Source organism: Talpa europaea (assembly GCF_964194135.1).
Source record: "Talpa europaea genome assembly, chromosome: 1".
NCBI lineage: Eukaryota > Metazoa > Chordata > Mammalia > Eulipotyphla > Talpidae > Talpa > Talpa europaea.
Window position 1 is genome coordinate 142,213,669 of NC_140073.1, and position 141,933 is coordinate 142,355,601.

The 141,933-nt window shown below is 46.7% G+C and overlaps 1 protein-coding gene across 1 annotated transcript; it reads right to left on the reverse strand.

Moving 5' to 3' along the window:
• Positions 1-13,319: 13,319 nt before the first annotated feature.
• MARCHF4 (membrane associated ring-CH-type finger 4) lies at positions 13,320-106,154 on the reverse strand (the record flags this gene model as incomplete). Its single annotated transcript, XM_084245524.1, has 4 exons — positions 105,618-106,154; positions 32,824-32,979; positions 28,282-28,474; positions 13,320-13,687 (listed from the first exon to the last, which is right to left on the reverse strand). The coding sequence occupies exons 1-4, from the start codon at positions 106,137-106,139 to the stop codon at positions 13,320-13,322; spliced, it is 1,239 nt and encodes a 412-aa protein (XP_084101650.1). The 5' UTR covers positions 106,140-106,154.
• Positions 106,155-141,933: the final 35,779 nt, after the last annotated feature.

The window sequence follows — 141,933 nt, forward strand, 5'->3', positions numbered from 1 at the left end:
GCCCCTCCCACCCCTGTTCTGGTAGAGGCTCTGGCTGCCCCCCACACGGTTCTGGTAGAGGCTCTGACAGCCCCCCACACCGTCCTTCGCCTCCACTGGGGCTTGGAGGCTTGTGGGCTCTGTGCATCGCTGGCCAAGAGGACCAAGTAAGGATCCTGCTTTAGTCTCTCCCTCCGTCACCTCTCCCCTTTCGCTGTCCTCCCTTTCTCCTGGCAAATTAAACCCTAATCAGTGAGGCAAGTGTTCTCCCCCTTGGACAAGGAAACAACAGTCACCCCACAGAGGAAGCAGAGTGAAGAGCAGAGTGGGGAGCAGAGTGGGGAGCAGAGCCAGAGTGGGGAGCAGAGCAGGCAGAGGGGCTGAAGACACTGCTGAGGGGAGCAGCAGGTGAGGCGGGAGAGGTCTGTCGCGCCATGTGGGTAGCTCCCTGGCCGGCGAGAGTCGAAGAGTCAAAGAGGCCGCAGACAGCTTCACAGCGTTGCACTTGCACTCAACCTGCTGCACCACTGGGAAGGCCCTATCTTTTCTTTTTGAAAAAGCAATAGGACACTTCTTCAAATGAAAACCTTCACATGCAGAATTTTAACATACATAGCAGAGAGAGGTAGGGCTGTTTTTTTTTTTTAAGATTTATTTATTTATGCATACAAGAGCTGGGGTACAGGCCAGAGGTGTGGAGAGTGAGAGGATTCACCAGAACAGAGCGGGGAACAGAACAGGCAGACTGACTGAAATACACTGCTAAGGGGAGCAGCGGGCGAGTCAGGAGAGGTCTGCTGTGCCATGTGGGTATCTCCCTGGCCGGGAATCGAACTCATGCTGCAGTGGCTGCTGATAGCTTCATAGGTTGTGTCTTAAACCCTTGCGCCACCAGGGAGGCCCCGGTCTGGCTGTTCTTGAGAAGCTTTGGGGGTGGCCTGATGGAGTAGCCTCCAGAGTAGGAGCAAGATCATGGGGCTAGGAGAGGGGACACTGGGTCTGGGGTATCTCTGCAAGTCACCTATGTCTGTTTACTCCTGTTTCCTTATTTGTATATTCTTAAAGGGGGGGCAGGTGAGGAAACCCCGCTCCCCCCCCCCCCGCCCCGCCAGTACACATACACGACCAGGGTAATTCCTTTACTTTTGGCCATGTGGGAGTCCATGTTTGATCAGAGGACTCCACGGCTTTCAAAAGCTTAAGAACACTGGACTAGGGCCTCCCCAGTGGCGCAGCGGTTAAGCGCTGGGTTGTGATGCTGCCCGCAGCCTCTGCAGCGCCGGTTCGATCCCCGGCTGCTCCCGGCCACCAGAGGAGGGTCCCACATGGCGCGCAGACCTCTCCTGCCGCCCGCTGCTCCCCTCAGCAGTGTCCTTCGGTCCTTCTGCCTGCTCTGCTCCCCGCTCTGGCTCTGGTGAATTCTCTCACCCTCCCGCGCTTCTGACTGTACCCAGTGCTTGTATAAATAAATAAATAAATCTTTAAAAAAAAAAAAAAAAAAAAAGAACACTGGACTACATGAAAATTTGAACATCACTTCCTGGTTTATTTTTATTCACTTCCTGCCACAAATATTTATGGAGTACCTACGATGTGCCGGGCACTGTTCTAAGCACATCAATAAACAAAGCGGACAAATATCCAGTTCTGAGCTCATCTGGCATTCCCGGGCAGCTGATGGGGCTTTGAAACAAAGTAGACTTTTTTTTTTTTAAAGATTTATTTATTTATACAAGCTCTGGGTACAGTCAGAAGCGCGGGAGGGTGAGAGAATTCACCAGAGCCAGAGCAGGGAGCAGAACAGGCAGACCGATGAAATACACTGCTGAGGGGAGCAGTGGGCGCGGCAGGGGAGATCTGCACGCCACGTGGGACCCTCACCGTTGGCCGGGGATTGAACTGGTGCTGCAGAGGCCACGGGCAGCTTCGCAGCCCAGCACTCAACCGCTCTGCCACCAGGGGAGGCCCAAAGTAGACATCTTTTGTTAAACTCTTTTAAGACTTGAAACTTTCCTGATTGTTACCACATTTCTGCACAATAAGAAATCCAGAAAGAATTGCCAAATGCACAGAGACAGGAGGACACTTCCTTATGATCCACGGTGAATCTGAAGGGAAAGCAGAACTTGAACTTGTAGCTCATCTCTTGGCATGTCTGAGTGTGACCCCAATTTCCTGCCTGCCCTCTCCTGTCTCAGCTACCCTCGTTCGAGACTCACTCAGCCTGACACCCTCCTCCCCCGCGAGTCTCCCAGCAGTCTCCTTTTCACTTTTTATTGGCAAAAAGCACTGACACTTACAGAAGCAACCACAGAGATACGTGAGTTAATTCAAGGTCATCTTCATTCCCAAATTATGCAAATTCCACATGACATTCATTCAGAGGAGGAGACCCGCACCCCCTTCCTTTATGGTGATAATAAGGTGAGGGGATGCTTCTCAGGTTAGGAGTGGTGTGAGGAATATAGAGAAAGAGGGGCTAAAGGGTTAGCATAAAAGCTGATTTCCCACGGGGGCCTAGAAAACCTCAAAGCTCCCTCCTGTTCATCGGTTCCTGTTCTGAGAAAGTGCCTGTCTCGCTCCCTTGCTCAGAGCTTTGGTCTTGGGTAAAATGAAGGTGCCCCTAATAAAGACAACAGCTGAAGCCGCCATGTTATGGGAACAGAATGATCCACCCCGACTTGAGTTTTGTTTCAGGGGTAGTCAGAGAGCAGTGGGAGGAGAAGGATACAGAAACAAAGAATGTTTTAGACCCAGGGCAGGTGGTAGTTTCTTAGGTTTTGCAGCACAAGGAGCACCTACTGTGGCTTCACACAGATCTTGCCCTGCCGTCCCAGGACGTGGGGTGGCACGGAAGGGACTGAGTGTGGTGCCCCTGTCTTACCAGAGCTGGTAGGTTCATTCTTAGGGCCTGAGACATCGCTTCCCCCTGGGGAGGATGTAGAGAGAGGCACCATCACCGCGGACAGTTGGGGACCAGATAGCAGGGGACTGTCTCCTCCTGGAGGTGGCTATGGGGGGTTCTTTGTACCTGGGCCCAGGGGCAGGAAGAGAGGGAGAGGCCTCCTTTAAAGCCAACACCCCCAGTACTGCAGCAGTGGAAAACCCGCTTGTAAGGACATACTGCCCCTGCCCACCAGGAGAACTTGAGGATCTGTTCCCCCCACTCTCCCTTCCCCTTAATTCGAGTGCGCTTCTGAGGAAGGAGACTGCAGGGAGCATAATGGAGAGGAAGGTGGTGGGGTGGACCCTCAAAGACCCTGCTCGCTCTTGGCATCAGTCCCTCTAGGATCCATCAGAGCTGGAAGACGCTCCGATTAATTGCTTCCCAGCCTTGAGATGGCACCTCCATTGCCAGTCGAAGTTTTAATTAATCATGCCAGCAGATGGGCTGTCATGGGCCCCAGCAGCCGGGGTAATGAACTCATTTATTATCAGGCTCCAGCAGTGGGAGGCTGTCCAGGCTTCTGGGGAAAGGAGAGGCTGCTGATGCACGCCCAGGGTACATGCAACTTGGGGGAAATCTCTGGGAATGTTTGGTGCCTTCAGACCGTCCACTGGCCCTGAAGAGGGGACCGGGGTGCAGCTGGGAAGCGGACTGGGGTTGAGGCCAGAGGAAGAGTCCTTGTAGCACGGTGCATAAGATGGTGCTGAGGGTGCCTGGTTGGTGTCTGTGTCGCTTGCAGCCACCGGGTTCGTGAAGTCGGGGTAGCACAGGGTGGTCCTGGCATGGAGTCTTAAGCAGGGGCCTTGCAAGATGCTTTAACACACCAGCTCACAGGGGCTAGGGGTCCCGCCCCTCTAGCACTTCTCGCACATTGCTGGGTTCTATGCTTTGGACTGTCTCATTTATTTTCCGCAGTGCCCGTGCCAGGCTATGTGTGACAGGTGTTTAATAAATGTTGAATTTGTGGATGAATGGATGAATGAATACCTAAATGTGGGGGTGCCCAGCATGGGGGCCACCACAATGAAAAGGCTTTCATGCAGCCCAGTGTAGGTCTGAGATTTTAAGCATCATCTCCCATTATGTAGCCAACTTTTCTCGTAGACACAGTCCCTGCTTTGGGGGGTTGCACTAGGATAAGCAAGAGGGGTAACAGCATGACCACAACAGAGAAGCCAGCACTGGTCAATATCACAGCTCCCAGGACAGTAGAGATTGTCTGTTGCCTCCTCAGTTAAGGATGCCCGGCCAGCAAAGGCCCCTTGGCTTCAGCGGGATGATGGGCCCAGAACCCAGGCCCCCTGTCCTTTCAGTGTCTCCAGGTCACCTGCAGCCCCCTCTACCACCTGGTCGCCAGGACCACTCCAGGCAGGCTCCGCTGTGTCCAGGGCCCCAGCACTCTGCTGTGCTTCTCCTGCCCTTGGGCTCTGCCTGTGTCTTGCCTGCAGAGCAGAATCCCACTTTTCTCCTTTCAGTGTCTGTGTTGGGGAGAACACCTTTGTCCAGCACCCCCATCTCCTGTCTTCACCTGAACCGTGAGCTGGACGTGTGTTCACACAATGGCCCCCACCTTTGTGAAAAGAGCCCCAGAGTCACCTACTCTCTCTGCGAAGCTCGCCCTGCCTGAGGAGAGGAAAATGACCATGTGTGCAGCTCAAGGACTGGGCCCTGAGGGCAGGGCAAGTATTGCCAGGTGCCAGGTGAGGAAAGTAGAGTAATGCTGCTGGCATTAGGGAATGCTTGGGCTGTCTGTGTGGTGTCTTGTAGTGACATGAACATAGAGAAGTCGCCACATTTATCATCAATGATAAATGTGATGGTAAATGAAAACTCTGATCTTTAGTGTCAGAGAGGCAGTAGGGAGTGGTGAGGACTGTGTCTAAGTGTAGCACATGTCCCCTCTAAAGGGGAGAGCTGATACTCAGGGGGCCATGTGGGATTACTCTCATTTTTAGAGAGAAACTGTACATTCAGGTTTTTATGTGAAATGTCCTGATTTTGTAATATGGACTTAAAAGTTTGACATTTTAAGTTGACTGGCTGCCCTGAACTGTGATCAGAACAACCCACAGTGGAAGGTGGGGTTCTGGACATCACCTCCTGCAGCGAACTTCAATGTGAACACATAGGTTGGCCTGGAGAGGCCCGGTCCTCGCATGGCCTGCGCAGCGCCCAGGGACAGAGGCAGGCAGAGCTGCACAGATCTCCTTAGGACTCTGTGAGGTCCCAGGAATCGTGAGAACCATAAAAGGGGAACACTGAACTTCCTGCCAGCCAACTTATGGGTGACTTTAAAGTTGCAGGGATGGAAGGAACATGACATGGAGGCGTCTGGCAAGGAAGAGCAGAGCAGTTCCTACACGGACGTCAGTTTCATTTTACGCTCACAGCTGCCCTGCGAGCTGCGACGCAAACACTTGTTAGCAGATCCTGATGGGCTCAGTGGCCCAAAGGGACACAGTAGATGGGGCTGTAGATAGATCCCACACACCCTCTTCCTGGCTCGCCAAGCAACAGCCCCAGGGTTTGGGACAATGTACAGTTCTGGGCCTCCATCACCTCATGTCCATAAAATAACTGTAAGCGGTATCTACAGCATGTGTTTAGCTAGAATTATTTAATGAATGGAAAGCGCTCAGTTCAAGACCTCCCTCCTAATGACAACTCGGTAGCATCAGTCATCCCTGCTGGCAGATGTCACAGCCCAGGCGCCGTTACCTGAGATGTGCCTAAGAGAAAACCCAACCTGGATCTGGAGGTCTCAGGATGAGAACAAGAACAAGGTATCTCAAGAGTCCTTTCTATATTCTTTACATGTTGAAATGATAATGCTTTAACTAAAACATAGCGTTGAAATCTATGTTACCTTTTTCCTCTTTTTAAATGTGGCTACTGCAGAGTTAAAATTACATATCTATGTGATTCACACTGCCATTTCTGTTGGGCATTTCTGTTTGGCCTGGAGCCTCAATGAAAGCCTGACACAGAGTAGGCCCTCAAGAAATATATTCTGAAGGGACAAGCGGTCTCCGTCACTGGAAGTGCTTTCCAGGCCTTTGTCTTCTTGCTTGAGCCGTAGGCCCTCTCTCTGGCTCCCCTGCACTGAATTACCCACAGACTCTTGGCGGTCATGCCACGCCCCAGTCACGGGATGGAGGCCCCGAGAGATGGAGGTTCTTGGGAAGGACACCCACCCTGTCAGTGCAGAGCAGAGGAGCCAGAACCTCTGTGCCAGCAAATGAATGTGCATATGCTACGTTTATGTTTCTCCAGATAAGCCCTAGATTTTTAAAAGCACGTGTTCAGAGTGGCAGGTGGCGATTCTCAGGGTATGGCAGAGTCCATGTCACGCGGCTGCTAGCACAGAATGCGCTCTCAGGGGACCTGCCATCCCTCCCTGAAGCCTGGGCCCTCAAAGTCAGGTCAGGTGAGCCCGAACACCAGTCCCTCTAGAGAGCACTGAGGTTGCAGCCCATGGAGACAGAATCAACAATACTCCTATTTGGGGCATTCTGTCATGTTTTTAAGTAAAAGGGCCTTGGGGTGTTTTTTTTGTAATAGTGATAATAGTATTGAAAAACGCCAAAAGAGTTGGCAAGAGCTCTGTGGAAGTCTCTATAATCGTTAATATTACTGATCCAGAGAGGCTGCTACTTGGCACTTGCTGGGTCGTTTCTTCCTCTCGGTCCCACTGACGCGCACACGCTGCCACCATCACCGCCACCAAAGTGCAGTCAGGGCCCAGGGAGCCACGTGCTAGGCAGGAAGAGCTTCTGGAACATGACACTGAGAGTCATTAACTCCAAATGTGAGACAGTTACATAACATCACAGTACCCGGGAGGAGGGTGGGACGGGCAAGCGCAGGACCCAATCAGACAGGTGCAGGGGGGCGGGAACACAAGCCAGGCACCTGCTTTTCCACTGTGTGAGCTGATGCACCAAGATGGCACCACCTCTTCCTTGCAGACTTTGTTAATCTCCCTCCTAGACCTGAGCCCACTCTTTCACCCCCTCCCCTCTACCTCGTACCTACTTTTCGTGATTATACCGATGTCTTGACTGTAATTATCTGTTTACAAAGCTGTCATCATCTCCCAGCCGGTAGACTCCATGACACTGGTGAGCTCACTGTTTTATTTATCTTGTTAACATCCCTGCCTCATATAAAGCCTGTTATATTCAGATGCATCATAAATGTTTATGAAATGAATAAATGATTCATCTATTTACTCAGATATCAGTTCCCCCTGTCCTAAGCACGTGTAAGGTGCTGAGGATGGAGAAGCTGATGTATGAGAATTCCTGCCTGCCAGGCACTGTCAGGCTGCTGGGTGGGATCGGCACTCAGACAACTGTCCTGTCAGCGAGAATGGGCTCACTGCTATCCAAGTGGTAGAAGCAAATGAAAATAAGAATCCAGAGAAGGCATGGTTGACTCTCATTGAGGTGGAGGAAGGTGCAGGCATCAGGGTGGCTTCTTAGCATTTGCAGTGGGCCGCGTATGATCATGGGATTTCTGTGCAGAGAGTATGAGCAGAAAGGCCTTCCAGCCCGGGGTCTGCATTACAAGGGCACAGAAGGGTGATGTGATGAGGGCTGTTTTGTTCATTTCGTTTTGAAAAATTTCAAAAACAGAAAAGAAAGTATTTCACTTGTTTCATCTTTCCTGTTGTCCCCGAGGCTGAAGAAGGCTTTGTTTACTTGATGCTGTTTGTTTATGCTGCCTGATTCCCTGGGGTCTCCATCTGCCAGGGAGTCTGGAAAGCAGCCCTCACTTTGTTTATTTTCAGTTTCTGCATCCTGTCAATCTCCTTGACTGACTTTCCCAAGTCACATCTGGCAGACTCTGAGTCCAGGACTGGCGCCTGGGAGGCTTAGGGCATTTGGCTGGACAAGTAGGAGCCTTCGGTGGCTACCCCAGCCCGCTCGTCCCTGGGCAGAGGACCGACTGGCTCCTTTATTAGAGCCCAGAGGCTCCCCTGGGCTGCAGCCTGGAGTGGGCATGGGGAGGGGGTGGGGTCGCTGTACCATCATCTGCTGTCGGAAGGTATCTGGCTGTGGCTTGGAAACCCTATCTGGGAGGATTTGGAAGGGAGAAGAGAAGTAGGAGTGAGAAGGGGAACCAGCCACCTGCCGCCAGGATGGGGGTGGCTCTGTGCAGGCCTGAGAACGTGGCAGACTATGTTTCAAAGGTCATCTCCCCAAACTGTGGGAAAGCAGGTACTTGAGACTGTGTGGTTCCAGCCCGAGTTCCAGCCAGCACCCCAAGGATGCCAGAGCAGAAGGACAGAAGGAGCCTGACTTCCTTCTGTCACCCGCTGACTTCCACAGCCACCACCTACGCTGGAGGTCTCACTACTGAAGACACATCCACGCTCCATTGTTTAAACCCAGCTGGTGGGTGTCTGTTACTTGGAGTTGAGTGAAAAATTAAATGAAGAGAATATTGGTTTCAGTATCCATTTTTGCTTGCTATTTAACCTTGGTGTTTTAAGCCTGTGGTAATGGTACAAATTTCCAATTATTCTGTTGAACAATCAATTGATAATAGCAATAATGCAGCCACTGCCAACATTCTATGCATTATCTCTGATTTAGAAAGATCCTAAAAGGCAAATGGATAGTGTTTGTTTTAAAGATGAAGAGACCAGACATGTGTTTGCAAAGGATCCTGACCTAGTTCTGCAGCTTCCATGGGTCCCCATCGTTACAGTCAGCAACCAGAGTGGCTTATTCACTCCAGTAAGAACAATAGTCGTAGCAGGAAGGTGGCATGTCGGGGGTGGGGCAGGGCCAATGCCAGGGAGAACAGGGAATCCTTTCGCTGTGGCTAGAAAGTCAAGGTCTCGCTCCCAACTCTGCCTCTTGCCTTCTGCTCTGAACCCTGCCATCCTTGCTTTTGTCCGTGTCCTCATCATGTATCTTACCCATTCCGAGCTCTTAAATTGGAGTTCTGATTACAAGCCCATCTACTTTTCATTTTAGGTCCTTTCACTGTCTCCCCTGATGCTATCTTAAGAAAAAATTTAAAAGATACTGTTTAAAACAACCTTCTGCATGTGTGAGTATGGGTGTTAACTTCCTATTAATCATTTGATAAGCTTGAAAAGATTCAGAAAGATAACGAGGGGGAAATAAGAGTAGAAATGTTGTTCCATGAAAACCTGGGCCCTGATCAAGAGAAAAGGGAGGGGGCCCATTCCAGGTCTTTGGTCCCTTGACCAACATCCTGTGGATTTAACCCAAACCTTTGTGGAGGGATAGAAGGCTTCTTTGTGTTCCTAATGGAGTTTTGATTGCATGTGGCATACACGCAGCTTGGCCTCCTGTAAGCAAAAATGGAATTTATTGGCAAATATCCTGGGAAATCTAGTGGAGAAAAGGACTCAGACATGGGTCTGGGAGAGAGTCAGGGCCTTCTCTTTCCCATGCCTCACTTACCATGTCTCCACTTGATCTTATTCTGAAGATACATGTTTTCAACGTGGCAGAAAGTAAGGTCATTCACCTTCCCATGCTCTCAGGAACCACACTGGAGGGCAGCAGTATTTCCTGCTAGCCCTCATGGGAAAAATCCCTTCAAAAACTTGTATTGGCTTCATCTCATGGGCGTTTCAGAACCCAGACTTCAGGACCCAGCCTCTGGGCCTGGGTCACAGTCCAATCTGTCACCTGCTCACTGTAATGATTCTTCTTACAAAGCACAGCATTACTCTAAGAAATTAGTTGTTGTATCCAAACCATGCCCCTACCCTCTGTCTTTAGATCTCATGGATGAAACAATAAAATGATAGTAAATTAGCTCAGAAAAACATTCTAAATTTGTGGTGGTTCTCTGCTCTAAAATGGTGATTGACTTGATTCTCCTGATAGACAGAGACAAGAGCGCCTAATGGTGGTTTTCCCTAAATTTTGTGGGCTATGCCTAACGCCCTCAACCCACCACTCTTGGGACCAGGCCAAAAATCTAGCCCCCAGATAGGATTTTTTTTTTTTTTCTTAGAAGAAGAGGCTTTTGTGAGCCCTCATGGCACCTGGCCCATTGTCCATAAAAATGTGGTTGAATTATTATGACCATTGTCTTTTCAGAATTCCCCATTGTTCAGATACAGCCAAATTTGAATAAGACAGGCTTCTTACTCAGCCAGGATATACCTGGACATCCCCAAAAATTGTTAGATAAACTCAGGGTTTTTTTGGTAAGGGATAGAAATAGTTTATAACTACTTACACCTATTTTTCCCAACCTCCAGATTTTTTCTACAGGCCTCTAATGATAATCTCCTTACATTGGCCTGACCCAGATTTCCCTTAGACTGGTGCCAGTTGCCCTGGAGGAGTGGAGTGGATGAAGACAACCAAGGCCAGACTCACTGGGATTCAGGGCTAGATATAACCCCTTGCCTCAGTGTCCACATGTGTAAAAGGATGACAATAGTGCTGTGTACTTCTCCAGTTGTTGGAACACCAAGTGTGTTGATATAGCAAGTACTTTTTTAGTGCCTGGCACTTAGTAAGAGACTTAAGTGTTACCTAGAGTCCTCTTCCACACACGGGCCATCCCTGCAGATGATATTTATGTGAATTCCCAGCACAGTTCAGCCCTCTTCACTAGATAACTCCACAGGATATCTAGACTCTTGCCTGGCAGTGGGAAGGATGATTACACCCCTAGTCCCTGGCTGCACCTCTGCCTAGTTCCCCAGAAATGCATATAAAATATAAACACCCATTGGTTTCTATGCCTATTTTCTCCACTCCCCCAAGCACACTTTTTGGGTGTTGGGTTATCACCCCTTGGACGGAGAAGTTAAAAGTTAACCTTCCTGCTCTGTGATTGACCTTGAGAGTCAGATGAATTGAAAGACAAGGAGGTGCTTCTGCATAAGGGAGGGACTCCCATACTCTCCTGGAACTGTCTTGTTTGTTCAGAAATATTTACTGAGCAGCTTCAGGTGCCAGGCACTGCCGTCTCCCCTGAATTTGCAGCCACGAACAAGACAGACAGGGATCTCTTGGAGCTTGCATAGCCAAGGTCCAACAAACTCCAGAGTTCTATTGAATTTTCCATCAATCACCTCTTTTGCAGCCTGGGATTCAGGCTGGTGACTCTGAATGGCCAGGGTGGGTCTCATGTGCCCCATGGATCAGCAGGACAGATAACACAGGGCCAGGGCAGCCTTGGTGGTTGCACATTCGGTCACATATTAATTCTTTTTTGAAAATAGATTGTCCATGAAGCACACCTCTATTTTCCATAAACAATAAACCTGATCATCCCATTTCCAGACCACTCTGAAAAATAGACATCATTACCCTGAATGAATGATTTGTACTGTTTCATTGGTTTTCACTTTAGCTTGCACATGTCCTTCAGTCTTACACCAACTGTTATGCCTTGGATTCATCTGGGAAGGAAAGTTTCCAAGCCTGGACCTGCTGCCTAGGATAGAGGCCAGATTGGGTTGAAAGGGGGGTCCCATCCACTGCCAGGGAGATGTCCATGCCCTGTGCAGGCCACTGCCTGGGGGCCATGTTCTGGTTCCAAATAAAACTGTCAAGAGGATGAAGCCCTAACCCAGCCCTGGCCTCTGGTTCTCCGAGTTCCTGTGAAATCATCCGATGGGATGGTTTTCAAATTTCCTCCCAGCACTGCAGATCTCTGCTTCTAGATCTGGGCAGAAGGCTTGGGAGAATCTGGAAGTCATCCCTTGCTTTGACTTGAAGGAATTCATCTGCTTTGAAGCCAAGAAGCAGCCAGGAGTCACAGCTCTTCATACACACACACACACACACACACACACACGCACGCACGCACGCACGCACGCACCTGCCCTGCCTCATCTGCACCCTCAAAGGAGAAATTGAAATGCTCTTGATTTCTCCACTTGGGATGGAGCAGACACAAAGCAGAGGGAAGGCACGTTTAACCCACAGACGAAGAACAGGAGGGAAAAAACTCACAGACAGATAAGGACACTAGTGGTAGGGAAAGAAATTTTATTTTCAAGCTTTTAAGAGAATAATACAAACAACAGAGAGTTTTAAAAAACCCTAAAAACTAGTTAAAAAAAGTACTTGACAGTGTCCCTTTAGTACCCACAACGACACGGCCATTGTGCTGTGACGAGAAATTGCCAGCGACTACCCAGTGGCCCTGCCAGGCAGACTCCCGGGACCCCGGGAATAGTGCTCCTGCGGGGCCAGGCCGCCGGGCTGGGTGGGAAGGGCCAGGGGTGCTAGCAGCACCCTTGGAGGGTCCCCAGCAGCAAGAAATACTTCCACTGGTCTCCACTCCAATCCTTGGGGGAGCATCCATCTCCCCCTCCTCCGTCACGGGAGCAGCTCTCTGCGGGGACCCTGAGGGGCTGGTGCCTGCCCAGGGGGCCCTGGGTCTGCATGTGCACTGAGCCAGGAGGGCATGGCACGGAGCTTGTCCTGGCCGCGGGTGGGGGCAGCTGGGAAAGTTGCTCCTGGGCTGACAGCACTGGTGGCTGAAGTCACAGCGGCAGGACTGGGCCTGAGCTACCCACAAGAAACCTGTACTCCTCACGTGTGTGTGTGTGTGTGTGTGTGTGTGTGTACATCTTTTGAGCCAAATCACCATAAAATAAAGTAACAAGGGCACAAAAGGACACCATCTCCAAACCCAAGCCCGCAGAGCCCACCTGAAACCGGGAGTTCCCATCTGGAAGGCTGAGAAGGGAAAGAAGCCCCTCCCTCTGCACCTCACACCAACACTTCCCCCCACATTGCCCCCCTCCCCAGGGTCTCTAAACCACCTGCAAGGTGGTGAACTCTACCACCCAAGCGAGCCCAGGGGCTGCAAAATCTGTGAGTGGCCCTGCCAGCCCACACGCCCTCTCCCTCCCGTGCCCTGCCTTGTTCGTGGGGCGAGGCACAGGGAGAACCCAAGACAAACTCAAGAGAAAACAGGGCGACTGCTTTTCCTTCCTGCATGCTTTGCATTTTCTCTCCCGCCACAGGTGCACACAGGGGACCCCCAGATGCACCAGTTTGGCCCGTCACAGTCTCCCCTCCACCCGGGTATTAGGAGCATGGGTACCCCTGGGTGCTTCTGTTGTTTATTTTGTGGGGTTCTGTCTGTACTGAACGTGGCTGTTGAGTTTGTGTTGGTTTCCTTGCTCTCGCAGGTGCACCGCGGTACTGATGGGCGGGAAATCATGAAATGCTCGTGACACCAGCCGCAACCATGCCAGCTCTAGCCCGGGCCCTCAAGGCCCACTGCCCTCGCTATCTGCTCCAGCACCACCGGGGTGCCACCTTCCTCCCCATGCCTGCCCCCCCATGACAGGCCTCCCGTCAGCTGGCGGGTCCTGGTCTGGCCCCCTCTGGTGCGCGCCTGATCTTGGCCTCCTGCAGGGCCTCCTCTACACCGTCGTGACCCTCATGACGAGCTCTCGGCTGCCGCCCTGCGGGCCCCGCTGTTCATGAGGTCGGAAGTGACTCAAGATGTGCAGGATGGTGTAAGCACAGTGGTGGTCGGACAGAGGGCCTGAGGGGTGGCTGGCAGCCCGGGCGGGGCCCTCCTCAGCGGTGGGGGTGCCCATGGCCTCCTCTTCCGAGGAGGGGACATTGGCCTGGGTGGATGAGGAGGTCCGGGGGTTTGTCCTGCCTCCTGACTTTTGATCCTCCAGGTCTTTTGTTTTGTCATAGTTCAACACTTTCCACTGCTGGTTGACGGCCTGCCATCGTTTAAAGATGCGGTACACCGAGGGGCCCTCGTGGATGATGAGGCCTGAGGCAGTAGGGAGGAGAGAAAAACAAAGACCCAGTGAGAGGAAGCAAGTCACAGCCTCCCTTTGTCTATCAACAGATAAAGGCATTGGTTGGGGTAGGCTGGAGAGACACTGATTTCTTTGGTTTGCTTCAAACCTACCTTTCAGCTCTGAGCCACAGGGTTACCATCCCCCACTCCTAGGCTCAAGGAGGCTTCAGCAGGTAGAGGTAGAAGGCAGCCACATGCATTCATGGAATAGCTGAGCACCTACATTCAGTGAATTTACCCACCCCTACTCCACCCCACCCATTTAGTTGCCTGTTGACGCCTAATATAAATATCTTTTCTTCCCGCACCATGTATCCATGGCACCAGTACTTAGCAGGTGTTGAATGAATCGTGTGCTTTCAAAGACACCATCAAAGAACCCTGTGGTCGTTCCACACCGCCTGAATGATGTCTGAAATCCCACTGTTTAACTCTGCACAAATAGCCCAATGCTACTGAAATGCACATACTCCCGGGAGAGAAAACTTGTACACGGTTCTATCGGCATCCACCTTGGACAATCAGAAATGGTGCAATGGAGGAGGGAACAGAAGAGTCCTGTGCCTGGAGAGCCTCCATTCTACACACAATAGACACATAAATAAAGCAGTAAGACAAACAAACTGGGTGCTGACAAATGCCAGGAGGAAGATAAAATTGGCGGAAGTAGCCACTGGCACAGATACTGATGGTCTTGCTTTAATGAAAAAGTAATGAGAAAGCCTTTTGGAGGAGGTGATATTTGAGTTGAGACTTCAATGATGAGAAGGAAAATCCATGGAAAGATCTGGAGAGAGAGCACATTAGTGGTAGGAACTGTGGTGCAAAGACCAGGAGTTGGGAATAGAAGGAGCAAGGTCCAGAAAGGTCAGCACAGCCAGGGCGCAGTGCGTGAGTGGGTAATGGTGGGAGATACAGTGAGCAGAGGCCCAGCTATGAAAGGGCATGGTAGCCCATGGACAGGGATTTATATTTTATCCTGATTATGATACAAAGCCTTTTTTTGAATATGATCAGATTTACCCATCAGAAAGTTCCTTCTGGGTGCTGTGAAATAATTAACTGAAGAACAAGCATAGGAGCAGAAGGCCAAGCAAGAAGTAACTCAAGTAGAAATGGTGGTGGTCTAGATTAAGGTTACAGCGATGGAGACAATGAGAAATTACTGGAGTTGTAATGTAGGTTGGTGGGAGAGCTGACAGGCTTGCTGACAGGTGAGGTGTTAGGCAAGAGAACAATCTAGAAAGTTCTGAAGCTTTGGGCTTCAGCAGTTAGGTGAATGGTGGTGGGCCGAGAGGTGGAGGGCTGAGGGCAGGGATGGTCGATTTGTTTGGTGGTGGTAGCGACTGCATCAGCTTCCTATTGCTGCTGGAACAAACTACCACACATTTAGTGGCTTAAAACAACACACACTTGTGTTTTCTAATGATTCTGGAGATCAGGATTCTAAAATCAGTCTTGGCAAGCTAAAGTGAAGGTTTCAGCAGGGGTGGTTCTTGCTGGTGGTTTTGAGGGGAGGATCTGTGTCCTCACTTTTTTAATTTCTAGTTCTCACTTATATTCCCTGCTTCTTCTCACATCTTTCTTCCAATGTCACATCTCCTTATCCACTGTCATTACATCTCCCTCTTATAAGAACACTCGGCCTCCCTGAATAATTCAGAATGCTCTCCCCATTTCACAATTTTTAAATGAGTTAAATCTGCAAAATCCCTTTTGCTACATCAGGTCACCTCAAGAGGCTGCAGAGATTAGGATCTGGATATCTTTGGGGCCATTATTCAGCCTACTGCAAAGTTTCACTTTGGTTGTGGTGAGTTTAAGATGTCTGAAGAATTAGGTGGATGGGCCTCCCCGGTGGTGCAGTGGGTTGAGCGCAGTGCTGTGAAGCTGTCTGCAGCCTCTGCAGCATAGGTTCGATTCCCGGCCGGCTAGGGAGATATCCACGTGGTGTGGTAGACCTCTCCTGCTTCACCCGCTGCTTTCCTCAGCAGTGTTTTTGGTCTGTCTGCCTGTTCTGCTCCCTACTCTGTCTCTGGTGAATTCTCTCACCCTCCCACGCCTCTGGCCTGTACCCCAGTTCTTGTATAAATAAATAAATCTTTAAAAAAAAAAAGAATTAGGTGGGCAATTCAACATAGGAGTCTGAAGCTTAGGGAGAGGTCGGGCTTGGAAACAGAAACTATCAGGATAGAGGTAGAATTTGAAGCCTAGGAATGACCCAGAATTCCTGGGGAGAGAAGGTAGACAAGAGACGAGGGTCCAAGACAGAGTCCTAGAGTGCTGATGTAGAGTGGTGGATCTAATGATGGTGGATTTGATGATGGAGATTTTGATAGAGGCAAAGCCATCTTCAGGAATCTCAAAGGAGCAATAAATAGTATAGAAGCAAGACTAGCAAGTATGAGAAACATACAAGTCTAGAGAAGGCCATGTTTCAAGAAAGAGAGTATGACTCTTTCAACTGCTATTTGGAGGTGAGTTCAAGTGAAATGAAGAAGGACCATTGACTTGATGGTACAGGTGGAGGGCAGATGAAGACACAGTCAGTTCTCACCCAAGTGCCTCTTTTTCTTCCATGAAATCATGAGCTAAGGTAGAAGGGACAAGGAAAGAAGTGTTGAAGATTTGTTGAAGAAGAGGAGAAGGTGGGAAATAATTATCTTGGAGATTTGGAGAGTGATTGTAGGGTAAGGAAAAATGTCAGGCTTTTCTGCCCTCCTGCCATCAGGATAGATGATGGATCCTTGAGGTCCTGAATGCATGCCTGATGGCGGGCACCTGGAGTAGGGTGTGGGCATAGGTAGATGGGATTCACCTGGGCTGAGACTGTGCTTTTAAGGGCGGTGTCATGGGGACGCCAGCAGAAGCCAAGAGAGAAGCAGAGATAACTGGAGAACCCAGATAGAGTGAAGACTTGCTGGGGGCTGGGAGGCCTGCCAGCACCCCTGCCTGCCATATACCGGGTAAATCCCAATAAAAAGACCTGCAAAAAGCCACTGAGGATTCTGACTCCTCCTTTACCCGGTCTGCTGGATCAGGAAACCTGCACTGTGTCCGTTCCTGCCGCTACAGTGATACACAAAGGAGATATGGCAGAATTATCTGATGGTGCTGATTTGAAATTTGTAGCCATAAATTTGAAATGAGTCTGGACATTGATTGTGTGATTTTTCTCCATACCTTTGACAGCTTTCTTGGTGCATCTGTGGAGCAGAGGGAAAGCAGAAGAGAGACATGAGAATGATGGATGTTCGCCACAGAGCACTTATCATGCTGGAGTCTGGGTTGGGGACAAGGGAGGTAAGGACTCAAAAGGAACAAGGAATATGAAAAAGGAAAAACAGAAAGTGATAGGGTCCCTGCCAAGAGGCCTACATGAGACTGGAGAAAAGCTGGTGTCAGTGAAATCCAGGGGCAGGGAGAGGACGGTCAGAGCGAGATATTTAGATTTAGATTTTTAGATGTGTGGTTTGGGGTGGTTGGTGATGATGATGTCTAGGGGGGGACCACATGAATAGGGTTAGTGGGCTGGAGGAAAAGGTCATTGGCGTAGTAAGGAAGGCCTGGACATGCTCCATGTCAGTCATCCTCAATATATTTATAGCAAATATATTTTAGTATCTTCTTTCCTATCTTAAAATGAAATCCATAAAGAAATTAACATAATATAAGCCACTATGGTTTATTTATATATATATATATATAAATATATAAAATACCCTCACAGATGATGTCAATAGAAATAAAGGGAAGCCGTTTAAAATAAGACAATATAAATTTCAATATAAATGCTGGGGCACAGCTACATTAGAAAACAAACAAAAGCTCTCATATCTCCAAAATGCTCCTGGGGGGGGGGTGGTCCCACCCCTTCTGAGAACCACTGATGTGTAGAGATGCTGAGACAGGAAGGGTGGGCGGGTTATGTGCCAGGTGCATTGAGGAATGTGAAGAGCGAGTAGGCGGTCAGCAGCTAAGAGCACCCAGTAGGAGAAAGGGGTGCAATGTATAATGAATGACATGTGCTTCAAAGGGGCTGGAGCTTCTGAAGGATGAAGGAATAGCGGAGGTCTAGAAGTAGAGATGGGGAGCAAGGAGGCCATGGGCCTTACAGAACACAGAGTATGGAAGCAAAAGCATCTAAAAAGCAGGAAAGGATGTTATCAGAAGACAGCTGGGTTGCAACAGAAGGAAGATGAGAGAAACCCTGGGAGAAGAGGCTGCAGTGATGGCCGTGAGCTCCAGGGGAAACCTGGGAAGTCAGAGCCAGGTAAGGAATGAGAAAATCAACACAAGGAGGGTTGTTCATGCAGTGAGAGTGGTCGGGCTGGGCGTGACAGTGAGTGAGATGAGGCAAGATGAGGCAGAATGGAATTCTTCCTGCAGCAATTATAAATCTAGGGGCAGCTGGCCTGGCCCCTGGGGGGCCGGGTGGGGGAGAGCTGACTCACAGCAGCAAACAGCAATGAGTCACGCCAGCCTCCTCCATGCCAAGCAGAGGCTGGATGAGAACACCTGAAAACCTTCCCGCCCTCCACCACAGCGTGATTCCAGGAGACAGCCCCCCGCAGCTCATCTGGCCCCCGAATTCCAACAGCTCCTGAATGGGCTATTCGTGCAACTCGTCTTCAAGGGTCCATGGATGGAGAGACAGTCTCCCTGGAGCCCAGAAGATCCTAATCTTTTGGGTCATATCTCCCTCTGAGGATCTGATGAAAGTTAAGGATGATCTCCCTGGAAAAAGCCAGATGCATGAATTGCCTTGTAATTTTAGGGGGCTCATAAATCTCATAGGGCTCTCCTATGGACCCTTTGATACAACCTGCCTGACTCTGGCCAAGGAGACACCCTCCCCTCCTGGGCGCTCACCCTCTCCCAACGCACCCACCGCATCGCTGGCCTCAGCTCTGAGTGGTGCCCAGGGCACTGTAGCTCGCCCTGAACAACATTTAAGCGTTGTCGTCATTTAAGCGTTGTCGTCGTGTGCTTGCTCCTCGCGATCGTAAGCCCCTCGAGGAGCAGCGGCAAGGTACGGTTGAGGCTGGAGCAGCTAACACAGTGCAGGGAGCTTAAGGACGCCTTCCGTGCTGACGGAGGAGCTAGAGACCACTGGAGAGAGAATGGGGATCTTTGAAGGCCCAAACTCTTTCCAGTGAGAGCCACTACACTTGATTTTTAATTAGCTTCTTGATCAGACAACTTTACCTTGATTGAAGAGGGTGGCTTGAATTTTTGGTCTGAATGCCTTCATCTTCTACTTATCTGTCAACTATTTGGGAAGTAATTAAACCATCTTAATGGATAGGTGGTTGGAGAGAGGAAGGTGCACCTGCTTCTGTAGATAATGCTTGTTTGGCAAAAGTCAGAGAGGCGCAAACTAGCACATTCATAACCACCTCCTCGGGGCTCCCTCTGCCTCCTGCTCTGCTGGTCCCTGGGGTGGAAGGGCTGTTGTACACAGGGAAAGATGGGGTGTGGAGTTCAGCTAACAGAGACAAGCGAGGTGGGCGAGGTTGAAGAGATGGGAGGGAAATGGCCATGATGGCAACAGGAGGGAATTGGTGAATGGAGGCAGAGGAGGAATAGAAGAAAAAGGAAAATCAGAATGCGCGGTAATATCAGAGGCCCAGCTCATTGATTCTGGGGCTTTCGATGAAATGTAATAATTACCTAGTGACCACCACCAAGATGGCCAACCCTGGCTCATACTTGTGGGAAATTTAGTTCCAGAAGAATCATCACCTCCATCTCTCGAAAGTCTCCCCATCATGGGAGCTCCAATCGCTCACGGAGCTGGTAGCTCCACAGCTGTCATTTGTCAGCACCTCTGCTCCCTCCCCCAGCTGAAGTGGCCCTTGGCCCAGCCCACGAGGCTGGGAGGGAGGGTGGCCACCGTGAGCAGGCAGCCCTGCTGGCTAGTGTCCCCCTGCCTGACCACGGTGCTGTCGGGGAGTCTCCCTCCCCCAGGTCCCCAGTTCTCAGCTAAAAATTGGCCATTGGCTCTTGTGTTCACAGCAGCGAGATATAATTTAGATCAGATTCGTTAGTATTTTCTGAGTCCCTACCATGTGCTTCTATGTGCACGTATGAGGGAACAAAACTCCGGGGGTGGAGTTAACAGGCCCAGGCTGAGGCTGAGAAGGCTGAAGAGAAGCTTCTGCTGCCCTCATGAGGCTGGCTCTGCCCCTCCCCCATCTCCTGCTAGTTTCCTGGTTTAAGCAGCTCAAAGCGGCTGACACTGTAGAATAGTCTCTCCCACATTAGCAGGCATCAGCATCAACCAGAGAGCTTGTTAAAACACAGACTCCAGCCCCCACCCCGCATCACCCCATTATCATCATCACCACGGATGGTGCTTATCATCGGCTGGCCCGGCCACACATCACTGGGAACCCCGCACTGCCAAGCTGTGACCTCAATGCAAGTCACTTTAACATCCTGGATATCATTGATGTCAGACCCAGAAGGATGTTGGCGGCTATCAGGTTCACCCGTCTCATTTCACAGAAGAAGCAGGCTGGCAGGGAGGACATCACTGGCCCAGGGAGGACGTCACTGGCCCAGGCTGCCCAGGGGGCCGATCGGGTCCTCACACCTCGATGTCCTTGCTAGTCTCCTCTGCCACCCCAGGCTGCCTCCTCCGAATCTCAGCTTCCTGATCAGGGAATCACAAGGTTTGACAGGTGGGGCCGTTTCTAGCCAGAAGCGGGGGAGAAAGAAAGGCATCCTTGTGGCATATGCATGTTTTTAAGTGAAAGCGATTTAAACTGAAGCTCCAGAAAGCTAGCTCTCATGGCCCCTGCCCTGGAGCTGTCCTCTTCTGGCTGAAATTCTAGACTTGGATCCTTTATCACAGCAGGCGGCCGGGTATCTGAATCACAGGAGAGAACCTCGGTGGACCACACACAGGAAGTTTTATATAAAAAAATCTATAATTTTGATAAGTATCAAAGTCACTGTTTGAAAGATTTGGAGCAATCAGCGAAATATTGTTCTTCTTTCCCTGACCCTATTTCACTCAGGAGTGAAAACAAACACTGTGAGGATCAGGGCCTCATTTTGGCAGAATGGGTTTTTGATGGCCAATCTCTTGGGTGTGGAGAGTGAAAAAAAAATGTTTTTGGTGCCAAAGACCTTAATTAATTTGCTCTTGTTAAATCCTAATAACTTGACCCAGTGGAGCAGAGAATGTCCCATTTGTTTGCTGGGAGGCTCTGTCAGCTCCTCTGCTGGGGCAGACAGTGTCATCAGGGATGACGAAAGAGGAAGCAGGTGGAACAAGGACATTCGATGTCACCAAACCTTCTCAGCGAGGGGACACAGATGAGGGAAACAAAATCCTTCAAGGGGACTCTGAATCCCAGCAGACTCTCAGTTATGTGAGAAGTCCACTGCTGAGGGGAGCAGCGGGCGAACCAGAAAAGGTCTGCTGCGCCATGTGGGTTAGCTCTGTGGCCAGCCAGGGACAAGGGCCTGGGCTGAGTGTGGATTCAGGTCTAAGCAGTTCCAGCAAGCCCTTATGAGCACCTCATCCGAGGGGTCTCTTACCCTGCCAGCTGGTGTCTATGAGAGCCTGCTCCTTCATACATCTCATCTTTTTTTTTTTTTTAAGATTTATTTATTTATGCATACAAGAGCTGGGATACAGGCCAGAGGTGTGGGGGGGTGAGAGGATTCCCCAGAGACAGAGTAGGGAGCAGAACAGGCAGATTGACTGAACACACTGCTGAGGGGAGCAGCAGGCGAGACAGGAGAGGTCTGCTGTGCTATGTGGGTCAGCAACGTGGCTGGGGATCGAACTCATGTTGCAGTGGCTGCTGATAGCTTTGATAGTGCTGGGACTTAACCCCTTGTACCACCAGGGAGGCCCTAAAGACCACATTATTATCCCACTTCACAGATGAAGAAAAGGGAGCAGAGAGCACTTTTACAGATCACTGCAAGTCCCAGAGTCAGTACAGAACTGAGTGCCAGGCAGCAACCCCCAGGGTCCTTATGGGGTGCCACTCACTCCTGCCCTGGCAGAAACCCACCCTGCTGGGTTTTGCAGCTCAGTCCCTCCTGTTCTGTTTTGTTTTTTTCATCCTCAGTTCCCATCCATCCCTTACGTGTTTATTGATTCCCAGGTCTCTTAACTTAGCCATCTACTCTTGGGGTACTCCTCCTAAGTTAGCTCCTCAAAACTCAGAGCCTCAACCACCTCTCACTGTTGACCTCTTCATCTGTCTTTACGTCTTGTTATGCCTACAGAACTTTCCCTTACCTCTGCCCCACCCCCACCCACCTTCCCGCCAGCCTCCAACCTCATCAGAATGTCCACTGCAGGCAACAGCTACACCGCAGGAAGGAGCCACCTCTTCGCAGCCCGTACCATCCTCCGTGTATTTTGTTTCTCTTCTGCAGTCTCTTGACTCCCTGGCTTGTACTGGCTTTTCCCTCTTTTCCTGAAGTCAAGGCACCTCTTGCTTTGGTGCAAAAGATGTGCCCTTTGGCTCTTTAGTTGACCCACTGCCCACTCCATTCTCGTGCTCAGCTAGGGTGCCTGGCCCCACTGAAACCAGGGCCATGTGGCTCTCACGTGTCCAGAAGGAGCATAAACAGTCCTATGAAGTCTGCTTCTCACAAGCTTCTCAAGGTCTTCTTCCCATCTACCACTCTTTTTTTTTTATATAATTTATTTTTATTTATATCTTTTACATCATTGTGTTCCTCCTAAAATTCCCACCACCAGTTCACCTGTAGGCCGTCACCAGAGTCCCTTGTGCTCCTCTCTCCCTTGTTTTGATTGCTTTTCCTCCCTCTCCCTGGCAGAATGTCTCTTATTTATGGTTGCCTACCAGTTTTGTTGCTTTATTATGATGATGATGTTATTTTTTCCCCTGATCCCTTATTGGTTCTCCTATAGTCCTCCTGAAAGTGAAACCATTTGATATTTTTCTTTTTCCTTCTGACTTTTTTCACTGAGCATAATCCCTTCCAGCTCCATCCATGCTGCTGTGAGTGGTATGAGCTTGTCTTTTTGATTGCTGAATAGTATTCCATTGTGTAGCTTTACCACTCCTTTGCACCTCTTTGCTTTTTTTCTTGCTATTGTAAGATTTTCTAATTGGTATCTTCTTACTTTTAGTCTGTCTGGCTCTGATCTATTCTCCCCAAAGTAGCCAGAGGTATGTCTCTAAAATGTGTATTTGATACTATTCCTTTCCTTTATAAAATCTTAGCAATGCGTTTCCACCAGGGCAAACTGAGCTGTTTAGGACATAATTCATGCCACCACCCAACCTTGGCTCTTTGCACTGAACCATACAAACCTGACTGAGATTGACCAAGTGGTCAATGTCACCTCAATGCATTTGTTGCTAATGTTTCAATGCATGCTGATCTCTCTGGAATGTTCTCTATGTCTCTGGACAAAGTGGCTTCTCTTCTGATACTAGCTCAAGTATAGGGTTACTTCCTTAAAAAAAAAAAAAATCTCCCTGGATTTACCTAATTGGTCTCTGCACTTTTCAACCTTCCTCTGTGCCTTGTAGACTCCTGTGATATTTGTGCAAGTGCCACGGAATTGGAAGCTGAGGTTCTTGGTCCAGTCCTCAGCACTGCCACTTGCTTAGCTATATGGACTGGAATCCAAATGCTTTGAGCCTTTTCTCATTTGTTAAATGTGGATCATAATATTTACTCGGCTTATCTTTTAGTACTGTTATGTGCCTCCTTGTTTCCTCTCTGTCCATGGAGGGGTTTTGGTGGTTTGTGTTGCCCACAATAATTTAGATTTGGCTTTCACAGTGGCATGGGTTAGTCTAGGAAGTTAGGACTCTAATTCAAGAGGTACAGCATCTAGAGGGGCCTTTTATGTCTCAAAAAGTACAACCCTCTGATACAACTGGGTCTAGGGCCGTTGTCCGTGACTTGGATCCATGTAGCCTCAAACAGAAAACCCAGAACTCTCTGGCAACATCTCAGGCAGAATCCTTTGGTGAGAACTAAAGGCCATTTTCTGAGAGATTCATTGTTCTGGAGTCTTCTCAGTGATCAGGTGGATGCAGGCATGGATGGGGTTGGTGTGGCCTCCTGAGCAGCAGGCTGACTGTGCCCAGGGCTCCTCTGCACCCCCTTGGCTCTGGGGCAGAGAATGTCTGCTGAGCTGGCTCTGATGTTCAGAGGAGTCTCTCTCATGCATCCCTCCCGCTCTCATGAACTGTCCCCTGGGCCCGCCATGATTAGAGGATTCGTTAAAGCTATGTATTTTCTGTTCACTCCGATTCCTTGCTACCAGAGGCCATTTAATAGTCTTAGGAAGAGACAGAATGTTCTTGGCATCTGAAAAATAGAGAAAGTCCAAAGACTCGCTTTCACAGGTGGTCTTGTTCCTTCCCTGCCACATGTTTGAGCCAACCCAGGGCTAGCCTCATGCTCCTTTCTCCAGATGATGCTTCCTATCCAGTTACTGAATGGCTCTATCCATCCAAGGAGCCTGGCTCTATGGATGTGGATTCTTTCATTCCACATTTTTCTCGCCCAACGTTCTCGAGACCATAACGTCTCCCATCAACTCTTCCTCCCTCTTCCTCTGCCTGCTTTCCACGCAGTCTTCTTCCACTGACTGGGGCTCTGAAAGGGCAGCTTCCTCCTTCCAATGGGAATAAGCTAATGGATAAACTCAAATGGACAGTTTTAAACCAGAGGCCGCCTCTCAAGTAAGACAGATTTTACAAGTGTTGCCCATCTTTGCTCAGTAAGACTGTACGATGCCTCCCTCTGGCTGGCCCAGCCAGGCTTCTGCTCCCTGTTTTAGCTTCTCTGCCTCCCATTAGTTCATGGAGCCTGGTTTGTGCAAACACAGGTCCAGATTCACGGGTGGAGGCGGCAGTGATGGGAGGTGGGGGATGGGACACGGTCTCCTCTCAGAACAAACTGGGACTGGGGTTGGCCTTCTGGCTCCTCTTCCCTGGAGCTGTAATGGGGCGAGTGTCAGGCTCGCTCCAGTTGCCTGGGCCGGAGGTGACGCCCCACTGGTGCTGCTTACAGTGAGCGCCTGGGGAGGCTGTGCTTTTGGGTTTGCCTGACTCTAGGCTCTTTCAATTGACCATGACTTTTGTGGGGACCCTGGAAACTAAGCCCGGATGCACCTTGTGCCCTCAGCTGAGGGTCTCCTCTTGTTGCTGAGCTATCATTTAGGGGCCAAGAGGCGCTCTCTGGGCTAGAACACGGCAGGCGGGAAGGACTTGCCTTTAGGAGTACGCGGGGGCTTACCTGACCTACATTCTCCGAGTGAATCTGGTGCCCAGGGTGCTCTCTGAGTCAGTGAGTCTGAACATCTAGGTGAGCCTAAAAATAGAGCTCTCCCCAGTGGACCTGACAGGCTCTGACTGGCTCTTCCTTCCAGAGAGCTCCTAAAAGATGCTGCTTTTCACCCACATATGCACTGTTACGTGTTTTCCCTCAACTGCCCAGAACACTGCAGAGGAGTGACTAGTGCTTGAACTGCACCCTCGAAGCCCCCGTCACAACTGATCATCACCAAGATCACATCATCGACTGTCACCAGAAGCTCTACATTCAACGACTGCCTGTCACCGCCCTCTCTTCTCTAGATTACATATTACTCCCTTTTTGACTCTGTCTCTCTTGTGAATAATGTCTCCTCGAAAACCACCCAACTGAGAGTCTGACCGGCTGCCTGAGGCAGCCTGAGACAAATCATTCAGCCTCGGAGTTTCACCCTCTGAAAAATGGGAAGAATAGTCCTTGTCCCCAGGGACATGCGGTGAAATGGAATTAGCTCCATTTCTAATCAATAAAATATTAGAGCAGTCTAAACTCTCTAAGAGTGAGGGAGTCCAGATATAGATATCGCTGACCACTTTTAGACGGCTCCAAAAGCAATTAGGGTCTCTCCGCAGCCCCTCCCTCCCAGCAGCTATTGCTGAAGTCACTGGCTTGTCAGAGAAGCGGGGACAGGCGATGGCATCACCATATCCTAAAAGCTGGGAACGAAGGAAAACATGGGGCAAGCTTCACAATTAACCCCTAACACCCACCTTCATAATTCATGTTTTCCCAGAAACTGAGTGACAGTGCCACAGGAGTACAAGAAGAGAAAGAATAAGAGAGGAGGTGGGGGGCTCAGGGGAGACAGGCAGATAGAGAGGAGCCGAGAAAAAAACAAGGAGAAGGTGTCACGGAGGGGCCTCACAGGAACACACTCCACGCAAGAGCAGCCAACGCCCCAGACAGGCCTGAGCGGGACCCCAGGAGGCTCGGAGGCAGGGGAGCCAGCCTGGGTGTGCCTCCAGTAAGCGGGCCCAGGTGCTCCTGAAGTCGCAGATGGCATCAGCAGCGACGCCATAAGTGACGCCACGGGACCTGCCACCTGATGCAGGAAGGTTAATGGCAAGAGCACCAGGCTGCCAAGTAGACCTTGCTTCTAATCCTAGCTGCGCAACCTTGAGCAATCACCTCCCTCCTCAGGTTCTCTGTTCCCTGGACTGCAAAACAAGGGAGTTGTACAGGCCAACGGTACAGTCTCTTCTGTCTTCAGTTCTCTCATCCTTCAAACCTATTCAGTCCTGAGGGGTTGATGGCATTTATGCTCCTCTCTCTGGCCTCCTTCCTCCCCCCAGGTAGGAGGAGTGAACTTCCCTGCGCCACCATGCCATTGATATGGGCTCACTGGTGACATGCTTTGACCAAGGAGCTGAGCGGTAGGGACAGTGCACCTGTACTGAGCAGAAGCTTTGAGACGCTTCCACCAGCCCGCCTGTGCCCCTGCACTTGGCTGGGAGAAGACCACACCCCAGTAGTCCCTGCTCCCTCAGCATGAAAAGACACTCAGAGCAGGCCTGAACCTGACACGCAGTCAGAAGCCAGGCGCAGCCAAGCCAGGAGAGCCACACCCTTCTTGCAGACCCATGAATGGGAAATAAATGTTTGTTGTGAGGCCCTGCAGTTTGGAGTTGATTGTTACTGCAGCCAAAGCTGACTCATACACCCCATGATGGGAAAGCGTGTCTCACAGAACCATACATCAGGGACTGATCCAAAGCCTGCCTGAAGGAGGATGAAGGGCAGCTGGAGGGGCCCCCACAGGAAGGCCCTCCACTGCTTCCCCCTCCATGCCAGAGCCTTCTCCCTCCATATGGAGACACACCTGGGTTTTGGCATCAACAACATGGGCCTCGGTAGGGTAGGAAGGGAGGGGTTGCTAAATGAGAATGCCTCAAAGTCAAATTCCTCCCCATTCACAGCCCTCTCTCTTTCACAGTCCTCCAAACTGGCACCGTCTGTTTCTTGCACTGCCTAGGTGCCGTAATTAAAAGGCTCTGAAACTTGGAGTTGATAGATTGGTTTAGCTAGCCTGGAAAGGCAGCAAGATGCTTAGACAAGTTTACAATTTCCAGCATCACTGGTCTCTGGCTGCAATAATCAGTAGGCAAGTCTCTGGGGCTCTCAAATTCTAATATTAAGGGACCCCAAAGAAATTCACATGAGCATCATCCCAGCCAAATTACAACGCATCAGTGTTTTCCTGCCAAACAGAGCGATGTAGCCTATTTGATATAAAACACAAACAAATGCCCAGAGAAGGCAGCTGTGGTGTTCTAACACCCCAGTACTACGGGCTGGGGGGTAACCTGGATCCAGGTTGGGGTGCCCCACCAGGGTTGCAGCACGATCCATTTCACTCAGAGAAGTCCAGGCCCACTCCCTGCTCCTGAGTTACTTGGACACAAGACTTCAGAGTTGACAGCCATACTCATCTGTCCTGAGAATCAAAAGACTCAGCCCCCACCAACCAACCCAACATGATGGATGACAGTGGGGGGCAGGAGGGCACAGATGTGGGTCGGGGGTAAAGGAACCAGCAGGGACTCAAATGGTGGGTTTCCAACTTTTTTCTGAAACACCAAAGTCTTTTAAACACAGTCTTGTCTGAAAGGAAAATACATGCAAATAGAAGACAAGCCCATAAGCTCAGAGGGAGCAGAGGGAGGACGCAGAGCACTGCCTGGGCAGGACTCCCTTCCCCACTGCCACAAGGGCCCTGGGAGCTGGGTGTGCAAGGCCAGGAAGACACTCAGTCAAAATTGATGGACTGGGGAAATCTGGGGCGCTGGAATAGGCTTACAGAAAACTGGAAGGGGGCTGGCATCAGCATGGCTATTTCTGGACATTTCTCTGTGGAGAGAAGAAACGTAGAGATCTTCCTCCCGGGGCTGGGAGCCGGGGGGTTGCAACAGGAATAAGGGCTTTCGCATCCTGCTCGAGGCAGCATCACTGACCTTTCCCAAAGCTTCCTAGTGGCAAGTTCCTTATTCCTGTCCTCAACTGGGAAGACAGATTTGCTTGGGAAAGATTTAGATTCCCCTTCTTTGCCCTGCCTCCTCCCCCCTTTCCAGTCACCCCCTCAAATCTCAGCCTCTGGCCCCTTCTGAGATCAAAGTTCTCAAGTCTGGGGCCATCCCTGCTTTGACCTCCTATAGGGTGGGATCCTGGGGGTTTGTCTAACTCACCAGCATGTGGCTCCCCAATTCCCACAGACAAGCCCCCAGACTCACCTATGCACACCACATCCATGAATCCATACATCCCATAACAGATCTGGAAGAGGAGGTCTTGGCGCTGCCATTTTGCAGAGGGACTGAAGGTCGACCAGATGAGCCAAGAGATACTGGCGATGAGGAAGAGAGAACCTAAGATGGCAGCTGCAATCTGAACCTTCTCAATGACTGTCAGAGAGATGGCCTGCCACTGCGGGAGAGAAAGGCAGGTTAGCTGTTGCCTGGATGCCCTACACTCTATTTCCATCTCTTCCCCGTCCCTCTTCCTTCTCCAACCTCCCTTCTCTGATTTAGGATTTAAATCAGGGCCTTCCAACTTGTAATACAATGGATATTTTTACAGGCTTCTGAGCTTTACACTGTATTTTTGATAGGGAAGAGACTATATCACACCCAATAATCAGAAGTCATTGCAGGCAGGAGGTTCTGTGCAAGCACAGGTGGGAAGGAAGGTCTTTAAAGTTGATTATGATACAGGCAGAGAAATAGAAAGGATAAAGTGAAAATGTAAAGGTAGTGTGGGTGGTACTCCAGGTCCCAGAATATTCTTTTCAGGGCAACTCTGTTTATTTTCACACAAATAAGTGCTGACAGGATACAGACCTTTCTTTCATTTGTTTTCTACAATACCCAATATGTCATTTAATATACATTTTAGAGATTAGCAATTCACCAGGAGAGGAGAGAATAGAAATGTGGAGGAGAGATAAGAAAAACAGTATAATTTACCAAATGTATATGAACACAGAGATTTCACTATTTTTTTTTAACAGAAAAAGCACTATAGTAATAATGTTGATGAATAGGTTGAAGGCTGGGGTATGGTGAAATTCAACTCTGAATTTCTACAATTCTATGACCAAAATGAGTGTGGAGTTGAATTCTAATTCAGGATTTTTCAGGCATTCACTTAACAAATAGGTACTAAGTATTGCAGGTGCAATTCATCAGGAGTAAGAAAGGAAGGTGTATGTCACTGGGAGAACCCATCATGGGGGGATTTGACTTCTTAAGGGAAGCAATGCTTGAATAGAATAGAGTTTAGGAGGCAAAGAGGAAAAAGTAAGCATGCTCCAAGCAGAGGGAAGAGCTTGTGCAAAGGCCCTGTGGCTGAAGAAAGTGTGATGAGTTAAAAAAAAAAAAACCTTCAAGAAGTCAAGAGTGGATAGAGCAGAGAGAGCAAAAGAGGGTGTAGGATGAGACAAGTGATAAAACAAGAAGGAAGACTATGTGGAATCCTGAAGAATGTGCACAGATTTTTTTTCTGCTTTGGCCCAAAAGTAAACATGATGCTATTGAGCAATTTTAAGCAGGAAAAATACAGCATCAGATTTGGTACAATGGAAGGAAGGTCAAGCTCCTGTTTGTAGGCAAAGGAAACCCTTGCAAGGCATTTCAGCCTAAGCTCCCTAGAAAGGCAAGCTGCCTTCCATGCGCCGGCAGGGAGCCTCACTAAGTGTTAAGTGGCCTGGACAGAGTGCTGGCTGGCTCCAGCCAGGACTGACCGGCAGCCCCTATGGAACCGAAACTACTGGAAAAGTTTTCACTTGCCAGCATCCCATTACAGGTAATAGGGCCTTCACATTTTCCACTACTTCCTCGGCCTAGAGTTACACAGAACAGAGGAATTGTCCAGAAGATGGAGATTCCTTTCATATAGAACAAATGCTTTTTCCAGAGCCTGCCTCACTCTCTGTGAAGAGGACTCCTGGCTGAGCTTTTACTTTTTTCCTGCCATTGAGTCATCAATTTCCCGCACCTTCTCCTGCTCCAGATTTTGAAAATCCCAGAGAGACACAAAAAGGTCCCCTTAATCCCTGAAACTCCTTCCTACCACCTCCAGCCTTCAAGCTGTGGTATGATAGAGAAGGAAGGTGGGGAAGCAGTGGATGGAGCCACCTACCAGGCTCCACAAGAGGTGAGGGGGTGGTGGCACTGCAAGGGGAGCGCTCTGAAATCCCCCAGGGAGGCTGTGGAGGGGAAAGGAGCCCCCCATCTCCACTCCACACACCGTGATACTCGACTCCATCACCTCCAGACACTAGTCTGATGACGGGATCACAAGAGGACACCACGGCTCGGCACCTGCCGGGCAGCGCCAGTGAATGGACAGGAAACCAGAAGAGCAGGGATCAGATGTTACCTTCCCCCTAACCAGAAGGGGCACCACACAAGCGGTCAGGTGACCAATTTGAGCCAAGTCCTGTTCCTGTTAGTGGAGGATGACCCAGGAGACATCAGTGCATCATAAGACCTCTCAGTTTCCCCTTTGGTAAAAATGGAAATAACCGCTTCCTACTGCCTGGAGCATTGTGAGGAGTGAATAAAATAGCTCACTAATCCCGGGCTCTGAAGGGTGTGAGCTGCCATCATTTCTATTCCTCATCATGTCTCAGCAAACAAGGTGAGGGCTTCCCTACAGCACTCAGCAAACTCCATGCCTGGGGGCAATAAACTTGAGCTCAGGGCCAGACTCAGAAGTCAAAGTCCTTGTATGAACCCCGGCTCATCAAGGTAACCCCAGGGAAGCTGCTCACCCCTCTGTGCCGCCATGGTCTCATCAGTAAATTGGAAACAAGAATAGTGTCCATAGGATGGGGTTGTTTTCAGTATTAAATGAGATAATATGGGTGGCTATTTAGAAGTGACTGGCCCCCAACCAGCACTCCTGACACAGTAAATCAATAATATTAATGTAAGTGCAGTTCAGGTGGAACAGAGAGAATAAAAAGCAGCCATGGAGCCTGGAGATCACAGGGCTGCCCTGACATTGTTCCTTCTTCAGTGGGCTTTTCCACTGGAAACAGTTTGCAGGGATTCCCTGATAACACATGATGAGGCGACCACTGTTTCATTAGGGCAGGAACGAAGAGGTGAGAAGGTAACCTCTCGCCCAAGAGCAGGGGCAATGCCACCCTGTCATGATTCACTGGCTGGCAGTGGGGCCACTTGCTCCTCCGACCAGCCAGGAGCTGCTGCCCCCCTGGGCTTTTCTACTGCATCTGGGCAGGCAGCTGCCTCTCACTGGGCTGGGCCTAAGGAGACCAGGACACACAAATGAGAGCGTCTGGGCCACAAGCACACCGCACCGCTGCTCTGCTCGTCCTGGCTACTTCCTGCCTCTGGCGCTATCTGCAAAGTGCGACGTGTCTGCTGAGCACACGCCATTGCATTTCCAGGAGCAACGACATCAGGAGGGATCCCCAGTGTCTAGAAACTCACCATTACAGACACTGCAGTTGCTTAAAAATAAACGGAGGGATCAATACTATTGATATGGCCATTTGTTTACCGGGCTTCGGAGATTAGAACAACCTTTTCTTTTTTTACTCCCTGAGGAAAAAGTTATCCCTAAATAGGTTTTCATCTTACCAGCCAAGGGCCCAAGACTGCTTCAGAGCCAGGGGGCGGTTTGGGGTGCGCCTGTGGGTGTGCACTCTGACCCTTTGGCAAGATTTGAATCAGTTGAGAAGGAGGCGGAGAGCGGGCACATCCCACAGGGTGTGGAACTGGCTCTCCCTCATGACTCCACCCCCTTAGGGCACTGAATTTTTTAAATGAAGGCCTGAAGATGGACATCTGCAGGGAGGGCCTCTTATTCCCAGCCCCTGGAACACCGGCTGGATGGCAGAGGTGCCTGGGAGTTTTAATGCCTCTTTCCAGAATAATGTCCCCCTACCCCAGCTATGCACATACACACACGCATTTCTAGCAGTGCCCCATCTAAAACCCCATAATGTCTAAAATAAAGTGCTTCCAGCCTTCAGCTGCCCCTCCATGCAAAGACCCTGCCCGCCCTCTCCACCACGTCACTCAGTCTTGGTCGCCCTGGACTTGCAGGACCCACTCCTCTCTTCCCCTCAGAGAGGAGAAGGTGCTTCCCACCCTCACTGCTGGCTATTTGATCACGTGGCTGCTTCACTGGCCTGTGAGGAGGCATCTTCAGAAGCAGAGGAGGAGTCACAGGCGGCGTAAGGCCTGCCAGCGCCTGGGCGGGGATGGATGCATCAGGCAGGGCAGGAGGGGTGCACAGGAGCCCTGCCTCAACCTGCTCGGTGGACCCCGCCCCAGGACTGGCCCTCCCTGCCCTTATCTCCAAGTAATGTCTTCACAGTCTCTTCCCTTTTCTTGCTTCTATTCCCCTTGCCTTCCCTCTCCTGTCTCTCCTCCATTTTCCTCTGGCCTCTTGTCTCAAGAAGCGTGACCCCAGACCAGCAGCATCAGCAACGCTTTGTTAGAAATGCAGACTCTCAGGCCTGTTCCACTGCTGATTTCTGCTCTGCATGCTGGCAGGACCCCAGGGGAACTGCGTGCACATTGAAGTTTGGGAGTGTCACCGCGTCTCCTCAACCCTCACTCCTTGGCCCACCTTAGCCTCATCTGTCTTCCTCCTTCTGTCTCTTCTTTCCTGCAACAAACCTTTCACTCGCTCCTGCCCAAATACTCCCAATGGTCTTTCTCAGCGAGCCCTTCTCATTCCCTTTCTCCTGCCGGGACACCCCAGCCCTAGCGCCCCCCAGCGGCCAGCCCCGGTCCTACCTGCAGAGGATTCTTTGTGCTTATGGCGATGACGTGGTACTTGTAGTAGCACAGCTCGCAGCTCCAGCAGCCGCGCTCGCTGATCCACTTGATGAGGCACGGCTGGTGCGTGCACTTGACCGAACCATCGCAGCGGCACGGGCTCAGCAGCTCCCCCTGCAGGGAGAGGCAGAGGGTGGTGAGGCTGACCCTGGTCTAACCGGGCGTGGGTGGGCGGATGCCCCTGCAGCTCTGGCTTGAGCCAACCTGGTGGGTCAGACCACACTGCTCAAACCAGACTGCAGGCTTCATGGAGAGGCTCCAGACTACACGGGAGACTGAGCTCCTGCACTGCACCCCCACTCTGCCCCCACCCCTCCCATGCCCTCCCCTTGCCCCAGCAGAGCTTCTGAGCTAGGCCACTTCAAAGTCTGGGCCCCCCTCCGTGCTGCCAAGCCCTGGGGTTTCTGTCAAATTGAGTGGTTTTTATCAAACCTGGGCCACCCAACAGGTGTGGCAGCCTGCACTGGCGGGCTTCTCTTCAAGAGCTCAGAAGGGTCTCCAGCTCAATTGCCCTCGTGCCCTGTAAGTTCAGGGCTCTATTTGCTTATTTAGTCATGTTCTTTGCATCCTTACAGGGTCCCATGGCTATGCCTGTCTACCTGCCAGAGGACCCTGAAAGGCAGAGATGAGGGATGGCTCATCTTCGTACCCCTTAGCCCCAGTGCCTCACTACTTTCAGAAGGTCTGCAACAACCTTTGAATGTGTAAATAAAAGAATCAGGGGCCCACTCAGGTTTCCCACACCGCCCTGGGAAACAGGGATGTGACTGCCCACGCAGGAGAAGAGAACCATGCAGACCTGGTGGGCGCAGACCCCAGCATCTGCTCACGTGCCATGAGGGAACTCGGTGGAAGTGCTGAGTGGCTCCTCCCCATAAAACCTGCCCTGTCCCTACATTGTTCCTCCAGTTGTGACAACTCCCTTTCTCTGCAACTCCCCCTGCTTCCCATAAGCTCTGTCATAGCACTTCCCCCATTTGTCTCTGGGTCACTACCCTGTCACCCGTCATGGGGACAACAGCTTCTCCATCTTTTCATCCTTAGCACCTAGTACGGTGCCTGAAGCAGACATTCCATCCAACTTGAAGGTGGAAAGCACAAATACCCTTGATGGCCCAGAGGCTTTGCTCCTCTAGCATATAGCCAGCCTCTGGTGCCCGTGGGCAGCGGTGGCACCTGGGAGAAGGGTAGAGGAGGCAAGAGATGCCCACACTGCTGGGCATGCACCACACCCATCATTGCCTAAGGATCTTTAGCATCTAGGTGCTTCTTTGCAGCTCTGAGAAAGAAACGGGAGGGGGTGTTTTGGGAGAGGGCTGGGGGGAGAGGCAGAAGCCCTCATTATTCATGGCAGCATTTCCTAGGCTCATTAATTCTAACAGGATGAGCCGCGTTTGATTAATCGGGTTGTTAAGCAACCCTGTCAAATTGCCAATCAGGTAAGAGACATGACTTCCGGTCCCTGGCAACAATGCCAAGCAACAGTGAAAGCGTCCTTACTGGCCATGAGGAGGGAGGAAGAGCTGCTGGCCCCACTGGGCTCTCCACCCAGGCTCTGGATGGGGCTGTCAGGGCTTGCTGGAGCCTCACATGGGGAAGGAGGGAGCATGGCTGAGTCCCAGTGCCTGGCCAAGGCCCAACATGCCATAGGATGGGCGCAGAGCCTGCTTCCCCGGAGCTCCTGTTTGCTTCCCCACACCTGCCCTTGGGGCTCAAGTATCCTAGCGGCAGAATCGGAACTTGATTCAGGTGCCACACACATTAGAAAGCAAAGACAGCAAAAGTGTTTAACTTTGATGAATGAAGCGATTCACTAGTTTAGAAAAAATGATAAACCCAGAATGAAACTGCTTGCATCTTGGCAATCACGTAAATGGTGCATTTTATGATTTAATGTATGTTGTGTACATTTGGGAGCAAGGCCATGATCTTTTTTGTGTCTAGGGCTTCGGAGAGGCCTTCGCCACCCTCAACAGGGTGGGGCTGTGCTTTTTCAACAAGAGCAAAAATGAGCCAGCGCCGGGCACGTTCAGACCAGACTCTCTGAAGATGTTCGCAGCAACAAACTCTGCTGAAAACGAAATGGTGGAAACTGAGATGATAAACATATTTCAGTATAAGAGAGACCCCTATGGAAGAGCAAGGTCAATGACCAGCTCAGGGTCGCTCAGCCGGCTGGTGGCATGGGCCGAGTGGGAAGCCAGGTCTTTCTGACATCAGACTCAGCTTCCCACCTCACTGCTCTGCTCCTCCCCTTCCTGCTCCCTGGGCCCTGCTGTCCCTCCCACGCCTGTGCCTGCAGGTCTCTTCTCTGTCCCCTCTCCAGATGCCACTCCCTCTCAGGTCCAGCTCAGCCCCCTCCACCAACTCTCCCACGACTGCCAGCTACAGACCTGTCTCCTCTCCCAGCATCATCATCTACAGTTTGGCACTAAATTATTTTCTAATTGCTTCCTGCGGGAATGGGGCTGCTCCTGTGTATCTGCAGAACAGAGCACTATGCAGGTGTATGAAAAGTTGTGTCAGTGGGATGGGCACCAGCATATGGGAGAGGAAAACCCTCTGGGCCAGCTCCTGAGCTCAGGCTTTGAGCTGGGAGGATATGACCTTTTTTTTTTTTTTAAGATTTATTTAATTATGCATACAAGAACCAGGGCACAGACCAGATGTGTGGGGGGGTGAGAGGATTCACCAGAGACAGAGTGGGAAGCAGAGCAGGCAGATTGACTGAAATACACTGCTGTGGGGAGCAGCAGGCGAGGCAGGAGAGGTCTGCTGCACCATGTGGGCAGCTCTCTGGCTGGCCGGGATTGAACTCGTGATGCACAGGCTGCAGACAGCTTCATAGATTGTGTCTTAACCCCTTGCACCACCAGGGAGGCCCTGAGCTGGGAGGATATGACGATCTTGTCTGCAGAACTCACGCCAAAAGCAATGGACTTCAGTAAATGCTAAGGGCACCAGGCATTTCTTAGGTGATCTGCTCTGAGCTTCCAGTCCTGGAGACCAACCTGGGAAAGATTAAGGCTGTTGCCTTAGTCAGATCTTCTCTAACCTCAGCCCCCAAAGGACACAGGGCGGGGCCGGGGTGTGGAGGGGTACAAGGAGGAGTAGTGAAGAGCATGGATTTTGGAGATAGACTCCTTAGGTTTGAATATTCCTCTTCACTACTAACTGGCTGTGCAAACTATAGCAAGTCTCTTAACCTCTCTGAGGCTCCATTTGTTCCTTTATCTTTCCACAGAAGGCAACTGTCTCCTCCTCCAGGGTGGTTGTGCGCACTGAGTGGACACAGAGCCCAGCATGAGTAAGTCCTCTGGGCAGATATGAGTCTAACTCGTGTTTCCATAAGGACTTTATTTCATAGTCTTCCTAGTGCAGCTCTATTTTATTCTCTTTCTATTGAATAGGTAAGAAGGGGATCCATGTTGAGCATCAGCTGAGCCCCAGGAGCCCTGGAGAAAGGCTGCTCTTCTGAGGGGAGTCAGGGTTCAGAGGACAGAAATCAGGACCTCAGGCTCAGGATCGTTCCTGTGCCCCAGAGAGCGTGGTGGGCACCCCCGCTCAGGGAATGCTGGACAGAAAAGCACCAACCTCTTGGTGGGTTAAGTGGGGTCACCCTGAGGCAGGAGGCAGGACAAGGTGATCCATCACCCACACTGCTACTGAGCTGGACGGTGGAGGAAGAGAACGGATGGGTCTCCTCCCTGCCAATGACACAGCAGGCTGCAGGTCCAGGCCCTGGCCTTTCTCCATTCATGGATTTCTTTATGATTTGTTCAGGCTTACTTCATTTGCCCCCTCCCAGTCCCAAAGGGCTCACTCCTGGGGTCTCAGGTTACCTGGTTGTCAAGGCAGAGTCAGGTAAGCCAAGATGTCCCCTCCCACCCACACAGGGGCTAGGCATCCACGCCACCAGGCAGAAAGAAATAGTCTAGCAAAACCCAGACAGCCCAGCCCGGCTGCAGTTTACTGCTCTGGGGATAGAACAAAGGAGACAAGAAGAGCCAGCCTTAGGGGCAGCTTTGGGATAGCTTCTTTTATTGAGACTAACATGGTGATTATCAGCTTGAGCTCTAATTCCAGACAGAAACGGCTGTCTCCAGCTCTTTCAATCTGTGTGACACTGGACAAGTAGCTTAACCTCTCTGAGCCTCATTCAATCATTCTTTTATTCATTCAATATTCATCTAGTATGTTCCAAGTCCTGTTCTAGGTGACAGGAATGCAGCAGTGAATGGAACTAGCCAAAATTATCCAGTAGAAAGGCAGAAAAGTAAAAAGGATGCACGGAAGTGCTAAGTGCCTAAAATGCTGTCATGTGCTTTGGATGAAAAGAAACACGGAAAAGGGACATGGAGACCAAGGGGCGGAGCAAGTTGAAATTCTAAATAGACTGGCTGTGGAAGGTTTCACCAAATGAGAACATTTCAGTGAAGACCTGAGGAAGGCAAGGCAGCAAGTCACATAGATATCTGAGGGCTGAGCCTTTACGCAGAAGAAATAGTGAGTGCAAAGGCCCTGAGACAGAAGCTTGCCTAGCATTTCTTGGGGCACCAAAGAGGCTATTGTGTCTGGAGTAAAGTGAATGAGGGCAGAGGACCAGGAGATGAGGTTAGAGATACAATGGGGATCAGTAATGTGGGTACAAAGCTCTCAGAGCTTGTGGACTGTTTTAAGGACTTGCCATTATCTGTAAATAAGATGGGAAATCACAAGCATGTTGGGAGCAGAGGAGAGTGACATGAACCCACCAGGTTTGACGGGCTGCTCTGTTGAAAATAGACTAGAAGAATGTAAGGGCAGAGTAAAGAGACAGACAGGAAGCTGTTGCAATAATCCAGGTGAGTGAAGATCTTGTTTCGGACCAGTATGTTGGCAGTGGCACTTCTGAGAGATGGTCGGTTTCTGGACATAGTTTGAATATCCTGGATATTAGGTGTGGGAGTGATAGGAGACAAGTCAACCATGAGGCTGATTTTGACCTGAACCATGAGAAGAAGAGTTGCCTTCAATTGACATGGAAAAACCTGAGTGAGGGGAAGTTTCGGGGGTAGGTTGGGAGCTCACTTATGGATGTATCAAATTGGAGATGCCAATTAAATATCCAGGTGGAGACCAAGTAGGGGCTGCAGGCCACATTCATTTGGAGTTCAGGGGAGAGGCCTAGGGCTTAGAGCTGTTGGCATCCCGATGGTGAAATCTCCAAAAGACAAAAGTGAGTATGTGCAGACAAAAGAGGGGCTGCTCCCCGAAGGCCACCCCAGTGTCAGAGCTCAGGAGATAGGAAATATGGGGTGCAAGAAACTGAGAAAGGAAGGTCAGCAACATGAAAAGAGGACACGTCGCTCCAGAAGTCAAAGAAGACATACTGTTTTAAGAAAGAGGGAGTGTTCAGCCTTGTCCCTGTGCTGCCAAAGGATCAAGTTGGATGAAAACTCAGAACTAATCATGAATTTGGCAAGTTTTCCTTCAATTGCTTCTACTTTCTAAGTGAAGCATGAAGCAAATTTATGGGCTCAGAATGAAGGTGGGAGGAAGTTTTGGAGCTCTGAGAACTGGTGCAAGATAGTCATCTGAGAGAGCGTAAGAATATAGACTAGAGAAGTATCAGAAGAATGGGTCCTTCCTATTATAAAATGGATCATCTGTGAAACTGGGGGACGAGGGCAGTGAGAGAATATATTTAGCACCAGGTCCAGCACTGCTAAGTTCTCAGCATATGCTGGCTAATATGTAAGGGGTTCTAATAAGGGTGATAGCTTGTCCCTGAACCCACTTCCTCTCCTACTTCCAATTTTAGTCAATTTTCTTCCATCCTTTCTTCCTCCCTCATATAACATTGCCTTATCAATAATCCTAATGTAATAAACAGGTCACAGTTCTTACTAAATACTTTCGTAGACTTTCTTCCACTGACTACCTCAATAACCAAAGGAAGCTATTGATTATTTCTTCTCTTTACATATGAAGATACCCACTTAGGTTGTTAGGTGCATAAGAAAAAGCCTGGGTAAGGCTCTGCAGCCTGCTCTGTCCATCAGGCTGCCCGTGGCCACTCCAAGTCTGCCTGTTTTTCATCTCTTCTCCCACACCCAGCAGCCTGGTCCAGAAGATCCTTAGCTTTCCGGTCCTGATGAGAGAGGGGGCCTTGCTGACACCCCTGCTAGCATACCAACATGAAGACAGAGACCCTTTCCCCGCTTTGTCCTTCTCTGAGCCAATTCCTGACAGAGTTCATTGAGAATTAGTGTAGTGGGGGGGGGGTTAGGGGGAGGGGTGGCTTTAATGTCCCGCCCACTCCCTCCTCACACCCCAGGATTGTAAGGAGGAGAGAGTTGTTAAGTCAAAATTAGGAGACAGATTTTTTTAAACACTGGAACACATTAAGGTTTTCTCTGAGATGCAGTTTATGTTAATAAGGAAAGTTAAAATTGCCTTGTATATTCTCAAAGGACTTACAGCCTTAAAATAAGAATTTATCCTCCAGCATGGAGCCAGAACTGATGTGTATTGGGGAGGAATGGACATGAAGGTGGAAAACATTCTTTAGGATTATGGAGGAGACTAAGGAGAGAAGCCAAAGACGTTTGAGGATGGAGAGTGACTTGACAGGGAAACTGAAGAACGGCTTTCTAACACTCCTAGACGCCACATATTGGGGGGGAGGGGCCACAGCTAACAGTAAAGCCTATCAATTACACATCCTTTCAACTTTATGGGCACACCCAAACTGGTCTATGATATTGACCAACTAATTGTGTAGCTGTCATCTGGGTTGGTGAGTGAAAGCTGAGGAAGGTAGTGACAAAAAGGGGAACACAGGTGGGACCAGCAAATAGAAGAAAAACCTCAAAGTTTCCATTGTCTTCCTCCTACACAGGACCACAGGCTATGATATCTCGATCCCACAGACTTGTGAGAAGTCAATTGTAGCCTAGAATTAAGATCAAGAAAAACGACCTATCATGAAGACCTTCTTCATGGTAGAAAAATGGTAGAAAAAATGAATAGGAGAGGCTGGGACTCGTACTGCCTTGGGAGGATGATAAAGCAACTCTTCCCCTTATCTATGGGAGGCAGGAGGATTGACAAGATGATCTTCAAAGATCCCCTGGCCCTGGAATCCATTATTACACACAGACAAGCCATTCTGAATTCTCTGCATTCTCAGGCAGTGTATGGGTAGCTCTTTGCTTTCTGGCTAGAGTCCTTTCCAGTCAACCTTTTAGCTCTGCACCCATCCAAGGCATGGGGTGTGCTCACCTCCCCGCAGGCTGTCCCCAACTTCTCCCTTCCTCACCCAGTGGTGCCAAGGCCAAACCTTGGCTTCTGGAGACTAACAGTGTGTTCACACAGGCAGAAGGAAATAAGGAATAGTTGCAAGATTATTTGATTTACAAAAGAAAGAACTCTATTACTAGGTAGAAAAAAAAAAAAAGAAAGACTAAAGGCCTTAATGAGCTGTAGTTATCTACACTAAATCCAATTAACTGCATAATTATTTCTAGTTCTCCTTGAATACCAGCAGGTTACCGTACACACATACACACACAGAGAGAGAGAGGAATAATGTGCCTCGCTCTATATAGAAACAATGCCAGCCTCCCTGTTCATCAGTCCAAAAAAGGAACTCAGAGGAGACAAGGAAAATAAACACACAAACCCAAACCAAACCCTCCAAACCAGGATTTGGCTTTGTTTTGTTTTTTCATGGTAATTATTTTATTCCTGCAGCGCTTTTCTCCCTATAATTTAACTGGGATAAGACAAATGTACCTATTCCCTCTAACTGCCTCTAAATTTACTCAACTGGTACTAGAAAGAAGAACTCAACCTCACAATAATTGAATCTAAATAACATTCAATTCCATAAAGTCAAACACAATCTGCATAATAAACAAACCAGCCTCTCCGAGAGCCAGTGGAGAGAGAAGGTCATATTTTATGTGTATGTTCATAATCACATCTATATTTCTAATGACCCAAATGTGCAATATCCTGTCCGTTGGTCTTTCTGTATAACTCACATTACCATCCTCGTTGTTCTCAAAGAACTAAAATGAGAGGCTCATCTGCTCTTAGTCCTCTGCCTGACTCAATAGAAAAATGATTTCCATAAACATTGATTGACCAGAAGTAGGCTGTTTGCAGACAGCTCTGTGCTGGGCTTGTTTCCAAGGTTTCAGGTCACCTGGCTGAAATTTCAGAGGTTCCGGGTCACCATGTCCTCTTTCCCTCCCACAAGTCAGGACAAGCCAAGGGCACAAGTCAGTGTTAAGTTGAAGGGCAAACATTGCCCCCTGGACCTGCCCTCCACAGTCCCTGCACAGCGACAGGGGGATGCCCAGCTGCTTGTGCAAACCCTCCTGTTATTTGAAGGGCTGTGGTGAAATTCTATAAAATTTCGGTTACAGTAATATATGTTTCAGTGTGTTTAGTGGCTACAGCAGATGTTACAAGTATAAAGGAGCAACGGTGACATGCTATACTTCAAGAATGTTCTAAAACACAGCCCCCGCCACTTAGAAACTTGCATATGACTGATTCTTACAAAGCAAAAAGAACAGGGTACCTCCTGCATGCTAATCCCAGCTCTGCCTCCACCTGGCTGGGGACCTTGGGTCCACGCTGTTGAGCCCAATTCCTTGTGTCTCAACTTCATATTCTTAGAATCACTTGGGAAGTTTGTTGAGAGTTTAAATTCCCCAGCTTTCCTCCAGAAAGTCTATTCCATGTGGACCCATGATTCCTCTTGTGAAGCGAGTTGGCTGAGACCCCTTCTGTGAAGCTCGGGACCAGATACTCACTAGCAAGCCTTATGTCTTCTGCCTCATTTCTAAGACTTATGTATACAAAGACAAAAATAAATACCAATAGCTCAAATGCACTGAGTGCTTACTATGTGCCAAGCCCTGAATGCAAGCTGTGATTCTGGGTTCAAACCCTGCCTCTTTCTCTGAGGAGGGATGCTGTGCAGACTCTTGGCACACATGAGGCGGGAGAGCTGCATACTGGGGCTCGTGGGCCCAGCCAGACTGGCGGGTTTGAATCCTTGCTCTGCCATCTATTAGCTGTGTGACCTTGCAAGTCCTCTAAGATATAAAGCGGGATCAAAGATACTTCATGGTTCCCAGGTTCTCATGAGGATTAAGTGAGCGAACACGCTGCAGGGGTACATGGAACCCTGCCTGAGACGGGATGAGTGCCCACGGACACTGTAGGGTAAATGAAGATGCCCAGGCCTTTACGCTGCTGGCCTCTATGGCTATCACCTGTGGCCCTGAATGCAGGAGGGGCTTGGGAGTGTGGGCGCGGGCACGCATGCCTGATGGTGGGCACCTGGAGTAAGATGTGGGCATGCGTGAGTGGGCACACCTGAGCCTGGAGGCTGAGGCTATAAGGGCGGCGTCACATAGGACTGCGGTGGCAGAGAACTGGTATGGCAGAGTGGCTACGAGAGGACCAATGACTACAGAGAGCCCAAATAGAGGAGAGAAAAGAGTCACTGGGGGCCAGGAGACTGGGAGGTCTCCCAGCCCTACCTGCCTGCCCTGTGCTTGGTTGCCTCGCTACCACAGTTACTGTCTGGCCGGTGCCCACCTAACCTGATGGACTCTCTTTGCATCTGAACAAAAGAGGGCAAGCGGGGAATTAGGCTCCCACACCGTGACAGAGGGGTCTCTGCAACTGACTGCCTCCCCAAGCATCTGCACTCCCTCCTGGCAAATGCAGCTCATTGGTTTGAAATTTATGAGAACTTCAGCTGCTTGGGCGCCCGGATAATGAGCATAGGTAATACTGTGTGAAAGGCCTGCATCTCCAGGAGCTGCTGTCTGCCCCGTTATTTCAGGGGGAAGAACAGAACAGATAGCCCAGCACCCACCCACCTGGGGGTCTCTTAGGAGCCAACCCCCCACCTTCTGCCATCACTGCCTGAGTTTCTCCCTCCAGTGGTGGGTAAAAGAAGAGGCCTCACTGTGGGCTTACAGCCATCATGCCTCATCCCCGACCTTTTTTGGGTGAGGCTATAAACTGGGGTGTTCAGGGGGCCAGCGAGGGCTTTGTGGAGCCCTTGGAAGTCCTGGAAAGAATGGGCAGTGAAGGGGGCCAGTGAAGCTGCCATCATCTGTGTAAGGAACAGCTTGGCAAGAGAAGGGAGCATGTAGGGTAAGTGAATTCATCAGGCTTTTTGAGCCACTAGCCTCTGGCTATCGCCTATGGCCTTGATCGTGTTGATGCAGAAGGTGCTGGGGAGTGTGGGTGTGGGACACGCGTGCCTGATTGTGGACACCTGGAGTAGGAGTGCAGGCATGTGCAAGTGTGCACACCTGAGCCTGGAGGCCAGGGATAGAAGGGCAGTGTCACTCAGAGACAGGATGGCTCTGGGAGACGGCTATGAGAGGACAAGCGACTACAGAACAGGTGAGACCAGGAAAGAATGCCAGAAAGAGCCCAGAGAAAGAGCGTAGAGATTCATGGGGGGCTGGGAGGCTCAGTTGCCTGCCTCCCAGTCCCCCGCACCGCACCCCCTGCTGCCTGGCCTGTCTGCCTGCTTGCACGCCAGCATCTTTGTCTGGTGTGCCTGTGTACCTGGTTCCGTGAGAGAGCATTAAAGCCTATAAAATCCATTGAGGGTTCCAGAACTCTCTATCCATCTGCCTGAATTCATAATGAGTCTGCCCTGCGCCTGCTGGCACTAGAAAGAGGGAAAAAAAAAGACATTTATCCTGAAACTTCCTCTACCTGCTTTGTAGAGATTGCAGTAGACACTGAAACAGCTTTCGGTTCTTTCTCTGAATGGGATTTGAATTTTTTCTGCATAAGTTGCATTCAGATTATATTCTCCACTTAACACTGGCAAAACCAGCCCAGAAAAGGCCCTTCCGAGGCTGGGGTACTGGGGCAAACAGGTAGGAAAAATGACAGGCCCCTCCTTCACAGGGCGTCAAAGGGTCGCACTCTCGCTACGTGCCACCCCTCCTGCCTGCTGAAAACTGCACCCAGCTCTTTCACACCTCTCAAGGAAGCAGACTCTTCCTGAAGTCTTGGCTCCTGTTCCCTGTCAGGAATAAGCGGGCTCAGTAGAATGCGAGTTACTCTGGCGTGTGAATAGACTCTGCTCTGTTGACTTAAGTTTCTGCTAATCTGCTCCGAGAGGCTTAGCTTCTGTCATCTTGGCAATTTCACTTTGTGCTGGAAAGAATTCTCTATTCCTTACTCCTGGGGCAGGAAGGAGGGGCCTCTTCACAGGCCCTCCCCTGCAACTCCTCCCCCAGCCTCTGATGGGCCATCTGCCCCCAACCCACCTATACAGCAATCACATGAGGGCGGTGCTCCCACAGGCCCCTTCTAGTCCTCCAGTCACATCCACGTGTTAACACCAGAGCCGGGCAGCGTCAAAGCCCATCAAGCCACCCGCACCTCCACATGTACGGAGTGGGGCAATATTTCTGGACCAACAGTGTTTCCTCCGCAAGACTGGGATGCCAGCCACTGTGCCCTTCTTTAGAGCCATCCAGCAACTCCACTGAACTTGGCTGCCGGCCCAGGTGCTGAGGACTCAAGAAGAGACCTGCCAGACAACACTCACGCTCTCGGACCCACTCTCGGCGTAGCCAGATTCCCAGCTGTGGTCGTGGGTTTTAGGCCTATGTTTTGCTTCACCAGTGGCTGGTATATAAAATATTTCTGCCTTTGATTTCCCTGAGCCTCCTTCAGATGGCAGGGTCGTTAAGCAAGCCATCAAGACTTTTTTTCCCCAGTTGTGTCCTGGGATTTAGAAATCCAAATCCAAATTATTTGGATTATTTCAAACTTTATTCATCTTCCCTGAAACTGCTGTTCCTCCACACGGAAAAGTTCTATTTTTAGATCCCTTTCTCATGTCATGTATCATCTCAGTCCCCCTTTGCTAGCCCTTCACCAGTCTTTTAGGTTTTTAAGGTTTTAGATTGCTATGTCCGAGACAGCCAACGACCTGGGGCTGGGGGAGAAAAGGCCTTATCTTAAAAACAGAGAGAGATTTATTATAAATCAAGCTTTTCGCCATGACTATAACTACCCCCACCCCATACACATAACCACTTCCCCTAAATCAGGAATATAATCTCAGCCCGATTTTAACTTGTATTTTTCCATTCACACCATGCCATGGAGAATTCCTCAGGGCTCACCAAGATTATTTCCACAGAAGACAGTCCGGGGGGCGGGGGGGAGGGAATTTCAAATTCAAAGAGCATGGAAATGTTTAAGACTGTGGGCACATGTTGCCAAGGAGCCTCCAGAAAGGACACTGTCTGCACCATGTCACTACAGAGTGCCGGTGCCTGCTGCCATGGCCCCAGAGCCAAGGGCCTTCCCTTCCCCCCCACCCCCCCACCCCCCCTACCCCCCCCACCCCCCTACCCCCCCCACCCCCGTTCTCATAGTGATTGTCAGTGGCACCGACTGTCACCTGAGAAGGAAACTCAGGATGCAGCTGTCTCCTCCCTCTTTCCTTCCAATCTCAGAAAGGAGGAGGTACTGCAGAACTGGGGCAGACTTAAGTTGCGAATTCCCAGCAGTGCATTGGAGGTGATCTTGGGGGCCAGTCTTAGCCATGAAAGAAAACTGGAGGCACCTAGCAAGCTGGAGGCTCTGCAGCCTGGATGCTGGGGACCCCTTTTTTTTTGCAGGGAACTGATGGATGATGGCGATCACTTAATATTGTCAAGAATTTCAGCCAAGCTCATCCAACTACAAAGCAAAGACACCTTGGCCTGAAGGGTCCCACTTTCTAGACCCTTCCTCTGGGCAATCACCCACCACTGCCCTTTACAATTTCTAGAAATGGGAACACCACTCCTTGAGGTGATACCCCTGTGTGACTGGGCCATTTATTGTGAAAAACTTATCATAATCTAATCTTATTTTCCCTGCTGCGAGTCCAGCTTGGTCCTATCTTTTCATGATGAATGGACAACGCACAGGCTTACAGGCCAAACAACTTCTGGCTCTGCCATTTATTAGCTGTATCAGCTAGCTCTGGTTGTTAACGATGCATCTCAAAATTCGTGCCTTAAAATAACAACCATTTCTTACTTTCTACAAGTCCAGAAGTTGGCTGAGTAGTTCTGCTGATCTGGCTTGTCGGGGCCTTGCCGGTCTCACTCGGGCAGCTGTGAAGTGATGAGAGACTGGCAGATCTGGGACGGGATACCCCCCTCTGCTCACATGTCTCTGATCATCCAGAGGACTGTCCAGGCTTGTTCAAATGAGGTGGAAGAGTTCCTGTAGCAATAGGAGGCAAGCCCTCGTGCATAAGCACTTTTCATGCCTCTGTAGGCGTCAGTTTTGCTAGTGTTCCATCGGCCAAAGTAAGTCATGTGCAACTCCAGAGTCAGCATGAGCGAGCATTGCCAAAAGGAAGTGACTGCAAGGAAGCATGAAGACCTAGCATCATGAGTTTAGTTAATTTATCACATTAGCTCTGTGGCCTTGGATACATTCTTTAACCTCTCTGAGCCTTTGTTCCAGCATCTGTGAAAATGCAGTTTTTGTAGCATTCCTTGCTATAATATATGTAAAATGTCTGATGCACAGTAAATATTCCATATGCATTCATTTCCTTCTCCTTTCCCATCATTTTGACTTTTTTCCCCCCAAAATACATTATTCCTTTGCATGCCTACATTTAAAACCTCAGCACCATCATACCAAACAACAGTGCCTGTGACCACTATTGAATCCCAGCTCCTACCCTGTGCCTACCAGACTAGGCCCTCAACTCTCCTGGGACCTTGCAGTTGAGAGATGACCTTTGGCTCTCTGCTCCAGCTCCACTATCAAGAGTGAAACAGAAAGGGTTAATAACTTTGTACTAACTGGTGACTTTAAATAGAGGCAACAGGATAGGGAACCTCCATTTCCTAATTTAAAGGTGGCCTTGGGGGTTGGATGAGTATCCTGGACTCTCCTTAGTTAATCAGGCTCCAGAAGAGACATTAATTGCAGCCCGTCCATCCCGCTGGGGAGACCCAAGGCTGCCAGCTCCCTTGCTGGGAATGGAATAGAATTTTAATTGGCTGTGAAAGCATCATGGCAGGAGGTGCAGAAAGAGTTGGTCCTCTTCCCTGAAGCAAGTGAGAGAAGCTTCAAGGGAAAAACCCCAAGGAGGTGCTGGCAGCAAAGTCCACCACAGGCAGGAGACACCCCAGCTGTAGCCCCACAGTTCCATTTCCAGAAGTGGACTCTGGCCAAGATCAAGGACCCTCTCGTACCACGCACTTGGGTTGGCCAGCGCAGGAACACTGAGCCTGTGAACTTTCTCACCTCAGTGCTTCTCCTGGCTTTAACAAGAGAAGCACTACGTACTTGCTGCCATCTGTATAGCCAAGAAAACCAGTATCCCTTCCTCAGGGAGCACTCCAGATACAAGCTCAGCCCCCACTGCATGCACACGCTCCCTTTGCCCACTATTTCAGCATGCCTGTGCCATTCGTTGCTTCAGGGCAATATTTTTTCACTCAAATTAATGGGATATTTGGGGAAATGTGCTTTGACAGGCCAATGTGTTGCTCTTTTTGCCATGGTGATTCCTGGAACACACATGTAACGTGGGATGACATGTGCAGATCATGAAAAAGGATGTAAGCTTGTTGCATAAACATGATGATGCATGTTGTGGTCTTCAGAGGTTGTTGAGTGAATTATTTAACCTTCTTGTACCTTAGTTTCATCATCAATAAAATGAGGGTAACAGTAGTACTTATCTAATAGGATTGTTGGAAATAATAATGAGATGCAAAGAGCTTACAATGATGCAGAGTCTCAATAATGTGTTTGTGTGCATTATTTCTAATGAGGAAGGGGCAGAGCTTTGACCCGCTGGTACTCGGTCCACCTTATGGTACAATGAACAACAAAAAACACATAAGCAAAGTCAATATTTTCAGAAAACAATTTTGTGAAATGAAATCTTGATAAAAAATTTTAATTTTCAAAGAAACACTACTTTATTAATACTTTACAACTTGAAATGATAAACTATCATTTATAACTACTGAACAGTTTTGTTTTTATTGTATCTTTTGATTTTTATTATCAAATTTTGATGGAAAGTTTATCACAAATTCAGTTAGGGAAAGGAAAGAAGCATTGGAGAGAGTCGAAAATGGAATTTTATAGTTGATAAAAATATGAAGAGCTGCTTCTAAAACCCCCAAACAAAAGTAATTCTATTCCAATTCCACTCTCACCGCTGCTTCCCCCATTTAAACTTCCCATCTCTTCACTGGGGAATAAGACTGCTTTCTGATTTAAGCTCAAAATGTAAGAATTATTGTTAGAATAAAAGAAGTGATCAGCACACAACATCCTCTCCTGATGATGAGAACGTTATCTCCTAAAAAAGTACATAGAAGTCCTTGACTTTAGGGAAGGAAAGCCCAAGAAAGATGGCATTCATTCACATCCTTGGAAGACAGAACAGCCCCACACTACTGGAAACAGCCCTTCCCCCCTCCAAACGTGGTCCCCAGATCACACTTTGGTGCCCAGGCTTCTGTGCCTAATCTCTCCAAACTTGCACCACTGAAGTTTAGGAAATTATCACTACAGTGATTTAAAGAAGTAATTGGTTGCACAAATCAGCTCATCCCTCCAAGGATGATTTTTCTCACAATTCCTGCATCTGTAATAGACTCTGGAGGCTAGTGAGGTTAGCAAAGAGAAAGATAAGCTTCTATTGCCACTGTCCAGGGGTGCTGAAAGCTGGGCCACTAAACAGAAGTGAGGCTAGAGGTGGGAATGCTGGTGCCCCAGAGGATACGAGACTCTGGTAGTGTGAGAGAGGAAGAATGTGGTCTGGGAGTAGGTGGATGTAAGTCTCTAGCTTTGAGTCCCAGCCCCTGCACAGCCACTTGGCCCAGTGCGTTCTCTTTCTGGTTCTCTATTTTTTCATTGTTTAAATGAGGGCATTGGATTAAACCATCTACAAATGTCTGACAATTTCTGACTTAAGAGTCTATAAATGAGGCAAAGTCTTGGTAGAGGCAAAACAATCCAACGTGAGATTCCAAGAGTTATTTGAAGGTGAACTAGGTTAGAGAGAGAAGCAGGAGTGCCTTGCTGATCAAGTGAGCACACACCATAGACAGATGGAAAGATTGCTTGGCAGTGGTACCGCCAAGCACCAGAAACACCCTGCCCTCCCCAGAACTCTGCAATGGGGAATCCTGTGTGAACAACTGAGGACTGTGTATCTGCAGCACAGCAGAGGGAGAGACATGTAGTCATGGGAATCCTTGGGGCACTGGAAAGATTTGCTTCCTGGAATGGAAAAGGGTAGATTTCTAGCGCTGGCTCCATAATATTTTTAAAGAGAAAATAATTTACTTTCTCATGCCCCCAAGTCACTAAATAAGCTTCTTGCCTTTTGTTTGGCATCTCTACCTTGTGAAGTCCTAGAATTAGCTTCCTGACTAGGGACATAAGCACTTTACATTATGAAACAGTGTTTTCCATAGTAACATAAAGCAAGTTTTGGTTTCTATCTTGATTTCTTAGTGTTTTCTTGGCCTAAATGATGTCTTTTCAAAATACAATCATCCAGAGTAAAAGGTTGTTAAATCAAGATTCCAAACTTGCAAAACTAATACTTGGATCCCACAGTAGAGGGAGAAGTTTTTTTCAACAATCAAAGACAAATACAATGACAAATACTCAAGCTTGAAGGGAGGTGTGGGGCAAAATTGACACTCCCTCCTCCGCTTCCTTCTCCCTGTACCTTCCCCTGGCAATGTATATAAGGTCAGGTCAATACCATTTTTTTTTTCTTATTCTTTAGTTTTTGTTTTTGCTCTTTAAATCCCCATTGGTCACATCTGTCTTCAGCTCTAGAACAGGGTGGACAACATTCATAGACTCATTAAGCTCAGCATGCAAGCATTCCATCATTCACCCACCAGTAATCATTCACCCACCAGTCTCTCAGTGACAGGATCTCACTACAAGTCTAACTATCGCATTTTTTAATAGTTCCAACTAGCGAATGCTTTCTGAAGAAAAAGATAAACAATAGGTTGCAAACTGCAGGAGGCAACACGGTGTGCAAACCATGGTTAAAAAAAAAAAAGCATGATTACAGAATGGAAGATGACCAGGATATATGACAATGTGCATCTGTGCCAATGAGAATGGTATGTGTGCAGGAGCAGAAAAGGAGATAGGCGGATGTGAGTTCAAGGTTGTGCACTACAGTTTTGTCTAAATGTGCACGTATTCACATACATGACCCATGTCCTCTACAGCAATTTCCAGCATCACCTGTCCCACCCCCATCTTCTGGAATAAATTCTTATACCTAGTTGACATGGGAATCCCCATTTCAGACCAGACTCAGACCCACAGACAAAAATGCCAGAGGCAAGAAGAATGGAGGAGAGGCAGAGTGGAGAAGGAGGAAGGACATGGGATAAGAGTAACCTGGGCACTTAGGAGCTGTAAAGACTCCCCGGGGGGAGAGGGGGTTATGGGCAGACCTCTCAGTGCCCCAGCCATGCCACAGATTTGGACTCCAGTTCATGAATCTGTGGTCTATTCCCCCTCATCTCAGAGTTGTCATAGGCCCTTGTGGAAACAGGAACTCGTGCTGGGGTCTGGCCTGGGCAGTCCGGTCACGTGGAAGGAAATAAGGGCTGGTCGTTGCCAACCATCTCCCTATACTCAATACTTCCCTTTGCCTGAACCCCTCAGAATATAGAATATGGGACAAAGGCAGGACCCACACATCTTATCCTGGAGCCCCCTGCATCCAATCACTCTCCTTTCTTTATTTACAGCATTATGTTATTGAGGTAGCTGATTTATAGCACTTATATGATTTAAGGGTGAGGCTCACACCTCTGCAGATGTTTGTTACCACACTTCGCCCACCACCCAAGTAGTATCCATAGACCTCCATCCTGGACCAGTGGGCCCCACCCCTATACGCCCCTCTGGTAGCTTTCTCAGGACATCCCAACACACCTACCTAGTTGTATCCCACCCTGCTTTCACCTAAGCATTTTTCATAATAGTTATTGTCATTATTGTTATGATCCAGGTAGAGATTGTTTTGATTTCACCATTTGGACCCCAGGGACATTTTGATTCTGTTTACTAATGCAACATTTTAATAGGAATTATAATGCACTAAACTCTTCTTGAGAATGCATTTTCCAAGGAGAATTTCATTAAGCCAATTTAATTTTTGGTCAATCATTTTTAATATAGAGCAATTGAAGAATTTCCATTTTTTTCTACACTCATTTAAAGTTAGTAAAAACTTTTCATTGGGACAAATCACTTCAAAGTGAAAAACGTGTTGCTGTTTGATTAGTTGGTCTGCTTTTGCTCCTTATTAAAATATGCTAGTTAAAGCTTCTGTCATTGAAAACTTTATTTTGTGGCCTTTATAATCCTCCCAAATTTAATTTTTTCTGGATCACAGGTTTTAGATCTGAATATTGTCATGCAGCTGTGAGTCTTCTGCCAGATTTTAATAAATTACAGATTTCATTGAGCAAGACCTTAGCATTATTAATGGCTTGTACTGAATGTTTCCAAACATCATCAGCATAAGGATGTCCTGTCCTATAAGAGCCTAGATACCTAATTAGCTGTCTAATGCGTGTGGTCATCAAATAAACATGATCTCATCAAATGAATGTCATCCCATTAAATAAACATGATTTTATTAAACACAACAGTGCTCAGAGGTGAGTATTATTGTCCCATCTTATAGATAGGGCAACTGAGACCAAGAGAAGTGGGTACATTTGACCAGTCCTACAGCATCTATGTGATGGATATGGGGCCTGAAAGCTAAGTTTTTAAGTGTGAAAGCTTTTTTTTTTTACTGTGCCAGAGTCCACTCATAATTATACTGAGTCCATCGCTACACGCACATCTCCTGACAACTTCTGCCTCGACTCTTTCCTGTTTTCTCTGCCTCCATCCCTGTCTGTCTGTCTTACACGCATACTCTGTGCTTCTGACAAGCCCCCCAGACTGCTGTCAGGCTCTAGGCTGCACCCCTCCTCCCTCTCCTATAGGTGAGCCCCACAGGGGCCACCTGGAGCACCTCCCACTGACAGCACCTTAGCTGGGTCCTGATGGGCTCACATCATTGTGTGCCTCTAAGTGCCACTGGAAGCCTGAGTGAGGTGGCCAAGTGGGGTGTGTTTGTGTGTATGTGCGCGTGTGCATGCGCTTGTATAGATGGGACCCACACAGGGTTCAGGGGAGTGGGCAGCTGCCCGGTTGCCAGGCCTGTCAGCACTGGGGCTTACAGGCACCCATGGGTGCTGACCACCAGCCTGGGGATGTACCAGTGTGTCGTTTTATTTAGTCAGGAAGAACATGTCTTTTCAGTGGAGCACATCCAGACAGTTTCTTTTTTTACAACAAATTACAGGGGGATGGGAAGGAAAGGAAATGGAGGGAACGAAGGAGGGAGAGGAGCTTCTATTTTTAAACTCTTGCCAGGCATTAGTCCTGGGGAAGCTGAAGAAGGGAGGAGAAGCTGGGAAGGAGTAGGGAGAGCTGTCAGGAGGAGCAAGACTAGGATAGAGGTTTTCCAACACACTTTTGTTCTTAAGTAACCAGAACCTCTTCTCCAAATGTTGCTTCTCAGAAATGTCAACATAAAACAAAGAAGAGGGAATTGCTGGCTGATGTGAGGTGGCAACTCCAGACCTCCACTCTCTTGGCCTTTCCCTGGAGCACCATGTCTCCCCAGCTGCAGGGAGAGAGTTTAATCCATGCATTGAGCCAGATGTGGGAAGAGGGCCACATGCCCATGCATGCATTCATTCGTTCATCCATGAAATACCCCCGAAACCTTTGTGTGCCAAGGGCCATGCAGGGTGCCCAGGCATATGTGCAAATGGAACAGATGCCAGTTCCTGCCTCTCCTCTACCAGGAGAGACAAACATTCCTGAAATAGCATAAGCAAATGTAAAAGTGCTGCTTTGACCAAAGCAACCCTGACCCCACAGGAGGCTGCCCTGAGGGAACCAGATGTGGGCTGAGTATTTAAAGATCCACTGAGGATGAAGAGGGAAGAGCAGGGCATTCTGGAAGGGGAGAGGCAGCCAATGCCAGGTCCTGTGGCAGAAGAGAGTGCCGCAAGAGTTCCTACCATCAGTTCCTGTCTAGCAACCCATCCGTTAACCTCAGCAGCTTAAAGCAACCACCATTTCATAACTCTGACAACTTTAACTTGTAAACCACAGACATTTCTTTCTTACAGTTATAGGAGACTGGGAGGTTCGAGACCAAGGCACCAGCAGATTCCATGTCTTGGGAGAGTCCGCTCCATAGTTCATAGATGGCCACCTTCTCCCTGCATCCTCACATGGTGGAAGGGACACAGTTCCCTGGGGTCTCTCACAAGGGTGCTCATCTCCATGAAGTTTCCACGCTCATGACACAGTCACATCCCTAAGGCCCCATCTCCTAACACCATCATGTTGGAGTTAGGGTTGCCCCATATGAATCTGAGAGGGACACAGACATTCAATCAATAGCATTAGCTATGTAACATTCTTCTATACAAGTCTATACAGAACCTCTCAGTTCTGCAAAATGAATAGTACCCACTGTATGTGTCGGGGTGAGGATTAAATTAGTATACAGAAAGCACTGGAAACAGAGCTTGACATCCCATAGGTCACAAGTAAGTAGAAGCTAATGTTAATACCTTTGGTGCCATGAATTTGAAATATGAGAGATGACTGTGGCCCCGAGGCATGGATGCCATGTGGCATAGAGGTATTTCTAGAAATCCTCATAAAATAGGTCAGTCCCTGTCTCTCCAGATGGGAGAGCAGTCTTTGGAGTCTGAAGGAAGCAGGTTTGAATCCATGATTGTGTGACCTTGAACAAGTGACTTACATGAGGATTTTTGTTGTCTCCTGCTGTGGTTGATTGTGAAAATTAAATGAGAAGCAGCGATCTGGTTGGCACATAGTAGCAGCTGGGTTCATGGGTTCTCATCCCTTGCATGGCTGCTCTGGTGAAGGCAGTGCCTGAGTCCTGGCCCTGGTGTGTTAGGTGGTGGTTTGCAGGCCGGTGGGATGACCACACTTCTCAGGATCCAGCTCAGCCTGGGAAGCACAGAGTGCAGGGGACACTGACGCTGGGACACCCCGCATTGAAGATGCTCTGCCAGAGTCGTCACAGTGTCTAAGGCGTGGTCTGTCCCTCTCTATTTCCTGAGAGCAAGGCATTAAGTGCTGTTTCCGGGGAAGGATGCTTATAAGTGATTAACAATGATTAGTGAACATTGTTGGTGTCTGCAGTATTACTCCTCCTTGGCAGAAATGGTCCAGGAATAAGAAAGAGAAGATAAGTTGGCAGGTACCAACAGGGAGCCTGTACCCCCAGGGACCCATCTTCTGTTCCAACCTGCTCCTCAGAGCCCAGGACTCTGTGGGGTTGACCCAAAGCCCTGAACATGCCATCTCTGCCTCAAAATCCACTCAGAGCAGCTCTATTTTAATCTGCTTTATATATTGGGGTTCCATGAATTTCACCTAAAAATTAAGGTCTGCTGACTAAAATAAGTTTGAGAATTATGCATTAAACAGAGAAATTAGGCTTTTGATAGATGCTAATTTCATTTAAAGTCCCACTTTGGGCTTTTCTGTTACATCTTAGGGTAATTCAAAAATCTGCAAGTGGAAAATAATAACAATAATAAGAATACTTATATTTTCATATCATAGTCCAATTAATACTATGTCATTGATCATATTTCCTTTTTGGTTCTCACGATTGGCCAGTTAGCTATGAATGATCCTCATTTGCATATTAGGAGAATGAGGATAGGAGTCTGGAAGGCTCCCAGGGAGATGAAAACCTGTTTGGAACAGGATCTGTTAGGCTCTGCATGGTGACGTCAACATGATACTAATCATAGAGGAAACAATTGTCAGGCACTTATTTCTGTCTGTTCCTCTGCTAAGAATTCCTGATTCCCACAACAACTCTGTGAGGGAGGCAATATTATCAGCAAATTGAGTCTCTGTGCCATTGAGTGGCTTGATAAATGTCACCCAAGAATTCATGCATTCAACTTGAATCTCATCATGAAGAAATGATCGCACAAATCCAAATTGAGGAACTGTCTATAAAACAAGTGTCCTGAATTCTTCAGTCTTCAAAAATGTCAATATCCTAGTAAATTGGCAGGCTACAAAATCAATGCACAAAGAACTGTTGTGTTTCTATACGCAAATATGAATTAGAAGAGAAAGAAAGCAAGAAAACAATCCCATTTATAATAGTATCAAAAACCATTAAATACCTAGGGGAAAAAATGTAGCAAAGGAGATAAATAATCTATTCAATAAAAACTATGACATTGCAAAAAGAAATAGAAAATACAAGGAAATGGAAAGATATTCCCTGCTCATGGATTGGAAGAATTAATATTGTTAAACTATCCAACTTACCCAATATATAGATTTAATGCAATCCTTATCAAAATTCCCATGGAATTCTCCAAAGAAATATAACAAGCATTACTTAAAGTTATATGGAAACACAAAAGGAATAGCTAAAGCATGCTCAGAAAAAAAAAAAAAAAATGGAGGAACAGTGAGGGGCATCATGCTCCCAGACTTCAAACTTTACTACAAGGCTATAGTAACCAGATCAGTATGGTACTGGATTAAAAATAGACACACAGGTCAGTGAATAAAATTGAGAACCCAGAAATAAGCCCACATTTATATGGACAGTTAATTTACAACAAAGGAGCCAAGAGTATGCAGGGGAGAAAGTAAAGTCTTTTCAACATGGGATATGGAAAAACCAGACAACCACATCCAGAAAACTGAAACTAAACCACTCTCTCACATCAAACACAAAAATTAACTCAGAATGGATAAGAGACTTAGCTGTAAGACCTGAAACCATAAAATATATAGGAAAAAAAAAACAAGCAAAACACTCCACAATACTAGCTTCAGGGGTATCTTTTTTTTTTTTTAATTGCTAAATTTATTTATTTATTTTTTATGATAAATTTTATTTTTATATTCCCCATACAATTGCAACCCCCTTATTTTGACCCCAATCCCTCCCCTCCCGCCCCCTACCCCCCATAGAGTGTCTCTGGTTCATAGTTTTTTGTTGATTTTGATTTTCACTTTCTTATAGTTATTCATTTTCCTGGTCCCTTATTTAAGTTTTCTAGATTCCTGCTATGAGTGAGACCATCCGGTATTTTTCTTTTTCTTTCTGGCACTCCAATGGCAAGGGAGATAAAAGCAAAAATAAACAATGGGTGCCTCCCTGGTGGTGCAGCGGTTGGGCGCTGGGTTGTGAAGCTGCCCGCAGTCTCTGCAGCGCTGGTTCGATCCCCGGCTGCTCCCCGGCCACCAGAGGAGGGTCCCACGTGGCGCGCAGACCTCTCCTGCCGCCCGCTGCTCCCCTCAGCAGTGTACTTCGGTCCTTCTGCCTGCTCTGCTCCCCACTCTGGCTCTGGTGAATTCTCTCACCCTCCTGCGCTTCTGACTGTACCCAGTGCTTGTATAAATAAATAAATAAATCTTAAAAAAAGAAAAAAACTTTCTTCTTAAAATAAATAAATAAATAAATAAATAAATAAATAAATAAATAAATAAATAAATAAATAAATAAATTAACAATGGGACTACATCAAGCTTGGAGTGCCCCACAGCGTGCACTGTCCTATCTATGGGGCAGCTTGTGAGCCTGGCCTATGATTTGCTCTCTGAGCCCTGTGCTCGGCCTTCTCACTAGGCATGTTCTTCCCCAGAAAGGGATCTTGCAGGTTGTCGGCAGAGCCTCGACTATGACGTCTGCACTGCCCAGACAGTTATAGATCATTCATCGTTCATTAACCTGCACTAAAAAAAGCAAGCCACTTTTTACAGCCAGCTGCTAATCCTCAGAGTGCTGATTCTCCTTTGTTCTGGATTATACAACCTGCTTCACCACTCCTGGCCCTTGTTCCCTATTCTTTAACAAGAAGGGTGTGGACACTCAAACCTATCACAGCTGTTTTTCATGTTTACTCCTTGTGAATGACAGAAGCAAGATATTTGCAGAGGAAGATTGGTTATTATGTCCAAAAGGAAGCTTTAGCTCTACATGTGGACATCTATTTCCTTGCCTTTTTGATTCACCCTCACCCCCATCAACATAGAGCATGGAGAGTTGATTCTAATGGCAACGTAAACTCCAAAGCATCTGCCTCTGGAGATCTCATGTCACTTTCTAGATGGTTTGTGGAAAACCTAGTCAATCTTCAGGGTGTGTCTGTGAGGAAAGAGGTTGTGATCTAAATCTACCCTAAAGATGGAACAGAACAAGATGGGTGGAAACAATAACAGAAGGGAACACGTTAAAAGAGAGAGAGAATAGCCAGATGGTATGAACATGAAATAGGTTTCTAGGGCAGTTGGTATATCTCTTTTTTCCAAAATACTTTAAAATAGGATAAAATAGGAGAGAACTCCCTAGAGTAGACACAGGACACTCCTTTACATGTCCTTCTCTACCCACAAGGTCCTCCCTAGAGTGGACACAGGACACTCCTTTTCATGTCCTTCTCCACCCACGAGGCCCATGAGAGGCCCACTTGCCTCTGTCACACCGAGGCCCCAGGTGTGTGCCTACAACCCAGGCTAAGCACTCAGTGGACAACTACCCCGCGGCGTGATGACTGGCTGAGGAATGGGTGGCCTGACTCAATTTATTAAGTAGGTCTTCCTAAAGGTCCGTGAGCTGTAAGCACAACATCAACTCAAGGCTGACAGAGACCATCTCGCTTCTATGTGAAGAGGCCTGTGTCGTGATGCAGCCAGATTCAGCTCCATGGATCAAGGACAGAATGTGGAACCTGATTCCCCTGCCATTTAAATGCCTGAATCAGGCCACAAATACAAAAATCAGGGATGGGGGAATTACTGGTACTAGATTTTACAGATTAGTAGAAATTGAAATTGCTAGAGATAAGCATTCTGGACTCCAGCCAAGCAGCATCCAGTTCCATTCATTTCAACTGCCCTGTGTTTTTTACTAATACACTCTATTTTGCTTATACAGCTTCACTCAGCTTTTTGTCACTTACAGCCAAAAGTGCCAACTGAGATAGCTCATTTCCTTGATTTTCAAGCTCTATCCCATCCATAAACACATACCACTGTCAGATGGTTTGGTGCCTTTGCTTGGAACTGAGGCGCTAGCAGGGAAAGGAGAGAATGACTAAGTGATTATCCAGAACTCTCCTCCCCATTTTATGATGGGCAGAGTGTAGAATCACTGGCTTAGATGAGACTCTGGAGGGCAACTAACCAGTACAGCCTCTCCAGTAATGCAAGACCCTTCTCAATTCTGCCACCAGGTGGTCACCCAGCCTTGACCCCAGTAATGAGATGGAGTAATGTCACCTTGGACAGTTTCAATCAATCATTCGATAGTTAGTTCTTGTACTGAACCCAAATCTGGTTAATCTTGTCTGTTATTTCCAGTCAGTGAACCTCCATTGAGGGAGGGGAGGGGAGGTGCTACAGTGTAATTTGTTCTCTGTGCTTCACTGAAAACTTTCCCAAGCCTGCCAGTATATTCCAGCCATTTTTCATGTCACATCATGTCGCCTGGTATTAACCCACCTCTGGTAGTATAAGCTCTCAGTGGCATCCTTTGGGGCATAATAGGTCTTAGGTTGAAAAGAGAGGCCTAAACGTGGGATCTTACTTCCTTTTTTGGATCCTACAAATGTAGCCCCAAGCCATATCAACACCTTCCAGGGATAGAAAGGGAGGAGAGGGGAGACTTTTCTAAGTAAAAAGTAATATAATGGATTATAAAGAATTTAAAAAATATTAAGAAGAAAGAAATATTACCTATAATGCTATTACTGTTGAGATTTTATTACCTCTTTTCTAATCCTTTTTTCTATGGAAATATAAAGATAATTTAAGAAAAATTTTTGGACTCAAACTCTGAATAGTTCTTTTTAAAAAAAAAAAAAAGATTTATTCATTCACACAAGAACCAGGGTACAGGGCAGATGTGCAGGAGGGTGAGAGGATTCACCAGAGACAGAGCGGAGAACAGAACAGGCAGACTGACGAAATACACTGCTGAGGGGAGCAGCGGGAGAGACAGGAAAGGTCTGCTGCGCTATGTAGGCATCTCCCCAGCAGGCCCGGACAAAACCCGCGCTTCAGAAGCTGCGGACACCTTCAGAGCGCTGCCCTCAAGCACATGCGCCACCAGGGAGGCCCTGAATAGTTCTTATATTGAGGAATATTTCCAATGTCATGAAAAAATACAAGGAAAACTACTGGTAATGATTCCATGATAGTCTGTTCAGTGCTGGATCCCAAATTTTTTTCATGTCCTCGTTGCCAAATACCTACATTTTCTCACATTTTTACATTAATAAACAAACACATACAAATACACTAAAACAAACAACCACAGAGAGAAGATTTTCAGTAGAAATTTATAGAAGTAAGTAAGATTAGGAGCCAACAGAGTAGGGACATTTGCAAAGTTCTTCCTTCTTTCTGACAAAAAATCTATTTCAAAAACACCTATCCATTTGTTTTCCCACCCCTAACATAGGAAGCAAGCACTGATGTTAACAATTTCTGTTCAGCATTATGCACTATAATTTTTTATACACAATGAATTCATTAGGAGCAAGTGGTGCCTACTTATGGTTTTAAGTTACGTCCTTTATTTGCAGAGTTGAATTTTTTAGGTTTAATAAAATGATTTTTGAATGCAGTATAATCATGTTCTTGTCAGTGTCTTCTTCCATTGTTTTTAGAGGTAAATTATATCTTTTAAGATTGCTTTTAAGTTGCAATTCTTAATCATTAGTAAAAATCTAACTTTTTTTTGTTGCACTAAATGGTTTTGAATGGAATAAGATCAATTGTTTTTTGACTTCTTCCATTATTTTTACCTGATGCATTACATCCATACATTCAGAAAAAAAATTTCACTGATATTAAATTTTAAAGACAAAGAGCTATGGCCTCCTTCAACTGATGGTCAGACTGCCTGGGCTCCTCCACCGGTCAGTTCTGAAGAAGCATATGCCAGGGAGGTGAAAACTTTCAAAACATGAGTGAGCCAGAGTCTCCATCTCCCACTCTCTGTCCCTACTAACTCCCCATGGCACTTTTCTTCCCTCACCACTGTTAGATGTGAAATCTAGATATGGAAAGAGTATCAAGAAATTCAGTTTCTCACGCCTGTAAAGGGAGCATTTATTTTTCAGAACTTCCAAAGACTGATGGGAATATTGTATAAAGCAGATCAAAAATATCTCATCCCCTTCCCCATTGAAATGATTTGAATCAGTCAATAAATACCATTAATTAAAGAGCCACTCTAGGCTCAGCCCCGAAATAAGCATGATGGGAAGCACTTAAGGCAAGACAATAATGGAGAAAGGGAAGTGGCTGGAGAGAGAAGAAACCACGGGCTGGAGAATCGCAGTGAGGAGAACCATTGATTCTTCCCCTCCCACCCCCCAGCTTTCATATCTTGGTCCCTAGTGAAACGGGGATTATAAAAGAACTAGTCTGTACTATAGTTAGAAGTTGTAATCACAGAACACTATTTGGAAAAACAAATCAGAGCTCTAGTTGACACCTTATTCCAAAATTAATCCTAGATGAATGTAACATTTAACAACTTTTAATGACAATCTCATATATTTTACTATGAGATAGTAAAATTAGGTGCTGAGAATACAAAATACATGTGATTTCTGTATTTTATGACTCCAGAGAGTTTGGAGTCTATTGCAAATATTAGATGTAAAATATGACTGGTGAAAGAAAACAATAGGGTGCTCAGAGGAAGGAAAGCAGGTTGGGAAAACATGCTCTGGATTCTGTTAGTAGGAAAGTCTTCTCTAAGGAGATCATCTTTAGTCTGAGACTTGGGAAGTGAGAAGGAGCCACAAGTGCTGAGCAGAGGACGATCATGCCAGGCAGAGGGGTTTGAAGAGGCAGAGGGGTCAGAAGACCCTGAGAGGTGACAGTGCTAGAACACACAGAAGAAAATACAGGTAAATATTTCTATAATCATGGGGTAGAGAAGGCCTTTGTAAACGCGATTCAAAAAATAAGATGGGGGCCTCCCCGGTGGCGCAGCGGTTGAGCGCTGGGTTGCGAAGCTGCCCGCAGACTCTGCAGCGCCGGTTCGGTTCGATCCCTGGCTGCTCCCCGGCCATGGGAGGAGGGTCCCACATGGCGCGCAGACCTCTCCTGCCGCCCGCTGCTCCCCTCAGCAGTGTACTTCGGTCCTTCTGCCTGCTCTGCTCCCCGCTCTGGCTCTGGTGAATTCTCTCACCCTCCCGCGCTTCTGACTGTACGCAGTGCTTGTATAAATGAATAAATAAATCTTTAAAAAAAAATAAGATGGAACCACAGATTAACATCAAAATTTTTAACTTCTTGGGAAAAATCGCAAAGTTAAATACAATGGTAAACTAGGCCAAATAGCCATAACATGTATGACAGTAAGTCATTATCTTTACAAAGAGAAACTACAGTTAACCTTTCTTTATAAGAAAATGTGTTAACCTTATAAAGGTTAACCCTCCCCCTGGCCCCACCAAAGAGGAGGGGAAGTCAAGGGAATCCAAAAAATAAATACAGAAGGTGGACAAACACAAGAAAAGTGGTTAAACTCCTGTAATAAATAGAGAAATGCACATCAGGATAATAGTAGGGTATTGTCTTTCAGTTATCAAAGATGGAGAGATTGCATTCTCAGAATTGAGGAGAGCAGGGTCTCCATGCCCCTAGTGGGGATGTAGGATGGTTTAACATTTCAGGAGGACAGAGAACAAAATCTTAAAAATATACATTCTTCAACTCAGCAATTTCATTGCTAGGAATTTATCATAAGGAAATAGTGTCAGTTTTGCAGAGGATTTAACCATGAGGCTGTTTGTTAGAATATATTCTATCACCATCAAAAATCAGAGACAACCTCAAGAGGTTCATTCATAGAATGAAATACCATGAAATCATTAAGAATGATTTTGTTAAATTTAGATTTTATTGACTTAGAAATATGTTCAAGAGGGTAAGTGAAACTTGCAGGTTACAAAACAGTACATACGAGAGGATTGCACTTTGTTGTAAATTCTATAAATGCATTAAAATGTGCTTAAAATGTTAACAATGGTTATTTCTGAGTGATGGGGAGCCGTGTAATTTTTACTTTTTTCCTTTAGACTTTTATATGTCTTTTTAAATGAGCCTGATTTGTTTTTTACGATAAGACAAAAGAGGTGGGTATCAGTTGAGGTGGGGGAAAGTGAGTCATAATGTCCCCTTGGGCCTTGGAAAATGATGGTTTTTCTCAGAGTGGGCCTTTTCCATCAGCATCATCTGAGCCCTATGGAGCTGGCTAATCCCCAGGGGAGGCACTAACCCTCTCCAATTCCTTTCTAGCCCCAGTTTAGACACAGTCACCCCATCCACCTAAGCCCCCTGCTCAGTGTTTTCTTTTTTCCTGGGAAACACAGCCCTCTGCACTCTGATTCACCGCGCGGTTGGAGGCCAAGTCACCGAGCCTCCTCCGCACAGGTGTCAGGGGTGACACCGCGACAGACGCCTCCACCTCCGGAACCAGGGCAGCCCTTCCGCCCTGGAGGCTGTGAAATGTCAGGCGTGATTAGAAAGGTCACTTGTCCTGACAGCTCTCCGTGCCTCCTGGAGAGCAGGCTTCCTGCCGGGAACACTCTTAATTGTGCTTCCTGTTGGGGGGGGTCCCTGCCTGCTCAATCCCTTCTAATAAAGGGGGCCCTAGCCTCCCCCAGTCCTTTTCAAACATGGAAAAAAAATGCCAAGGATTGCAATACAGAGCAGCTCTGTGATTCAAGAAAAGATGAAAGGGGAATTTCTAAAAAAGGTGTTGAATGGTGGAAATCTTTCCCGGAGAGAAAAGAACAGTGTAGCCCCAAGGAATGTGTAAGGGGACAGGGCACATGGTCAGAGGAGTGGAGAAGGAAAGAGCAGACACACCCCAAAGCCACAGACTTAGAGCAAAGCCCTGAGAGTGCAGAGCTACAGAGCGCAGGCTCTGACCCTGGAGCTGATGATCGCCTCAGCCATATGCTCCCCCCAACCCCTGGAATTCCGATTCTACTGGTCAGGGTGCTGCCCAGAAACCTATACCCAGGGAAAGCAGCCAGGGTGGTGTGAAGCAGAGTGTCTGTGCACCCCATTTTGTGAATCCTGGCCTACAGGATAAGAGACTAGTTGGGGGCACATCTCTGGGATTCACAGGGGGATTGTGAGTGAAGGGTGGGGTGGAGAAGGTTACCTATAAAGAAAGAAAGATAGAGAACTCTCTTCCTTGAGCCCACACTATGCCACACATGACTCTGACCCTGTCAGGTAGCTCCCGAAGTGGCCGCCCCCCAAAGCCACAATGTCTCCTTTGTATCTTTAGAGAGGACCTGTATTCCAGGAAAGTGTAGATTGGACAAGTACCTAGAGCAGGGCTTCCAACACGGCCCAGGCCCCTGTTCAAATGCAGATGCTGATTCAGTGAGATTCTGTCTTCTAGCAAGTTCCCAGGCCACTCCAGGCCACGTGGGCAAGGCTGGACAGGGCAGTGGTTCTCAACCCAGCCTGCTGCAGGCAGCCGTTTGAGAAGCTTCCGGTTGCCAGTACATGGAGATGCACCAAATGCAGGTCAGACCCTCCGAGATGCTTGGAGACTAGAAGAGTTGAGCCTCTTGTTCGATGCAGAGCAGGAGGCTGAGAAACTCTCCAGAACCTACCTGAATCAGGTCAGTATAATCCTAGCCTCTATACTTCACCCTTGGAGTTTGGCAGTTTCCAAATTAGCCAGGCCTGTAGACAGTTTGATAGAGACACACCATAATTTTGAGCAGAGAGGCCACAGGCCCTCTGTGGGCTGTCTGGGAGACTAGCACGTGTGCCTGGCTGCCCCTGACTGGCTGGAACAATCTGGAAACCCACATGACTATAAGCTGCAGTGCCTGGGTGGAGTTCATCTCCCTGGTGCTCTGAACAGATGTCTCAGGGAAGGTGAAAAATCTGCTGAAGCCTGGGTCTTTGTAAGACACAAAGGAACATTCTGAGAATACAAAGGACTCAATATTAAGCAATCCTTAAATTGTGTCAGCTGTTAAGTTACTCTTCCATCTAGATTTTCTGGAAATAAATAAGAAAGGCACATGTTATATCTGAACTCTTTTTGTCCCAGTTCTATGGACCACTCTCTACTGAACATCCAATTTAGTTAATGAGAAAACATCTACTGACTGAGCAGTCTCTAGGTCAAGCTCTCTGATAAACATTTAACATAGTTTAACTCCTTCCATCCTCTGAGAAATGTATTATTACACCCATTTCACAGATTGCAATAACTGAGGCTAAGCGGCATTAACCCATTTGCTCAAAATCTCACAGCCAACAAGTGACAGGCCAGGTTTCAAAGCTAGTTCCACCTGTTTTCCAAGGCTCATATTTTTTTAACCACCATACTACATCTCTGGGCAGTTAAGTGAGATATTGAAAAAGTTCTTTGACTTCAGGTAGGGGTGGCGAGGGATGATTGTGTTGGAATGCTTGAGCAATAATCCACAGATCAAAAAGAGAAGGTTAGGCTGAGACAAGTGTGTCTCAGCCTGAGAAACAGGTTTCCTTCTGTTTGTAGGAGGCCTGAACTCCTCAGTCAAAATGCTGAGGTTTCCCAGTGTCTCACTGCTACTACCTCCCATCTGTTCATTCACTCACACAAATGGCTAATTAAATACTTATCACGTGCCACACACTAGGGAAACAATGGTAATACAATGTCCCCATTCTCAGGACATTCATGGCTTTGTGTATATATACGTGTATATATATATCTCCAAAATAAATATTAAATTTCAATTGTGGTAAGAGCTATGTGATAACATAAAAGCATATGAGGGGACTGTTCAGTCCTTGAAAGAAATGATGCTTGAGCCAAGATATGAGTGGTGGCTAGGAATCCAGCAGACAAGGAGAGGAGGGACCACTCTAGTGGAATGATTCAGTCATTCCTGTTTTCTCTCCACATCAGCTTGCCATCACAGAAACCTGAATCTTGTGAAATGGAGACGGAAAAGCATAGGAAATGGATCCTTCAGGTCTAATCCTAACAAGCGAATGTAGCTCTGGGAACATGTGAGGTTTTATTCATTGAAGAGAAAGAGGAGACAAGGTAACAGACATCCAAAACCAGAATAGAGGCATCAGCATTTCCTTCCCTGATCAGCCAGTCTCCACTCCCTGGTGACACTGCTAAGTAGGCAGGACTGTGCCATACATGGCATTTCACTGAACTAGGAAAGATGCCAATCTTCCTAGGAGACCCAGCATTTGGGCCGAGGCACTGGATCGAGGAGTAAAGCATTGCCTAGATTTCCACCCTCAGTGACGAGCTCCCCAGCCAAACCAGGCACTCCCATCCAGCGAACAAGCATCACATCCATTCATGGTGGACCTTGCACATGTTTTGTTGTGTACACACAACGATGCATACTTAAGTGTGTGTGTGTCCTGGTGAATAAATGTAAATTGCCAAAGATGACTAGAGAAATCAAGGGGAGTAACAGGACCAGGCACCAGCAAAGTCAGCTTCCCCTGGAATGTGCTGGAGAACCGTCTCACCAGGGGCCGACATGAAAGCCATAGGTAGACATGAAGCTATTAGGAGAGGAGAAAGCTAGAACCAGATGATTGGCGACTAGTGATGAGGCACCCAAAATAGACAGAAAACCTCAAGGCAGTCTTGAGATCCCTGGAATCTGCTCCCATTATGGTTTAGAGCAAAGGTTTTTAACGTGGAGTCTATGAATGAGCTTCAGGGGATCCCTGGACTTCCTGAAGTTGTAGTAGTATTTTGCACGTATGTGATCACTTTTTTCTGCTGAAAGGGGTCTTAGCATTTAGATGTGTATATCAGACCCCCACATTAAGAACCACTGATCTCAAGATATACATGACCTGTCTGGGGGGGTCAACACATACTGTAAAGATTTAAATATTTTCTCATCGGATGCCCTTTCAGAAGACAAAGCTATTTACTGTTAAGGATGGAAGTTGTAATTTTCCACGAGGAATCAGGGATGTTTTGAATGGAAATTGACCACCCTGCTCATAAAAATCCAATGGCAACTGTGAGTGGCTTGGGTTTTCTGAATGAGTCTAACTCAGATTGAATAAACAAAGTGTGTTCATCAACGGATGTTTAAATTGATACTCTCGTAAGTTACATTTACATCATTTTGCCTCCTTGTGCTTATAATAATTAATTTTCTCCTTCTTTACAATCATCCAGATGATTATAATATAAAATAGACATGATGAGAATTGGGGCAATGGAATCCTACAAACTGAAGTTCAAGACTTGGCTCTTCCAGATGCCGGCTGGGGAAACTGACACATTATTTTACCTCCCTGAACTTCAGTTTCAACTCCTAGAAAAATGGGAATAATAATAGTACTTACCCTAGAAGTTATTGTGATAATAATAATAATATTATTATAATAATCCAATAACCCATGTGAGGTGATTAGTGCCATGAAAACACCTGATACAGATTAGCATTACAGGTCACCACATGCCTCCCTTTTAAATTTTTGTTTTTTCTTTGTGCTTTCTAAAAAGAGATATTCACATGCAGAGAAATTCAGATTTAAAGTGGACAGTTTAATAATTTTTCACAAATCCACACGTCTTTTTGATAAACAAATACCCTTTCTGTTGTCTATATTGTGAATTTTTTTTGTTACCCAAGTGTTGAGTTATATGACAAAGTATAATTTATCTGTGAAAAATCTCCACTTTCTTTCCCCCCAACATACACATTCTGAAACAGCTCTCCCCACAGAGCCCAGTTCAAAACCTGGAGGGACATTGGGGCAGTGGTTTTGCCCTTCCCCCACAAATCTGCTAGATTTTCAGGTTCCCAGGGAAAGTGCTTCTACAACCCCCACATCACCTATTTCAGCACTTTGCAACCCTAACACTAGAAAACAGTGTCCCTGTGTGTCTCTGACTTTTATTTTTTTTACATTTGTGTTATTCTTTTTTTTATTTAAATATTTTATTTTATATAATTCTTACATCTTTTTTCATCTTTGCACAATGTATGCATTTTCATTTTGGTTATATTCCCCATACAATTGCACCTCCCCTCCTTATTTTGACTCTAGTCCTTCCTTTCCCCGTCCCTCCTTCCCCTTCAGTATGTCTCTGGTTTATAGTTGCTTGTTGATTTTGATTTTTACTTTGTATTGATTAGTCTTTTTCCTGGTCTCTTATTTAGGTTTTCTAAATTCCTGCTATGAGTGAGACCATCCGGTATTTTTCTTTTCCTTCCTGACTTATTTCGCTGAGCATGATCTTATAAATGAGTAGTAACGACTGAAGCTGATATCTCGCCTTGGCGTGGTCACAGACCGAGCGGAAGCGAGAAGACATGTGCCATCTCAGCAAGTCGAGTGCTCAGGTGGACCTGCTAAAGATGGCACTGGCACCTCATGGCATGGTGGGGGCTGTGTCCCAGCACAGGGTGGCCCAGCTGGAGCCCATTGGTAGGTCACGTATGTGAAGCCAGGTCAACAGTTGTCAGATCTTTGGAAAGGTAGAAATCCATATCTTTATGTGAAATGATGATTTTTTTAATTGGCTTGCTTTAGAAAGTAAGCACTCTGTAAGTAAAAAATTTTTTAAAAAAACAACCACCTGCTCCTTGCTTGCAGCCCATGGGTCCTTTTACATCATTCTACTTTACAACGTGCAAGGGTTTTCATACTTACTATGTCATTTAACCTTGAATGTACTTATTTTTTAAAAAGATTTATTTATTTATACACACAAGAACTGGGGTGTAGGCTAGAGGTGCGGGGGCAATGAGAGGATGCACCAGAGACAGAGTGCATCTGTCTCGGGGAGCAGAACAGGCAGATCTACTGAAATACACTGCTGAGGAGAGCAGCAGGCGAGACAGGAGAGGTCTCCTGGGTCATGTGGGTCAGCTCCCTGGCTGGGATCAAACTCATGCTGCAGTGGCTGTTGATAACTGTGTCTTTAACCCCTGTGCCACCAGGGAGGCCCCTTGAATGTACTTGTAAAACAGGTAAGCCAAGCAAATATACAATGTTTTTTTAAGAGGTGAAGAAATTGAGGCCCAGAAATATTAAGTGAGTTGTTCAAGCTACTCACTTGGCAGAAGCCAGGACTTACCAAGTTGTTTCTCCTGTTAGAACACAGTTCTGCCTTCAGGGCCCCTTCAGAGTCCTTGCTCACATCTCAATGGATGGGGTCTCACCCACAGTTTAGACATTATTTATGGAAAATGCAGGAGGAACTCAGGAACAAGTGAAAGAGCAGAAGGTGGATAAATAAAATTCAATGCTGACTGCACAAAGCAATAGCAATGCTATTTCACAGGAGCTTAAAATATTTGTAGAATTTAAATCCATAATTAAGGAACATGAGCCACCAGAGGTGATTGCAATGGGCTGGATATTTCTCCTCCAAATTCATCTACTAAAACCCTAACCCCTAATGCGATGGTTTTAAGAGCCGGAGCCTTAGGGAGGTAATTAGGCTTTGTCTTCACGAATGCAATTGGTGCCCTTACAAAAGAGACCCTGAAAGAGCTCCCTTGCCTTCTTCCTGCCATGTGAGGACACCAGGAAAAAAATGAGTCTGCCATCCAGGAGAGGGTTCACATCTGGATCTGATCAAACAGGCACCCCTGATCTCAGCCTTCTGGACTCCAGAATTAGGAGAAGTCTCTGCTGTTGCTCATAAGGCCCCAGTCTATGGCATTTCTTAGAGCCGCCTGAATATTCTTAGCATTGTCTCAAAAACAGGGAAATCACCAATTTATATTAAACTATGGTAAGTAAAGCTTACCGCTGGAAGAACAAAAGAATGTATAACTGACAATCTAATGGAGGGGAAAATACTGGATTAATCAAATACAGGAGCCAGAGAAAATGGAAATCAGGTAGGACAAACAAAAAAGAATAGAAAATAGATAAAAACCGAGCTATACAAGTAATTAAGTATAAAAAGATTACTTCCAAGTACAAATACTGTCAGGCTGGATAAGAAAAATCAAAGGAAAAAATAAGTGTCCCTTGAATATAAGGACATGAAAGACTGAAAGTAACAGATGAAAACAGATAACACTAACCAAAAATACAAAACAAAACAAAAACAAAAACTGAGGGCCTCCCCGGTGGCGCAGCGGTTGAGCGCTGGGTTGCGAAGCTGCCGAAGCCTCTGCGACGCCGGTACGATCCCCGGCTGCTCCCCGGCCACCGGAGGAGGGTCCCACATGGCACGCAGACCTCTCCTGCCGCCCGCTGCTCCCCTCAGCAGTGTACTTCGGTCCTTCTGCCTGCTCTGCTCCCTGCTCTGGCTCTGGTGAATTCTCTCACCCTCCCGCACTTCTGACTGTACCCAGTGCTTGTATAAACAAACAAAAAAAAAAAACAAAAACTGAGTAACTATGCTGATATTAGACAATTTTTATAATTTTTAATTTTTTTAACTTTTTTTTTTAAGATTTATTTATTTATTTATTTATACAAGCACTGGATACAGTCAGAAGTGCGGGAGGGTGAGAGAATTCACCAGAGCCAGAGTGGGGAGCAGAGCAGGCAGAAGGACCGAAGTACACTGCTGAGGGGAGCAGCGGGCGGCAGGAGAGGTCTGCGCGCCATGTGGGACCCTCCTCCGGTGGCCGGGGAGCAGCCGGGGATGGAACCAGTGCTGCAGAGGCCGCGGGCAGCTTCGCAGCCCAGCGCTCAACCTCTGCGCCACCAGGGGAGGCCCAATTTTTAATTTTTATAGCATGAAGCACTACTGGAGACAAAGAGGAACATTTATAATGAAGCTGTGTCCATCCATCAGGAATATATAACGATTTTTAAAATGAATTAATTTATTTTCTTACATCATTATTCATTTTTGTATAGTATTTGGTTTCTCCTCTCAGGTATAGTCCCCATAGAACTCCCACCACCAATTCACCCATCACTGTAGACCACTGTGCTCTCCCCTCTTCTGTTTTAACCCTCTCCTGCCTCCTCCCCTGCTGTGTACCTCAGATCTATGGTCAGCTTGCAAGTTTTGTCTATTTTTTTTTACCTAATATATAATGCACATGTAACACAAAATATATAAAACAAAATTGACAAGACCAGTGGAAAAATAAGCAAAACCAATCATGGAGGAGATATTTGACATGTGTCCCTTAATAATTTATTAAAATTTTTTATCCATAATAAGCAGACCAAAAACAAACAAACAAACAAAATAAAAACCCCCAAAATCAGTAAGGGTATGAAAGATTGAAAGAGCTGGAAAAAAATATTGACTAACAAATGTAACCTACAGAGATAGGTGAAACATTGCTCAAGTTAATGACAAAAAGTGCATTCTTTCAGTACATGTGAAATTTTTCTTATTTTGAACATGTATTGTTGCTAAAAAAAAAAAAACTTCCAAAAAAAATTCCAAGAACTAAAATCACTCAGAATTTTCCTGAGCACCTTATTTCAAACTAGAAATTAATAACAAAAAAAAAATGACTAGATTATCAACAAATGTCTGGAGTTTAAGTAAATAACTTCTAAATAGTCTATGGGTCAAAGAAGAAATCACAATGGAAATTTCCATTCATAATAACAAAAATATGGCATAGCAAAAATGTGTGATAAAACTCTATCTTTGCTTAGAAATTCACACATTCATATTAGAAATAAGAGGTTAAAAAATCAGTAATTTAAGCATTCATCTGAGTAATTTAGAAACAGAACAGCAAATTAAATGCAAAATAAGTAGAAGGAAGGGAATCATAAAAATAAGATCAGAGCTTAATGAAGTAGAAAACAAATGCACATTAGAGAAAACCAACAAAGCCAAAAATTGAGTCTTTGAAAAGAATAATAAAATACATAGATCTCTAGCAAGAATGAAAACAAAAAAGAGGAAAAATAGCAATTACATTTATTGGCAATTAAGTTCACTACAGACCTTAAATACATTAAAAAATGAATAATATAATATTATAAATTCCTATGGCAAAAATACCATAAAATTTGGGTGAAATAGAAAATTTTCTGGAAAAGTACAATTTACAAAAGCAAAATACAAGAAATGGAAAATCTTAATATCTATATATCTACTAAATTAATCAAAGTCTTCACACAAAGAAAACTCTAGGCCCAAATAGTTTCATTGGTGAATTAGCCCAAATATTTCAGAAATAAATAATTTCAATATTACACAAACTAAAAAAAAGAACATACTACATTCTGTTAAGCCACCCTAGCTTTAATACCAACACCTGTCATTAAAACAAAAGAATTTCTGGCCAGTCTCTTCCATAAGCATGACACAAAAGCCCTAAACAAAATATCAGCAAATTGAATCCAGTGGTTCACAATAAGGATAATGCATCAGGACCATGTGGATTTATTTAGAAAGGCAGAGATTGTTTCACAAATGAAAACCAATCACCTCATAAACATAATAAGTATGTTCACTTATTTATTTACAAAGGGGAAAAATCATATGGTCATCTCAATAGATGAAAAAAATTTTTTTATAAAAATTAATACCCATTTGTGATAAAGTTCTTTGTGAAGTAGAAGAGAATTTCTAATTTTTATAGAATATCTCAAAATATTTAAATATTTAAGTTTCTAAATATCTAGAGATTCTAGAGTTATAGAGAAACATTAAAAAGTTTCCCTGGAAATCAGAAATGAGACCAAGATGCTCACGCTCATTATTCCTATTCAAACTATTGTAGGGGGCCTCCCTGGTGGCGCAAGGGGTTAAGTGTCCACACTGTGAAGCAATAGGCAGTTACTGCAGCACGAGTTGGATCCCTGGCCAGGGAGGTGACCAACATGGTGCAGCAGACTTTTCCTGTTTCTCCCGCTGCTCCCCTCAGCAGTGTATTTCAGTAGATCTGCCTGTTCTGCTCCCCACTCTGTCTCTGTGGATCCTCTCTCTCACCTGGCCCGATCTCTGGCCTGTACCCCAGTTCTTGTATGCATAAATAAATAAATCTTTAAAAAAAACTATCATAGAACTCTTTACCACTTAAATAAATAACTACTTCAAGAGGAACTATAAATTGTCATAAGAATTGGAAAGAAAACGTAAAATTGCCATTATTTGTTATCAATATAATTATTGACATAGGGGAAAAATAATCCACAAAATGTTATAATTGAAAGTAAATTCAAAAAAATTACTTGATTTTATGGCTAATAGGAAAAACTAATTTATTAGTGACAAGCAGAAAGTAAAAAAAAATTTAAATAATAAAATTTACAATAGCAACAAGAAATTTCAAATGCTCAAATGTAAGTCTCATGAAAGATGTGCAAGTCTTTTATACTGAAAATTACAAAACTTAGCTAAAAGAAATTTAATAAAATATAAAGATGTTCATCTTCCTAAGTGTATGTATGGGTTCAGTCCAATACCAACCAAAATCCCAGCTTTTTTGTGGAAATTGACATGTTTATTCCAAAATTTATGTGAAAATACAAAGGACCCAGTAAACCCAATAGAATCCTGAAGAACAAAGCTGCTTTCACTACCAGATATCAAGACTAACAATAGAGCCACGGTAATTAATTCAGCGTGGTATTGAATTAATTGAAAGAGACCAGTAGGACAGAGTTGAACACCCTGAAACAGGCCCACATATACATTCTATGTGATTACTTGATTTATGAGATATGTGAAATTTTGGACCATGAGGGGAAGATTAGTCTCAAAAAATGGCACTATTGTCAGCTGCATATCCAGATGGGGGAAAAAGTAAATGTTGAACCTGCCTCCTCCTATACACAGAAATCAAGTGTAGATGGATTATAGTTCTAAATGTGAAAGGAAAATTTGTAAAGCTTCTAGAAAAAAAGAAAGAATACGCCAAAACTTTGAGACAGGGGAAATTTTCTTACATGGCATTATAGCATTAACCATTTAGAGGGAAATTTTGCAAAATTAAGAACTTTAGTTCATCCAAAGTCTTAATTTAGAGAGTGAAAATAGCAAGCCCAGAATAGAAGATATTTGCAAAACACATCTATGACAAAGGACTTAAATCTAGAATATATGAAAAACTTACAATCTAAAAAGAAAGAGATGGGAGAAAAATGGGCTTGACTAGGTAGTCACAAAATAGGATGGTTGAAGGGTCAATAAATTTATGATAAAGTGCATAGTTCAGTGGTCATTAAAAAGATTAAATAATGAGATGCTGTAGAGTAAGGAAAAATATCAGGCTTTTCTGCCCTCCCGCCATCAGGATAGATGAGGGAACACTGTGATCCTGAATGCATGCCTGATGGTGGGCACCTGGAGTGGGTACACCTGTGCTAAGACTGTGCTTTTAAGGGCGGCGTCACGGGGACGCCAGGAGAAGCCGAAGCAGAGGAAGCCAAAAGAGAAGCCGAGAAGCAGCAGAACGAACGCCAGAGAGCCCAGATAGAGTGAAGACTTGCTGGGGAGTGAAGCAAGACTTGCTGGGGAGGGAAGACCTGCCTGCCATATGCCTGGTGAACCCCAATAAAAGACCTGCAAAAACCCACTAAGGACTCTGACTCCTCCTTTACCCAGTCTGCTGGATCAGGAAACCTGCACTGTGTCCATTCCTGCCTTTACAGATGCCGTGTAATGCCACTGGACTGACTAAAATGAAGTCACTCTACAGATCCACCGTGGGGAAGCTGAGGAGCATCTTCACTGCTGATGGGGTATGAGTTGCTGCAGCAATAGGGAAAATTGCTTCGCAGGTGTAGGGTAAATGAATTGGTGTGGCTTTTTGTGCCTCTAGCATCTGTGGCTATCACCTGTGGCTTTGACGGTGTTAAGGCAGAAGGTGCTTGGGAGTGTGGGCGCGGGGCACGCATGCATGATTGTTGACAGGGAGAGCAGGGGTGTGCACGCATGCATAAGTGGGCCTAGAGGGCGGGGATATAGGATGGCGTCGCTAAGAGACGGAAGATGGCTAGGAGAGGTCTAGCAATAGCTACAAGGGGAAGAGACCACGAGAGACTGCCAGAGGCCAAAGAGAAAGAGTAAAGATTCTTTGGGGACCTCTGGTGACCAGACCACAGCTTGGGACACTCCCACTCTGATTTGGAGGTAAGTGTTTTGTTAACACAGCGCCACAACCACCATGGGGTCCAGTACATCGCTCCCCTACAGCTCGGTCTAAAATAAACATAGCTGGAGCGTCTCATTGACTGTGGTTAGTAAACTGCAGTCCCACTGAAGAGATTCATATCCCAAACCAGGGAGCTGTGAAATGTTACATGACAAAAGGGAATTAAGATTACTAACCAGCTGACCTAAAATTAGAGTATCCTAGATCATCCAAGAGGACCCCGTTCAACCACACAGACCCTTAGAAGTGGAAGAGGGAGTAGAAGACACCATCTGAGTCAGCTGAGAAGGGTTGACTGAGTTACTAGGATTGCCCATGAGTAGAGGAATATGGTGTCCTCTAGGAGCTGGGAAGGCCAGCATTTCTAGCCAGCCAAAAACTAGGAACCTCAGTCATGTGATCACAAGGAATTGACTTCTGCTGATACTTCAAATGAGCAGAATCTAAGGCCTCCAGTGTGCCAACATCTTGATTTCAGTCCGGTGAGACCCATAGTGGAATTTGCACCTACAGAGTTGTGAGAATATTAATTTGTGCTCTTGTAGCTAAGTTTGCAGTGCCTTGTACAGCAGCAATTGAAAGCTAATATATTGGCCCCAATGCAAGGATATAGAATTTTCATAAGGGGCGTAGCTGTTTTATCGGAAAAGAATTCACTAAAACATGAATTTTCCAAGTGGCCAGCTAATCCACTAGGTCAGCAAATTTGCCAAATTCACCCTGAAAATCCCTGGATTCTGGAGTGCTATAGGGATTGGCATAGGGACAAAGCCTTTAGAACTGTCCCCACTTTTTCAAACAGTGATGCACTAATTCTAGTCATGATGTATGATTTATATGCTGAAAAAAATAAAAACTAATATCTATCAACTTGATAGTAATTTGCAGAAAATTTATATAGTTCATGATTCAGGACAAAAATTCTATATTGATGATAAAATCACAAAATCAACTACACATCTTAAATATGAAATAACTAAAAGAGTCAAACATCAATTGTCCCCAAATCTTACAAACATCAGAAGATGGGCTAAGCAAGAAAAAGGCAGAAACAGTCACATCAATTAATTTTGAGATCCAAATTAAAGCTGATATGTGCTTTGAGGAGCTGATGAAAGAATGCCCCAAATGACTGAAAAGTGAAAACCAGAAAATGACATTGCAAAAGTATCCAAAGCTACCCCATTGTTTTCATCTGAAATTTAAAAATCTGTTAGTAATGCACTAAGGGCTGATATATGTGATTTGGAGAATTAGCAAGCAAATGTCAAAATTGCAAATAAATGAAAATTTTTTAAAAGATATTCACCAGCATCTAAAGAAATCCAAGGAAGCAGTCCCATCTAATATGAAATCTTGATATCTTGGTTTCTAATAAGGAGTAATTGGGATATGATGGTTTGGTAGAAGCTTGTAGAAAAGCTGAATTGAAGTCACAAGCAGCATGAAAGCAGGACAAGCACCCAGCAGAGATGACACCAAATGAAGCTCATGATGTGTCCCTCAAATGTGACATAGACAAAGAAAATCATAGACGAAGGATAAAAAGTAAACTGGTGAGTAGTCCAAAAAATGCTAGTTTTAAACTAAGAGGGGGACTAAGAAATGACAGCAGTACTCCTACTCCATAATAAATGTTGTTGGCTAATCGTTAGAAAAAAGTCAAAGGACCTTTGAGAAATTAATTGAATTCTCATACAAAAGTTAAAATTGTGGCAACAGAAAATGAATTCCAAAGTTATGGGTAAAAATGGAAAGATTCACATTAAAATACCTAATGAGCAAATATAATTTTTTGATTATTGAACATACTCCACCACACACACACTCCAGCAATGCTTCTTTCAACAAACATTAAACTGCTACTATAAGAACAAAATTAAAACCAGTCCTCACACTTGATGACGAGCTCCAAAAGCCACATGAAAATCTTCCTATGCAATAGAAGTTGCTTTACAATGTTAATCAGAACATTGGTTAAATTATTCTTAATTGGATATTTAATCAATTGCCTTTGGCTTTTTCTGTCTATTTGTCCATCTGTCTATCTACCTAGCTGGTCATTTTGTGAATTGCTTTTTGGCAAAATGGCATTAGATCAATTTAATGTTGATAAATTTACCCAGACCTATTTCCTCCAGAGCAAATGAAGAACGCAAATGTTTTTTTAAGCTTTCTAGAAAGCAATTTGACAATCTGTGTTAAAAGCTGTAAAATTGTTCATGTTCTCTGACCAGTAATTCCACTTCTAGGAAATTATACTAAAGAAATAACGACAACGTGCAAAAAATACAAGGCTACATGAATTTCATAATAGAATTTTCTGGCACAGTAAAATGCTAAAGATAAGCTAAAAATTTCAATAAGAGAAGGTTGATTAAATAAAACAAGCAAATATGTACATGTTGGGAGGCTTTATAATTTGAGCTGTAAAAGAATATTTACTATCACAGAAAGTTACTCAAACATTATTATTAAGTTAAAAAAAAATAGGTTGTGAAACAGACTATTCTACTTTAGTCAGAAAAAAAAAATGCCATATGCATATGACTGAATGAATAAACTACAAAATATTTGCTGAGGTTATTTTGGGGGTTGGCATTTAGGATAAATTTTATTTTCTTTGGGCTTACCTGAAATTTTCTAATTTTTCCACATTGAATATGTGTTACTTCTTTATAAAGAGAAGAAACTAAATCTTTTCCTCACCAACTAGCTTCGAAGCCAGGAGAGTGACCACCTCACTGTGAGTGTGACCTTGGACAAGCCCCCTCACCTCTTTCCAAACTTTTCATATTTCTCATCATCCCTGAACTTCACGTCTCCTGGCCTTTCCTTTCCCTTCACTAAAATTCCATTAGTAACTCACTGCTTCCAGGATTCTAAATCTCATGAACCTTAGCATTGCTTGGGAACTGTTTTGAACAGTTATATGTTGACCTCTGGGGCTTTCATACAATAACTGCGAGCTGCAGACACTCCAGGAGAAGGGGAGAGAAGGCGCACTCCCCAGAGCTCATTCTTCAGTGGAGGAGACAGATATCTGATGCAAGCAGCACAGCAATGTGATAAACGCTGCTCTAAAGAATGAGCGATGTAGTGCAGGGTCACAGAGGTCTGCTACAAGAGAGGACTGCGAGTTGGATTCTGAAATGGAAGTTCCCGAACGCTTCCTGCAATCAAGCACTGAGCTCCATGCTTTGGTGCCTCATCTCAAGTAACCCTCACAAAAACTGCACCAGTTGCTGACACTGGCCCAGCCAAGTGGGAGGTTGGTTAAGATACGCTATGAAAGACCTCCATGCTTAGGAAGCGCCTGATGGATGTGGGCTATCGTCTTGGAAGATCCCTGAGCCCAGGAGTCTCAGGGATCCTGTCAGCTGGTGATTAGCCGGGTGACCTTGTGGGTCAGGGCCTGCACGGGAAGACAGAGCCCGTGCTAGGTGGCTGAGGACAGTGGTTAGCAGCTGTGGCTGGAACTTTAGGACCGAGTGGGAGATGCTGAAGAAGAACAGAGAAACCCTGTGGTGAGTTGCTACCATCGCCTGCTGGAGGGAGGAGGGAGAAAGTGGGCTGCAGGGGCCTGGGAATCTGGACTTCTGGCAGGATCTGGGGCCCCTGAGGCGGGGTGAGGGAGGCTGGAACGCAGTAGGCTACACAGCTACTGCGGAACTTGCTACCTGACACTGGGAGGGAAGGAGGCACCATCCTGGTGGCTCCTTAACTCAGATTCTTCTTAAGCTGCTCGCAGAGCTGAGCAGCCAGGGGAAGCCATGGAAGGCGGGTGAGCTAGAAGGAGAGCTCTTGCTTCTGGATCCTGGCTGGCACTGTGGTACTGTTGCAAAGTGTAGTTGAGGGAGATGTGTGGAGGAGAGATGTGTAGAGACATTTGAAAGAGACAAATAGGTAGAGACGTGGGGAGGTTGATAGTGGCAGCCATTATCTTGATTTGTACTTTGATTTTGCTCCTTCTGTCCCAGACATGACTGGTGCCTTTGGTCCCTTTCCTATGGTTCCTGCCAGAAGGTGCCTTAGACTTGTGGCAAGGTTATGGGTCTTGGCAGCCCTACTTCGGGCCAACACTGTTTGGCTGGACATTTGCCCACAAGGCGATGGGTAATTTGGGGTGTTTTTTGGGAGAAATATCCTTCTTTCTATGCACAATAATTCTGTTAAAGATCTTTCATGTGAAGAGTCCACTTTGCCTTTAGGTGGTAGATGGCAGGACCCAGTTTTTGAGGATGCAAGTTGGGAAGAGGTTTCTGGGTACCCCTTGGTTGCACACTGACATAGGGAGGAGGGAGAATCTCAAGAGACGTGACAGTTAAGCACAGAGAAAGAACACAGGGTGACCTTGAACCAGTCCTTTGACCTTCAGTGTTGCAGCCCCTGAGCCACAGTTAGAGAGGGTAGACCTGGTCACCAAGACCCTGTCCCAAGTGCTGGGCATCTGTGAGAAAAGAAATTGCTTGGCTTCTCACAGAAGAAAAGATGCCAAGAAATTGAAGGTACGTGTGTTAAATGACCCTGCCCTTCTTAGCACCTCCTCAGCTCCTTACCCACCCTCCCGCCTTCTACAGACTCCACACTCAATTGGAAAAAGCTCAAAATCCCCTTTGGAAAAATCCACCATCCTTCCGGCTCCTGGCATTTGCACGTTGTAGGGAATTCAGGTTGTTCTGACTTTAATTAGTAGGTGCTAAGCAGTTTCCACATTTTTTAATTTTATTTATTTTTAAGATTTATTTATTTATACAAGCATTGGGGTACGGGCCAGAGGCTGGGAAGGTGAGAGGATTCACCAGAGTCAGAGCAAGGAGCAGAACAGGCAGAAGGACCGAAAACACTGCTGAGGGGAGCAGCGGGGGAAACAGGAGAGATCTGCCGCGCCATGTGGGTATCTCCCCGACTGCGGACAGCTTCACAGCACCAGGCTCAACCCGCTGCACCACAGGGGAGGCCTCCACATTTTTTTAGTAAATATGTCAAAACATAAAATCCCGTTCATTCTTTCATTTCCCCCACCCCCCTCCTTCGCTACAGGCTTTTCTCTTAGCTGCTCAGCTAAGAAGTGTTTTTCTTCAGCAAGAGTGAAAGTGGCATTAACAGGAGGAGTCTGGCAGTTTTACAGTCCCTCTCGAATCCTCAGCTGCCCTCCTGGTCATTCATCCATCTGTTTATTTGCTCATTCATTTGCTCACTATGGAGCAGGCCGTGACTCCCGGCTTTGGGTTTTACTGGAGCCTCAAGGATAAAGCCGGCATCATGAAGGACACCCTCACCACCCAGCACGCTGCTGGGCAACAGGGGACTACGAGGAGACTTGGGGGGAGTTGTGCACTTCATTTCCTTCTTGGTGGGCCTCCTGCTGAGAGGATTAAAAAACAGCTCTTCAATTGCCATTGCCGCAGCTGGCCCTGTCCCCACTTGGGTCCGCCCCTCCCGGCCAGCCTCGCCCCACCCCCCATTCTTCCCGGTTCCCTGGGTGGAGAAGCTGAGTTTTTGCACAGACCCTCGCCCCAACAAAGGAAACAGCAAGTGGAGAGGATGGGCCCTGGGGTGCAGGCCGAGGGCTCCCCAGCGTTTTCCAAAACCAGCTGCCAGTAGGGCTTCCTGCCCGGGCTCCGGGAGCCGTGCTCAGTTTTCATGGCCAAAGTGAGAGGCCTCTGGGTGAGCTGGGGGGGAACTTTCCCATCCGCCTTTTGTTTGTTTAACCTAAAGTGACACGTGAATATAAAATCCAAAATGATGTCCAAGGGCTGGTAGCTCCGTGTCAACCCAGACCACACACACGTGGTGCCCTCCCTCCACAGCTCTTCCTGGGCACACTTCACCTAGGCGGCATCTTTGGGGCTTCCAGACCAGCTTTTCATCCTGAGTGGGTTGAACCCACACAGATCCAGTCAAAGTCAGTGACTCCACTGTCCTCCCCCACCGGCCCTGGTAAGTGGCAGGGGCGGGGTACTGCCTGGGGGGGGTGGGTGTCTGCGTTTCAGCACCTCCCATGCCCCTGGGACATCATGGTCCAAAAGGAAAACTGAATGCTCCCTGGCCTTGAGGAGGCCGTCCCAGCTTCAGAGGAGCAGATACATAAGCCAGATCATTTCAACAGAGGAAATGGAGGTGCAGGTGTGTGAAAGAATGTGGAGACCACCTACTGTTGCCACTGGAGGGGACTAGGAAGGCACGCTAGCCTAGTCCACTGTGATGTGAACGCTGGGGTGCAGGGAGGTGAGGTGACTTGCCCAAGGTCACCCAGCTGGGGGCCGCACAGCCCTCACACGGGAGCCTCAGCCTCGCAGTTCCTTAAGCCGAACGTCACATTTCCATCCTGAGCGTGCGCAGACCCAGAGTTGTCAGCTCCCTCTACCTCCTCCTCATTCTCCTCTGAATCATTCGACTTCTCAAAGAACTAATGAGACTCCCTTCTGCTATCAAATCCCCAAGTTTTTGCCCTCCCCAAGTGACAAGTGATGGTCCCTACGTGCCTGGGGCCCAGAAAGGCACTTGCTAGAACCATCCAAGGAGGCGGGCGGGCAGCGAGGAGTGCCAGCAAGATCGTTTTCATTAATTTATACCATTTCGCAGCTCCTGCAATCTGCCTGCTCCCTGCTGGTCCTTCTATGTCCTGACTGAGATGGCTGTTCTGTTTGTTTCTATTGTCTGAGAAATAAAATGGTTTTGATTACACCCACGTTGGTCTCTGGTGCATGACTACATTTTGGCTGCCCACGGGCAGAAGGCACCATCTGTAGTTCCTGCCACTGACTCCTAGGAGAGGCCTGCTGCCTGCTGAGGCGCTTGGCCAGGGGGCACCACCAGACCCCACCCACCCCCGTGGCTGGTTATGGATTGAGGGGTGGGGAGAGAGCTACGTAAAAGGGCGAGGTGCAGGATGGCAAGGTGCAGGTGAGGTGAAGAAGTGGAAACTAACATTTTTGAGAAGATAGGCAGGGTGAGTCAGTCAACAAACAACTACTCTGTCAGACCCTGTTCTCAGTGTGGGGACTCAGGGAGGAGCATGGGACAATGATGTTGCTCAAAGTACTTAACAACTGGTCCACAGAGACACCAACCAATCAACTGCCCTGCAGCCCTGACAAGGGTTCCAGAGATGCCCCCCACTGTTGCTGGATCCTGGTGAGATCAGAGAGGGGGATTCCAAGGGAAAAGCTGAAGTGCCAGGATGGTGGAGTCCCAGACGGCTGCCAGTGAGAACTGCAGTTGTACAGGAGTGAGGGATGCCACCCTGTGCCCAGAGGGTCAGGTAAGAGGGCTGGGGAAGGATACAACAAACTGTCCATAGTTGGGCACAACCAGTACTTATCAACAGCTCATAACTATCTTCTGAAAGAAAGAGGCCCTATGATTCTGGACCTTCCGATTTTTTTGAGAATCAGTTCTGGAGGGTATGTATGTGTTGTGTGCACTTTTAATTAAAAATAAATGGTTATATCCAGTCTAGGTCAAAGAAAATGTATTCTAGCCCACTTCCCTGAGAGTCCTCACTTTTCACCCTCTGGCCTTAGGCTAACCAGGACTTCACTAGTTAAACTGCAGTTAATTCTCACAACCACCCGCATTGACCATGCTGCTCCCCACAGTTGACACATGAGAAAAGCCGAGGATGGGCTTTCTGCCGGGGACAGGAGCCCAAGAGGGCACGTGCTTGTGCAAGGGAGGGTGGCTGCTGAACCAGAACTCCTGTCTCCCGGAGGAGAGAGCACCCCACCTTGGCAAAAAAGTTCAGATGAGGGCTGAGGGCAGAACTGCAGGGGGGCTAGAAGGACCCTGGGGGACTGTGGGAGGGCTGAGAAGGGATATAATCTGTCGTAGATGTGGGGCTACGGTAGATGTATTAGAGAGATTCTGGAACGCAGCCCAGCCAGAGGGGCAGGAAAATTTAGGTCGTGATGGGGGAGTCAGGGACCCTATAAAGAGAGTCAGAGGGTGGGCTGAGGTTTAAATCTCCACCTGACTACAGATGGGTCCACATACCCCCTTCTGCACTGGGTCCTGGGGAGCTGGTTACCTGCACAGGCCCTGCACAGGCTGCTTCAGTGATGCTCGACCTTGCACCTAGGTTTGAATCTGTCTGCTTCTGTGGGTCTCTGGTGGGGCCACCAGTGGGAGGGTGGTCTTGTGTACCCCTCTTGTAAAACTATTATAGTGGCAGCAAATGAGAGGTACACTGAGAAGGGCCTAGCAGGCAGTAGGAATCCCCCTGGGAAAGAACACAGAGACAGGAATGTGCATGTTCATGGGAGATGAACTCGGGGGAAAGTGGACAGGGACAGGGACTAATGGAAAGTAAAGGCTTAAATAGAAGGCTGTGGCCAAGTTAAAAGACCCTGGGAGAACTAAGGCTGTCGAGTTAAGATATTTTATTCAGCAAGCAACAGGGAGCCTTGGAAGACTTGGTAGCAGAGTATCTGAAGAATTAGGAGGCTGTAAGCTAACAATACCTGAGTTTCTAACTTGTGCCAGTCTATTTATATATACTTCACCCATCTTTATATATGCCTGAGGTCAGCTAGGTTATAAGTGACAATTTAGGATAATTGAACTGGAGGGAACTTCGTGAAACTGAAGTTGGACAGAGAATACTTAGAAGCCTATAGAAATATTCTGGGCATGAATAGCAATCTCTGTAGGTGCAGCTGAAGCAAGGAGAGTGGCATGGGAGCTGCATGCTGGATGCTTAGAGTGGGACCCTGTGGCTGCTGTGGTGAGGGTAGAGCAAGAGGGGGCATCACTGACAAGGAATGGGACCCTGGAGGAACCATTAGCAACATAGGGAGTTTCTGAGGAGGGCTCAGGTTTCAGAAGATAGTCTTACTGTGATTTTAGAAAGGGTGCAGAGGTGTGGGAAATGTGATTTTTACTTCTCAACGTGGCAGTACAGAAAAGCAGACTAGAACAGAAGTTTCTAGACTTTTTAAAGAAATCCGATCCACAGCAAAATTATATATTTACCCCTTCTGACAAGTAATGTACTCAGATTATTTTCCCTTCCATTATAGTCTAGTTCATGGTAGGTCTGCCTGTGACCCAGCAATTCCACTCCTAGGAATCTGCCCAAAGGACACGCAAACTAATTTGAAAGGAAACCTGCTATCCTATGTTTATTGCAGCACTGTTTAAATTAGCTAAGATACTGAGCCTCCCCTGGTGGCGCAGCGGTTGAGCGCTGGGTTGCAAAGCTGCCCACCCCCCCCCCCACCCCGCCCTCCGCCTCTCAGCTCTGCAGCATCGGTTCAATCCCCGGCTGCTCCCCGGCCACCAGAGGAGGGTCCCACATGGCGCGCAGACCTCTCCTGCCGCCCGCTGCTCCCCTCAGCAGTGTACTTCGGTCCTTCTGCCTGCTCTGCTCCCCACTCTGGCTCTGGTGAATTCTCTCACCCTCCCGCGCTTCTGACTGTATCCAGTGCTTGTATAAATAAATATTTAAAAAAAAAATAAAATAAGATAGCTAAGATTCAGGGCCTCCCCTGGTGGCGCAGCGGTTGAGCGCTGGGCTGCGAGGCTGCCTGCAGCCTCTGCAGCACCGGTTCGTTCCCGGCCGCCTGCGAGGGTCCCACCAAAAAAAAAAAAAAAAAAAAAAAAAAGCTAAGATATGGAAGCAAACTAAATGCCCAAAAACAGATGAATAGATCAAGAAGATGGGGTCTATATACACAATGAAATACTACTCAGTGATCAAAAAAGAAACTCATGTCATTTGCAGCAGCATGGATGTTGCTGAAAGGGATTATGCTCAGCAAAATAAGTCAGAAGGAAAAAGAAAAATATCAGATGGTTTCACTTAGAGGTGGAATATAGGGGAACCAAACAAAGGGAAAGGAAAAAGACAAAACTTGCAGGAAAACCATAAATCTGAGGCATATAGTAGGGGAGGGGGAGGGAAGGGGTCAAAACAGGAGAGGAACAAGTACAAGAGACTATGGTTCATGGGTGCTGTTGTGGTGGGAGAATTATGGGGACTACGCCTTAGGGGAGAAATCAATTATTGTACAAAAATGAACAATGTAAGAAAACAAAATAAATAATATATATATTATATATATACATACAGAAAGAGGAGAGAGAACGCCTTTTGCAGGTGGCAAAAAAAAAAAAAAAAGAGGAAGACACAGCAAGGAGGGAGAATTAAGAGTCACAGGTAGGGTAACCGAGTTCATCGGGTGTTTTGCACCTCAAGTCTCTGTGGCTATCACCTGCAGCCTTGATGGTGATAACACAAAAGGCACTTGGGAGTGTGGCCTCGGCGCACATGTGCCTGATTGTGGGCACGAGGAGTATGAGTGTGGGCATGCGTAAGTGTGCACATGTAGGGTAAGGTAAAAAATCAGGCTTTTCTGCCCTCCCGCCATCAGGATAGATGAGGGAACCCTGTGATCCTGAATGCATGCCTGATGGCGGGCACCTGAAGTGGGTACACCTGTGCTGAGACTGTGCTTTTAAGGGTGGTGTCACAGGAATGCCAGTAGCAGCCGAAAGAGAAGAAGCTCGAGGCAGAAGCTGAAGAGAAGCCAAGAAGCCGAGCAGAAGCCGAAGAGAGGGCCGGAGAGCCCAGAGTGAAGACTTGCTGGGGGCTGGGAGGACTGCCAGCCTCCCAGCCCCCCCAGTACCCCTGCCTGCTGTGTACTGGCTAAACCCCAATAAAAGCCTGCAAAAAGCCACTGAGGACTCTGACTCCTCCTTTACCCGGTCTGCATGGGATCAGAAAACCTGCACCGTGGTCCGTTCCTGACTCTACAGCACACCTGAGCCTGGAGATCAGGGCTATAAGCATGGCATCACTCAGAGACAGGGAGCTACAGGAGAAGACAGCTGTGAGAATTTGAGTGACTGCGGAAGAGGCAAGACCACAAGACGAGAGGATGCCAGAGAAAGGGTAAAGATTTGTGGGGGGCTGGGAGGCTAGGTTGCCTGCCTGCCTCCCAGCACCCCCTGCCCAGCCCATGCCTGCCTCCTTGCATGCCAGCCTCCCTGCCTGGTGTGCCTGTGTACTGGTTCCCTGAGAACCTGGTACAGCCTGAAAAATCCACCAAGGACTCCGGGACTGTCCTTTATCCATCTGCCCAAATCCACAGTGAACCTGCCCTGTGCCCGCTGGCATTACACATGAGCAGAGGACTCGAGGGCAGAGCATCTGAAAGACCACTTGTTTTTAGAAGAAGTTATCAGGCACCTTTCAAGGACAATTTTCAGTCAATGGTGGATATGGAAACCAGATGCCCAGGACTAGTGGGCATGAGGAGGTGAAAGAGAGACACTACATCTTCAAGGGCATTGTGCTCCAGGCAGAGGAGCAGGAGCCTGTCATGAGGACGTGAGTGAAAAATGTGAGAGTGGTGTCTGGCAGTGGGGGAAGTCAAGTCCCAGCAGAGATGGAAGTCGCCAGAGGGAGCAGGGATACAAGCGCAGGTGTACTCCTTTGGAAGGTGGCAGAGGCAGGAAGGAGAAACGCTAGGTAATGACAGACATTTACAGAGGTAAAGAGGGAGTGTTGACAGGCAGAAGGAGGGGGGGGTGATGCAATGTGAACGGCTGACCCCAATTTTCTCAGTGAAGTAGGGGCCAAGACCTTGTTCTCAGTCAACGGGAAATATTTGGAACAGCTGCTAGGAAGCATCCACGAGAAGGAAATATGGCAATTCTGAGACCTCGAGGACCAGTTTCGATGCCTTAGTCTGTGTTTGAGACCCTCTGCTCTCTCCTAGCAGATATTTTCAGAGCAGGACTTCCTTGTTTCCCCAAAGTTACACCAGGGCTCCCTCACCTGGGATGAGCAGGGGTGGGGGAGGAGTGATTCAAGGAACGTCGATTGCCTTTTAAATGGTCAAGAACACCAGACATTCCGGCCTGATATTTTTAAAAGAATCTTGCCTCTAGGCTTTCCAAAATAAGCTCCTTCTTCTAGATTTTTGCTTCCACTTCCAGTAAATCTCTTAACAGCACAGGCTGGTCCATCTGGACCGATCAATCAGCCGTCATCATCAGGCAGTATTTTTTCCCCTTCCCCTCCCTGGGATCTGTCACCCTGGACAAACGCTGGAACCACCTGGGAGAGTTATAGATAATGAAGCCTGTCCCACCCTAGAGACAGACTTAGCTGATCTGGGTTTGTGGTTGAGCAAATTCTAATATGCCAGCTAAGCATGAGAACCACTGAGCCCCTTCTGCCCTAGGTGTGCTCTGTGGACAGAAAGTGCCAGCATTGACCTGGTGTCCGTAGAAATGCAGTTTCAGGCTTTTCTCCCCTCCAGACACTGAAGTTGGACGAGGAATACAGGTGATTAGAGTCTGAGAAGCTCGAAGCTTGTACTAGAGTCTTAACTTTGTAAGCCCTTTCTCCAGTCCTGTGTGAGATCAGGGAGGTAGGTCTCCGAGCTCAGGCCTCCTTGACACTAAGAAGCCTGGCCAATAGCTGATGGCTGCTTTCTCCTAGAATGTGACACAGATACCTCTCAGGCCATTGACCAACAAATCCTTCCCAACATGAGACATGGAGGAGACCAGCAGACTCGGAGCAGCAGAGATAGGCCCCAGCTTAGCAGTCTAGAGCACAATTAGTTGGAGCATCCTTGTAGGGTCATCAACTTTCATGTTTGTATGGGACTGTCCCAGTTTTGGTGCTGTGAGTCCCATATCTAGGGAAATTCATCAGTCCCAGGCAAGTTGGCAGGGGGGCTACCCTATGGGAAGTAACATTTAAAAGTGATTTGAACTTACACCCCTCCACACACACACCATCAAAAATAAGAGTTCTCTTTGGTACCCACCCCCGCCCCCCACTTCCGCTGTGAACTCACATAGTTAGGAGCCACAGTGTTTTTATGCATAGAGTTAATGTTTAGAAATTCAGCTTCACTCATTCAACAAAAATCCAGAATATTCTTAGCACATCAGCCTCTGTGTAAGGTGTGAGGAAGCAACAATATCGAAGTAGATGACCCCTGGGATTACAGTCTAGAGGGGAATATGGGAGTGGTGACAGGACAGTGGTGGTGTGACAGACCCCCGAAACTTGTAGAAGTGCCCAATCTATATACGGGACCAGGGGCTTCTGAAGGAGGGAAGAGTTAATTGGGCAGGAGGGCAATGGGTTTATGTGAAGGGGCGAAGAGCTTCCTAAGCAGAGGAAATAGGGGTTCATGGACAGGAGCCAAGATTGCTGAGAGGTCAGAATCTCTAAGGCAGATGCTGTGGGAGGTGAGAGGTGAGCATACTGACCAGCTCTGGGGGCTGGCCTGTGCATGGCCTTGTCGAGCAAGTCCAGGAGCTGGGCGTGGTTCTGAAAGAAGTGGATCCCCAAGAACTTTAAGTCATATTTAAGAACCCAGTTCGGGTGAAGAAGCATTCTGTGATTCTGTGGAGGACAGAATGGAGAAAATAAGATGAAAACGGGGAGTCAAATAGGGGTGAAGTAATCCAGGAGGAAAATGAGGAGAGGTCAGGCTGAGGTGGTGGCAGCTGAAGCCCAGGGACATGGATGGATGGAGAAATGCTCAGGAAGTAAAAGTGATGGAAAATGTGTTGATTGACAAATTCCCATGACGGAGAACGGGTGACAGAAAAGAACAAGAGGAGCTGAGTGAGGAGCACACCTGGGTTTTTTTCTTTTTCTTTTTCTTTTTTTTTTTTACTTTATTTCTCAACAATGTCTAGATTTACAGAAAAGCTGCAAGAAATAGTTGTTTCCATCTCTCTCTCATGGAGTATCTGCAAATGTACACATCACACCTGTTCACCAAACAACTATCGGAATCAGAAAATCACCGTAACAAACCCAAAAGAAACACCCCTCAAACTTCACCAGCTTTTATAGAACAAATATATATTTTTTCATTTCCAGAATCCCACACTGCATTTCCCAGAGTCTGCACATCTGCAGGAGTCCTTCAGTCTCTGCTGTCTTTCAGGATCTTGAAAGCTCAAAGACTATCAGTCACTTGTTTGCTGAGCACCCCGAAATGTGGGGTCCCATCTGGTAGCTTCATGTCTCTAACTCTGGAGGTAAGTAGTGAGCCCCCTGAGGGCAGGGCATTGTTCACTGGCAGGATCCCCAATGCTGGAAGCAGCAACACACCCATGGGTGTGATCAGTGTGCTGAGGAATGACCAGGAAAGTGAAGTAACCACCTCTGAGGTGGTTTAAAACAGTTTCATAAATCTCCTCTCCCCACTGAACTAGTCTGCTTGGGCTGCCATAACAAAACACGGCAGATGAAGTGGCTTCCACACAGAAATGCACTTCTCGCTGTTCTGGAAGCTAGGAGATTGAGGCTCCAGGGAGGGCTCTCTCCCTGGCTTGTACATGGCCACCTTCTTGCCACACCCTTTCATAACAGAGAGAGAGAGAGGAGGTGCTCTGGTATCTCTTCTGCAGGGGCAACCTCGAGAGCCCCACCGCCAGGGTCTCATCTAACCCTAATGACCAGAGGTCCCACCTCCAAGTACACTCATGTTGGGAGTTGGGGCTCTAACACACAGGGTGGGGACGATGCAGTCCATAGCATCCAACTTAGCAGAAAGGAGAACATGTTAGGGGGAGAAAAGGATTTCTTGAGTGACTCTAGGAAAGTGTTCAAATACCCAACTGACTTGCATTTCATTAATTACTTTCACTTTTTTGAGTCCTTACAACTGCTAGACACAGACGATGAGGACATGGGGAACAGTCTGCCCTGAGCTCACCTTCCAAAGGGAGAAGGTGATGGGGGAATCCGTGACCACTGGGCAGGCAGCCTCTGGGGAGTAAGTGCCCTGGGAGCACAGCCAGGAAGGGAGGAGGGAGAGGAGGCAGCTGGAGAGAGAGGTGGGGCCCGGAGGAGGTTAGGGATGGGGCTGGTAAAGGAAGAGGGGACAGGTGTCCGGGAGAAGAAAGCCTCCCCATTCAGAAATCACAAGACAGAGGTCTATGGGTTGTGCCTGGGGGAGGGCAGGGAAGGGAGATTGGCTGTCAGGAAGTAGGAGGATGAGGTTGGAGGCTGGACAGAGAGATTAGATCCAAGTCCTGGCAGTCCCTAATTGTCACCAGGGGGAGGGCATTGCACAGTGGTCCATGATCATGAGGAGGAGGAGAGCGATGTGCTCAGTCGCGTGATGTGGAGTCACAGCTGGGCTGCTCCGCGGCCTCCTTGCTGGGAGGAGCAGCTGTGGAGGCAGCAATGACAGACATGCTCAGGGGCCTCTGCTCCTCTCCCTCCTTGCCTGCCATGCCTCACGGGTTGTCCTCCCTCAGCTCCCACCTTCACGCCCAGCCACCCCACCTCACCCTCACAGGTGCCAGTTGCCCTTCCCCCGGGGGCCTCGGGTGAGTTCTTCTCTCAGCACCCACTGGAAGGTCTCGCCTGTGCACCTTGACTCGCTCCAGCAGAGACGGCCCCTCCGTCTTTCCCGCCACGCCGTCACCAGACGTGCTCTCCATCACCACTTCTGTGCAATCTGCTCGCATAACTGTTTCTCTTCTCAGACTTAAAGGTCACTGAGAGAAGGAACCATATTTATGTATCTGCCTTCCTAGGGCTGGCACACGCTTGGCACAGCATAGGTGCTAAAAAAAAAAAATAGCTACTGAATTTAATTATGTTTAATTAAATCCTAGAAAGAACGTTAGAGTTTGGATTCGAGAAGCCGAAGCCCAGCCCTGCAAGTCAACAAGCGAGGTACCTGACTTTTCTAAGTCTGCCTCCCCAGCTGTAGGAGAGGGAGTTAGGGTGCTCTTCTCTATTCCGGCTTTGTCCTGAAAGCCAACTCTAGACTGGAGCATGGGCGCTCACTTCTGTCCAGCCCCTGGGCCTCACCCAGAATCACTTGTTTGGAGTCTGGAGAGTGGACAGAGCAGCCACACGCAAAGAACAGACAGGGCCACCAGCTCTGGGGGGGCCCGCTGCCTGCTGGATGGTGGCAAGTGCAGGAAAGAACGGCTTTTGTGTGTTTGAAGTGGAGAAGCCAGCAGGGAAGAGACTAGAAAATTGATCAAGAAATTGTTACTATCACCCAGGTGAGGATGGTGGCCTAGCAGGAGAGAGAAGGCAAAAGCGACAAACCAGTGTTCTGGCTCATTCATCTATCTAGAGTCCTCAGCAGAGTTCTCACAAAAGCAACTACTCAAGAAATATTTGCTGAATGACTGAGCCAGAAATTGCACTCCACTTTTTTTTTTTTTTAAGAATTATTTATTTATTTATACAAGCACTGGGTACAGTCAGAAGCGCGGGAGGGTGAGAGAATTCACTAGAGCCAGAGCGGGGAGCAGAGCAGGCAGAAGGACCGAAGTACACTGCTGAGGGGAGCAGCAGGCGGCAGGAGAGGTCTGTGTGCCATGGGGGACCCTCCTCCGGTGGCCGGGGAGCAGCCGGGGATCGAACCGGCGCCGCAGAGGCTGCGGGCAGCTTCGCAACCCAGCGCTCAACCGCTGCGCCACCAGGGAGGCCTGCACTCCCTTTTGTGGGCAAAAGTTGATGTCACATTTTAAATAAAATCCACCTACCAACTTCTAGACAGATGTGGTCTGTGAAGCTAGAACTTCACCGCCTTCTATAATCACAGAGCCCGATTTTAAACCACAGTCCTTCAATATAAAAGGAATTTAGGCTGATGACTAAGTGCACTGCAAAGTGGACTTATATTTTATGAAGATGTTCAGTAATAGAAGTTGACATATAAATTAAAGGGTTATCCCTATATTCGCTAGAAAAGTCAATGAACCATAAATTTACCCCACGCCTGCCCGTTCTCCCTCCCAATTTCTTCCATTGTCCAGACATTCTGGTAAATTAACATTGCTACAATATTTTAATGTTTTAGGAAGCATTGGAATAAATATTTCTGTCTGGAAAAGGGGGGAGGGGAAGAAGAATGTCTTCCTCCTGTGCAGTAGTTCACTGGTATCTCACAGACTAAGGATGAGAGACTCCAGCTTAGCGATTTGCCTTCCATCTTGAGCTTACCACTTCCCCTCTCTGGATCCTGGTTTCTTACCTTTAAAAATCAAGAAAACAATGTTCTTTCTTCCCTACCAGGGAAATGTGAGCCAGGGCCACTGCATGTGTCAGAAGAAACAGAAGTTCCAGGACCCACCAGGGTCCTCCAATACCCTTTTGAAGCCTCCAGGAAAAAGCTCAAGTCAATCAATTAGACAGTTTTTAAGTAGTTATTATTCCCAGGTAAGTAACCCCCAAGCACAAGTCTCCTGAAAAGCCATTAAGACCAAATCCATTGAAAGGAGTAATTGCAAGAGAGGAGAAACCCACCCCTCCCCTCTCTGCACCCTGCCCACAATCTAATTTGCCCTGTTCTCCAAGGAAAGTCACAGTGAGTCTTAAAGTATGGCAGGGCCATTGACAGGAGAAAGGATTAGGCCCTTAAAGGGATATGGGAAGGAATATGTTTCTGAGGAGAAGAGTGAGAGTCGATCTTGTGTTGCTGTGCTTCGACACACCTGGAGAATTCCTTTAACTGCCTTCCACCTCCCATCCAGAAGCTTGCTTCTCTGTCAATCATTCTTCAGCTCTCCCAGCATTACTCCTACCCCTCCTGCCCGGTCCTTCAACATGATGGGTTCACCCTAGTCCAAATAACTCATCATGTGGTTACTTCTTACACATCGGTCTCTCACCCTAGACTCTGAGTTCCCCCGCTCATCTCACACTGCCAGGGTGTGGCACCAGCTGTGTTCACTCACTGCAAGTTCACGTGGATCCTTTATCTGCCACCAGGTAGGAAATGGACAAGGGGACATTTTAGTCTTTAGAAATATGCCCTTTGGGATTGGAAGAGCCTTTAAGAGGTCTGGAAACACTCCCTTCTTTGACAAGGCTGCTGGCAGACCCAGTGGGACTCACCCAGGTCCTGTCTGTCTTTGACTCTAGTCCTCAGCATAATTTCACCCAGTTGTCTTGTCCACCTCAGCTAGCTCCACTTCCCTTCTATAAAACCTGTTTAATAATTTTCCTTTCATAGCATTTTTATTAACCAGGCAGTATGCCATACCTTTTTATTAGGGAAAATTGCAAACACATGAAAGCAGAGAGATATGAACAACCCAACATAGCATTTATGAACACATGACCAATCTTGCTTCAACTTTATTCACTGGATTATTTTGAACCAAATTCCAACCATCATATAAAATAAACACTTTATTTGAAGCACATGCATAGGAAGGAAATTTAATTGAAATCATGAGGACCCTCTCTCTATGAGGCTTTTTTTTTTTGATAGGAGGAAAGAGGAGGGAGACATTTGAAATCATATCATACACTCCTCCACAACCAAACCAATTCTTTTTAGTTTTTTAAGGTTTTTTTTTTTTTTCTTGGCAGATGAACACTCGATGGGCATCAGAGGCAAGATGCAAGGCAGTGAGTACAGTACTATATAAAATGTCAGCACTAACTTTGCGAAGACCATATCCTCTGGGCTTTCTCTGAAACAAAATGTGCAAAAAGCAGGTGTAGCCAAATGGACAGAACACTTCAAGTGCCTTTTTTTTTTTCCTGCATTAAATAGTTGCATTGCAGGTGCAGACACACACCTATTACCACACACCTTGAGTTTCTCACTTGCTCCCACCCACATGCATACACAGCAGCTGTGGGCATCTCTGCACCCTCACCATGACTGCTCTCATTTACCTGCAGCTGCCTGGTTTGGAAAGTTATTTTCTAAGCACTTTGGGAAACAGAGCCCCAGCAGTAGAAGGCTTTTCTTTCTAAAGTCACACATTGCTCCACCGCGGCTTAGATCTGTGGCTCCAGGAGGGATAGCCACAAGATGAATCAAAATATACAGCCCACAATCACTTGATGTGCCTCAGCACTGCTTTTGGGGTGTTAGGTTAAGAAGTGTTAAAGAACACGGATAATAGCCAATGTTATTAATGCTGATGATTATTAACTCTGTTTATATGCTTAAGCGCACCATATTGGGCAAACCTCCCTGTGTACTCAGTACTTTTCACTGCTGGTGTGTCACCCTGTCAATCTCAAAACACTTAGCCCACAGCACATATACCTGTGAGGAAATGTGCACGATGTATTTATCATCCTCCTGGAGCAAAGCGGGAGGGGAGAACCAGGAAGAGAACTCATGTTTATAGGCAGCTCCCTTTATGCATGGGAGTCATGCTGTCTACTTAAATCCTCACGACACGTCTATGAAGCATTTTTTTGTATTATCTCCCCAAGACAGATAAAAGATTCAGAGGATTTCAATGATTTTCACAAAGCCACACAACTAGTAAGCATTAAAACCTGAATTCTAACCCAGTTTTTTTCTGTGAAACCCATGCTCTTTTTTTTCTATACTAGTTATTCCCAAATTTTCCAACTATGAGAAACACCTCCCATTAAAATAATTCTTAAACTTTTCATTTTGAAATAATTTCAGACTTATTTTTAAAAATTTGTAAAAATAACACAGAGTCCCCATAGACCCTTTACGCAAACTTCCCCAAAGGTTAGCATCTTTTAGAATCATAGTGCAATGATGAAAATCAGAAATATAAGATTGATACGGGTCTATTATCTACACACCTTATTCAAATGTCACCAACTGTTCCACCCATGTCCAGAATCCAATCCAGATCACACATTATATGAGTTGTCATATTTCCTTGGAGTTCTACAGTCTGGGACAGTTCTTCCATTATTTGCCACTTCTCATGACCTTGACACTTTTGAAAACTGCTGGCTGCTTGCTTTATAGAATATGCCTCAATTTGGGTACCTGTTAATGTTCAAACAGTTTCACAAGTCCTCACTGACTATAGCTGAACTTTGAGTACCTGTCAATTGAGAAGATACTTCTTGAAAAGACACTTTATGAAAGGGAAGGATGCTTTTGATTTTGTTCATCTCAATGATTTTTGTTCATCTCAATTCCAAATATATTTGAAAATGGTGTGGCTAGTGATGAGATAATTTTTATTTAGTGAGCTGGCAATGCTTGGGTATATTTAGTTATATCTATCCCCTGATATCTTGGTCACTCCTCCTGAGGCCACCATATTACAGACATACACACACCAAGGTAGAAATTATTGAAGAAAGTTTGAAGAAGTCAATAGAGAGCTGATGAGGTCAGATAACAACATGCCTATTGGATGATTTTGGGTGGATTGTATGTTCTATGCTATGACTAGTGTTATCTCACTTGAGACTCACAACCACCTCTGAGACAGATATTGTTACTCTCATTCTACAGTGGAGGAAATAAAGATTCCAAGTCTGTAAGTGACTTGCCCAAAGTTGCACATGCACTGTATAGCACCACTGGATTTGAAAGATTTTCTTATCCCCTAAAAGCCCATGTTCTTATCCACCATGCTAATTTGTCCAAAAGCATCACTGATTTCTTAGCTTCTTTTTGTTGCTGCCTGAGACTTCATTTCCTATTTTCAAAATTCTTTACCTAATTTGGTCCTTAAGGGCCAGTTTTAAAGTTATTCTTCTAGGGAGACTTCATGGCTGAAGGGAGGAATTGGGCTTATACCACCCCCAGGATTTATACCAGTTCCTCTACCTGATATTGTGAACTAGAAGGGATTTGGACATTCCTGAGTACAATCTCTTCCTTTTATAAATGACAAAATAATAATAAAACTACTAGTATTTATTGAGTTCTTACTGTGGGCCAGGGAGTGCTTTAAAAGCTCAGTGTGTGGTGTCTCATGTAACTCTCACAACCCTAAGAGGGAGGTACTAATACTGTGGAGGGCTTTCTAGAGCTCCCCCATATCTGCATTTCCTCTTTCCAGCACCCAAGAGGATTCCACTCCCCACCCCTCTGACTGTTAGGGGGAACTGTGTGTCTAAATCCAACCAATGCGTTGTAGGCAAAAGTGATGTGTCATTGCTGAGCTGCATTGTTGATATTCAGCAAGCTGTGAGGGAAGTAGCTGTGCACCCACTGCTTCCTGGCTCTGGGACTCTGGGGCTACCTGAGGGAGGTGCCTGATTTGACTTCACTCAAAAGTATCCTTGAATTCAGGAGTAGAAAGTGATGGCTGCGTTAGCCAGGGAAATTAGCATTAGCTGGGTAGTAGACAAACTCCACATCTCAAAGTGTGCATGGTCCTCATGTCACAGGTCTCATCTTCCATCCAGGGCAAATCCATCCAAAACATGTAGCTCTCAGGTCACTGAGGCAGGCTAGACAGACAGGTACAAGAGGTTTCCCTTCCTGCCCTGCCTGAGTAACACCTACTTTCTTCATAGTCACATGGCCCCATGCCTTCCCAATTAACTCCTCCCCTTTTTTCCACTGCCCACATCTCTTTTCCTTTTGTATCTGCGAACCTCAGGCTCAGTAAAGGCATTTCTTCTCCCCATTTCTCTGCCTCCTCAAACTGCTGCCTAATACACAGTAATCCTGAAGTGATCACCTGTTTTGACATGTTAAAGTCAGTGATTTTGAATGCAGATTCCAAGGCATTTCCTGAGCCCATGGCCTAGCACGCTGCATTTCCCCTTCCTGAGGTACCTCTTGGTGCCCAACAACACTTCAGAACTATTGGCAACTGTGCAGCCCAGGTCAGTGCCACCCAGCTTCAGTCACTTAGACATTTTTTACGTATTCATGAGCCAGCTATACGATTATCTTCATATAACAGTTTCTCTAAATGTTTCGTATTTTCACTTCAATAAATCATTCTAAAAAAGACTATTTATTGTTACCATAAATAAAAAGTTGGTATCATTTATCATAGAAGGAATAGACAAGCTGTGATATGTCCACATAGCAGGATATGAATCTCGGCTACAAAGGAATGTGCTATCAGTCATGAGAGGACACGGAGGAGCTGTAAGTGCATATTGCCAAGTGAAAGAAGCCAATCTGAAATGGCCATACACTGTGTCATTGCAACTATTTGATGTTCTGGAAAAAGCTAGACACTATTGGCAGGAGTTTGGGAGGGAGGGGCAGAGGAATGAGTGAATGGAGCACAGGGGATTCTGAAGGCAGTGATATTATTCTGTATGATACTATAATGGTAGCTGGATACCATTCTCCATTTGTCAAAGCTCTTGGAACATACAACACCAAAAGCAGGCCCCCATGTGAACTATGGGCACTGGGCGATAATGTTGTGTCAGTGTTGGTTCATCAATTATAACAAATCCACCACTCTGGAGCAGGGTGCTGACGGTGTGAGTGGCTATGTGTGAGAGAGTGAGTATATGGGAACTCTGTACTTCCAGCTCAGTTTTGCAGTGAACCTAAAACTGCTCTAAAATATACGTATATTCTCTCTGTATATAGAGTAGATAAATCAAAACAAAACAAGATGATAGAATTCTAGCTAGATATTACTGGGTCCAAAGGCTCTGAGCCTGTCACCTTCTCCTTTGTTTACATAGGAGATTGACAAGTGTTAGAAAGGTGGCGAAGACATGTTATCACTCCCATGAGATTTTCTTCTGAACATAACCGCAGGCATGAAAGCAAACTGAAAAGAGAACAACATTCTCACTTGGGATCAACGTCACTTAGCATCATGTCTGTCTGGAACTCCCATCCTGTCCCAGGCCTGCATCCCTGTCTAAGGACAAAGTCAGATATGCACGCCTTCCTGTCACACGTGAGGCAGCGTGTCCTCTGCTCCTTCCCTAACACACTCCACTACGTGCTTGACTCCTGGACCCAGGGACTCAGAGTTCAGGAAAGTGTTTTGCTTCATGGCTCCTGCCAAAGAATGCAGCTGAATGAAGACCCATCGGGGATGTGATGATGGATAAAGACATCTTCGCTGGGAGTGAGGGATCAGGCATGAGACAGTGCAGCCAAGCCAGGCAGTAGAGGCCACAAAGTCAGTAGAATGGAGACACTAGATTTGTTGAAGTGACCAATGCGGCTAAACCTGTTCCCACAGGCTCTGGGGAGCTGACACAGCCTCCTGGGCTGGGCACAGACTACCACTTGGGGATACTTTGCCTCCAGATGCTGAAGACCCCAGCTCCATGTGGCAGGCCTCATGGCACCTGCAAGCTCCTGTAGCTGCAGCTCCACCTTGCACATGGGTCAGTACCTGGGCTTCTCTCTCTTTCTCCCTTGGTTGTTCTCCCTCTACCCTGTTAGTTAAGTAAGTCACTTTTTTTCTCTTGTGCTTCTCCAAAGGCCTTTGGTTTGCATGTGTGGCAGCGAGTGCATGGACCCAGACTGGTAAGAGAAGTTCGGACCTGGTGTCAGACTTAGACCCTTGGCCTGGTGACAAATCTAGACACCCATCCTTGATTGTCAGGCACAAAAACAGCAGGGGGCTTATTGCAGTCGAAGCCTAGCCTTCCTTAGAGCATGTGATATTTTTAGAGATGCCGGTAAGAGAGGGTCATAGGAAAGGCAGCAGTGCAAACTGGACCCCCCACTCCTGGTCTCCGAGCCACACAGAGCAAATGGGGTAACTATTACTCCTGTTTATGAACAGCTGCCATGTATCTAGAACTTTAATACACCATGCCAACCCCTCACGACAAGTGTTCAAGCTCAATGTTTTATTCCCCTTTTTGAAACAATGAAATCTCGATCCAAAGAGATTAAGTAAGTTGCCTGAGACTACCCAGCCGGGAAGGGCACAAGTTGGGACTGAAATCCACATCTCTCTGGCTTCAAATCCCATGTTCTTTCCATCATGCTGCAATAGAATGAGGAAAGATCTGCTCCTGGCCAAGGGGTCTCAAGCCAGGATCATGTGCACTGATTACTGGGACAAGAGTCATCACCATTTATCATTACAGAATCAGAGAAGGAGGCTGGAGGGGATGGTTGGGATCCTCTACTCCTACGTCCCTTAAGGGACCAGCCATATTCCCTTTGCTATCTTAAGTCATACACACACAAGGATATATGTATGTGCACACACATGCACACACAAATACACCCTACACCATGTGTTCACTAGGGACCAAAGACTAACTCTATTAGTCTGGAATAAATATGTGCCAGGGAGGGAAAGAATTAACAGATACTGAGCTCCTACTGTTTGCAGTCATGTGCTAGCCAGTAGGATGGCTTCAAGAAGCCTCTTTAGAAGAAATTGATGTTGACTGTGCTCCACCACATCCAAAGTAACCTTTCCATAGAAGGAAACTGGCTAGGTCTGTCCTCAACAGCTCTCAACACAAACCCTGGGAAATCCTCATGAGTGCAAGGAGGGGTGTGTCTCCTGTGGGCGTGGATCTGGGCGCTGCACAGAGTCTGTGTTAGCAGATCCCTCTTCCCCTGACAGTTTGCATCTACCTGGAACTGAAATGTAACCTATCCAATTTTGACTGTGTTGTCCTGAAGCAGCCGCCCCGTTTTCACTGTTAACAAACACAGAAGGAGGGAGGTATCAAATGCACACTATACGTAGTACACACACGTAGACTCTGTCTTACATATGAGGCATCTCAGGAGGGGGATGGTGTGCAACTCGGTCAGTGTTTGCATGCCAGCTCCTTTACATTTGGGCTCGCTTCCAACTTGGCTTCCTTCCCAGCAAACAAGAAGCAGCTCGCTCATTCCCACACTCCTTGGAGTAAGTATCCCCTCCTCCTAAAATCTACTCGCCCTCCCCCAACTCACAGGCCACAGCTGGGCTTCTCAACATTCCAGCTGGAAAAGAGAAGGTGGGGTGGGAGGGAGGGAGGAGACAGAGGCCGAAACAGAGGCAGAGAAGGCTTCCCAATAGCTTTTCTCCTCCCAGGCTCTTTTGAAGCCCATGGTTCTCTCCTGCCCTACAGCTTTATTCACTAACTCTCTGTATGGGGGCCTCAGCCAGAAGTCTCAGCTAATAAATGAACCAATCCACCCCAAGAAGGTGCAGGCTGGCAAGTGAAGAGGGATTACTCCAAAGTGAACACTGCACGGTGGATCAACAGACGACTGAGAGAAGAATCACTATGTGGCAGACCTGACACCAGGTGTCTCTCCTCCTCCATCCCTCTTTCTGAGAAAGCAAGACAGATCACTCAGTGACGTGCTCAGGTGCACACGTGTGCATGTGTACGTGCAAGTCACAGCTACGTCTGGGAAGCATCCAGCACCTGATGGTGGCACTGGCATTCTTACCTCGTCTCCCACCAAAGAATTAGAGTGCAGGTAAGAGTCCTAGAGTGAGGGAAGGGTCCTTGGAGATTCCAATTTTAATAAGACCATGACTGGCTGGAATAAGAACCCAAAGGCTATAGTGTATGGGGAATATAATCAAGATGAAAAAGCATACATTGTGCAAAAATGAAAAATGATGTAAGAATTACATAAAATAATAAAAAAAGAATTTCTTTTTTTTTAAAGATTTATTGATTGATTGATTTATACATATATGCATACAAGCACTGGGTACAGTCAGAAGCGCGGGAGGGTGAGAGAATTCACCAGAGCCAGAGCGGGGAGCAGAGCAGGCAGAAGGACCGAAGTACACTGCTGAGGGGAGCAGCGGGCGGCAGGAGAGGGCTGCGCGCCATGTGGGACCCTCCTCCGGTGGCCTGGGAGCAGCCGGGGATCGAACCGGCGCCGCAGAGGCCGCGGGCAGCTTCGCAACCCAGTGCTCAACCGCTGCGCCACCGGGGAGGCCCTAAAAAAAGAATTTCAAGGAAAAAAACTAGATGGAAAAATTAAACTATCCCACTCCTGACTCAGGATGGGGGGTGGTACCTGGGCTTCCCCTTTTCTTGAGTGAGTGCTTTGGTTCATGATGGCATCTGTTGCCCCTGGTTTCATGGATGCTTGCTCTCCCGCTGCAGGACATGCATGGTGTGAGTTCACGATTGCAGCAATCATGTGATTGCTAACAACCTGGGAGTTCAATGAGCACAGGACAGAAATTTTTTTTCCATCTTTGCTGAAGACATATTCACATGTGCCACGGATTGTGTACTCTCGGACTAGAAATCCTGGGTTGAGATAACCTCTTGAATGGTAAGGGATGCAGACTCATTTCTTCCTGCTTAGATTACAAATATCTCTGGCCCCTAAAACAATCTCATTGTAATGAACCAACTCAAGGTCAGGTGGGACCTTGAGAGTCACGATTCTCAGTTACACACATGACCCCTCTTCTAAGACAGTCAATACTGTCTTGGGGCAGCTTTCATAGAAAGTCCTTTCTTTTTTTATTTTATTTTTTTATGCATACAAGAGCTGGGTACAGGCCGGAGGTGTGGGGTAGGGGTAGGGGATGAGAGGATTCACCAGAGACAGAGAGGGGAACAGAACAGGCAGACTGACTGAAATACACTGCTGAGGGGAGCAGCAGGTGAGTCAGGAGAGGTCTGCTGCACCATGTGGGTAGCTCCCTGGCTAGGGATCGAACTCATGCTGCAGAGGCTGTGGTTAGCTTCATAGGTTCCCTTGCGCCACTAGGGAGGTCCCAAAAGTCCTTTCTAATATCAAAACCTAAGTTGGTTTCCTGGAGATTCCATTGCCGACCAAGGCACTGCCCTTTGTGTTCTCATGGAATGAGCTTGCCCCTCTGCACAGCACATTCAGCATTTGCTGCCAGTGAGTATTTTTCATTTTGGGGTTTTCTTGTCCCAGGTCCCCTTTCAAGGGAGCTGCTCATAGGATGAGCTCTAGAGGCTCATGCACTCAACAAAAACATATGTAGAGTCTGAACAAGGTGAAACCACTGGATTGGGAGCTGATGACCCAATGATGAGCAAATGCCCATGAGTGGTTGCTTCCAAGCAACTCAATCCCTTTGCAGCACCACCATTAGACTGAGGTGAGAGGATTCCTTGTGTAAAGGGTCCCATGCTGGTCCTTCTTAGCCATACCCCGAGCAGCATGCAGGGTCAAGGAGCCATGCCCCTCTTTTAGAACATACTCTGACTCTGTGGGGCTCTGGAATTCCTGCCTTTTCAGCCATGAGCCTGCTCCCAGGAGTTACAGGTTTCTCTTCTTCAGGCTTAAAGTGAGAGGGAGGGTATTTGGGGGTGTTCAGACAGTTTCCCCAAGCCAGCTGGAGTGTCCCCACATGTGTCTGAGATTCCTCACAGCTCAAGATAAAGCCAGCAGTGGGAAAAGATCAGAGCAGCCTGTAGACTGAGCCAGATATCCCCAATTCAGCTAGCACAGAATTCAGGGGAATCTGAAAGTTTTAAACTCAAACCCATCTTCCAGGTTGTGCTAAAGCTGTGTTTGCCAGGAGAGGAGGTTAGAATGTACTTTGTTTAACAATTTTTAGGAGGATTTGTTAATTTTAAGTATTCTGACCCCTGGTATCTGAGCCTCTGCCTATACTATTGTTCTAGGTCCATAAATGTTAGAGATAGGATTATGCTTTGTGGAGACAGATGTTAAATAATCACACAAAGAAATGCAAACATGAATGCAGTGCCAGAATAAGTCCACCATTTGGATCACTCCAGGATTTTCATCATGTCATGAGACCTCCCTGCCAACTCTCTCCCCAAGAGCCCAAAATACTAACAAAATATTGCACACCACACTTGCCCACACTTGCCAGGGAAGTGAACGCTAGAAAAAAGATTGAGAGGCAGACCAAGCCTGTTCAACTCTCAGACTCATTTCGTGCTTTTCATTAGGTCCAAATCAGGGCTCCTGCCCACCATCCAGGGTGGATTTCCACTTTGCATCAACCTCCAGGAGCTCCACAGTTGATCCTCACCCCCATGCCCACCAGGAGGCAGTCTTTGTCCAGTTAGCCATGTGCTCACATGTCACCTCCTTCCAGCTGTCTAACCCCAGGTTTACCATTCTCATTGGTCTCCAGCAGCAGCAGAGAAGGCTTCTCTGACTAATTTGGGAGAGAGTAGAGAATTCTCCCACTTGTCTCTCAATAGGCACCCCATCCACTGGCCGCTTTTAAGCATGCATCTCTTTCTTATCCCAATATCCTTGTAATCCACCTCCAACTCCATGATATCTACCAGATTCTGCGAGGGCTGGTTTAGAGTGTGAAAGTCCCACAGGGTGGGCCACATCTGCCCCGTGTCTGCAGAGCAGGCTTGGCAGAGCTGCAACAGGGGTAGACATGTAATGCAGATGCTGGTGATGGAACAAGGGAGCAGCACGCGGCTGGAGCACTGTCAGTGCACTAGACGCAATCTGCTTCCAGCCACAGCAGTCCTCCTGCGGCCTGGAAGCTGGGCACACGCTGCTTTTCAATGAGGAAGGAGAGCATCCTCTTGCCTCTGAGACAGCAACAACACTGTGGCAGCACTGCTTTAACCATGTGGACTGATCTGGTGCTCAGAAAAACCTTTTACAGTGGGGATTATCATTTTTCATCCCTGTTTTATAAATAAGAAACCCACGGCAAAGAGAGACTGTGTAATTTGTTCAAGCTCCAAACTGGGGCCATCTGGCTTTGGAGACCTCAGCGTACCTACCATGGTGCACTGTCCCGGAAGCCAACTAGTGCAGTGCCAACCAAAAATAGAGAGTGGAGAGAGTGCCACAAGGCTTTGGGCCCACACTCTCCTGGCTCCTTGCCCCCCGTCCAACCTCAATGAATGACCGAGAAGAGGAGAAATCTCTGTCAGCACAGAGCCACGTTGGCTCTCAGAGCATCTGTTCATACCCTGTTCCCTCTCATCCTCCTGTCCTCTATTTTGTTTCTCAGATGTGCTAAGCTTGTTTGCATTTAGGCCTTTGAGCTTGCTGTTTGCTCTTCCCTAGACCTATGCATCCCTGGGTCCTTATCTCAGTGTCAGCTCAGTCGGCACAGTCTTAGGAAGGTTGTTCCTGATCACTGTCTAATGCAACCACAGCTTTCCTTTTAATTCCTGTCTAATTCATTTCTAATACTTCACTTTCATCACAGCACTGAACACTACCTACTAGTTTACTTGTCTGTTTCTGTGTCTCCACTGGAATGTCAGCTTCAGGAGAGCAGTGCCTACCACCATATCTGGCACAGTGCCGGTGTCCAATAAGCATTTGTTAAATAAATGCACGCATGAATGAATGGGTATGACATCCTTTAGAGATCTGTGCAAAGGTGGAACTAGTCTGATACTCCAGTTGTGTCTCCCTAGTTGGTGAGAAAAAAAAAAATGAATCCTCATTGTTTGCAATCTTTTAGTCCCTGGAGCAGAGGCAAATGACAGGAGAACCGCTCAGTCCCTTTGTTGGGGCAGGGGAATGAGGAGAGCCCAAGCACAGAGAGAAAAGACCAAGACATTGAGTTACCAGGGCTGCAGACTACACGCACTGCCTTCAGGACCATGTGTGGACAGCAGCTGGACAGCGCTCTGTACAGAAACTCACCCTCTTTCACTCCCACCTCCCTTCCTAGAGAATTTCCCCCAGCTTTTGCCCTTCATCTTCCTTCCCCATTGAAATGAGCAGAAAGGGAGAAAATGAGACACGTCTCACCTGTATCACTCTTACTACCACTATAGCACGGTCTCATCAAAATGCCCTGGCTCCTGCACAGATAAAGCAAACTCCCAGAATGAAGTAATAATATACAGGGAGTTCTTGAGTTGATCCAGTCTTAGTGATGACAGGCCCCTCTATGCCTCCCACATAATAGTAGAGCCTATTCATTTATTGGTGTTAACATTTTTATTCAATGCTTTGTTTATGGCATGTCACGAAAGCAATAAACAAGAAATGAAAGCTCCTAGCCTCCAACAAACTCTGTATCGTGTGAGCACACCTCACGAAGTTTTCTCATGATCCCTTTCTTTTTTTCAACAAAACATAGCTTTTCCATGATGAAAAATACATGCCATTTCATACTAAGCCCTTCCAAGGCATTTCATGCTTATTATCTCTAGATCCTTCCAACATACTCATAAAGAAAGGGACAGGAAATGTTGTCACTAATCACAGAACTTGGAAAGAGGACCCAGAGGTGTAAAGTGACTCGAAGAAGTTCACACAGGAAGAGAAATATCATTTGAACAGACTCCATGTCCTGCTGCTTTCTAGAGACAAAGGTGTTCTTGCCAGAAGTCATTCTCCCAGCAGCCCCTGTTGCATGCACACCTGAGCCAGCCTATATGGGAGAAGAAAGGAATAGCTTAAGATGTTAGGAAGAGAAATTATTTGTTCTTTCAGAAAAGATGAAGGGCAAGATGCTGGCCAGGAGCACCCCAAAGTGTGACATCAGTCTTGCTCTCAGCCAAGCCACTCTGCCTCATGTCTGCTAGAGCTGCAGCACTGGAAATGGAGAAAAGAGGTGAAAGGAGGGCACTGAGCAGCACCCTAAGCTTCTTGCCTAGCAGAAGTCCAGAACTTCATTTGGGACTTCAGGCAGTTGCAGTTACAAGAATCTCTCAGCCTCTCAGAGACATTTATTCACACTCAGAACTATCTCACCTCCTCTGGAAATGCCCAGAAGGTGGCCCCAGCCATCTCAAGTGCTTGGCCCATTCAGAACAATGATTAAATGAATGAAACAGCAGCTAAGCCTGCCTCTCACAGAGCAAACTCTCAGCAAGAGCCGGAGCCACCCAGGAGCACCAGTCTGGCATCTGCTTCAGGGTCCGTTTTTCAGGTGGCCCCCAAAGTCCTCCTTCCACATCTGGGAAATTATTGAAGTGACTAATGTGACCACAGGACTCCGCCCACGGTAATCTTTCTGCAACATCACTAACGAGATCAGATTTTCAGACGAGCCTTTCCCACATAGAGTTCTTTGGAAACAATTCATGACTTCAGAAGACTGTATAGATGCTTTCTGGTATTGGAGACGCTCTATTGGAAGTGAAGATGGAAGGGATGGGGTGTGTCTGTGAAAATATGAATGAATCAGACTTGCAAAGACTCTGTGGCCCAAGGGGTACTTGGCATTCCCTAAACAAAAGGATAGGGAGAGTTTAAGGGACATCCTAAATTCACATGCTTCAGGCCTGAGAGGAGGAGGAGATAGGACACGATTCCCTGCTCCCTTCTCCATGTGCCTAGTTCACTCTCGCTCCACTTACCTATCTGCTTTCAAACAAGGAAACACTTGAGTCTGCCAAGAACTGTATTAGCAAACTCGTGAGTTCCTGGGCCTAGACACCCTCTCCATGCCTACAGCTGAGCATTTTGATAAAATAGGGGAGGGGATGGCCTCCAAGTGAAAAATAGGCTAAGGATCCCTGGATTTCAGTCTCAGAAAACAGGGAAAGAGAAGATCTTGGCACCTTTCAGAAAGGGAAATGTTTGGATCCAGGACTGAAAACAGATTCAAAACAGTCAGGGGAAATCAGAGACGAGGGCAACAAGTATGAGTGGGCCATGAAGTCCCTTCATTTCATCTCTTCTGACTCTGGATCTTCTAGTTTGAGGATGCTTACAGAATTTTTGAGTGGAAATGAAGACACAGCATCAAAAAGCAAAGGCAAAAATCTAGGGTACCACTGAGTCACAGGCTCCGCCAGGATCCAGACACTTCATGGGCAAACTTAACCACAAGAAACATCTGTGAGAAGTTCTTAAAAGTTAAGAGTCCTCGCGCCAGAGACAGTACAATGGTTCAAGCAGTAATCTAGAAAACCTGGGGATACCACAAGGAAGCAAGAGAAAGGAAAAAGGCTCTCACCTGTTCTGGCCCTTGGAAGCAGATGCGGCAGAGCGGGGTCCTCATGCCACTGTCCAGGCTGCTGCCCAGTGAGTAGCGGTCCTCAGCCTTCCCCTTACAGAAGTCATCCGAGGAGGCACTGCTGAGCAGCGAGGCGGGTGGCTCTGAGGCTGGGCCACCCCAGTCATCTTCCACAGAGGAAGGTGGCAAAGGTGGTGGAGGTGTGAGAGGAGGGGTCTCCCTGCCCACTCCTTCTCGAGGGCCCCTCCAACCTGCCCACCCCCCGGCACCCAGAGCCGGAAGGGTGTTGTTGTTGGCCGCCAAACCGGGGGGCTGGGGTTCACCATGCATGGGCAGGGGCGCTGGAGGAGGGGGGCGCCGCAGCAGGAAAACCTTCAGGTCATTGAAGAGCATGCGGCAGCGGCACTTGAGGAGACCCTGGTGGCGCAACATCTGGGGAGCCGGGGCGCACAATCCACAGCGGTACCAGGCACAGGAACAGCAGCACCACCACCAGAGCAGCCCACTCAGGGGCATCAGCATGTGCCCAGTGGAAGCAGAGAGCCCGGGAGGGGCAGTTGGAGTCTTTGCAGAGGAAGATAGGGTGGTTTTAGGGGGTCCACGGAGTATCTGTGTTATGGGGGGTTACTTTCTCACTGGCTCCTCTTAAACCCCCTCCAACTAGCACATAAATTGCTCAGGACCGAGAACTGTGAGTCACTGTTTCTGAACTTTACCTGTAGAGCCCCCCCAAAAAAGATTTTTTTGCTCTCCCACCCCAACCTTAGGCTTTGCTCAGGGTATCTGTCTCCTTTCTGCCTTTGACCTGGGGGCACTGCTAGGGTAGGGAGAATAGACAAAAAATGTTGAGGATGAAAGGTTAGGGCCTTGAGATCAAGGTCTAGTTGTTAGAAAGTTCCCCAAGAGAGAACCACTGAGTTCTTTTCAAATTCCTAGGTGTGGGAAATCTCTTTTTATAAAAGGCTGGGGAAGATTTTAAATTAAATTTGAAGTGGGCTGAGCGAGTCTTAGGGCAAACTGGCTCAGTGAAGAATCAAGGACTGCTTGTGCAAGAGAGAAAAGGTGGTTTCCCTCAGGCAGCGGGAGATTGCTTGGGGTGAGGGGTGGCAAGGCAGGGAGGAGAGGAGGCAGGGAGAAGTTTTAATTCTCTTGGGCAGAAAACTGGGGCAATTAACCCCAGAAGCACCAGAGTTGCTTTCAAGAGAGCAGTTCCGTGTGGGGGGAGGGATTGCAGGTGAAAGGGGCTGGGGTCTGTGCTTTGCCTCTGCAGCCAAAGGGCTGAACAGAGAGGTGTGGGGGTGGGGGGCCAATTTGGAGAACACAAGTGGGAAAATACGGGATTTGGGAGTGGGGGAGAGAAAAGGGAAGAACGAAAAGATCTTTTAACCCTTGCAGACCCTCCTCCTTCCTGAGCATGAAGACCCCGGCTAGAGGAAGGGCGTGTGTACGGGGTGGGGCGGGGTGGGGGGAGGGAGGGGGCCGTGGAGCAGAGAGTAGGGGTAGAGAAGAGGGCCGTGTGGGCGGGAACAGGAGGAAGGAGTAGTTAGTTACATGATCTCAGCCCCCAGCCCACCCCTGCGACAGTCGATCAATCCGTGGCCCCCTCCCCTTGTCTCCATCAAAGGCCCCTGCTGGCGAGGGGCGAGGGTCCGGAGAAGGGCAGGTCTGGGCGGGTGAGTGGCCTCGCCTGTTCCTCCTCTTCTGCCTCTGGGCCTTGGTCGCCCTCGTCCTCTGGCTCAGGATCTGCCCGCGGCGGATGGTGCTGCTGTGGCGGCAGCAGCAACTGCTCGTCGGCGTCCGGGTGTCTCCGGGGCGGGGGCTGCTCCGGCTCGTCCTCTGGCTGCTGCTCGCCGTCCGGCGCGGCGGTGACTCCTGGCTTCATGATCCTGCTCCTCCTCCTCCTTCCCGGGGGGCTGGCCCTGAGCCCCCGCGCTCGGGCAGCGCTGCCATGCAACCAGAGGCAAGGCGGGCGGAGGGGTGGGGGCGGCTGGGGAGCGAGGAGGGGTAATAATTCAAAAAATGAAATACTAGTGGAAGAAGAAGAATTCGGTGCTCAAATATCAGCAAAGAGTGCCTCTAGAGCGGTGGGGGTGGAGTAGGGCGGCAGCCAGGTCTTCGTGGCAGCTCTGCCCCCGCTCCCCCCACCCGGCACCGAGGCAGCCAGCTCTCCCCCCACCCAGCGCCCCTCCCTGCTCTCCGCCGCCTCTGGCTGGCTGGACCTGCAGTTGCTACCTCTCTTCGCAGATGCAACGAGGTAAGTCTTGTTTGTGGTGCCAGCTCAAGGTGGGGAGGGGGAAACGAAGCAATGTGGCCGAGGTGGGAGGCAGTCAGCACTTGGCTCAGGCTTGGTTCTTGCGACTCCACAAAACCGTATATGAATACATCTCATCAAAGACGAGGGGAAGCAAAGCAGATTCCAGGCTGCGGCCAGGTGTTGTCTCCTCTTCCGCCGTTGCTCAGCACCCGCCGCCGCCGCTGCTGCCCCCCTGGCTCGGTTCCCAAAGGGGTGGTACTGGAAAGGAGCTGGCGGGGAGGTGAGCTGACCGTCCGACGGCTGGAATCAAGGTTCGTGCGTGGAGAAGGCTACCAGCTCGCTCCGCCGCCGCCAGGGCCGCGGCTGCTGCATTCAGCACCCCGGGCGAGTGGACAGCTCCCACCCAGACCCCGCGTCACGCGGGTGGAGGCCTGACGCAGACGCCACGGAGGGGTGGAGGAGGGGAGAGGGACGAGGAGTAGAGACTGGAGGGAGAGCGAGGGCGAGAGGGGATCGCCGTGGGGAGGGACCAAGGGAAAGGGAAGGAAGAGAGGGAGGGATTTAGAAAGGGAAGAGGGAGCTAAGTGGAGGAAGAGGAATAAACGCAAGTGGGGTGCAGGGGAGCAATTCAGGTGCTGGCTCAGGCATTCCCCCACCGGGAAATCCCCAGTGGGGATGGTAGGACTGTAGCATTTCTTCCCCCATCCTCAAGGCAGCCCTTCAGCTATCACCGCTCCCCTCAGTGCCCATACACACCATTTTCCTGTTCATCCAAACATTTTAAGCAGATATCGGTCTGCAAGCTTTGGATGAGATAAAGTTTGGTGCTTCTCACACTGAAGGTGGGACTTCATGAGACTAGGAACTCATGAAGAAGAAACGCTGCAAATGGAAGGGGTGCTAGCATCATTATTGCCAGTTTCTTGTAGAATTTAAGCTCCAATGGATATGGACTTTGGCGGATCCATTTGGATCCTATGTGCCTAGCTCAGTGATGGCATGTGCCAAGTACTCATCCATGTTGGCTGAGCCGATTTGACCACACATCACCATCACTGCAGTCATCATTACTCCATGACATAGACTTTCTATTGTGACTCATAAATCCAGAGCAATAGTCCATCCTCATCGCCAGTATTCCAACCAATATCTCCAGTCTCTACCCCATCCAAGACTTTCATGAAGCTGCTGACAAGAGGTCATTTGAAATAGATCTTTATTTCTTCTCTTATTTTTGTTTCTGACTCATATCACCCTACTCCATCCTTCTCAAGAAGTTGCTGGTGAGTGGAAAACTGTCCCCAAAAGTGAAAAGCAGAAAAAAAGAGAGAACTCAAAGCAGCAGTCTATAAAAATACTCAGGATTTCAGCTATAAAATTTGGTCATTTAAACCTTAGAATTGTTTTCTTGCTTTTCCCCACCAACCTCTTTCTCTCTCTCTCTCTCTCTCTCTCTCTCTCTCACACACACACACACACACACACAAACAAACACAAACACCATGCACCTCCAGGGTCATAGTCCTGGATAATTTATCCTAGTGAGTCATCTACACAGCTGTGGTGATGCCCTTAGAAATATTTAAGCCATAGACAGAGTAGCATGCAAAAATCTCTGCACAAAAGTATCGTTGGCATGAAGTTCAGCCCTATAAATCATAAAAAAAACTACCCCTTTGCTACCATACCCTTTAATGAATCATTTCTACAAGCTCTAAGGCATAGGGACCTAAGTTTTGGTCTTGCTTAACCTTGGTTGACTGCTTTTATGAACCATGCTTCAGCATCTACCACAGAGGCTGAGACCTGGCCTAAGGTGAATGCTTTGATGATGACACTGATGCTGTTAATAGCTGCAGAATAGTATGTGTATTGTTGATATCAGCATGACCACTGTGCTACAAAAGAGAACTTTATTTTAAAAATCCATCTACTCTCAAAGAACTTTCTCTGTGTTCCATATCACCCTGTGTCTGCCTCTGACACTGCACAAATCACACTCCATAATAATTATATCATTATAGGCTAATCTCCCTTTACAAAACTCAGGGTTCCTTGAAAGCAGGGACCAGTATTCATCAGCACATAACAAAATGTCTAAGTATGTGATTTAAAAAACACTGAATGAATGGCCTTTTGTTCCAATAAAGCTACTGAATTTCTCCCCTTCGACCTACACACATACATGCAAGTCCTCTCATACATGACTATCTGTCTTATCTAATATTAAATTTCAAGGTTGTGTGCTCATAAAATGCAGAAGATAAAAAAGTCCATATGAAACATAAATTCAGTCACAGAAAAAAGTGATATCCATAGGAAAACTGTCATCAAATACTAGGTGATTTCATTCATATAGAGGAATATAGAGGGGAAAAAAACCCAAAGGAACTGAAAAAACTAAATCAAAGCAAACCCTAGAAATATGACTGCAGAATTAAGGTTGTTAGAGGGGAGGGCTAGGGACCCAGTAGACTATGGTAAAGGACTGTGGGTGCTTTGATGGTGGGGGCGGTGTGGTGACATACACCTGAGGCAGGTGTGAGCCTGTTCTCCTAAATCATGTAGTGTTGTAAACCAATTACCTCAATAAAGAAAAAAAAAACTCTCCTCCCTAATGCTCCCACTAGTATCAAAACCATTGCTAAGAAACAGAAAGCTGTTAAGGATTGGAAGCAGCAACAGAATTGTCTTCAAAAGGACTGAAAGACTTAAGAGTCCTGTTTTGAATATAATGTAAATCCTGAAGAGCACCTCACTGAGTTAGAGTCTCTTTACACTGATGATAAAATAGTGTTGTGAGCTGGAGAGTAATAGTCATAACAAAGAAAATGTTAAATCAATGAGTCCCCATTTAAACATTCAAAAAATATTTAATGAACAACAATCACAGACAAGACATTGTATTGCAATATGTGGGGAACACAAACATGAATTAGTTGGAACTGAATTCTCAAGGGACAAGTTATATAATCGCAATATAGGTTATATATTGTATATATATAATCATAATCTAGGGTATAAAGTAGTAATGCTATAGATGGATAACAAGTTTTGAGAGTGTTTAGAATAAAGAGGTAATTATTGCTTAAGGGCAATTAGGAGGGAGAAGATGGAAGATACAACACTCCCAGAAACTGAGTTAAAATACACAGAATTCCGGGGAGCATATTTCTGGCAGTGAGAACAGGGAATACTTTAGTTCTTCCATTTGACTGGAGTGGAAGGTGCTTGAAACTAAATAGCTGGAAGTAAACTCAGAAAGGTAGGCTGATGCCAGATCACTGAAGACCCTGAATGCCACTCTGGGAGAAGATTTATTCATTGACTAGTACTTGTTTTAATGGTTTTAAAGATTTGGAGCTGGAGGTGAAAGGCAGAAATAAACTTTATCTCTAGCAGGTTAATTAACTGGACGGGATTTCATTGCTAACAGGTTAGGAGCAATCAATATTTTTCATTTCACGCCAGAAACTTTTCAGCTCTTTAATAGATTTATTCTTTTAAATGAGGTTGTTTTCAGATATATTTCATTACATACAGAGATGCTGGGGTCATATGAATTAGGAGAAGAGTAGAGGGATGACAGACTCCAAGGAATAGTCTTTAGGAAGAAATATTAGAAGATACAGAGTTTCAAAAAAAGATTTATTGCGGAGGAAATTGCACCTGTTTTCCAGCCAGGGGAGCCTTAAAGGGATCCTTGCTGGCTGCTATTGTTTCTTCCTTACTTACACAGAGGGTGCCCAGGCTAGAAAGGATTCCACAGAAATCCCTGGGAGAATAAAAGGTCTAGAAATACTGGTAGTTCTGTGTCCAAGATTCTACAGCAAATTAACTGTCAGACAAGAGTTAGAACCTATATACCTTCTATTCTTCAATACAGTTTGCTGTCCACTGTATCACAGATAACTCTTTTTTACAAAGCTCCTCCAGAATAGTGGCAGAATTTCTCTTAACACACAAGTTAGTAAGAGTTATCACATGATGAGCCATATGCCTTTTTCACATGTACTAGAAACATCTGGATATTTCTTTAAAATAAAAATTCTTATGGGCCACCATTTCATCTATGTGCCTAAGCCAGAGATGGCGTGTGCTAGGCATGCAATACATATTTATTGAATGGATTAAGACCACCATGACCATCACCACGGTCATCATTTCTTCAAGCCATAGTTTTCGGTCATAAGAATCTAGAACAATATTACAGCCTCATCTTACCCAATATCCCAAACCTGCCACTCAGTCATTCACAAGAGGTGATTTGAAGTGGATTTTGATTTTCCCTCCTATTTCTGCTGCTAATTCATGTCACCCCATCCCATCCTCCTCAAGGAATTTCTAGTGAACAGATAAATATCCCCAAATGTGATTAACACACTAATTTGAGGGTAATTTGACACAGAGCAATGAATAATTTATACATAATGGCACTGAGAACATCAATCACTATGTCCCCTGTTCTGTTCCGTGCCCCAAATTACTCCACTCTGACCTCAGATAGAGATTGATCACTCACTAGGCAATGCAAGAGTAAATGTGAGAACTCACCAGAAAAAAAATTTGATATGTTTTATTGGTGTGTTGAAGGAGAGCTCTTCTCAAGCTGCATGTGCCTTAAATGGCATCTGCAATGCTTGTTAAAAGTCTAGATTCCTGGGTTAACTCTAGCTCCAGAGATTCTCATGTAGTATGTGTAACATGGGACTTAGGACATGTATTTTTGACTGATTCCTTTGGTAATTCTGAATCAGGTTGTGCTTGGCCTTCACTGTGCAGATCACTGGCCTGGAAGATGAAGCTTGGTGCCAGGACCTCATTCTCTAGTGATCAACCATGATGTGAGCAGACTGGCCACTACCTGGCTATGAGTGGATATTCTTCTACAGACAAGTGAGTAAAGAAAAAGTTACAAATCAACATCAAAATGCAGCAACAGAGTGAAATAGAAAAGGGCCTGAGCAGAGATTTACACACTCACCGTGGGAATCCTGTGTCATCCCCAGTAATAGGGCTACAGTAGAAAGCAAGGAAGATGAAGGCTTTGCCCTTACAAAGTTCATGACTAGTGTGGACAATAGATACATAAGTAAATAAATAAGTTAATTTCATATGGTGATGACTGCTATTTTTAAAAATAAGGCAGGGTAATGTGAGAGGTAATGACCCACAAGCACGTAGATGGTGAGGACAGGAAAGGCTTCCTGAATTAAGACCTAACATTTGAAAAACTAGTAATGTGAAGATCTGAGGCAGAGAGTTCTGATCAAAGAAATCAGAAAGCAGAGGCAAGGTGGGGATGATGTGCTAGCGTGTTGGGGAAGCAGAGAGGAGGCCAGCAAGGCCGGAGGCTAGGGAAAGTGAGGAGTGATGGAAGAGGACTTCAGAGATGAGGGCAAGAATCAGGTTGTGGAGAGGCCTGTAAGAATGCTCCAAGACATTGCACTTCATTTTAAACAAGCTGGGAAGCCACCAAAGGATTTTAAACAGTGGATTTCTATTTTTCAAAAGTTCACTCTGACTGATGATTAGGAAGAGAGGTCTATCATTTCTTGGACAATTATAAAATGCCAGACACTGTGTGAAGCTGAGACAGGCCTTATCACAATAGGCCTTATTGTGTAATCTTCACAATAAACTCACGTGCTAGATACTAATGTATCTTCCCCTCTGAGGGAAATGTCTCTCAGAGACTTTAGTAATTTACCCAAGATCAAATAGCTGGTAGATGGCTCTGATAGTTAGGACCAGTGGTCACCAGTATTTCTGAGTCTGTCCCCCTTCCTAGAAAATGATATTTCCTCTCTCTCTTTGCAATATGCTGTACCGCACCTCTTGGGCTCTTATGACTAGTGTTGCCAATGAGGTGTGACTTCTGGTGACCAAGTTGGGCTGACACATTTCAGTGCTCCAGTCCTACGTCCCCCAAGTCTTGGTAGAGGACCAGGTGGGTTGAGATGCAGGTGCCATAGGTCGAAGCAGCCCACATTGCCCAGCCACTACACGAAGGCAGCTGCCCTGCGGAGTTACCCAGACCTGTCATGACTTGGTGTAAAGACAGCGTAAACTGTTACTGTGTTAAGAAACTGCAAATGTGGTGCTGTTTGTTATTGCAGCGTAACCTGTCCATTCCAAGAATAGAAACAGTCTTAAGTTCTCTAAACAGTTTGGCCACGGATCAGCTATCTGACATCAGGGGTTGATTACAATCTGAGTCTTAGTTGCCCGGACTGGAAACTACCTTGGATCAGAAGAGCCATGTGGTTCATTCTAGCCTCTCCATTCTTTGTCATACTTTTGAGTAATCTGAATTTGTGCCAAGCTCCCATCTGTGAGTGGAAATTAAGTCTCTGATTTCTCTCTCTCTGCATGCTGTGGTCACTTGATACCAGCTCGGAATTTCCTTTCCTCTCCAGGGCTCCTGGCAGGTGCCTGAAACCATCTGCATGGCCTCCTTTCCCTGCTACATCCTCATCCCCGAGCCATCTCGTGGGGTTCTCAGCTTGGGGTGCTTTTTATGAGGAATGATTGGTGAGCCTGCTCCAAGGCAACCCCTGTGCTGTACCTCACCTCCTGTGCCCAGGGCTGCATGGGCTTCTCTGAGCTCCTTTTCTGGGAAGGCAAATGGTATTATTAAATATTCAGAAAGCCTGCAATGAAGCAGTGGACATGATAGACAGAATCTGCTTCTCAATTGTGCTGAGAGGGCAGTTTGCTGCTCAGAGTTAGGCTGGGACAAAGGGAGAGCTGGTCTCAGCTAATGCCACCCAAGCTTCTGTGGAGGAGCCTCTGAAGTGTCCATCCCACATCTAGTGCCTGAACGTGATGGCACATGTCCTTCCTGGCAGCAAAGCCCTCCACCCACCAACTGTCTTTGGAAACATAGAATTTTGTTCAAGTGACATGTGATTATACACAGAATTAGAGGCATCTGAGATAGCTATGTATACAAGCATGCGTAGTCCCAAGCAGAAATATATAAATGATACCCATACCATGTAAACTTTAGCCATGTACATGTAACCCATTTTAACAAAGAGTCCACTTAATGCAATGTGGCTTTAAAAAGAGCCTCTTTTAAATGGTTACCCAATGTGCACATGTAGATCGATAGGCAGACAGATAGAAATATTGATTTTTAGAGACATACATAGCAATAATAAAACCTAGAATTTATATACCCACCTTCTCCTGGGGGATGCACAGTTATGTCAAATCTCCCCTATGAGGAAAGCACAAAAGTTTATATGTACATATAACGTGGAGAAGAATTAATATAAACACAAAAGAAGTCCCATTGCATTCTGGAATATGCCACATTGCACCTTATACACCCTGAACATTTGGATTCACATTCTTTCAAAATAGGGGAGACTTGGGCTCTATAAATTATAACAAGAAAAGGTATATAATGCTATCCACGTGCATGTTACATCACTGTGTTCTAAATGATCTTACCTGGAGGTAGAAAGATTTGTACCTGCACTTCCTGCAACATTTATCACTTCTACTTTTTCAGGTTAAATATAATTATAGATATAGAGAGCTGTTGCATGGGTATGTAATTGTGTAAAAAATCCATTAAGCTATCCTCTTCAGATTTGTGCACCTCAGAGTGTATAAGTAAATACCTCACCATGACAAAGTAAGAAAACACAAAGTTGCTTCTTGAAATCCAGGCTGGCAGGGTCATAAAGGAGTCTTGAGCATGGCATGTCTCCAAATCCTGTTACTCCAGATAGGATGGGGCACTCCACTCTGAGTCTGCTATAATAGTTCATGGCGTGTTGACCTTTGCCACCTTACATGACCCTCTTTCCTCATTGTCAATAAGGTAGAATCAACCTCATAGAGCAACAGAAAGATTAAATAAGAAAGGTCATGTAAAGTACTTTATGTGGCATCTGGCACATAGTTAACTCTCAGTAACAGATGACTGTTTCCATAATGAAGGCAGGGACCCCTCACTCCTGATAATAACACAGCCAGAGGCCACTCAGTGCACAGCGTCTCTCTCCCCACTCCTCAGCATCAGCGAAAGCAAAGAGGATGAGACTTAATTAATGATTTTTAATGTTTCGCTTGTCCAACTCCATCCACAACAACCCAACTAATACATTTCAGTCTTCCAAATCCCTAGTTAGGCATTTTGTTTTCTAACTGACTCAACATACAACATGGTCTTTTCACACCACCAGCTCCCTCCCCCTTAACATCTTTGCTCCCCTTTCCTATCCGAATCCTCAACCTCCTGGTCCTGCCTCCCGGGAAAAACCAGTCCGGGCCAATGATCTCTTCCAATTCACTTATGAGGGGAACATAGATGTGAATGGTTTGTTTGTGGGTGTGTTTGCAGAATGAACAAAGATGGGCTGTGCAGTAGGAAAGGCCTGGATAGGGATCCTGGCATGTCCTTCAGAGCAAGTCACTTGACCTCCCTGAACCTTAGTGTCCTCATCTAGAAAATAAGACTTTTAGTCCCTACCTTCGAGGGTTGTGGTAGCGGTGGAATGAGAACATATATACCAAATAAGTATACAGTAGCACAGAGCCTAGTGTTAATACTACTGAAGAGAAACACGAGTTAGTGCTAAATAAGAAGGAGCGTGCAATGAAGTCCTTGCTTAGGAGAATGTTTGCAATTCTATTGGGCAGAATAACTCCTTATTAATTGAAATAAAATTCTGGGACTCTTTGAGAAATATCTCCTAGAATTTTCTTTCCTTTTTTTTTTTTTTTTAAGATTTATTTATTTACGCATACAAGAACTGGGGTACAGGCCAGAGGTGTGGGAGGTGAGAGGATTCACCAGAGACAGAGTGGGGAACAGAACAGGCATATCTACTGAAATACACTGCTGAGGGGAGCAGTGGGTGAGTCAGGATAGGTCTGCTATGCCATGTAGGTAGCTCACTGGCCCTGGATCGCTTTGGCTGTGTATAGCTTCATAGTCCTGTGTCCTAATCCCTTGGCCCCCCGGAGGCCCCAATATCTCCTAGCATTTTAATTGAGAGTTGGTCCTAGCTAGGGCTGGCAAGATTTGTGCAATTCACAGATACTTGTGAAATCCAAGTACATTCTCTTGTACTGACAGACCATAATGACTGTAATAAACAGGGAAGCCTCTTTTCTAATAAACAAGTAATTATAGTTGACAATAAATGAGTAAACATGATGCTAATTAGCAAATCCTCTCATAGCTATTCAGTTTGAGGACCCGTTTTCTCATGCTTGGGACGATGGGTAAGTATGTTCTCGTTCATAGGTATACGAAAATATGGACAGTAGGGGCCACCTCCTTTGTCCACCCTTTTTCACCCCAATAAAAAGTGTTAGCTTCTTCAGTCTAGAAAACAAGATCATGTTAGCACCTCATTTTCCAATGTAATCCCTTTAAACTCAGGTTTCTTAGTAAACTTCAGGGACCAATTTTTTACACAAAGTGCCTTTAGATGTAGGGATACTGATCTCATTAACTGGATTCTTTCCAAATTTAGATTAAAAACCATGACCCCCTCAATTCTTGGAATTCTGGCGTGATGGGTAAAAGAGGCTGAAAGGAGGTGGTTAAGATTAATACACAGTCATTTTTTTTTAAGATTTTATTTATTTATTTTTGCATAGAACTGAGGTGTAGGGAGAGGATTCCCTAGAGACAGAGTGGGGCGCAGAACAGGCAAATCTACTGAAATCCACTGCTGAGGGGAACAGCAGGCAAAACAGGAGAGGTCTGCTGCACCATGTGGATTAGCTCCCTGGCCAGGGATCAAACTCAGGCCTCAGCAGTGATAGTGCTGAGCCTTAACCCCTAGGCCACCAGGGAGGCCCCAATAGTCAGTCTTAAACCAAAAACTTATCTTCACTGTAAGAAAGAGATAAAGCACACATGGAGACAATGACCCAAATAGAAGGGTCACAATTGGAACTTTTCTCCCAAGGTAGAGAACATTTCATCCATACTTCCTAGAAATGGGCTTTTGAATGGGCTGCTAGAGGGATAATTAATTCCTTGGTCTGAAGCAAAAATCCTGGAGGTTCCACTTATAAACACTTTTCTAAGGAATTCTATTTTTTGTTTTCTATTGTTAATATGGTAAGCAAGGAAAAGACAGGCATGATTTTTACTAGTCTCTTCCTTATCACTTATTCCTCTAGTAAGAGTCTTCATGGGTAACACCTTCATTTCTTATGCCCCCTTTCTCTCATCTTTCCAAGACCACAGCTTCCAAGAAGTCTTTTCAGAGAAAGAGGCAGGGAGAATCGGTATTTCCCAATGATCAAAGACACTGACTTTTGGCCCAGAAAGTCTTGAATTTGATCCCAACTTCTCCAGTTTGTCAGGATAGATCAATAACAAACAGCACCGCATTTGCAGTTTCTTAACATAGTAACAGTTTATGCTGTCTTTACACCAAGTCACAACAGATCAGAGCAACCCAACAGGCCAGCTGCCTTCATGTAATGGCTCAACAATGCAGGCTGCTTCAACCTATGGCACCTGCATCTCAACCCATCTGGTCCTCTGCCAAGACTTGGGGGACATAGGACTGGAGCACTGATCACAGGGCAGCTCTGAAATGTGTCAGCCCAACTTGGTCACCAGAAGTCACAATTCTATTGGCAACACTAGTCATATGCCCCTCCCTATTGCAAAAAGAGAGAGGAAATATTTTCTAGGAAGGGGAATAGAATCAGAAATATTGGTAACCACTGGTGCTAACTGTGATAGCCACTTACCAGCTATTGATCTTGAGTAAGTTACTAAACTCTCTCAGTTTCATTTCCCTCTTGTATAAAATGTGAAGAAACATTAGTATCTAACCCATGCATTTGTTGTGAAGATTAAATGAGATAAAGCATATGTCATTTGCACAGTGTCTGGCATTTTATAAGGGTTCAAGAAATGCCAGGCACAATTATCAAATATGGCATAGTTAGCCACATTTGACTAACTATGGCTTTCTACTTATTTAGATCATAGGGAAAACAGCTTGGCAGGGATTGGAAGAAGAGAGGCAAAATAACCCTTTAATACATCATTTACACTATTAGGTTTCCTGAGCAGCTTAGGTCTTTTTTTTGTGGGACCCTCGCTGGTGGCCGGGCATTGAACTGGCGCTGCAGAGGCTGTGGGCAGCCTCGCAACCCAGCGCTCAACCGCTGCACCACCAGGGGAGGCCCAGAAGCTTAGGTCTTAAGTAACAAGTATGAGTGGCTTTTCTTTAAACTCAAGGAGTATTTGGGTGTGATCAAGTGTGATACTCTAGTATGACAATCTGGCATGAATGTGTCTCATACCTACACCAGCCTGTTATGTCAGTTGGGGTCCTTGTGGGAGCAGACAACACATGCAGCTTGTCTAATGAAGGTGCTACATATGAATGTGCAGATAAGATTTAAGGAACCAATGGGGAGTCACCCACGAAGGTAACAGCGGGTAGTTAATGCCCACTTTAGGGCAGAAGCAATAGGAGGAAGCAGAAGGATGAAGCCTAAATGAGAGCAGTGCCAAAGAAAGGGAACTCCCAACAGAAGTGCTGGCCATAGCTGGGTGTAGACGCCGACAGAACCATGACAAAGCAAAGAGGGGTCAGAAGAATTAATGTCATAATTTCTCTCTCCTCCCTCCCATCCTTTCATCTTGTGATATTGACCAAATCCAACTGGAAGTCAGAGCACAAGGGGGCCCAGGTGATTCAGTCCACAGAGCTCAGCCCCAGGGCAGAGGAGTCATCTGGGATTGAGGACACACAGCACACCTGTGTCCCAGCTCTCCCTCTCTCTGCATCCTTCTTAGCTGCTACCTCCTCTTCTCCCTCCTCTGCTCCTCCAGCTTTCACATTGCCAGGTTGACTGAACATCTCCTCAGGTGAGAAGTGCTGCCTGGATGGAGGTAATTAAAGCCACAGGACTGCTATCTGTCATGTCGAATGAGGTATTCACAGGCGCCAGCCTAGAGTGTTCCTAGACAGTGCCATTGACCTCCTGCTGCTGTGGCTGCTATTTTGAGTCCAAGTACAAACACAATTCTTGCCTCCACAGAGCAGTGGGGTGGAGGGCAGCTGTTGTTTGTGCTGCCTGGCATTTATTCACTTCATCTTGATTATCATTTCCACTTTCACTGATTATCATGTCCACTTTCACTTTTACCCTTTTCATCTCCCATGCTCATCTCATATCTCCAAGTAGAGTTGACTAAACCCTGCATCAGAGATACCACATGCAACCTAGACTTAGGCCAATCATTGCCTCTCATTCTCCTGCACACAGTAATTGGCTCAGGAGTGGACATATGGTGCAGCCAGAGCCAATGGAATATAATGAGAATTTTGCTAGAAATACCAGGGGAAAGACTGTTGTTTAGATAGAACATTGTAGAAGACATTATCGTTGACTAGACATTCCACCTAGGTCATTGTCTAAGCCAGGGGTTCCCTATCTCAGTACCACCGGCATTTTGGATTAGATAATTCCTTGTTGGGGTGGATGGGGGTCCTGTGTACCATGTGATGCTTAGTACCAGCATCTCATTCCTCTACACACTAGAGACCAGTAGCACTCTCCACTACATTTGTGACAACCAAAAATGTCTTTGGGGATTGTCAAATGGTCGCTGTGGGACATCACTGGTCAAAGCTGACCAAGTTCTCAGTGGTTAGTTGAGGTCTGGGCAAGTGGGATAAAACATGAGAAGTCTCAAAAGATTCTAGAGAGCATTTCCTTTTCCTGAAGAAATAGCTGGAAGAGGAGGTAGTTATATTTCTTTTCCTGCACATTGCAAAATTTAGATATGGCACTCAGAAATGCAACAGATCACAAGAGGAAACATTCTGAAAGAACCATTGATACTGAAAATGAAGGAGTAGAAAAGGCTTGGCTCCTTGATGACACTGCTGAGGCACTTCTTTAACCCATCTGGATCTCAGCTCCTTTTTGGATTGCTTGTTGTGTGGGGTGAACTTCCTTTTTGATAAAGTGATTTTGAGTCTGATTTTCAGTTTTTTGCTACTCAAATGATCCCAACTGGTGTACACTTAAACATGGAGTTTCTGGATGTTCTTTTATGCTCACAGAGGGAGATCCTACCCAAAGACTTGAAAAATACAGAGGGTGCAGAGCTGAGAGGAGAGAGAAGTGAATTTAGTGACCACGATCCAGACATATGAGACAGTAGGTTTTCTTTGTGAGGCTCCAGTCCATTAGAGCTGGGTTTGCTGTCCCTTGCAGTAAAAGTGATTTAACTGTGCAGAGTAGGTACAGAGACTCCAGCATCAGAAAGCCACCCAGAAGCAGACAGGAGATATAAGCACTTTGGATGCCTGTCCACCCACATGACCCTGAACTTTTGGCGCTGTCTATACTGGCAAATAAAATGGGATGAAGCACAACTAACCATCCCCCACCTTCTTTCCCAAACAAAACAAATATGTCTGCCTAAAATGTTAATAAAATTTAGGCCAGTATGGGCCTCTGACATGACACTTACCCCAACTTCATATTCCACTGACTTGTAGATTTTACAAAGATGCCCATTAGATATGTGATCCTATTGGATGATACTGGATGCATAAGCAGAAAGGGCCCTGAATGGCAGAGCCAGGACCTGAAACCACAACTCTTGACCCTTTACCCTGTCCATTCGCCCTCGCCTCACTTACCTGATGTTGGGTCTCCTTTTCCTCAGAGGTCCATGTGGCATTGACTTGGCTTTTCTGGAGTGCTAGAAGTCACTCTCCCACCAGCCAAATCTTCTTAGTCAGTGGCACCCACAAGAACACATGCTTTATAATCTTCCTGGAGACGCTGGGTCAGTGGCCTGGGAAGCCCTGGGGTGGGCGGAACCCTGACCCTCAGCTAGGACCGTTGGCCAGTCTGGTGAGGCTGACTGCCCGGCTGCCTGCTGTCCTCGAGGCTGACTGGAGCCAGCTGGATGCTGAAGGGCAGACTACCCAGCAACAGCAGCATGGGCAAATGGGCGCTCCCTGTGGCAGGAGGCACAGAATCTTTTGTGCCACCACAAATTCAATCTGAATTTAAAGCTGACACGCAGGTGGAGTGGGCGAGCCTCTGTGATTTGATGGGTTTTCTGAGGTTCTGGCTGCCTAAAAATAGCTCCTCTACCCACCTGCCTAGGACACCCTCCCATCTTATCAGGCTTGCAGTTCCAACCATCAGAGTTGGGAAGGTTTTAGATGACAAAGAACGGAGCGTGTTCCCCAAGGGGTCACGGTGAATGCAGGTTTTCTGCGAGTGGAAGGGAGGCCCTGGTGTCTGCTCTTTTTAGCACAGAGCTCAGAAGAGATGGGAGTGGCCTACTTCACAGTTTTGCTTCCTACTGAGACGCCAGTCACTCAATTCATTCATGCCCATGTGACCAAAGCCCTAGAATCAGGCAACAGGCTTTAACGAAAACAAGGCCACAGGGCTACAAGCCCGGCATCCACCCCGCCAGTCTTCTACATCCTCGTCCAGGCTTCCTCTTGGGAATCTGCGTCCAAGGTGGAAAACTCTTCCATGAACTTACAGCAGCTGCCAGATACCAGAGCACATCAGAAGCACTCCAGGACTCCCCAATTATTGCTATTGTCTCCCCTGAATTCTTTCCCACCTCCTCTTGCTATCATTCCCCCATGATCAACTCCAGAAGGAAATTAAAAATTCTGGCATGCTCTTGGGAAGTAGAGGGATGAAATAGTAGGGGCCAGGAAGGCAAGGGGAGGGGTTTGTGATCCCATTGATTGATTTCATTCACCCCATTTTGACAGGTGTGAGCCTCCCCCCTGGTCTGTCAGAGGCTGGACTGTGAGAGAGATGGACAGCGATGGTCAGAGGAAAGGGCTGCGGACAGAAAGGGCCTGGCAGGTGGCAGTGATTAATGATCTTGGACATGAGGAAGAGACGACAGCCAGAGGACGGGGAAGGAGCATCCACAGGGGTGGGAGTTGTGCTAAGAATTTATATGATCTGGTGTGAGGGGGAAGCTCTCTGAATGCCTGTGGTTTGTGGTATAGGGCTTGTTGCTTGGAATTGAGGAGGGGGGGTGTCTTGGTCTGGCCCATATAATTCATTAATTCATTGTCACAGTGCACATGGATGAGACTGGAAGGGTGGTCAATGTCAGGCCATCCTGATTCTCTTATCTGGGCCAAAGATCCTGGTGGGCTCAGGGGCGACATCTGCCCTTGATGCAAGCGTATACTCCCATTGGCAAAAATTTAATAGGCTTCTGTCTATACAGATATAAGAAGGAAGGATTTATATTGGCAAAGGGAAAAAACAAACAAACATTTGTTCTCCCTGGAATTCTAGCACTTTTTCCTGTACCTGTCTGCTTCTGCTATAAAAATCTAGCAAGCTGTTCTGGTTATCTATTGTTGCATAACAAATGACCCAACTGTATGTTTTATCTCATGGCTTCATGGGTCAAGAACTTGGGCTGGTGAGTCTTCCGCTCCATTTAGTGTTGACAGAAGTTATGCCACGATACTCAGTTTGCTTTGCACAAATGGCTAGAATTCTGGGCTCCGCTAGGACATCTAAGTGCTTAGGCATCTTCTCTTCAGCCTGGTGGATTGAGGTAGTCAGACAGCTCACCTGGAGACTTGGGACCACGATCCTGTGCAACGAGACAACAGCGTCACTTCAGAATTCCCAGGACACAGGTCCTGCCACATTCTCTTGGTCACTCAAGTCATGTAAGCTACAACCAAAAGGCAGAGAATTCAACTCCACCTCTCAGAGAAATGAATAGCCAAGGATCAAACCATACTTAATTAACCAGAAGTAACGGGACCACATAGATCAACATTTTTAATGTAAAAATATTAACCATTGGGAGGAAAAATAAAAAGAAATAGACGTGATTGGTTATCCCTTCTCTGGGACACCTTTCTAGAAAAACTCTCTAAACACAGATGGTTGAAAGAAGCCAAAGAGGAACATCATAACAGAGTATAAACTTCTAGATAATAAATAAAATAAAGTAAATTTTTTATGGCTGAAGTCATAAAAAAAAACTACAGCCTATAATAGGCTAATAGCTCTAAGATAGAAAATTAACACAAATCAATGAGAAAAAAGTAAGTTCAATAGAAAACTTGGCAAAGTAAATGAATAAACAGTTCCCCAAAGAAATGCATGTGACTAATAAATATGCAGAAAAATTCAATCTCACTCCAAAAATAGAAATTAAAACCACTCGAAGATATTTTGTAATCTCTTTGACTTTGGCTGACAAAAATACTCTACTGGATATTGGCAAAGATGTTGGGAGACAAATATTCTCAACAAATTTCCTGGAAATCAGCTTGAAAATATATACCGAAAGCTTTTAAAATGTCATATTCTTTGTACCACTAATTCTGCTTCCAAAAATTTGCACTAAAGAAGGAATTATCAGTGTGCAAAAGATTTAGAGACAAAGATACTGACAACATTGCACAAAATAACAAAAAAAGAATGGATCTAGCAATAGCGATTGTCTGAATAAATAATGCTATGTTTGCATAATAAGGTACTATGCAACCATTAAAAACAAGGTAAAATATGCTATCGACATGGGGGAAATTTTCACAATCTATTTGAAGGAAAAATATATAGTATGGCTCCACTTTTGCAAGAAAAAAATACATATTACAGAGAGAACAATGTTGGTACTGAACAAATGGCATTACTTCCACTACACAGTCACTTGAAAGTGCAAATCTACTATTTCAATGCAATGTCCTAGGTTAACTGTGCATACCACCACCATTTCAATATGTTGAAATTCTGACCCCCAGAACCTATGAATATGAGGCTATTTGGAAGTAGGATCTTGCACATGAGCAAGATAAGAAGACGTCAATATAAGGAACCCTAATCCAATTCCTTATAAGAAGGCAGAATATGGAAACAGACATATGAACACCCTGTGAATTGAAGGCAGGGATTGAAAGGCCTAATGTTCCAGGAACTTCCAGATGTGAGGGGAGGTGTATGGAAAAAATTCTCCCTCATATCCCTCGGAAGGAACCAACCCTATTGACACCTTGATCTTGGACTTCTGACCTCTAGAACTGTGAGACAATGACTTTCTACTGGTAAAGCCACCCAGTTCGTGGCCTATGTTATGACATTCTTAGCAAACTCTTATAGATGTGTGATCCTGCCTACCAGACAGGGCCCCAGGCCTAAAATGGCACAAACAGAGTCTACTTTCTTGGAACTTGGAATTGGGACAATGAAAGACTGAGCCAGTGAGACTGAAAAGTCATGAGACTCCAGGGCAGACAGGAGAAACATGTGTGAACTAATGAGTGAGCAAAGGAAAGTGGTTTTTCAGAGAGAGAAGATCGAGGAGACAAAGCTCCAAAGGGAGATTTTAAGACCCACTGGAGCCAAAGAGAGCAGCTTTGGTGTCTGTTGGCATTTTGTTCCCACAAGGCCCAGAGCTGTTTTATGCCCTGTGGGTTTCCCTGAAGTCCACTGTAGCCTTTGATAAATACCTCAATGTTTGGGTCAGCCAGAGTGGATTTCTATTCCTTATAACTCAAAGGGCATTGATGAGAAACAGTCAGGAAGGATACCTAACAAATGTTAGAACTGGCCATTTCCAAATGGTTTTTACTTATTTATTCCTAAGACCTGTCTCATAGTCTCCAAGTTTTCTACATGGAATCCATATTTTGTTTCTTTTTTATTGAGGTAACATTGGGTTTATAATACTATCTATGATTTATATATATACATTTCGGGTTATAGTTTCACACCTCTTCAAATGTATGTTACTATACCCGCCACCGAAGCAACCATCATCCTCCACCATAGTCCATCGGGCCCTCTCCCCACTCTGCTCTCCACCTCCCAGTCTCCCCCTCAGGTAGCCTCAATTATCCAGTCAGGTTTCTAGGGTTTTCTTGGTTCTTGGGGCTTGTCTTTCTCTTTTTGACTTATTTCATTTAGCATGTTTTTTTTTTTTAAGCTAACTAGATTAATTCATTTATTGGTTCACCTAACAAATAATTGTTGAGAGTTTCCTATGTGCTAGACATAGTCCTAAACCCTAAGGATACAATGAGTAAATCCACAAAAAATCCTTGGAACTAGAGAGAAAGAAGTGGGATAAATAAAGTATATGAAATATTAGACAGTGATAAGGGCTATGCAGAAACTAATGTAGGAGAGGAAGGTGAAATTGTCAAGGAGGTGAGAGTTTAAATTTTAAATACAGTCATCAGGGAAGGTTTCCCAGAGATGGTAAGTTTTGAATCAAGAATCAAAGGAGGTGAGGAAATAAGTCATTTGAGTGTCTTGGGAGAAGAGTGGTTTTGGCAGCAAAACCCATAAATGCTAAGTATCTCAGACAGCTGTGTGCCTGGCATATTCCAGGAAAATCCACGTGGCCAGCCTTTCTGAAGCAGAATGAAAGAAAGGGGGAAGACAATGAGGTGAGCAGACTATTAGGTCATTGTGAGGAGTTTGATTTTTTTATTCTATCAATTGGGATGTAAGAAATTATCTCAAGATAAAGTATCTTAAGATAACATTAAATGTTATCTCACAGATTGTTCAGGCTGTAATCAAGATGTCAGTTGCGGGGGCTCCCAGGTGGCGCAAGGGGTTAAGCACCACACTATGAAGCGATCCGCAGCCTCTGAAGCATGTGTTCGATCCCTGGCCAGCCAGGGAGCAACCCACATGGCGAGGCAAACCTCCCCTGTCTCGCCCGCTGCTCCTGTCAGCAGTGTATTTCAGTCAATCTGCCTGTTCTGTTCCCCACTCTGTCACTGGTGGATCCTCTCACCCCCTGCATCTCTGACCTGTACCCCAGATCTTGTATGCATAAATAAATAAATATTTTTTAAAAAGATGTCAGCTGGGGCTGTATTCATCCGGGAGCTTGAGTGGGGCTGGGGCAGTCACATGACTCCCCGCTTACCACAGGCATCTCTCCATAAGGCTGCTTGTGGGTCCTCGCAAGATGGAGACTAGCCCCCTCTGCAGTGAGTGGCTCAAGACAGAACAAGGTGAGAACCTCAATGTCTTCTATGAAGTCATATTCCCATATAATATTTCACATATCTCATTGGCACACAGGTCTGCCCTACTCAGTTCGCCAGAACACTGATGTCAAACAGCAAACATCCCAGGGGCCCTTTTGGAAGCTGGTTGCCACAGCTGTTCTAGTTAAACGATAATTTCCAATGCCTGCAAAGACAATTTGCCAAGCTCAACTCATCCCCCTTTGTAGGATTTAGCTAAATATAACCAAATTGAGGAAACCAATCATTTTCCAAATTCTTCCAAGCAACCCAATCTACAGTAGATGATCATTCTTGATCACTGTAAATCATCTCCTGATAGGTTGTCTTTAAACAACCTATCAGTTTTTTTAGTTGTAAATAACAGGCATTGACTTTAGCCAGCTTGAGCATGAAGAAATGGAATCTGGGGGTAGGTTCTGTGGTATGTCACAGAAACCAGGTGAGGACTGCTTTGCTAAAAGTCCAGTATCCAGGGACCGCCCTGGTAGCGCAAGGGGTTGAGACGCAACCTATGAGGCTGTCTGTGGCCACTGCAGCACGAGTTCAATCCCCGGCCAGGGAGAAACCCACATGACACAGCAGACCTCTCCTGGCTCGCCTGCTGCTCCCCTCAGCAGTGTGTTTCAGTCAGTCACCTGATCTGTTCCCCACTCTGTCTCTGGTGAGTTCTCTCAACTCCCCACACCTCTGGCTTGTACCCCAATTCTTGTGTGCATAAATAAATCTTTAAAAAAAGTCTGCAGTCTGCCGCTCACCTCTAGGGGTCCCTATTCATGGGCCTGGCTCTCACTCCCAGGATCCCCATCTCTGTTCCAAACGCCAAGCTCCTATGAAAGAGCACCTGATGGGCTTGAACTGAGTCAGATGTGCCTCTCCCCCACCTAGACCAACCACCTGTTGGGTTGGGGGTATGTGTGATACAAACTCGCAAACTGGGACTCACCCTGAGTATCCCACGGAAGAAAGTCCCACAGAAGAGAGAGTGAGTTCAGCTGCCAGCCCGGAAAATATTTTCTGTAAAGCTGGTAGACAACTCGCATTCTCGTGTCACTATTGAGATTTACTTTTTTACATTCTTGCAGGCATATCTGTCTGTACCTTTACGTTAAATCATTTCAGTGTTATGTCAAGCAACAGGAACAAAAATTCTTTCATAGCATTTAATAACTAACTTCAAAATGTCTTGGTTCTCTCAAGGTGCTTTTTTACCTTTACAATTTCTTGTCTTTTGTTTACTTTTAATTAATTTGATTCACATTTTAATTTCGTAGTCTAGCACAGGATCACCCCCTTAGGCAGGAATTTAGAAAACATAGGATGTTTGATGGGTAAAGGCCTCCCTCCTGCAAGTAGAGCCAGAACAGTCTAATCTTACGCAATCCTGTTCCTGAATTACCCGAACTCTGCACAACTTCCCTTTGTCCCTCTAGGTACTTAAAGAGGTGGGAAACTTACTGGTAATCATCCGAGTTTTAGGGATTCGAAGTCTGACATGACAAAGTAACAGTTGAGCTAAAGCCCACTCCATCTGTGCTTTAAAGTGTAACTTCATTTTATATGTAAAGAGCTGGACCTTATAAAGTGGCTTTAAGTATATCCTATAAAACAACTCTGTAGGGCCTCCCGGTGGCGCAGTGGTTGAGCGCTGGGTTGCGAAACTGCCCGCAGCCTCTGCAGCACCGGTTCGATCCCCGGTTGCTCCCTGGCCACCGGAGGCTTGTCCCGCATGGCACGCAGACCTCTCCTGCAGCCCGCTGCTCCCCTCAGCACTGTACTTCGGTCCTTCTGCCTGCTCTGCTCCCCGCTCTGGCTCTGGTGAATTCTCTCACCCTCCCGCGCTTCTGACTGTACCCAGTGCTTGTATAAATAAATAAATAAATCTTTAAAAAAAAACAACCAACTCTGTGAACTGTGGGAAAGTTACATTTCATTTTGTCCAGTCTTTTACAAAGTTGTTCCCCACTTTGGAAAATCACATCACTGCCAGCAACGCTGCCCATGGTCATTGGGTCTCCAGCAGCCTCCTATTAGTCTTCATTCCCAGCTGTCACACATGCGGGGTGACAGTGTCTATTGTGTCCTCTGGTCTTCCCCTGCAGTGTCTTGGAGCTGACACCTAGTGAAAGACACTCCTCCATGGCATTTCCTATCCTCTTTCAGCTAAAACCCTCTCAGCCTCTCTCCTGTGCAAGTCCAAACCAGATAGGGAAGTCTGTGGCTGCATTTCCATAGGGGAACACCTGACATCCACGCCTGGAGAGCCCCAGGCATTTCCTGAGCTCCCCAGGCATTTGGGGGAAGAGGCACAGGGATGCCCATGTGGGTCACAAGGGCAAGAGGCCACCACCTTCATGCCAAAGCTCCTAATTTACAGGCTTCCATTAAACTTAAAGTCCCAGGGTGACCCCACTGTGCCCACTGAGGTGCTTGGCATCTCCCCTGCACTTAGGTGGGCATAATTGTCCCTGTTTTACAGGTGAGAAAAGCTGACACCCATTTCTACAATATGGAAAAGACTCCAGTTTGCTCCCAGGAGGGCTGGATGGTCCTTTCTGCATTCAGGCAGAGAGGGGTCTCCTGTTTCCTTTCTCTGTCACTTTTTTATGCCTGTGCTGCCTCCGAGGAGAAGGGGGTTGGGAGGGGCTCTGACCAGATGGCAGGGTAATAAATGACTCTGATTTAATAATTTGTTGCTCTCCTCTTAATTAAAAGGCTTTTCCCTAAATGACTTGCTGATCACATGAGTAGCTCGCACTGAAATGGTGAGGCTGGGGGGTCGGGGTGGGGAAGCAAGGGAAATCGAGGCTGAGATGAGCAGGAGCTAGATAAAGAGGCACCAGATGGGCAGAAGAAGGCTACTCTCCATGTGCCGGGTGGGCATGGTTCAGGGGCTCCCCACCCCTGCAGGTCTGCAGTGTATTCAAGGCATTGGCAGAAACTTAGGGAGCTGGTCTGGAAGCTGACCCAGGCGTAGGGCTCTAAATTTCTGGGATGGAGACATAAGCTTCATTTTCCACAATATGTGCCTTTGGCTCTCAGTTTCCCAAAGCCCCATCTGGCCTTGGGGAGCAGTTCAGCGGCCTCTCGTCCATTTGCCTCTGTAATGTTACTTACACACTTGACATCCAGGGACATGGCAGGAGGGGTGGGGCATCCATCCTTTCACCTGTCGAGATCTACTGTTGCAATCAAATGACACCACTTAATAAGCTCCCTCTCTCCTCTGTACAGTACAAGCTGCGTCCCTGTGATTGGAGTCTGCTTTACAGCAGTGATCATATTGAGGCATATTCTCAAAGCCTCACATGTAATTAGAGGTGTATTGATAAAGTGTTAGTCGATGATTTAGACTTTGAGTTTTTTCATGAGGGATCGGTTGGTTAATACTGATACTCTCTCTCCCCCTTTAATTGCAGTGGAGAGTTAGATTGAGATGCCAGATTCAATCAAAGCCCACTTACCACTGCCCACCAAGGGACGACTGCTCCCCCCACATAGTACTTGTGCAGACTTGTTGAAAGGACCCCAAAGATCATGTCATTCAGGAGAACATCCTGTCGATCTTAACTTTATTTTAAACATTATTTCATTTAATCAAAACTGCATCCTCTTAGCCCTCCCTCTTCTCTGCTCCCCACACCTTGACCATCGCTCAGGCCAGGGGCTCCTCACCAGTCCCCACAGCAATGTACACATCATCCTTTTTGTGTTACAGATCTCCCCTCCTAGACTTCATTTTTTTTTAAGATTTATTTATTTATGCATAAAAGAACTGGGGTATAGGCCAGAGGTATGGGGGGTGAGAGGCTTCACCAGAGACTGAGTGGGAAACAGAACAGGTAGATCTACTGAAGTACACTACTGAGGGGAGCAGCGGGCGAGACAGAGCAAGACAGGAGAGGTCTGCTGCCCCATGTGGGTAGCTCCCTGGCTGCAGATAGTTTCACAGTACTGTGCTTAACCCCTTGCGCCACAGGGAGGCCCACTTCTAGACTTTAAAGCCCTCAAGACAACCCTTTTTCTTTGTAGTGTTTGCATTGTGCCCATGGCAGCTGTGTCTTGCACACAAATAACAAAAACTGAGTTACAGGGGTTTCTTTCTTCATTTTGCCATCAGCTCTTATTGTTATCAGCACCCCCACTGCTTTCCTCACTGGAGCTTTGTAGTATATTTTAAATATTAACAATAACAATAGACTGTAACTTACATCTATTGATCACTTGCGTTCCAGGCAATGGCTAAAAGCATCACATCGTCTCCTTCAGCCCTGACAGGAAGTCTGTGGGGTAGGGATAAGGACATGCACCTTACAGAGGAGGAAACCCAAATATGAAGAAATCAACTTCTTCGAGACAAATGCTAGGAACCAAGTGCAGAGCAGGTTACACGTGTTATCACTTACCTGAAAAGGAAAATGGAGAAATATGTCCGTTCTTAAATGTGCATAAACCATTTGCAGAAAAATACGCAAGAAACTCATGGTATCAGTTGTCTTTGGGGAAGGGAATGGGGTGTCTGAGCAACAGGGATGGGGCCAGATTTAAGTTCTGGAGTCCCTGAAGCTTATGCAATTTGGGAGAGCTTTTTTTTTTTTTTTTTTTTAAGATTTATTTATTTATACAAGAACCGGAGTACAGGCTAGATGCACACAAGGGTGAGAGGATTCATCAGAGACAGAGCGGGGAGCAGAACAGGCAGACTGACTGAAATACACTGCTGAGGGGAGCAGCAGGCGAGACAGAAGAGGTCTGCTGCACCATGTGGGATTCTTGCCAGCCAGCGAGGATCAAACCAGTGCTGCAAAAGCTGCGGACAGCTTTACAGCGCTGTGTTCAACCGCCTGCGCCACCATGGGAGGCTCCTGGGGGAGCTTTTAAAGGAAAAAAAAAACAAAACAAATGGTGACTATAAAATCATGTACAGGACCTTACCAGGGGTTTGTGCAAGTGAGGAGCCCTGAAGCTCTAGCTTCCATAGTTTCGTCAGGAACTGTGTGGAACCAGACATAAGTATTCTTAGCCATTGCTTTGTCACTTTGTGTGTAACTGCCATTTTAGAATTTTAGGTTTTGCTGTCTCGGGAATGACGACTGCATTCCAGAGATAGTTTCGACAGTTTCAACCCTCACTCCACCCTCGCCCTCCGGTCACCAATGAGGGTGAACTTGCCAGAATTGGAGCTGCATCTCGGCTGGACCAATCAGTTTAGGATTAGCCAGGCAAAGTTGAAGACCGCATCTGTGTAGCCAATGAGTAACTGCCAGCATGATTTACTTTTTAAGCCTGCTTGTAACCCTATAAAAAACCCCTGCTTCCTTTGTTCAGGGCTCTTGATATCTGCCACTGCATAGGTAAGTGTTGTGAGCCAGGACTCAAGTCTGTGATAAACTCCCTTTTGTGTTTGCATCCGCTGTCTTTGGGTTCTTTGAGGCTATGCTCACCGAGTCCACCGATCTTGGGCACAGCACTGGTGTCCTGTCAGGAGACACATCACTGTGTTCTTGAACGTGTATGGAGTTTGAATTGTGCGAATGTATTGTCTAGCCAACAAATATGCTGTTTTTTAATTGATATTTTAAAATGTCATCTCTCCAGCTGACAGCATGAAACAGGTCTTTTAAATTTTTCACAAAGCAAAATACCTGTTTTTGTTTACCACCAGACACCGTTGTGCCTGTAGCAACCTGCAGGGGGTGCTGGAGTTGTCTGCCTAAATGGAGCTTGGAAGGGGAGGGAGGGATTGGCTTCTAGCCTTCCTGCAGGAAGTCCAAAAGCTTAAGTAGGTAATTATGAGTGACTACACTTCATTTGCAACACAAGTAGAGTTAAGAAGAGTCTGCTCTTTCAGACGCTTATAAGGAAAAAAAATAAAATAAAATCTAAAATAATATTGAACTGATGGCTAAGAGGAAACTGATTTCCTGGAAACAAGTGCTGGGGAACCGAGGAGGTGATTGGACTGTATGTTAAAGCTCTTTCCCAAATGGATCTGATGGCCGTGGTTTTCTATTACTGCATCCAGGAGTAGGAGGTCCCTTACTGTAAACTACCTAGAAAGCATTCATTTTCTTAACCGCTCAATTAGGATAATTTTCCCTTGTGATGTATGGGACTACTTCCTTCTCTCTGATTTGGTCTGACCATGCCTCCATCTAGCATGGCTGGAAATAGCTGCTTGCAACAGATACCAGCCTTGAGTCTTTGCCACCAATGCCAGAACCTGCAGCTTGCAGTGAGACCCCTAGAAGGGGTTGATCAGCAGCCACTTGGGTCAACAGGAACATAAAGTAGCTAGCAGTCCCTCCATCTGTCTTTCTCTGATGGACACAGCAAATGTGAACTTGCAGAGTTCTAGGCAGTTAAGAAATATGCAATAAGGGGGTTAGAGAAGGAAGGGGTGACTTCTCCTCAGGTCCCTAGGAACCCCCACTTAGAGTAGTTATTTAGAGGCGGTTTAAATAGTTACAGCAGAGGCAGCCTGCAGACCTCAAGGCCTCTCAAGTTTTCCCCAACTCTAGAAGTTTCTTAACAATTGAATGGCATTTTGCTTGTGTGGGTCTGGAGTGGGTCCCCTTTATTTTTCTGTTGAAGGGGGGAAGGCAATTGATGGCCCTCTTAGTAAAAATTTAATAAATGAGAGGAAAGACTAGGGAAGGGAAACAGAAAGTCTTTGAGAGCTAAAAGCCAGGAAAGATTGAGTCAACACATACAACCCAAACTACTGAAAATAAGTTTTAGTTCCACCCACCAAATAGTTACAGTGGAGATATCTGGATCAGGCTGGAGGTAGGGTTCCAAGAGCTGAGGAAAATGAAAAGAATAAAAAGTCAATAAACATAAAAGAAAAAAGAAAGACGTTAAGAAGAGACAAGGCATGGGCAATGACTCGCCCCCTTGTGGCCTTCAGGGACATTGCACCAAGTCAACCGCAGTCCCCCGTTAAATTAATTGCACAGCTGTAGACACAAATGGGGTGTCACTACTTGAGCAATTTCCATGGGATGGTTGCAATATTGAGCAAAGCCTGGTGGGTCTCCCCTCATTATAGGAGCTACGCAGCAGCGTACTGGATGAGGAGAAGGAATTAGAACCCCAGACATGGAGTTTGGGCTCCATGGCTACCTATATCCTTCAATGAAGTATAGTTCCCATCTGATTCCTCCAACTTCTCCTAATAATCAAGACAGAACTTAATTGTCCCAATTTGCATTTCTGTAAAGAAGCTGCCTACCATACAGAAAAAAAAAATAAAGTCCACAAGAAAGGTCAGAATAACACCCCAACTTTCTAAGCCAAATTCAGGCCCCATGCTGCCAGAGGGAGGGGGGCAACTGGTGGGGGGGTGTGGAACTCAGGCACACAGGCTCCCTGAGATGGAGACGTGGTGCTGGGGACTCTCCAAGCAGCTTGCCACGGTGATCATCGAGCTCGGCTACCTTCAGCTCTTCTCCGGAGTCCTGCCACAGGGAGGAGGCTTCCTTGGCTCTCTGGCCTTCCCCAGGGTGCTCGCCACTCAGCGGTAAGAGCAGTCTTCTTTCTTATTTTTTTAAATTAATTTTTTTATGTCATTGTTCATTTTTAAACAATATTTGCCTCCCCCCACCCCCTCAGGTGTAGTCCCCACAGAGTTTCCTTCTCCAAGGCACCCGTGCACCATCACCTCAGTCCCCTGGGCTCCTCCTTCCCTCTGATCCCGCTCCCTCCTCCTCCCCTGCAGGATGTCTCTGGTTTATAATTGTCCATTTTTGCTTTGTTGTGTTTTGTACTGTTACTATTTTTTTACACTGATGTCTTATTCGGTTCCCCTATATTCCTGCTGTAAGTGAAACCATCCGATAGTTTTCTTTTTCCTTCTGGCTTATTTCATTGCACATAATTCCTTCTAGCTCCATTCATGTTGCTGTGAATGGCATGACTTTATCTTTTTTGATTGCTGAATAATATTCCATTGTGTATATGTACCACATCTTCCTGATCCAGTCGTCTATTTTGGGGGCATTTGGGTTGTTTCCAGGTTTTACCTATTGTAAATAGTGCTGCAATAAACATAGGAGTACAGATGGTCTTTTGAATCAATGCGTTTATGTCCTTTGGGTAGATCCCTAGGAGTAGAATTGCCAGGTCATATGGTAGCTCCATTTTTAGTAGACTGAGGAATCTCCACACAGCTTTCCATAGTGGTTGGACCAGTTTGCACTCCCACCAGTAATGTGGGAGAGTTCCTTTGTCACCACATCCTTGCTGGCATTTGTTGTTGCTCATTTTTTTGATATGTGCCATTCTTACTGGTGTAAGGTGGTATCTCAATGTGGTTTTGATTTGCATTTCCCTGATTATAAGGGATGGTGAACATTTTTTCATATGCCTGTTGGCTCTTTGTGTTTCCTCTTTGGAAGGAGCAGTCTTCTTAAGACACAAGCAGATCACAACCCTCCAATACGAATCTCCTCAGTGACTTCCCACTGCTCCAGAATTAAATCCAGGCTTCTTGGCATGGGCCCTGAAATGATCTGTCCTACTTGCCTCTCCCTTCTCGTCCTGTGCCCCTCTCCACCACTCACACCCCTCCAGGCACCCTGGCCCTGTCACAGGACAAGGGAGAGGCCCCTCAGAACCCCTGGTTTAACCCTCCAGAACATAAGACTGGGAACTGCCATGGCCCTCCACTCCAGCTACTGGGAATGAGAGCAGACCAAGGAGCTGATGCTCAGCCAGGAAGAGGCTCTTTGAACCTCTAGTGGGGATGAAGAAGAGACTCCAGACACTGGTAAGGAACAAATGGAGTCAACATTTATTGATTAAGCAAGGCAGAAGAGACAGAGATCCAGGAATACCTCACTCGGACGTGAGAGGCCTCCCATCTGGAGATAGGCTCTGAATATATAGGTTTTAGGGCTAACGTCTAAGAACAAGAGTTCATCTTGGTTGGCAGAGAAAAACAAAAGGAAAGTGGACTTGTCCAGAGTTCATGACTCATATGTCCCTGTTCACTGTGGACATTACTCAGGTACACACATGTGCTCACCGTTTCAGTCCGGACCCGATTTAGGGTCTGCAGCTTTAGGGGCTGTTACACTGACATCCCCTGGCCTGGTTTCAGATTTTCAATTCCCTGACCACCAAGCAACCTGTGGACCGTTGTGAGAATTGTGCACTGTCAGGAGTTCATGGTGGCCTGTGCTCATGGGGTCGGTAATGACCTGCCCCCCTGGAGTGGATTTACGGAGTCACAGATGTTTGTTTCTGTGTCATTAACAGAATTTGTGTCCAGGTAGCTTCATTTCTGGAGCCAACAGATTTCTATCTAAGGTCTACCGTTTAATTTTATGTTAGTTATTCGTGAGTTAAGTCCTGAGGCCCATCCTACCTCGGTTTCAGTATCTCAGACATAACTGGCTCTTTCTTGCCTGTGAGCAGCTGTCTTTGCCTTTGCATCCAGCTCAGAACCCTGCTCCCTCTGCTCTCCGCCTCCTCTCCCCCTGCAGGCCTCAGCTTCAATGGCTCCCCCTGGGGAGACCTTTCCTGACCACTCTGAAACAACTCTTGCTTTCATTTCTGTTTAAATCTTTCAAGCATTTATCATTTACCTTATCTTTTCCTTTTTTGGAAATGTTTTGTCTGCCTCCCCAACCAGACCGTAGCTTTATGAAGAAAGGGTTACATCTTTGGGTTGTTATTCACTGTTTTGACCCCAGCACCTTTACACAGTGTGTGGTCCATTATAGGTCCTGGGATTATAGTTAAATGAATACATAAGTGGATGGATGAATAAAGTAGAATTTGGAATGCAGCAGGAATAGGAAAATACAATTTCACAGGTCCAAAAAAATGGGAGTAGGAATTCCAGGCAGGTGCTTTTGGCAAAGGACATACAAGCTGTCCCCAGAAAATGTCAGATTCGAGAGAGGCTTGTAAAGCAATCACAGCCACCCAAACCAGTTAGATGCTCGGAGAAACCTCACACCGAACTACAGATTGATGTGGAAATGATATACGGGAGTTTCTATCTTTATAGCACATTTGGAGTTTTGTGCGGGGAGGCGGGCTAGGGGGAGGCAGACAAGAGGAGAAAAACTGAACTGTCAGACTCAAGGCAATTAAGTCCATCAGAATGGAACAACCGCTAAGGAAGGTGAATTTCTTGGCTTATAAACCATTACATAGCTCCTCTGTGCTTTGGGTATGCAAATGCCTTTGCTGACTGGCAGCACCCGAGGAGGGAACACCTCCTTATCCACCTATCCACCCAAAGTCTTGCTTTTGCTCCCATATCTTATCACACCGCCCTAGGTGTAATTAGCTTGAGCAATGACATGCCCTTGAGGTGGCTGTCAAAAGCTCCCTTCCCAAAGTCCTCTCCAGGGAAGCTGAGCCAGAGGGAAGAGGGAAGCCCAGAATTTACATCACTGGCAAGAAAGCTCTAGGGACAAAGACTTGCATCTGTCCTAGGTGCCCAGACCTACTTGCAAGCAAGGGCAAGCTTGCAACTACTGTTTGCATGCTTGATTAATGTTTCAAAAGCTTCCCACATGGGAATAGAGGTGTCCTGTGTCAGCCTGCCCTCTGTACATCTAATATAAGGCCCAGCTAATATCTCTGGGCTTCTGTTTTTTTAACTCTGAAGGGAGGAGATTGATGCTGTCCTGGACCCTCCTAGATTTCACTCTGTGAGTCAAGGAAAAAAGAAAAAAGCTATCTCTAGAAATGTATAATAATACTGCAGTTGTACTTTGAGGACCCCAGAAAACAGAAGGTGGGAAGTGAGAGTCAGAATGGACAGAAATGTTTCACACAGCCCTTGACCTTGAGGACCCAGAGTCCAGGACAAGCGAGGAAGAGGGGGTGTTGCAGAATCATAAAGGATGTGATTTAACCAAGAATGGCAAATTCACAGTTTGGACCATTTTGTAAATCCAGCTGTTTTGTGCCTATATTTTACAGTAAACTCTCAGCTAAATATTCTAAGGAAGGAAGGCTGGAAGTCCTCTGATCTGAATTAGGAGTCAGGGTTCTTTGGACACAAGAAACAGAGATAGCTTTGGTCAAATTAAGTTACTCCTCTCCTGCCAAAAAAAGGTGCCCCCCCCCCCCTTCCAAAAAAAGACAGGGACAGGGGAATCCTGGAAAGATGAGCAGCAAGAACTAAGGAACAGTCTCCATTAAAGCCAACACAGGGCTGCAGGAGCTCAACTGATGCCCTCCCCCCCCCATCACATCTCTAAAGATCAAATTCCCAGGAGACAGTGCGACTCTCTCCACTTGTGTCCTGTCTACCGCTTTGCCAGAGGGCAAGACCCCTTGATTACACTCCCCCCAAGAATGCCTGAAATGAGGGAGGGGTACTGAGTGCACTTACACAACAGACAGAATAGCCCACCTCACACCTAGGCTGTATATAGGGACCACCATTGTATACGTGGTGTGTTTTTTTTTTTTAAGATTTATTTATTTATGCATACAATAACTGGGGTACAGGCCAGAGGTGTGGGGGTGAGAGGATTCACCAGAGACAGAATGGGGAACAGAACAGGCCGACTGACTGAAATACACTACTGAAGGGAGCAGTGAGTGAGTCAGGAGAGGTCTGCTGCACCATGTGGGCAGCTCCCTGGCTAGGGATCGAACTCGTGCTGCAGTGGCTGCAGACAGCTTCATAGGTTGCGTCTTAACCCTTTGGGCCACCAGGGAGGCCCCTATGTGGTGTGTTATTGATTAAATGTTATGTGTACTTAACTGTACAGAAAAAATTTCAAGCTTTGCATGTAGTAAAACCTCAATAGAAGATGCTATTGACAAAGTGATATCTAATTAGTTTATTTTCCAGAGTTGATTATTTTTACCAAATTGCTATTTTATTTTCCCATTCTTAGCCTTTTAAAATGTTAGAGTTAAAAAGGTAATCCCATCAACTCCAGACCTACAAAACTGGGATTCAGGGGACTCTAGGATTCCAGACCTAAGGTCCATATGCCCTCTTAGCATATATCAGGGGGCAGCATATCATTTTACAGGCGAGATGACAGAGCCCAATAAAGTAAAGTGGCTGTCATATGAATCAGTGGCAGAGGTAGGTGAAAGTGCTTAGTATCCAGCCTTTTTTTTTTTTAATTAGCAAATTTACTCACTGCTGGGGAACAGGAAGGGTAAGGAAAGGAATTCTCTTTTGTTTGTAGTCACACTATACAGTGGGGAATGGGTTTTGGTGCGAAGAAATGAAAGTGGTAAGATTTACCTCAAATAAAGGCAGTATTGGTCTCCCATCTGCTCAGGATTTCACAGCTCACTAAGCACACCCCCACACCTCTCCCCCCCTGCCATTATCTGGCTTTGCTCCTCCCCATAACATGGATATTTACCAAAGTGTATTGTTTTCTATCTTAACTCTACCCATGAGGAAATTGAGGCACAGTCACAATTTAGGTGGCCAAAAAAAGTTGAGATTTCAAGTCTCTCCAATTATAAAACATGACTTAAGTACTGTAAGACAGGGCAATGGTTTTGTCATTAAAAATAAATGACTGCTTCAAAAATCACAAAAACTCCATAACTCAAATTATTCAGAAAAATATGGATTAAAAAACAGAAGCATGCATCTCATTTTTACCCCATTCCTGAACAATTTGTGAGTTTTGGGGTTTTCTTCCTAGACCTTTTTTATGCATTTACAGGTAAGGCTTATTTTGTAGATTTTGTGCTTTCTTATTCTTAGCATTGTGTCTTGGCTGTTTTTCCAAATCCTTAAGCAGATCTACCTCTGTTTTTAATAAGCCATGTTTGAAAATAGAATTGCAACATTTATGTGAACACTGATTATAACAGGGTCTTCCCCAGGAAAAGGGGAGGTTCAAGGTTCCCTGCCCCATCCAGGGGAGGGTAGACCTGAGCAGGGAGAAGAAGCTGGAGAGGAGACTGGGGAAGGAAGAAGAAGGACTGGGAGCAAGGAGGCAACCTGGAGGAGGCACATGGAGCAGAGAGACATATGAAGAAGCTGCACTTGCTTTTTGGTCCTGGACTGCTTGAAACAGATGTGGGTGAGAGACCCGTGGGGAACAATGGCAGCTTTGATTTTGATTTTGCTCTTTTCCTTTCAGATTTGTCAGGCTATTTTTGATCCTTTTCTGTGGGTCCCCACGAGAAGGTGCTTTAGACTTGTGGCAGGCCTTCAGGCCTCAGAGGCCCTGCTTTGGGCCAACCCTGTTTGTCTGGTCATTTACCCACAAGGGATGGGTAACTTTGGTTGCTTGATTTGGAAACTATTTTCTTCCCCATTCTTTCCCTTTTCTGTATTACACACTAATTGTATTAACCTTCCTTTCCATTGAAGGTCTAACGCATTAGAGTCTGTTTTGTCTTGAGATGGCAGACCCCATTTAGAGTGGGCAGGTTTGGGAATTTTGGGGTCTCCCTCTCCCTGTAACATGATGACAGAGGAAAATATCTACCATCTACATGAAAGTGTGGACTCTGACAATGTCACTACTAATTCTCTCTCTAGAACTGGACCTTCTGAATCACAAGTAGACTAACAAGGCTTATCTGTTTTCCCGTCTGTAAAATGGAGATAAGAATAACGTGTGTTTTAGGGTTGTAGTGAAGATTAAATTGAGAAATTTAATTAAAAGATCAGCACAACGACCTTTGAAGAGGAGGACCATTGTGATGCTAATTCTCCTTCGGTCTGGGAAGGGTGGCAATGGGACATTGGGTGGGGCTTAAATTGCAAAGTTATCTTTACTAGACCGGCTGACAGCGGGTGGGGGTTATTTTCCATTATATTAAGAGTAACTAAAGCTGCCTGACTGTGACGGATGCCCCCTAGAGGTAGCTACGACAGCGAAACTCCGTTTCTGGAAACTAACCAACCCGGCTTTCATGGGGAACTACATGCGCTCACGTGGGGAACTACAATTCCCAGAGTGCACCACTCCCACCACGCCACGCCCACACCGTTGCTCTTAATTGCCGCCATGCTCCTGGCGCAAACTACAAATCCCAGAAGACCTTGCAGTGCAGCTTCTCGCTCCCAGCTTATCACTCCCACCATTTTTGAAGCTAACTGCCGCTGCGTCGCCCGCTGGGAAATGTAGTTCCTTGGCGACGGGTCCCCAAACCTAGCCTCCCTACTCCAGGCGCTGCCTTAAGGCGCGCGAACAGGCCGCGTCGGATACCTGCTCGTAACGTCCCACACGGAAGAGAAATCTGAGTCGGGAGGGCTCGGGAGACGCGCCTGGGTTCGTGGGCCTCCCTGAACTGGGGCTCGCGTTCTAGAGCTCAGCGGGTGAGAAAGCAGAGTGGGAGGAAGGAGGCGCTGGCTCCAGATGCCCCCCTGGAGGAGCCGCGGGAAGGGTGACTCCTGGGGATGGAGAGGGCGTGGCCGTCCCTCCCGGCCGGACCCCTGGGGCGCGTCCGCCCTTGGGTGGGGGCAGAGGTCCCTGCAAAGTCAGCAAGTGGGGAGTCCGTGTGTTGGGATCACTTTATGGTTGGGGGCTGGTCTGCGGGGCTTCAAACCATGGCCGCGCCTGCCCTGGCCTGCAGGAGCAGTGCCTGCACCAGGCCGTGGCCCTGCAGAGTTTAGGGGTGCAGCAGCACCTACTTGGAAGGTTCGGCAGGGGAGTGTCGCCCAGGGAGCCCAGGGGTTTCAGCTGTGCCCCGGGAACAAAGCCCGCCCCTGTGCATGGAAGAGTGGAGGGCCTCTGGGGGTGAATGTTTTGTGGAGCTATGGTGGAGGGAGTCCCAGCTGGAGGGAAACCTTGACCGCCTTGCGCCCCTTTCAGGCCAAAACGGTGAAGCTGGAGTACGCCCTGTGTCGTCTTTGAAAGCTTTACGGGGCATCACCCTGGGTGGAGGCTGCTGAGTCTGATCCAAGCCGGAGAAGTTGGTATCCAACTCCCTGGTTCTAGAATGCTGTAAAACTGATTCGGCCCATGGAAAAATGCCCCGAGTAAATTGATTGGGGAGAGGGGGAGAATGGGGCGCAAAAAACAATGTATGTAACCTAGCTTGTAATAAAATCATATTTATTTCCCCAAATTCA